This window comes from Chiloscyllium punctatum, chromosome 4, assembly GCF_047496795.1.
Source record: "Chiloscyllium punctatum isolate Juve2018m chromosome 4, sChiPun1.3, whole genome shotgun sequence".
Lineage (NCBI taxonomy): Eukaryota > Metazoa > Chordata > Chondrichthyes > Orectolobiformes > Hemiscylliidae > Chiloscyllium > Chiloscyllium punctatum.
In genome coordinates, this window is record NC_092742.1 from 42,420,488 (window position 1) to 42,564,666 (window position 144,179).

Consider the following 144,179-nt stretch of genomic DNA (forward strand, 5'->3'; position numbering starts at 1 on the left):
GGAGAGCTGGGTGTCACTGTAGTACATGTGGAAACTGATGGTAACACAGAGGATAGTGAGCAGATTAGAAATAGAAAAGGCCAAGTATAAAAATCTTGGAACACCAGAGATAATAGATGGTACTTTGACTTTCAGTGGATAAATGATAAATTATAGCTGCACAATTGGAAAAGACACTGTAGCAGGATGGTGTGCTGAACCAGATCAAAAGCTGCAGGCCACCACAATGTGTTTCAAATGGGAATGCATATATTTGATGATATTTCATACCAGCTGTGAGTTGGAAACATTGAAACTAGAAGAAGGAGTAGGCCATTTGGTCTTTAAGCCTGTTCTGTCATTCAATATGTTCACAGCAATTTTTTCATACTCCTACTTGCTCTCCACACCCCTTGATGCCTTGAACATCCAAACATTTATCCATTGTAAATGTACTCAGTGACTTGGCCTCCACAGCCTTCAAAAGTAGCAACTTCCACAGGTTGACCACCCTCTAAGTGGAAAAAACGTTTCTTCATTTCAGTGCTAAATAACCTGCTCCATATCCTGAGACTGCACCCCTTGGTTTAAGAAATCTCCAACTAAGGAAAATATCATAAATGAAAATTGTACCTGTAATTACTATGGAGAAGGATATGGAAGCTAGGAAACTTGGCAAAATAAATAATGATGTTTCAAAAAGAGTTCTATAACAGAACAGGTGATGCTGGAGGTCTTAAAACACAAAGTTAGATAAATCGCAGGGGCTTGATCAGGTATTTCCCAGAACTTTGTGGGAAACTAGTGAAGAGATTGCTGGGCCTCTTTGAGATATTTGTATTACCAACAGCCGCAGTTGAGATGCCGGAAGACTGGAGGTTGGTACCATCATTTAAGAAAGGGTGTAAAGAAAAGCCAGGGAACTATAAAGCAGTGCACCTTATGACAATGGTGAGTAAGTAGTTGGAGGGGACTCCGAGGGATAGGAATTACATGCATTTGGAAATGCAAGGTCTGATTAGGAATATTCACATGGCTTTGTGCGTGGGAAATCATGTCTCATTAAATTGGTTGTCAAGTATCAGTGCACTACTTTTCATCTTTTCTGTAAATAATTTAAATGAGAATATAGGAGGTATGATCATTAAGTTTGTAGATGCAACAAAATAGGTGTTGCAGTGGACAGTAAAATAGGCTATCTCAAGAGTACAACGGGGACTTGATATGATGGGCCAATCGACTGAGAAGTGGCAGCTGGAGTTGAATGTAGAACTTATACAGTTAATAGTAGGGCCCTGGAGAGTGTTGCCAAGCAAAGTAATCCAGGGATGCATGTGCATGGTTCCTTGAAAGTGAAGTCGCAGGTAAACAGGTTAGTGAAGGCAGTGTTTGGCATGCTTGCCTTCATTGGAAAGAAGAGAATAGGAGTTGGGATATTATGTTGCAGCTGTCCCGTACATGGTCAGTCCACTTTTAGAATGCTGCGTACAATTCAAGTTGACCTTCTATGTGAAAGATATTGTTAAACTCGAGAAGGTGCAGAAAAGATTTACAAACATGTTGCCAGGACTGGTGAGTTTGTGTTGTAGGGAGAGGCTGAATTGGTTGTGGCTTATTTTTACTGGAGCATCAGAGGCTGAGGGGTGACCATATAGAGGTTTATAAAATCATGAGGAGCATGGTTAGGGTAGGATAATGTTTTCATGCAGAGGTTATACGTACATGTATGGAATAAGTTGTCAGAAGAAGTGGTGGGTACAGGTACAAATGCAACATTTAAAAGGCATCTGGATGGTATATGAACAGCAAGTGTTTAGCATGATATGGACCAAATGCTGGCAAAGGGGACTGGGTCACACGGGGATGTCTGGTCAGCATGGACCAGTTGGACTGTGCTGTATGACTCTATCCTGTTGCATCTCACCTGCCTAGCCCTGTTAGAATTTGATACATTCAGTCAGACACCCTCTCGTTCTTCAAAACTCTTCTGAATACAGGCCCATTTAAACAAATCTCTCCTTATATGACAATTCTGCCAGCCCCAGTATCAGCCCAGTAATTCACTGTATTCCCTCTGTAGCAAATATATTCTGTTAGGTAGAGTCCGCAACTGTACACAATACTCAGGACGTGGTTTTACCAATGTCCTGCATAACTGCAGTAAGAAATTCCTACTTCTGAACTCAAATCCTCTAGCAGTAAAAGCTGACAAATCATTTGCCTGCCTAGTTACTTGCTGCACTTGTCTGTTTACTCTTGTCGAACAGTGTACAAGGTTCCTACTCACAACTCTCACTGCTGTAGTCTTGTATCGTCAGCAGATTTCTAACCCTCCTGAATATTAGAATTTACACATCAGCTCTTTGGACGCCAAACAGGAAGCATTCCACGGATGTTGATAGTGTGGTAAAATTTAGTTATTACTTTGTATCAATGGCAAGAGAAACAGTTGACATTTCAGGTTAATGACCTTTTATCACAATTCTTAAAAGATCATTGTTCACTCACTCCAGAGCTGCCATCAGACTCGCTGATTATTTCCAGTATTTTCTGCTTATAATCGTAATTTGTAGATGTGAAGAAAATGGCTCAAACTGAGCAATTCAGTAGAAATTACTTTCAAATGGGCCAAAGGGCGTCTTCTGTACTGTGTGATTTCAAGATATATATTGCACAACTACCAGATAAAGATGTAACCGCAAAATATGGCGAGGGATTCTCATCACTGACAGGGTTATGACTTATACTCTTACAAGCACCGCCCATTTGACTAGTAAAGCAAATACCAAGATCTGCATCTTTATACTCTTCTAAGAATTCACTCCATCTGTCTTGTCTATACCTGGCATTTGCTTTCTTTTTTTTTCTTAAGAAACTGAGGGTTTAGTCATCCAGCTTTCCCTGCACCTCCCAGCCTTTCCTTTCACCCTAACAGGAACATACTGTCTCTGGGCTCTCATCTCATTTCTGAAGGCATCCCATTTTCCAGCCATCCCTATGAAAATCTGCACCTAATCGGCCTTTGAAAGTTCTTTCCTAATACCATCAAAATTGACCTTTGTCCAATTTAGAAATTCAACTTTTAGATCTGGTGTAACCTTTTCCATCACTATTTTAAAACGAATAGAATTATGGTCACTGGCCCCAAAGTGCTCCCCCACTGATACCTCAGTCACCTGCCCTGCCTTACTTCCCAAGTGCAGGTCAAGTTTTGCGCCTTATTTTGTTGGTACATCCACATACTGACTCAGAAAATTTTCTTGTGCATGCTTAACAAATTCCTTCCCATCTAAACCCTTAACACTATGGCAGCCCCAGTCTATGTTTGGAAAGTTAAAATCCCCTACCATAACCACCCTATTATTCTTACAGATAACTGAGATCTCCTTACAAATTTTTCCCAATTTCCCTCTGACTATTAGGGGGTCTATAATACAATCCCAATAAGGTGATCATCCCTTTCTTATTTCTCAGTTCTAACTATATAACTTCCCTGGTTGTATTTCCGGGAATATCCACCCTCAGTACAGCTGTAATGCTATCCCTGTTCAAAAATGCTATCTCCCCTCCTCTCTTGTCTCCCTTTCTATCCTTCCTGTAGCATTTGTATCATGGAACATTTAAGCTGCCAGTCCTGCCCATCCCTGAGCCATGTTTCTGTAATTGCTATGATATCCCAGTCCCATGTTCCTAACCATGCCCTGAGTTCATCTGCTTTCCCTGTTAGGCCCCTTGCATTGAAATAAATGCAGTTTGATTTATCAGTCCGCCCTTGTCCCTGCCTGCACTGCCTGCTTGACTCACTTCTTTTCTCAACTGTACTAGTCTCAGATTGATATCTTTCCTCACTATCTCCCTGGGTCCCACCCCCCATCTTACTAGTTTAAATCCTCCTGAGCAGCTCTAGCAAATCTTGCCAGTATATTAGTCCCCTTCCAATTTAGGTGCAATCTGTCCTTCTTGTACATGTCACTTATACCCCAGAAGAGATTCCAGTGATCCAAAAAATGTGACTCCCTCTCCCATACACCAGCCATGCATTCATCTGCTCTATCCTCCTATTTCTACCTCACTAGCTTGTAGCACCTGGAGTAATCCAGATACTACTGCTCTTGAGGGCCTCCTTTTTAAATTCCTGCTTAACTCTCTACATTCTCCCTTCTGAATCTCAACCTTTTTTTCCCCCAATGTCGTTGGTTTCAATGTGTACAATGACCTCCTGCTGGGCCCTCTTCCCCCTTGAGAGCATTCTGCGCCCTCTCTGAGACATCCTTGATCCTGGCACCAGGGAGGTAACACACCATTCTGATTTTTTTGCTGCTAGCCACAGAAATTGTGTCTTAGACTAGAGAGTCCCCTAACATAATCGATCTCTTAGAACCCGATGTATCCCCCACTGCATCTTAGAAAGGTGCAGATGTAACAGAGTTGCTGTTATGGATGACTCCAACTTCTCCAATATTGATTGGAACCACCTCAGTGTGGATGTTCTGGATGGAGCTGATTTTGTCAGGTGTGTCCAGGAAGGATTCCTGACTCAATATGTAGATACGCTGACTAGGGGCCAGGCCATATTGGGTTTGGTGCTTGGCAATGTGCTAGGCCAGATGTCAGATCTTTCGGTGGGAGAGCATTTCAGTGACAGTGACACAACTGCCTCACCTTTGCTGCAGCTCTATAAAATCCTAGTGAGACCATACTTGGAATATTGTGTCCACTTCTGGTTGCCTTATTATAGGAATGATGTAGGTGCTTTAGACAGAAGATTTACCAGGATGCTGCCTGGATTGGAGAGCTTGTCTTATGAAGAGAGGTTGAGTTAGCTAGGGCTTTTCACACTAGAGAGGAGGAGGATGAGTGGTGACTTGACAGAAGTGTATAAGGTAATACATAGAGTAGACAGGCAGAGACTTTACCCCAGTGCAGAAATGGCTGTCATGAGGGGCCATAATTTTAAGGTGATTGGAGCAAGGTATAGGGGAGATGTCAGAGGCAGGTTCTTTACGAAGAGTGTGGTGGGAGGATGGAATGTATTGCCAGTTGTGGAAGTAGAGTCACAGACATTAGGGACATTTAAGTGACTGCTGGACAAGAACATGGATGGCAGTAAATTGAGGGATGTGTGGGTTAGGAATATCTTAGATTAAGATAACTGCTTGGGCGGCACAGTGGCTCGCACTGCTGCTTCACAGCACCAGGGTCCCAGGTTCAATTCCAGCCTCGGGCGACTGTCTGTTTGCACATTCTCTCCATGTCTGCGTGGGTTTCCTCTAGGTGGTCCGGTTTCCTCCCACAGTCCAAAGATGTGCAGGTCAGGTGAATTGGCTATGCTAAATTGCCCATGGTGCTAGGTGCATTAGTCAGAAGGAAATGGGTCTGGATGGGTTACTCTTTGGAGGGTCAGTGTGGACTGGTTGGGTCGAAGGGCCTGTTCCCACACTGTAGGGAATCTTAAAAAAAATCATGGGCTGAAGGGGCTATACTGTTCTATGTTCTACTTAGTATCAGTTTTTAATACACTATGCCTCTATCTATAAACCCTACAAGCTTTCTTAAAACAGCTGTTTCAACTTGCCTGGTCATGTTCTGGTAAGAATTATGCATATGAAATCCCTCTGCTCCTATACTCCCCACAAAGTTGTACCAATGAGTCTGTATTGTCTCTCCTCCATGTAATTTGGTTGCAGAAACATTATCCCACATTTCTCTGCCTTGAAATTAATTTGCCAGATGTCTGCCCATTTAGCCAACTTGTCAACGACCCTCTGAAATTGTTCAGCGTCATCCTCACAATTCACTATCCTCCCTAGTTTAGTATCGTCTGCAAATTTAGAGATTTTGCCTTCAGCACCCACCTTCAAATAACTTATATCAGAAAAAGGGCCCCAACACCAGTCCCTGTGGAATCCCACTTTCAACTCATCTCCAGACTGAGAAATGGACATCTATAGCTACCTTCTGTTTCAGTCAACTTGTAATCCATGCTTCCAAGGATCCAGCAATTCCAAATACTTCTAATTCACCAACCATGTGGCACTGTGTCAAATACTTGCCAGAAATCCAAACATACAATATCCAAAGCACGAGTCTCATCCATTGCCTGTGTCACCTTGTCAAATAACTCAGTTAGATTAGTCAAACATGACTTGGTCTTGACACAGCCATGTGGACCATCTAGTCTTAACTTATTTTTCTGTAAGTGTATATTTACCTTATCCTGTATTATAGCCTCTATCAGTTTCCCCACTATTGATGTCAAGCTGACAGGTTTATACTTTCCTGGGTTAAAGTCTGTTCCTTTCTTAAACAACAGTGTCACAATTTCAATCTTGCGGCTCCCCTGGGCTAATGCTGTGCTTAGAGGGTCCTGGAAAAATTCTGTTAATGGCTTTGCAATTTTCTCCCTGGCGTGTATCCTATTTGGGCCTGGTGAGTTCCCAACATGGAGTATTGCCTATCTTTTCAGCACCTTTTCTAAATCTATCACTATCTTGCTCAGTTGCTGAGTACCCACATTTTCAACTAGGCATTGTCACCATTTTCTAATTTAGTAAAGACAGAAGCAAAGTACTCGTTTAATATCTCTGTACTATGCATTGCTTCAGGGAACAACTTACCTTGCCTGTGCCTAATGGGTCCCACTCTATCCTTCACTCATCTGTTGCTGTTAATGTTTGAAGAACACTTTGTTATTTGTTTTGGTGCAGCCTGACATCCTTTTCTCTCATGCTTCCGTTTTGCATTCCTTAGTTCAGCCTTATCCTGCCTCTTATGTTTGAAATACTCTTCCTGATTTCTATTGCTATTATTATTCCAGAATGCATCATATGCCTTTTTTTCCCCTTGTTTTCTCATCAATATCTTTAGTCATCTAGGGTACTCTAGCTTTGGATACCCATATTTATTTCCCATTGGTATGTACCTACCTTGCAGCGTATTCATCTCTCTTTTGAAGTTCTCCCATTTTCATCCACTGTATTATCCACAAAAATGCATTTCCAAACAACCTGCTCCAGTTCAACTTTTAGGCATGTAAAATGTGCCCTTTTCCAGTTTGGGATCTTAATTGTTGACTGATTTTTATCCTTCTCCAACCTCATATTGCACCTTTTTATGTTATGATTGCTATTTCCCAAATGCCTCCCCATCTGGCATTCTCCATTTGGTCTGCCTCATTTCCTAGGACAGGATCCAGCCCAGCTCACTCCTGGTAGGCCTGGAAATGTAACTGTTCCAGCAAGTTCTCCTTCACACATTGCAGGAATTTCTCCCTTTCTGTGGTCCACAATCTACTTTTCTCCCAGTGTACCACAGAGTAAATGAAATTGCAAAATATCACAGCCCTAATTCACCTGCAGATTTCCATAATTTCTCTTCAAATGTGCTTTCTTCTACTTCCTCCTCAGTATTTGGAGTTCTGAATTAAATATTCAACAAGGTCACAGCTCCCTTCCTGTTTCTCACCTAAAACCATATAGAATCTAATTCAGAGACTGCATCTCATTCAAGGGCAATGATAGTATCTTTGACCAAGAGTGCTACACTCCTCCCTTTTTACCCAACCTGTTTTTAATTAAAAGCTTTATAATCTGGAATGTTAATATCTAGTCCTGTTCAGTCTTTGACCCACTTTTCTGACAATGGTACGACATCATATCCCCCAGAGCAATTTCTGCTTCCAGTTCCCCATATAGTTTGATTATGCAAATACTTGGGATAATGCTGAGTATATTGAAAGATCGGTCAGTAAGAAAGTTCAGTTGCATTTAGCAAATGGAAAAGACAGCTGTAATCACTGGTTGTTGTCCAAAGAGATAAAAAAAAATTGCCAATGCTAAACATGAATGCAGACCAGATTTTTTTGACATACCTAATTTGCTCTTATCTGGCAAACGTTATTAAAAATAAATCTTTATAACTATATGCACTGGAGGAGGCATGACAGCCTTGAACTGCTTCTCTGAAGCAGTTTTGCTGACAGGACAATGACCAGTTGTGAACTATTCTTGCTTTTCAATGACCAGTCATTAAGAATAAAATCTATTTGGTTATTAAAATATCTGAAAATGAATTTCAAACTAAATAGTATTAGTTGGGTTCATTATCTGCAGCATTTATTCAGCTTTTAACTTCAACTGATCTTTAACCAATCAATTATTATATTAGTCAATCAATTTTATAACCAAAATCAGCAACGATGATACCTAAATTAGTAAAATTTTATATCTATACAATGTAATATATAAAACAGAACAAATCTACATTAAAAACTTTCACAACCTCTGCACGCTCTCTCACAGTTTATCTAGCCTTTATCCGTACTTTGAGAAAGTGAGGACTGCAGATGCTAGAGATCAGAGTCGAGAGTGTGATGCTGGAAAAGTACAGCAGGACAGGCAGCATCCAAGTAGCAGGAGAAGTGACGAAGGACTTATGCCTGAAATGTCAATTTTCCTGCTCCTTGGATTTACCTGCTGTACTTTTCCACCCCGACTTGATCTGCTCATGGAAAGTTCTGCATTTTGCAAAAGGCCATCACTCTTAAAGATTATTAGTAATGATTTTTAAATCTTGTTTCTTACAGTCTTTAAGCTGACTTGTTTAGTAATTTGCTCTTGCAAAACCATGTTTCTGTGAGATTTCAAAATCATTCAGGTACCTATATTAAACTGTGACTGTCAAAATGCACTTATTTGAAATGGGTTTTTCAATTAAAGTAGATTTTACTAATCAGATTTTAATCCAATTGGTATTTATGATGAAATCAAAATTTGAAGCACAGAAGTTCAGCAATTCCTATAAAATACAATGTAATTTAAACATTCACCAAAATCTGCACTTGATTAATATCATTAAAGCTTCAAGTGAAAAATGAAGTCTGATAGACTGAACTCTGTTGAATTATTAATGGAAAGTTCTATCAGCTTTTATGCACTTGTTTCCAAAATTGTATCACTCTGAATCATGTTGTGCATCAACTTATAACTCACAAAAAAGAACTGACCAAAACTCTTCTTCTATTTACTGCAATTAAAAAATAAGCATAATTCCTCTCTTTAAGCTATTTTGAAATGTAAGTTACCATATTAAATATTCTCTTAAAATGACAACTGAAAAAATTCTTTAGTTAATGTTTATACATTGTCAACAATGTGTCCATACAGACTATATGCAACAGAAAAATATGTTCATGACCGCAAGCCCAAACACGAGCCACTCTGACCTTTCAATTTAGAGATTGAATATTGAAGAATTGTGACTGCATTGTGTCAAAAGGGAAGCAAGTTCCTCCACTTTAACTCTTGACCTTTTAGCAGGTTGGTCATGCTTTCTTGTTGAATAACAGAATCATTTTGGATGGATCATGACTGTGCTCGATCTTTAAGCTAGCATTATAGAAGCATAAATAGAATTGCCTCTAATTTTACTACTTGCTTTATTTTTAATTGACTCCCCATGGGAGTCTGGTTAGCAAGGTTAGATCTCATGGAATACAGAAAGAAGTAGCAATGTGGATACAGAACTGGCTCAAGGGTAGAAGACAGAGGGTAGTGGTGGAGGGTTGTTTTTCAGACTGGAGGCCTGTGACCAGTGGAGTGCCACAAGATTCGGTGCTGGGTCCACTACTTTTCATCATTTATATAAATGATTTGGATGCGACCATAAGAGGCACAGTTAGTAAGTGTGCAGATGACACCAAAATTGGTAGTGTAGTGGTTAGTGAAGAAGTTTACCTCAGGTTACAGCAGGATCTTGATCAGATGGGCCAATGGGCTGAGGAGTGGTAGATAGAGTTTAATTTAGATAAATGAGAGGTGCTGCATTTTGTGAAAGCAAATCTTAGCAGGACTTATACACTTAATGGTAAGGTCCTAGAGAGTGTTGCTGAACAAAGAGACCTTGAAGTGCAGGTTCATAGCTCCTTGAAAGTGGAGTCGCAGGTTGATAGGATAGTGAAGGCGTTTGGTATGCTTTCCTTTATTGGTCAGAGTATTGAATACAGGAGTTGGGAGGTCATCACCCTCCACTATCACCCTCTGTGTTCTACCTTTGAGCAGTTCTGTATCCAAATGGCTACTTCTCCCTGTATTCCATGAGATCTAACCTTGCTAATCAGTCTCCCATGGGGAACTTCGTCAAATGCCTTACTGAAGTCCATATAGATCACATCTACTGCTCTGCCCTGATCAATCCTCTTTGTTACTTCTTCAAAAAACTCAGTCAAGTTTGTGAGACATGATTTCCCACACACAAAGCCATGTTGACGATCTCGAATCAGTCCTTGCCTTTCCAAATACATGTACATCCTGCCCCTCAGGATTCCCTTCAAAACCTTGCCCACGACCTACGTCAGGCTCACTGGTCTATAAATAGTGTCTTTGTCTTAAATAGTGGCACCAAGTTAGCCAAGCTCCAATCTTGCAGCACCTCACCTATGACTACTGATGATACAAATGCAAGAGGCCCAGCAATCACTTCCCGAGTTTCCCACAGAGTTCTAGGGTATACCTGATCAGGTCCTGGGGATTTATCCACTTTTATGTGTTTCAAGACATCCAGCACTTCCTTCTCTGTAATATGGACATTTTTCAAGATGTCACTGTCTATTTCCCTACATTCTATATCTTCCCAGTTCCTTTTCCATAGGAAATACTGATGCAAAATACTTGTTTAGTATCTCCCCCACCTCCTGCAGCTCCACACAAAGACCACCTTACTGATCTTAGAGGGGCCCTGTTCTCTCCCTAGTTACCCTTTTGTCCTTAATGTATTTTTAAAAACCTTTTGGATTCTCCTTAACTCTATTTGCCAAAGCTATCTCATGTCCCCTTTTTGCCCTCCTGATTTCTCTCTTAAGTATACTCTTACTGCCTTTATACTCTAAGGATTCACTCGTTGAAAGGGTTCAGAAAAGATTTACAACAATATTGCCAGGGCTGGAGGCTTTGAGCTATTTTCCCTGGAGCGTCGGAGGTTGAGGGGTGACCTTATAGAGGTTTATAAAATCATGAGGGACATGGATAAGGTAAATAGACAAAGTCTTTTCCCAGAACTAGAGGGCATAGGTTTAGGGCGAGAGGAGAAGATATAAAAGAGACCTAAGGGGCAACTATTTCACACAGACGGTAGTACTTGTGGAGAATGAACTGCCACAGAAAGTGGTGGAGGCTAGTACAATTGCAACATTTAAAAGGCATCCAGATAAATATATGAATAGGAAGGGTTTGGAAGGATATGGGCCGGGTGCTGGCAGGTGGGACTAGACTAGGTCGAGTTATCTAGTCGGTATGGACAAGTTGGACCGAAGGGTCTGTTTCCACGCTGTACATCTCTATGACTCTATCTGCTGTCCAATCTGTTCTTAAATCTCTCTGCTGCTATTGGTGGGGTCTATGGAAAACACCCAATAAAGTGACTGCTCCTTTCCTGTTACTGACTTCCACCCATAGTGACTCAGTAGACAAACCCTCCTCAACAACCTCCTTTTCTGCAGCTGTGATGCACTCTCTAATTAACAATGCTACTCCTCCTTCTCCTCCTCTTTTACCCCTCTCCCTGATCTTCTTAAAAGATCTAAATCCTGGAACATCCACAACCATTCCTACCCCTATGAAGTCCATGTCTCCATTATGGCCACAACATAATGGATACATGGATTTCACAGTTCCAAGTACTGATCCATGCTCTAAGTACATCAGTCTTATTCCTGACACTCCTTGCATTGAAACAGACACACTATAACACATCCCTTTGCCTTATCAACTGTGTATCCTTGCTGACAGGCATTCTATTTCTGCCTGTTTAAACAACTACCCTCTCCTCTGGTTCATATTCCCCACTAAACTAGTTTAAACCCTCCCAAAATGCTATAGGAAATCTCCCACCCAGGACATTGGTGCACCTCCAGTTTAAGTACAACCGGTCCTTCATATACAGGTACCACCTTCCCCAGAAGGTACCCCAAATACTCTACAAATCATTGGTCAGACTATATTTGGACTACAGTACACAATCTTTCATCTGAAATCCTTGGGGCCAGTTGTTTTTCGGAATAAATGACATTTTCACAGTGAAATAAAACAAAATAACCTAACAGCAGATGCACATATGAACAGTACGAGCATTGAGACATAATTGACACCTGCCAGTGCTGGGCGACGCCACCACGTCACATCTGAGTGATGTCATTCGAGTGGGTGTGGAATTGATTCACCTGTTCACATGTCAAAACGACGCTCCACACCCCACAAAAAATATTTCGGAGCGTGGAGTTTTTTGGATTTCAGATAAAGGATTGTGTACCTGTATTATGTTCAGTTCTGAGCATTTTATTTAAGGAAGGATGTTAAAGCCCTGGACAGATTTACGATAATGATACCAGGGAATTAGAGATTTTAGATACAAGATTAGAGAGATTGGTTTACTCTCCTTTGGAGCAGAGAAGATTAAGAGGTGTTCAAAATTATTAACAATTTTGATAGGTTAAAGAAAGATATTCTATTACTACTAGTTGGTATGGTAGTAACTAGAGGTCACAATTTCAAGATTGTCAGCAAGAGAAATATGAATGAGATGAGGAGATTCTTCTTTACTAAGGTAATTGTTAGGATTTAGAATGCACTGCCTGGGATAATGGTGATGGTAGATTCCATAGGAAGTTTCAAAAGAAAGCTGCTGATATACATTTGAAAGTGATGAATTTAGAGGACTAAAGAGATCAGGCTGAAGAAGGGGCTAGCTGCGTAGCTAGGAGCTGATATAGACGTGAGGAGTCGAATAGCCTCTTTCTGAACTGTAAATTTCTACGATTCTACAATTGACAGTGGTCACAATTACAAGATCACAATAATTACACCATAAAACAAGGAAATTCAGAAAAGTGTGTTCTGCATTAGTTCTCTGAAGGAGAAATTCACGTATTGCCGTTGCCAATTTTCTCTCACAGCTCTGCACTTTCTTCTTTTGAGATATGTATTATCTCAGATTACAACAGGATCTTGATCAGATGGGCCAATGGCTGAGAAGTGGCAGATGGAGTTTAGTTTAGGTAAATGAGAGGTACTGCATTTTGGAAAAGCAAATCTTAGCAGAACTTATACACTTAATGGGAAGGTCCTAGGGAGTGTTGCTGAACAAAGAGACCTTGGAGTGCAGGTTCATAGCTCCTTGAAAGTGGGGTCGCAGGTAGATAGGATAGTGAAGAAGGTGTTTGGTATGCTTTCCTTTATTGGTCAGAGTATTGAGTACAGGAGTTGGGAGGTCATGTTGCAGCTGTACAGGACATTGGTTAGGCCACTTTTGGAATATTGCGTGCAATTCTGGTCTCCTTCCTATCAGAAAGATGTTGTGATACTTGAAAGGATTCAGAAAATATTTACAGGGATGTTGCCAGGGTTTGAGGATTTGAGCTATGGGGAGAGGCTGAATAGGCTGGGGCTATTTTCCCTGGAGTGTCAGAGGCTGAAGGGTGACCTTATAGAGGTTTATAAAATCATGAGGGGCATGGATAGGATAAATAGCCAAAGTCTTTTCCCTGGGGTGGGGGAGTCCAGAACTAGAGGGCATAGGTTTAGGGTGAGAGGGGAAAGATATAAAAGAGACCTATGGGGCAACTTTTTCATGCAGAGGAATGAGCTGCCAGAGGAAGTGGTGGAGGCTAGTTTAATTGCAACATTTAAAAGGCATCTGAATGGTATAAGAATAGGAAGGGTTTGGAAGGATATGGGCCAGGTGCTGGCAGGTAGGACCAGATTGGGTTGGGGTATCTGGTCAGCATGGACAAGTTGGACCGAAGGGTCTGTTTCCGTGCTGTACACTCTATGACTATGACTCTATATACACAGATAGGCACTTGAAATGTATTAATATTCATGGTTATGGGTCAAGCTCTGGAAAAATGTGAGTAGTGTACATAGGTCAGCACAGATTGAATGGACTGAATAGTCTTTCTGTGCTGTATGATTGTCTGACTTTTAGGATAGTCCTCTTCCCTTTTGAGTGCCACGATTTGAATACGCCTCCATCATACTTAGGCAATGCATTCCAGATCTTAACCATCCGCCGCATAAAAAAAGATTTTCCTCATATCACCATTAATTATTTTGCTCATTACCTTAAATGTATATCCTCTTGTTCTCCATCCTTCCAATAATGTAAATTTTTACTCTATTGACTCTTGCTGACCTTTCACAATTTTTTAATATTTCTATCAAATTTCCATGCTGAAAATCTTGCACCGGTGCAAACAAAGGTTGGTTCATCTGTCTGCACAACAGTTAAGGGCAAAGTCAAGACAACAGATGTGCTCAGCAGAACTCAGAGCAGATTGGAGATTATCTCACACACACACACAAACTAGTCATTTTTCACAAGAAATATTTAGACAAGAATTTTATGGGCTCTTTATTATGCATAACTCATATAATAAACAGAGCATTAATTTGTTAATCTTTCCAACTTGGCTATTTTAAATGGCTTGGATCACAGGAAGAAGAAAGAAAATGCAGAGAAGGAACATGAGATATCTGAATGCTAAACAGGTTGAGAGAACAGTGACCCATGAATGTTTGAAAACTCATTCTTCATTCAAATTGATGGAAGGCAAGACCCATCAGTAATCTGTAAAGCTTCTTTTGATTATATCACTTGTACCAGGAAGCCTCCCACTATTAGGATTCAAACAATCCAATTGGTTAACCCTGCTTAGTTAAGTGTTAGCAACTAACAAAACCTGTTCAGAACATAGAACATACAACAGTACAGCACAGTAAAGGCCCTTCAGCCCACAATGTTGTGCCGAGCATTTCTCTTCATCTAAGATCAACCAAACTTACACGCCCCTCAACTTACTGCCGTTCATGTGCTTGTCCAGCAATAGCTTAAATGTCCCTAATGTCTCTGACTCTACCACCACTGTTGGCAGTGCATTCCATGGACCCACCACTCTCTGTGTAAAGAACCTACCTCTGACATTTCCCCTAAACCTTCTTCCAATCCACCTTAAAATTATGACCCCTCGTGAAAGCCATTTCTGCACTGGGGTAAAGTCTCTGCCTATCTACTCTATCTATGCCTCTCATTACCTTATACACCTCTATCTAGTCACCACTCAGCCTTCTTCTCTCCTGTGTGAAAAGCCCTAGCTAACTCAACCTCTCTTCATAAGACAAGCCCTCCAATCCAGGCAGCATCCTGGTAAATCTCCTCTCTAAAGCATCTACATATTCCTATAATAAGGCAACCAGAATTGGACACAATATTCCAAGTGTGGTCCAACCAGGGTTTTATAGAACTGCAGCAAAACCTCGCAGCTCTTAAACGCGATCCCCCTGTTAATGAAAGCCAACACACTATAAGCATTCTTGCCAACCCTATCAACTTGGGTAGCAACTTTGAGGGATCTATGTACATGGACCCCAAGATCCCGCTGTTCCTCCACATTGCCAAGAATCCTATCTTTAACCCTGTACTCAGCATTCAAATTCAACCTTCCAAAATGAATTACTTTGCATTTAGCCAGATTGAACTCCACCTGCCACTTCTCAGCCCAGCTCTGCATCCTGTCAATGTCTTGTTATAGCCTGCAACAGCTCTCAACACTGTCTAAAGCACCCCTCACTTTTGTGGAAGGGGCTTGAGGAACACCATTTGCCTCCGTCCAATCATCTGGTACTACTCACGTGGAGAGTGAGGGTGCAAAGATCATTGCCAGAGGCACAGCAATCACATTCCTCGCTTCCCATAGTAACCTTGGATATATCTGGTCTGGCCCTGGGGACGTACCTACCTTGATGGTTCCAAGAAATTCCAGCATATACACTTTCTTAATATCAATCTGTTCAAGCCTATTAACCTGGTCCATGGTGTTCTCACTACCAGCAAGGTCCCCCTCTCTCTCTCTCATGAATATTGAAGCAAAAAACTCATTTAGGGGCTCCCCTACCTCTTCAGACTCCAGGCTCAAGTTCACTCCACTATTTCTGATCGGCCCTACCCTGATCATTCTTATTCCTCACCTAAGTGTAAAACAACTTTGGGTTTTCCCTAATCCTTCCTGCCAAGGCTTTTTCGTTTAGGGGCTCTTACGCTATAGTGATAGTAAACCTACCTCTATTATGGATTCAACTCCCACCTGCCAGAGTGATACATCATAACATATCCGAAGATTTGTTGGAACTTAAAACAAACTGTGTGGAGGAAGATCCTATGGTAGCATTATAACCACTGGGCCAAAACATCCAGCCTCAAATGTACTACAGAATGATTTAGCTATGAAAGTCGATGGAAAATATATAAAAAGCACTTCTAAAATTCATACATTGGATGGCCATCAATGGCTAGGCTAGCATTTATTACCCATCCCCAAATGCCCTGGAGAGTTGACTTCTGAAACCACTATAGTCCTTGGAATTCTGGGACATCCACAGTGCTATTAGGAGGAAGATCATAATTACATGACTACAGGGAAAAGGCAGGGGGAGTAGAACTAGCTGAGTTGCTCTCTCAGAGAGCCAGCACAAACAAATAGGCCAAGTGGTATCCTTCTGTGCTGTAATCATTCTATCCAGTGAAGTGAGGAAGACCATTTTATTTTCTTGGAATGTACCAGCAACCTTAATTATACTGATATTGTTGAATGCAGTTCTGTTGTTGGGTGTGAAGCATTCCTGTGGCATCTCTGTATGAAAGCAAAAAGAAAGGTTGCCGGGGGGGAGGGGGGTGGAAGAGGTGGTAGGGTGACATGATCTGATAGTAAGCCTGAAAAAAAAATTACAAAATAAGGTTCCTTGATTGTGATTTTCCTTCCGTTTAGGATTCAAGGAACTCCTATTTCTGCAGAACATGTAATAATTGAGAAAGATCAATAGTAAGTAATTATCAATAGACAATAATTAATGATTGAAATAGCAAAGTCGGACTTTTTCCTGTTTTTGAAAAGGCATTGTAATTTAGTTAAATGTTTTGTCTTTCACTCCAAGTCCTTCAGCAAATGAAACCTACCTTAACACAGCTCAACAGCCACAAAATATTTTGAATGATGCAAGAGCCACAAAAGCTAGCACACAGGTATTTTCTCTTTAATTACAAATCCAGGTATACCATGCAAGAAATAAAGAAGAAAGTCAACAAGAATGTTGCAGGAAGGATTACTGCAGCCTGAAGGTGACATCTGGACAGTCTACTGAACAGATCTTACTAACTTAATGTTTTCTTAAATGCTGAGCTGAATGATAACAAGGGCTGCTGTAACAATTGTTCAGATCTCAAACAGATAGGAATGTACAATCAGCTAAATGCAGACATACAGCAGTCTTTTCAAAATGCCATTTTTAGTTTTAATGATACTATTTTAAAGGGAGAGATTCAGAGTATGAAATAAACATTGCCTCAAAGTATTTAAAATATTTAATGCTAAAGTTTACTAGTAAAGTTCAAGATGCCAGTTGCTTTCATGTTTTTGTTCTGCAGGTCTACTTTTGACAGGCTAACTACTGGAAGAAATCATATGCTTTACACAGTTTACAACACAGACATTTGCTGACAGCTATGTTCCAAACTCAGTATTCACCTTCAACTAGCACTGTACTCTTCCTATTTTGGCAGCAAGTTAGGAAAAGCTAGTTGCTTTTCACTGAAGCAAAGTTTGGACATGGAACTGTTATTCTTTTAGTGAATTCATGATTTCCATATTCAATTTAAAGTAAAACAGTACACTGGGATCTTATATCAAAAAGTAACATCAGTTTACATCAGTGGAGATTTCAAAGTACACATTAAATGACCTAAGTAAAAAAAACTATCAAGAGGTATGCAAGGTATCATTTATTCAAGCTTCATCTGTACTTTTACATTCTTTCAAGAAATCAGCATTAATCTGTACAGCAAATTTATAATATAATATGACCCAACCCACAGTAATTCCTGGTTAGATTGCATGACAGCTGTAAAATGTTTGGCACATCCTAAATTCGTTTACATTGATGAGGGTCTGTTATGACCAGGCAATTCTAACCCACACAAAAAATTGCATCAACCAATTCCTCAATGCAAATGTTCCTAATTGGCATCTAATAAATCCATGTGCTAGGTTTTGGACCTTGGCGATGCATCAACCACAGAAGTACAAAGCTCAGAAATTTAAAATATGCATTAGTTATGAAAACTCTACAGCTGAGATAACCTTAATTTTTAATACAAAGATTTTCTTTTGTACCAAATAGTCAATTCAACAAAGGATTAATTACAGCCAAATTTACTATTTTTACAACTGAAATAAAATAAACAGAAAAACTATATTCAAGATTTTATGTCTATTTTCTGAATTAGAAACCACGTTCATTAGAAGACAAAACATCAACTAGTGTATGATCATTGCTCCATGACGAACAGTATTTATATTTATAATACAGTTGGTTCAATTTGAAACAATATTAAAGTACATGTTTAATAGATACAGAAGAAATTCCTTTTTTGTCTGCACATACCTGTTCTGGGAGGTTTTGCACATTCTATTTTATTTCCTACTTACATTAAACTATTAAGTGCAACTTTTTTTTTAATATAAATCTATGATTGCAACATCCACCTCTTGAATCACAAATTCAAGCCAGAAAGTAATGACTCAATTCCAGTGAGTGCATTCCAAGCTGCCTTCTAACTAGTTTCATTTTAAAAACAAAGGAAGCAAAACAAAAATCAGTGCAAAATACACAGTGAGATACTTGTTCACAGGGCAATTTAATGCACTGCAAATAGACTGTTTTAATCATTTTTCACTATATATATGATTAAAATACACCAGCTGAGAAAACAAAAGAAAATGAAAAGTTAAGATTTGATAAAATAGATTTTAGTATTTGCTGCTAATGCCAAGGAAATAAGTTAGTAATAGTCTTGGAGTTAGCAGCCTTCCCATTTTACTTGGACAGATAAACCCATGTCAACAGCATACACTCGACACTGTTCCCCCAGTGGTAGCTCTACACAATTCACAGCAGAATTCTGAACAAAAACACCACTATAATAAAATTTCTAAAGCTCTGTGGCTGAAGACCAGCTCCTGGCTCCAATGTCATTACTTCTTATCCTGTGGCGAAGCTTTGCTAGCAGTACCATGGTGGCTATACTACAGTTCCACTCGGCGAATTGGCTTGGTTTTGGGATGACATTAAACCCTGTAAATACAGCATTTCAAATTGTTATAATTTTGTCACTTTTACTAGATGTTAGTTCATTTGTAATTTATGACCCGATAAGTGCTTCAAGTTTTTCTGATGAGGCATCATAAAATATAGGTAAATTGGGAATCTTTTCAGAAGCAATGAATCTCTGATAAATGCTTTTTTTAGTCAAGTTTCACTTGAATTCTTATATGTAGAATTGCAAAAAATCTAAATTTATTCAATGGGTCCAGTACCTACTAGAAGAACTAAAATAATAAAATATAAGTTATTAAGCTTGTATGTTGAAGTTGGCTCCAAAATAAATTCTGGCAAGTCAGATGACTTGAGTATTGAGCATAGAAAAGTAGATAGTTGAAACACTTTATTCTAGGTACACTATGAAATTATAACAAATGCAAAGCCACTCAGAAAGGTAGTACACTGCCAGACTTAGTCATACTAAAACTAAAATTCAGAATTTGTATTTTCCACAAAATGATTGTAATAAAGGGTGTTTGAGTGATATATTTTCTAATATGAATCAAAGGTTTCTAAAGGTGGACCACAATTACTCGTGAAAAACCAAAGGAAATTGTATAGGGAGAGGGCCGATGGATAAGAGTAAAAGCAGCCAATAATGAAGGTAGACAATTATGGGACCTTTGGTTATTATTGCCCTGAATACAAATTTAAATATATGCACACTCTGCTGCAATTATCTCAACATTCTTCGCGTGACAGTTAATGAGTTTCCCAAATTACCCAGACCCATGAGCATAACACTACATAAAGTTTCACAAATGTCATCTACTGCATTTGCTAACCAACAACCAATTTACATTATTAAATCACTCTGAAATTTACAAATAAATGTGAACTTTAATGGAATTAGAAACTCATCACCTAATGCCAACAGGTGGGAAGATTTACTTTGAAGTTTTGTCCAGGATTTCCCAAGGTATCACTCAGCTCAATAAAGACTAACCTCATCAGTGCAAGATTATTAATGCATCACTTCCAGAATTCAATCTCAATCGAGAAAATGAATATTTCTTGTAAAATACAAGAAAACAAAGATCACATGCTTTCCAGGTATACCAATATGTATGGGCACAACCATTTTCACCATGTTTCTTGATTGATGGAGTTTGCAAACTATTAACTACGAAATTTCTAACTCAAATTCCAGTAATAATTTTAATCCAAGCACTGCTGGCACTTGAATTTTCATATAAACTGCCAGTTTATATTAGTTAGAAGACATCTGTGAGAGATCTATGCAGATCATTGCAACTACACAAATTAAACCATTTCTTTCCATATCAAAATAGAAAAGCCACTACATCTGCTTCTACCTTTCAACAGTGCACAAAAACAATTCTTTATGCATTCTCTCCTATGAACCTCTTTCTCCTGTAACCCAAGTCTTTTGGAATGCTGTGTCCTATATTAGTTCAGGAAGTGAACAATAAGATTAAGATATTAGATTTTTAAGCCATTGGGAAAATTTGATTTGCCCATGGGCAGAACAGTCAGTTAAATTCTTCTAGTCTGATAATTCCCATCAACCACTTGCTGCAAACCTGTCCTTATAAAAAGCACTATGTAGACAGAGGGACAAAGTCAGAGTCACTCAGGGCATCTTTCAGCAGCTGAATTAATGGCAATGGACACTAGTCTACACTTCATCTTTCCTATATATCAAAGGATCTGCAGAGTATTTTACATTTAGAAACTGCATGCATACACAAAGCTTCAAAATTATTAAGTTTAATACATTGGCAAACTGTTAATGTTTCAAAGCATTGAAAATAATTCCATCATAATTATGAAAGCTTAGTGCATCAAAACAATTAAAGAAACTAAAATTTCAATCAGTTACTCACCATTCATACTGCATTAACCACATTTTTATGTTCTGCACAATAACGATGCACTTTTCATCAAATGGCTGAAGCAGAACAGCTTTTACAGTGGTTTTCTAAATCTTGGTGAAGTATATTTTAGAAGTGGCTTGATTTGTTTTAAACATGCAGAAAATTCAGCAAACCAACACTGCATATAGTTTGGTGCTGGAAGTTGCATCCCTCCATAATAAAGCAGTTATGTACTGCGAGCAAAGGGACAGGCTGAAGAACAACATTTTGAACATGTACATTTTAAAGAATACACTGAACTCCCCCATAAGGTCTTCATTTCACACTTCTCAGATTGTGCATGACAATCCAGTTCCATTTGTCAGTGTGCACAATGAAATTGTTTTTTTCTAGATCACTAAGTAGAGCAATACCTGAGGGAGAAAACCAAATACCAGATCTTCTAATTTCTGAAAATCAGCACTGGTGCCAAGAGATGAAGAAACATGAAGCTTATTCAGCTACACAAAATACTGCCAGAGTAGTGGTGTGGGGTGGGGGTGTAGCTGCCATGGATGCAGGGTAGCAAAGACAGAATTTGAATTAAAAATACATCACCTTTAAAAGTGATTTAATTGATACAAAGGAACATTGTCACTTCTTTTAAGGTAACAAAATGATCACCAATGAAATCAATATGCATATGTTAGCTATATAGTACAAAACAGTATCAGTTTCTTAATCCCAATTACACATCTTAATGTTGAGAGGTAAACGATTAAGTTCTAAGTTCAAGCATTTCAAAAGAAAGAGGCTTTTGTTGACTTCTGCCCAATGATGGCGGCTTGTTTTAATATAGGCTAAAATTCTCTTTTGCTGTTTAGCTTACAACATCCCTACTGTACATCCTTCCAAATGTTAACTACTACTAGACTGAGCAGTTGTGCACTTCCTTTGATTGCAACTTACATAGCCCCAAGTATACAGCTTCCAATACCTATTAGTGCTGTATTAAAAATAAATTTGATTTATGATCTCATTCTTTTATTCATAGCCCATTATCTAAAAAACCTCTGGTTAACCTACTGAATAAAAATTTTTTCCCCCATCTCAAATTGTAACCTTTAGTGGGTCCTATGGTCTCTTCTGCAATCATTGCTGATGTTGCTTACCACTGCTCTAAATGCTATTTTAGAAAAATATGGTATGGACCATAGCACCTTAGTTCGAAACCAAACTACCCATGATCCCAGCAAAGGGTAGACTGATGGGAATCAGACAACAATTAACAGCATCCATTCATATGTGCATGGAATTATTATTTGAAGTACTGGGTCATTACTTGCTACCAAAACGCAATGGGGGTGATGGAGTTCTCCATTATGTCTCAGTAAATTCAAGTGCAGACTGAAGCATGGTTAAACATGGGAATACAAATGTTGCTGTCTAAGTCTCACAGCTGTACTGTTAGCTTCATGAAATTAGCATCTTGCAGTTTGTATGCCCATTGCAATGTAGTGAACATCATGTTACTGCACTTGAACAAGTAGTTACAAACTAAACTTATCGCAGAATGTAAAGTTTTGACACTTCAATCCAATTACACTTTAATAATGTGTAAATGACAATTACTATCAAACCAACTCTGGCTTTGAAAATTAACCATTGCAAATGTGGGGTTCCTTTAGGTTTTAATTGTCAGGGATTGTAAAATTGTAAAATTTAGAGCTTACTTTTAAAAACAAACTGTTCATTTGTCTATTTTTCCCCTCATTGCAATTTTTCACTTTTTTTCTCGACATTCTTAATCTAATTTACACTCAAGTCCTTTGATATTAATTTCACAAATCATTCAACTTGCCTTATTTAATCAGGCCAAAGATGCTCAGTTTTCCTCAATATAGTTTTATCGACTCATGCTTCTAATAAAACATCATCCTGATTGACTAAAGGTAGACACCAAATGGTGTCCTGCTACAGCAAATTATGACTGATCAAAAACAATTTTCAGGTGAAAGAAACCAAGATGCAGTGGCAATGATAACAAATTCTTATCTGGTTAATCTTTATGGATATAATTAGGTTAAGGCCGGAAAAAACACCTAATCACCATATAATAGTCAATTTAGGACACTGTAATGAATCCATAAAATACAAGTTGCATATTTACTTTTAAAATGTATTAAATATTTAAATCTGTATATTTCAGATAACTTGCAATATTTACACCACCTATAAAATCAAGCTTGATAAACTCTGTGTCCTTCTTGATCCATAAAACACAATAAGAAATGTTAAATGTAAAACATCAGTACAAACTGATCATATTGTGCAACAATAGATCATTGGTGTTACAATTGCACTGCAAAGAATTAAGAAATATTTGTAATATTTTCATGAATTTAGTTATTACAAACATATTGCAATGTCACACAACCAAAATCAATAGGAGCATGTCTGATAGCTCGATGTAGTGACAAACCTTAATTTATACATAAAATAAAATAGTTCAATGCCTTTGGATGACAGTAACTCAACAATCAATGCAAAGGGAAAGATCAGCAACAGCAAGAGGCAGAAATTCCACTTTTCTTTAAAAGAAACAAAAAATGCTCAGTCTGCAAGTCCGTATATTTAAAAAAATCCTGGTGAAACAAATGCTATTGAAGAACAAAACCAATGTATTTTAAAAATAAAGCAAAATTACTCTATTACATTATCCATCCACCACAAATTCATTGCAATCAGAAAGCAGGTGCCTGAAATGTACATACAATAGAGATTTCACAGCTATTGCAAGAATAACTCAATTTTATCAACAATCATACAAGTTCTTTGGGAAATGAATGTTAAATAATGAGTTAATACCTGAATTTAAACTTTTAACACCTGCTCAAATTTTATAAGGCTCTAAATTTAAACAGTCATTTTCTTTATTAATAAACAGACAATTAAATCATTGACAATTTAAGATTACTATGAAAAGCACTAGACCATAAATCCATCTCTTAATATTTATTTCATTGTTATTGTATTTACTCAAATTTGAGATTAGTTGATTGCCAGCATGCTTTCAACATAAATAAAATTAAAATGTCATAATTTCATTTTCTTAGTAATGGGAGAAATAAATCAGAAATATTTACCTTTTAAAAATTAGATAATTGTGCAAAGTATATTCTTATCCCACTTTTGCACGTACAATAATAAAGGTTTTAAAACAAAATGATGTTTTTTTTAAAATGTGCCAAAACAATTACAATGTTAATGACTGTAGTGAGCTTGCAGCTTTAGATTCAAAAGCTTTCATTTTCAGACATGAGGACACTTATTGTAAACAAAATCTTGTTACCACAGTCAGAAAAACTGAAACAACAGCCTTTATATACAGCATACATTCATTTAATATACGCTAGCAGTATTCACTGGTCTTCTTGTCCAAACTGTGAATTAAAGAAATTGACATCTCACTGAATTCCACTGTAAAAATTGTGGATTGTTCTGGTACACACCAGATCATTAAAACATGCACAACTTTTTACAGAGATGTACAGTAGTAGTTAATACAGGACATGATAAATATACCCCATGTTTAAGACAAGTTATTATACACATTACTCCATTTATAGAAGCACTTAACCTTCATTAGAAAAAAATTATCCTTTTAGAAATGATGCTTTTCATATACAGAGATATATATCTCTATATACACAGACATATGTATATATACACATCTATAAATATATATATATATATATATTATATATATATATACACACACACATACACAACCATTTCGATACTTTATATTAGTGAAAGGGAAGTCCATCCTCATCTATGAATTTCATTTGTGAAGGGCAAGAAATAAATGGAATACAATAAATCTAACAGACCACAGTAGTGTGAATGATAATAAAGATGGCCCAATGTTTTCTGGAAATTATGTTGTAATCACTCCACACTGTGGACCTGAAATGGCAGGCCTGGTGAAAGAGATTACACCTTGTCATTTTGGAATTTAAAAAAATATATTTACTACATTTCATGGTTTATTAGTATTTTTACTATTGCCTCAAGAGCAAGTCACTGCAGAATAATCAGTATCTGACAATATTTGGAATTAACAGTGGCTATGAAAAGGAAACCATAATTTTGGTCAAAAGCAGCTTTTTGAAAATAATTTATTTGCTCCAAAAGAGGAAATGACTGAACTTATTTTTTTTTAATAACTTAGGTCTAAGAGCTCAGACTTACCACTTTACCAGGCCTTGCCCATGTGCAAATAAATCCCTCTTGACAGGCAGTGACTATACAGTCTTCAAGAAATATTAACACAGTCAGTCTTTCATGTGCTATCTTTTTACAGATAAGAGGCTCTAACAAGGGCACATCATCCATTCTAGGGCAGAGAGAAGTTCCAAGAGTCTTAGCGGAGTCCATTTTAGTTTTGGTGACTAGGTTTAGCTTGTCGCTGCTTTTGCTGGAAATGTGGCCCATGCTGTGATTTCGTTTGTGATCCTTCTCATGGTGTCTTTCCTTGCGGTCGTGTAGTGATAAGGTTGCAAACTTACTGACTCCAGAAGCAATTGCACCATCCATGACGCTGCTTTTGTTATTGACATTTGTAACTGCTGAATGTGGAAGGCTATTTGATCGAGGAAGAGGTGGAGGTAAAGAATTGCTGGGTGTTGTTGTGATGCTGCTGTTGCCATTGCTTCCAGTGCTGGTTGCAACATTTCCAGCAGATGGGCTTGTGGCATTCATCACATTTGTGTGTGTCCGAGCACGTGAAAGAGGTTGATGAGGGAACAAAATATCTTCCGTTAAATCCCACAAACAAAGCTGTGTGTCTTGGCCAACAGATCCAAATCTATACGTGACACTTACAGGGCGACTGTCTGTAGAATTCCTTTTTGACAACCTAGATTGTGTACTATTTGCTCGATCTCTGCCAAAGTGTATTTGGTCTTGGAAGTCCTCATCACTCCCACTGAACTCCATAGGATCATTTTCTTCTACACTAGTGGTATACGGATCAAATGCAACAACACTGACCCATGACTTATGTCCATGTCCCCTGGCTATTACACGACAGTCTATAAAAGACCACACGGTCACCAGATCATCCTCTCCACCTGTTACAATGTATTTTCCATCTGGACTCCAACACACACATAGCAGTCCTCCAAAGTAACTTTTCATTGTACCATGTAACTCCACCGAATCAAAGTTAAACACACGGAGAAATCCATCCTGACTTACACAAGCAAGGTACTTCCCATCAGGAGAGAATGCAAATTCATTTAGAGCCCCCTCTCCAACTGTCCATTTGAGTAAAGGGTTTCTTGTAGATTTGCTTTTGCAAGTGTGAACTGCATAATTGTCTCCTTGTTTCAATGGCTGATAATGCGGTGCTGTGGTACCACAAGAATGTTCCACATTATACAAGTACATATTGCCACTGGAATGAGACACTAAAAACAGGCTTTCTGAACCAGGCACCCATTTAACACAGGTTACTCGTGACTTGTCTATTAACCTCTGTTGAGGAAAAAGACAACCAATTAATACTTCTATTGTGCAATATCTTCTAAATGACATTGAAGCATGTAATAGATAGAACAGTTAACAAAATTAAATTAAAATTCACTTTCCTTTATAAAAGAATATTTTAAAGTACTATGTAAAACATATCAATCTTTGACAAAATAACTACTATTTTTGTTACCAATAAAATAATGAACCATTAACTATCGAATCAAAAAAAGATCTGTATAACCAAACATAAATAAGACATTACAATCATATCAGCTTTAAAACACGAACCACAAATGCAATTATCACTGCATGATATTTTACAAGTGAGTGACTCAGTGAAACAATATAAAATCCATAACTTCAGATCATGAATGTTCCCAGGCTAACAGATCACCTGCAAGTAATGAGTTGGCAAAAAAAAATCCGTCTTCCTGTGAAATCAACAGTCTTGCATCTCAAGCATGGCACATCCTCTGGTGATCTGGGCTAATAGTATGGATTCTGCTGTGCTAGTAACGGTATGGCTGTCAGCACTTGCCATTATTACTAGGTAAAACCAAATTCAACTGTTATCCACCACACATAAACATGATCAAAAGTAAAACCTGGAAACTGCTGTAAATTATGTCCTGCTCCTCCACAGGTTGCAATCTTTTTCACTGAAATATGTACAGAGATCATTGTCATGGTTTGAACTTGGGTTAGGTACCCAGTATTCTCACACTAAGATGGATGACCAAATCAGGGCTTATTCAATCAAGAGTTAGAGTTTTTGAAACAAGGCAGTCAGTGATAACTGCTGAATAAGAGCAGGTCAGAGGCTGTGAATTCTGCAATACTTTCTCCCGTTGTCCATATACAAGACCAGTCAGGAGTGAGATAGAATGTTCTCATTTGACTGGAAGGCTGCATTTCCAACATACCCAAGATACTCAACAATATCCAGGACAAACCAATCCTTCCCAATGGCATCACAGCCACCACTTTCAACATTCAGTCCCTTCACCAACTTACAGTAGAAGGTAAGATGCAATATAACAACTCATCCAGGGTCCTTTGGCAGCACCATCCAAACCCACAACCTGCACCACCCAGAAGGTTAAGAGGAGCAGATTCATGGGAACACAACCTACAAGTCCCCTTCCAAGTCACACATCATCCTGATTTGGAACTAAATCAGCATTCTTCACTGTCACTAGTTCAAAATCCTAGAACTCTCTTTCCACAGTCCCAAAGCATGCTGCAGTTAAAAATGGCAGCTCACCTTTACCTTTCAAGGGCAGTTAAGGTTGGGTAATAATTGCTGGCCCATTCAAACATGTCACACTCAAACATATAAAAAGAAACCTTTCTGACCGTGGGAAAAAAAAACTCATTTAGCGCAGTCACATTCCCTCATAAGAAAATTAATGCTGCAATATACAATGTTTTTTCATGTCCTTCCTACCCATATGTTCTAATCTTGATTTCAGTTCACGCACAATGATCTAAATACATTTTATATGTATTTTTTTTTAAAACTACTATTATTGTGGTCTACATATTTTACTAAGAATTCCTCAATCTAACTGGGTTATAGTCCGACAGGTTTGATTGGATGCACTAGCTTTCGGAGCGCTGCTCCTTCATCAGGACAACCAGCTGATGAAGGAGCAGTGCTACAAAAGCTAGTGCTTCCAATTAAACCTGTCGGACTATAACCTGGTGTTGTGTGATTTTTCAACTTCGTCCACTTCAGTCCAACACCAGCATCTCCAAATTAATCTAACTTGTGATGCTTGACCTTGTTTAAACAGGATTTATCATGCTGTAGAGGGAACAATTTTAAGCACATACTAGATGAATGAAAACTCTACAATCACTAAAAGTCCGAACAAAAGTCACAGGGTGGAAGATAAAGACACTCATATAGTCACAGCAAAATCCAGACCAATTACTTCACTATCCCAACAATCCATTAATTATTTTCAAACATTTTTCAGAATCATTGGATAATAGAATGCTTACAAAACAAGAGGCTATTTGATCCATCATTTTCACATTAAATAGTCCACTTCTCGGCTTTTTTCCTGCATCCTCGTAAATTTCTTCAAGTAACTATCCAATTCCCTTTTGGAAGCCACAATTGAATCTGCTTTCACCCAACTCTCATTCCTAATCACAGCTCATCCTTCTGTTTTTTTATGCCATTCACTTCAAATTAGTGCACTCTGGCCATTTCACCAATGGATCAGTTTGTCTCCATCTTCTGTCTCATCCCATGTGATTTTGAACACAGGAACACCAGTATCAAATCCTTTTGACCTTTTATTTGATCAAACTTTACTCTGTCTTCATCTTACTAAAATAATTGTTCTAATATGTTTATTATAATAAAGGCATCATGTTCCCATGGCACAATTCTGACAGCAGTTGAATCTATTCCTCACATTTTCTGATCAATTACAATCAGTCCTTTGGAATTCATAGAATGTGTACATAATAACTTTTGCAGAGGTTTTAAATCCAATATCACAAATTCAGATATGCTGAAGAGTCAGATGACATCACAAATAATATGGAAATCTGTTATCTTTACATATCATACACAATCATTTTCTTTATAAATCACTCTCAAAATTAAGAAACATAACTTCAGATCATGAATATGTCAACTGAGAAAGTTTTCCTTTTTTTAAAAAAACATTAGTTCCAATGTGGGGCATCAATCATCTATTGTTTCAACTCTAAGATATAAAAAGTAATGCAAAAATCAGGCTTTGAACAGCCTTTTCCTGTATTTGCTTACAATAATACACAAACAATACCATGCCCTACTGTAGAATCACAGGATATTCTGCTTTCTCTATGGCAGAGGTTCCTAGATATGCAGTACATGGTCAATCCAAGTAATATAAGGGGAAACAAGAACATTTTCACCCCTGCCTTGATACTTTGCAGCTATATGTTTAATCTGTTAACTTACTAGCATATCTAATGTAATATGCTTGTTATTTGATTCTTGAATACAGGTTTTTGTCACCTGAAGCATAACAGGATCTTTTTTTAAAAATTAGACCCTGATTGAACATTCATTATAGTGCCAGGCAAACACAATGAAACCAATCCAATGTTTGCATTTGACAGTGCTGCTTTGGTAAATTGAAAATAACAAAGGCTAGGAATCCTGCAGTGAGTAACTTGCCTCCTGACTCACCAAAGCCTGTCCACCATCTGCAAAGCGCAAGTCAGGAGTGTGAATACTCTCCAACAACACTCCTGAAGTTTGACACTAACCGTGACAAAGCAATCTGTGTGTCTGGCACCACATCCACGAACATTCAGTTCCTCCACCACCAATGAACATCAAAAACAGTGTGTACTACCTCCAAGATGCACTGCAGAAATTCACCAGAGCTCCTTAGACAGCACCTAAAGCCACGACCCCTATCATCTCGAAAGACAGATACATGGAAACACCACCACACCTGCAAGATCCTCTCCAAGTCACACTCAGCCTGAATTGGAAATATGTCCTTGTTTCTTAGTTGTTGCAAGGTCAAAATCCTGGAACTCTTTCCCTAACAGTATTGTGTGTTTACTTGCAAGAGATGGATATACAGTGGTTCAAGAAGGTAGTTCACCATCATCTTCTGAAGGACAACAGGGATTGGCAAGAAATGCTGGCCCAGCCAGCAATGCACACATCCCATGAGTATAGAAAAAATAATTATGCTAATTCAGATACTGTCTCAATCCATCTGGGTGGCATTAGAAGTTACAATTGTTTATTTTGAAGGTCATAGGATATGTGAAAATATGAATCAAAATATGAACTATGGAGTATCACAACAAAGGAATGCCTTTTTTAGTCAAATCAAAATAGTGACCTTTCAAAAGATTACACTGAAAACCTGGAAACTGGATTGGGCAATTTAATTTGAAACTCCTAATGATAATGATGCAGCAAATAAATAAATCTGAGCGCTCCAAGGTAATGTGAGAGTTCAATGTAAACTGACTTTGGGAAACTAGGCTTTCAAAACAGCTTTAATAAGCAGTATCTCAAAGTATAGGACTCATGAAATAACTACACAAAAACTTTGGAAACTTCAAAACATCAAAAGAAGTGCAGTGAAGCAATCAGACTTTCAACCCTCGCCTTGATTATAAAATAACTTGCCCAAATACATGTTCATTTTCACATTTCTTGCCTTGATGTAGAACAAATTGCCATTGTAAAATCTATTAGATGTCTGGTGAAAAAAAGTTTGATGAACTATGTATAAAAATGTGCTGGTCTTAACCTTCCACTAGCTTGAATTTTGCGCATGAAATTTTGCAATAGTAGCAGGTATAAAATGCAATAATGACCACAATCATAGACAGAGAGATGCACAGAGCAGAAAAGGTAATGTAGTGATTCTAATGATGCTGCAAAACAGTTTCTCACAATAACTATACAGTGTAGTCTGTAAAGTGTTTATTGTGTGGTTTGTAGTTTGTAAGGACTGCATTTTGTTTTAATGAGGTCAAGGGACAAAGGGCCTTAAAGTAATTAATATTGTTTGATTTTAAGAGCCCTTTAAAGGTTTAATCCAAAGGCCCAAGTTATGGTAGGAGAACTAAAGGCTGTGTATTGCTCCTCCTATTTTATGAAGATGGGGGCTGAGCACAGCACATGTGCACGAGGTGTCTCAAGCTGCAGCTCCTTGAAGCTCAGGTTTGGGAGCCGGAGCAACAGCTGGTGATACTTCTGTAGGCCTCTATGTCTTATTCACAAAGCTGAGAGGGTCACTGATAGCAAGTACAGAGAGGTGGCCAGGTGGCAGGCTAAAACTCCACAGGCAGGCAGGGAATGGGTGACCAGAGTAAGAGGACTAGGTCGGCAGTAACACCCCTGTGGACATTCCTCTGAAAAAACTGACACACTGCTTTGGATACTGTAATGGGGTAATGACCTCTTCGGGGAAAGCAATAACAGTCAAACTTGTTGCACCATGATTTGGTATGCTGCACAGAAGCGAGGAGGAGAAAGTGTAGAAATTATGGGGAATTCAAGTATAAAGGGAATAAACATACATTTCTGTGGCCACAAACAAGACTCCAGAATATTATATTGCTTCTCTGGTGCTTGGGTCAAGGATATCTCAGAGGCTATAGGACATTCTGGAGGGGGAGGGTGAACAGCCAGTGGTGTGGTATACATTGGTACCAAAAATGGCAAAAAAGGAATGAGGTCCTAAAAGCAGAGTGTAGGAAATAAGTTGAAAAGTAGGACCTCAAAGACAGTGATGTCAAGGTTACTACCTATGCCACGTAGTAATTTAGAGTAGAAAAACCAGGATACGTCAGTTGAATGCGTGGCTGGAAAGATGGTGCAAGGGAGAGGGATTCAGACCCCGGGGATATTGAAACTGATCCAGGGGGTGAGTGTAGAACCAGTACAAACTGGATGGGTTAACCTGGACAGGATCGGGACAGATGTCCTAGGGCAAGTATGTACTGGTGTGGTTGGGGCAGGTTTAAGTTCGAACAGCAGGAAGAAGGGAAACTAAGCACGGTGACAAGGGAAAGAGACAGACAGGCAGTAACAAAAAGAACAGTAAGCGCAGGAACAAGCACTTCAGCCCACCAAGCCCTTCTAAACTAAAAACCTTTTGTCTCTATGCAACCAGTATCTATTCCCTGTCTATTCACGTATCTGTGAAGATGTCACTTAAACATTGCTATTCTATCTGCATCAACCATCTCCTCTGGCAGTGCATTCCATGCACTTAGCATCTTGTGTGTCAAAAAACTTTGACTATCAAATCTCCTTTAAACTTTCCCCCTTTACCTTAAATCTATGCCCCCGAGTAATTGATATTTCTATCCCCAGGAAAGAGACTCCAACTCTTCATTCTATCCATGCCTCTTAATTTTGTAAACTTCTTTCAAGTTGCCCCTCAATCTCCTACGTTCTAGTGAAGACAAACCAAGATTGTCCAATCTCTCTTCATAACGGATATTCTCCAAATCAGGCAACATCTCGATAACTTTTTTGCACCCTCTCAAAAACCTCCACCTCTTTATGGTAGTGCAGCAACTAGACCTGTATGCAATATTCCAAATGCGGCATAACTAAAGAAGTATACAGCTGCAACATGACCAGCTAATTTTTATACTCTACACTCTGACCAATGAACACTAGCGTGCCATACACCTTCTTGATCACCTTATCCACTTATGTTCAAGAGTGTGGTGCTGGAAAAGCACAGCAGGTCAGGCTGAGGAACAGGGAAATCAACATTTCGGGCAAAAGCCCTTCATCAGGCATTCCTGTGCGTTTCCAGCACCACACTTTTGACTCTAATCTCCAGCATTCACAGTACTCACTTTCACCTTATCCACGTATGCTGTCACTTTCAGAAAACTATGGACCTAAATTCTTAGATCCCTCAGTGTGTCAATGCATCCAAGGGTTCTGCCATTTATTTTATACCCACCTCCTGCATTAGACCTTTCAAAATGTGTCCTCATATTTACAGTCATAGAGTCAGAGTTGTACAGCATGGAAACAGACCCGTCAGTCCAAATTGCCCATGCCAACCAGATATCCTAAATAAATTTAGTCCCATTTGTCAGCATTTGGTCTTTTAAATGATGCAACATCCTGGAGATTATTATTGACCAGAAACTCAACTGGATGCAACACAAACACAACTGGCTACAAAAGTAGGTCAGAGGCTAGGAATATTAGAAAACTCATCTCATAACTCCCAAAGTCTACCCACCTACAAGCACAAGTCAGGAGTGTGATGGAATACTCCCCGCATGCCTGGATGAGTGCAGTACCAACAACAGTCTAGACGTTCGAGACCCTCTAGGACATAGCAGCCCATTTATTTGGCACTACATCCACATGTATGCACTCCTTTCACCATCGACATTCAATAGCAGCAGTATGTACTATCTACAAGATGCACTGCAGAAATTCACCAAAGATCCTCAGACAAAACCTTCCAAACTCATTTAAAAATCATACAACACCAGGTTATAGTCCAACAGGTTTAATTGGAAGCACTAGCTTTCAGAGCATCGCTCCTTCATCAGGTCGTTGTGGAGGACACAATTGTAAGACACAGAATTTATAGCAAAAATTTACAATGTGATGTAACTGAAATCATACTTTGAAAAATACCTTGATTGTTTGTCGAGTCTTTCATCTATTCGAATACCATGATAGTTTCACTATTTTCAGATGTAAATCTCAATTTTAAAAAAAAGTTACATTCTCAGGTTAACTGTAACAATTGATGTTAGCTAGAGAATATGTTGAAGGAGTTAGCCCCCTGTGTTCTCTGTTTGTGCCATAATGTTTAGACTGATTCTAATCTAAAAAGTGAGTAAACAGAATCCTACATGAATTCATGCACTTTTTGAGCAAAGTACAAAGACTATTGGAGAAGAGCCTCAACCGGGACCTTGGGTTCATGCCACACTACAAGTGACCACCAATGCACTATACACACACACACAGAGACTCCTACACATACACATGGACACTCGTATACACAGACACACACACACAACACATGTGCCCCCCAGACTTAGACACTTTACACTCACATATATACACTCTCACTCACAACCCCCCACCCCAGACAGACACACACACATATAAGTTTGTGGGGTGAATTTGTACTTGCAGAGTCACATTGCACTTTGCTCAAAAACTGCATGAATTCAAGAAAGACTCTGTTAACTCACCTTTTAGATTAGAATCAGTCTAAACTTATGCCGTCTAGTTTTGGACTCCCCTACCCCGGGGAAAAGACCTTGACTATTCATCCTATCCATGCCCCTCATGATTTTTATAAACCTCCACAAGGTCACACCTCAGCCTCCGTGCTCCAGGCGAAATAGCCCCAACCTATTCAGTCTCTCCTTATAGCTTAAACCCTTCAACCCTTGCAACATCCTTGTAAATTTTTTCTGAACCCTTTCAAGTTTCACAACATCTTTCCTAAAGCAGAACTGAAAGCAGTATTCCAGAAGTGGCCTAAGCAATGTGGTTGCAACATGACATGTCAACTTCTATACTCAATGCATTGACCAATAAAGGCAAGCACACCAAACGCCTTCTTCACTACCCTGACTACCTGCTTTTCCACTTTCAAAGAACCATGAACTGCCATGAACTGCATTCCTCGGTCTCTTTGTTCAGCAACACTCCCCAAGACCCTACCCTTAAGTGGTCCAGGTTAAATTCCATCTGCCATTTTTCTACCCAATTCTCCATTCTATCTATATTCTGCTGGATCCACTCCAATTCTCCTCAATATCTATAGCTCCTCCAGTCCTGCCGCCTTCAAACTTACTCATCAGACCATCAACACTCTCCTCCAAATTATTAATATATATTTTACAAAAAACAGCAGTCCCGGCACTGATCCTTGTGGAACATCACCACAGATCTCCAGTCATAAAAACAGCCCCCTCCTACTACTCCATGTCAGTTCAGCATCCATCCGACAAGCTCACTGCAGATCATATGTGACTTAATCTGTTGTATCAGCCTACCATGAGGGACCTTGTCAAATGCCTTGCTAAAAGTCCATGCAGACAACATCTACCATCTTACCCTCATCAATAATCTTTGTCATTTCCTCAAAAAAAACTAAATCAAGTTTGTGAGGCATGACCTCCTCCACAAAGCCATGCTGCCTACCATTAATAAAGTTAAAAGTCACACAACGCCAGGTTATAGTCCAACAGGTTTGTTTGGAAGTACAAGCTTTTGGAGCACTGCTTCTTCATCAGGTAGCAGTCTGAAAGCTTGTACTTCCAAATAAACCTGTTGGACTAGATCCTGGTGTTGCGTGATTTTTAACTTTGTCAACCCCAGCCCAACACCAGCACCTTCACATCATGACTATCATTACTAAGTCCATACTTTTTCAAATGAGAGTAAATCCTGTCCTTAAGAATCTTCTCCAATAGTCTCCCTACCACTGATGCAAGACTCACTGGCCTGCAATTTCCCAGATTATCCTTGTCATCTCTCTCATGGGAGAGTTGAGGGCTGGAGGGCGCAGTTTCAGAATAAAGGGGCGCCAAGTTAAGACCAAGATGAGGAGGAATTTCTTCTCTCAAAGGGTTGTCCTTGGAACTCCTTGCACAGGGAGCTTTGGGGTCCTTGGGTATATTTAAGGCTAAGACAGATTCTTAGAATCAAGGGAGAAGAAGAAAATGGATGTGAGGCAAGCCAGATCATATATCATCCTACTGAATGGTGAGCAGGCTCAAGGGGCCAAGTGCCCTACTCCCGTTCCTAATTCTTATGATCTTACTGATTTGTGCAATGCCATCGTCTCCAATCTCTACTCATAGTTACAATTCTCCAGACCTGGCAACATTCTGGTAAATCTTCTCTGTTCTCTCTCCAAAGCAGTTGCATCCTTCCTGTAAGGCGGTGACCAGAACTGCACACAATACTCCAGTTGTGGGCTCATCAGTGACTTTTACAGTTTTGTCTTTATATAATTACTTTTGTATTCTATACCTCTGCTGATGAAGGAGAGCATTCCACATGCTTCCTGTACTACTTTATCTACCTAAACATCTATCTTGCACGCCAAGATCTTTCACTTCATCTACCTCTCTCAACACATTCCCTTTTTTTATTCATTCACAGGCTGAGGGCATCACTGGCAAGACTAGCATTTATTGCCCATCCCTAATGCCAGAGGGCAATTTAGAGACAATCACATTGCTGTGGGTCTGAAGTCACATGTAGGCCAGACCAGATAGGGATGGCAGTTTCCTTCCCTAAAGGACATTAGCGAAGCAGATGGGTTTTTTGGACAGTAGACAATGGATTCATAGTCACTGAGAGACTCAGAATTCAATAAATATCAGGAATTAAAATTCCACCATCTGTAGTGGTGGGATTCAAATCCAGCTCCCCAGAACTTGGGTCTCTCAATTAACAGTCCAGTATTAATACCACTAGGTCACTGCCTCCCCTTATTGGGTTTCCCTTTTCCTGTTCCAATTCCCTAAATGCATTACCTCACACTTATCAGAGTGGAACTTCACCTGCCACTTTCCTGCCTGCTCACCAATCCATCTTCATTATTTTGGAGCTTACAGCTATCCTCTACACTACTCACTGCATGATCAATTTTTGTGCCATTTGCAAATTTGCCAATTGTGTCTCTCATGTGCAAATCCAATTAATTCATGTGCAAAACAAATAGCAGGAACCCTAGCAGGAGTTCCTGATGACGGGCTTATGCTCAAAATATCGACTCTCCTGCTCCTGGGATGCTGCCTGACTGGCTGCGCTTCTCCAGCACCAGAGTCTTCGACTCTGATCTCCAGCATCTGCAGTCCTCACTTTGACTTAGCCAGGGTCCCAATACCAAGCCGTGCAGAGCACCACTTAAAGAATATGGAACAGTACAGCACAGTACAGGCCCTTCGGCCTTGATGTTATGCCGACTTTTTACCTTATTCTAAGATCAAACTAACCGACATACCCTACATTTTACTATCATCCAAGTGCCTATCCAAAAGTTGCTTAAATGTCCTTAATGTATCTGACCCTTCTATCACTGCTGGCAATATATTCCATGCACCCACCACTGTCTGTGTAAAGAACCCACCTCTGACATCTCCCCTAAACCTTCCTCCAATCACCTTAAAATTATGCCCCGTTGTGATAGCCATTTCCACCTTGGGAAAAAGTCTCTGGCTATCCACTCTACCTGTCCCTCTCATCATTTTGTACACCTCTATCAAATCATTTCTCATCCTTCTTTGCTCCCTCAGCCTTTCTTCATAAGGCATGCCCTCCAGTCCAGGCAGCATCCTGGTAAATCCCCTCAGCAGCCTCGCTAAATCTTCCACATCCTTCTTATAATGAGGCGACTAGAACTGAACACAATATTCCAAGTATTGTCTAACAAGGGCTTTATAGAGCTGTAGCATAACCTTGGGGCTCTTAAATTCAATTTCCCTGCTAATGAAAGCCATTCCAACAATTTTCCAATTGCAAGGGCAGCCATTGACCATTGCCCTTTATTTCCTGCTAATAAGCCAACTTTGGATCCAATGTGATACATTATCCTGTGTTCCATGAATTTTGAATTTTTTGACCAGTCTGCCATGAGGGACCATGTCAAACACCATATTAAAATCCATGTAGACAAGATCCAATGTACTATCCCTCATCAATCCTCCTTCTCACTTCCCCAAACAATTCAATCAAATTTGTACAGCATGATCTGCCCTTAATAAAACCCTGCTGATTATCCCTCATTAGTTCATGCCTTTCTAAGATAACATCTAAGCTAATCCAATCTCTCAGGACTAATTTTGATAATTTGCCCATCACAGACATGGCCTATAATTGTTTTGCACTTCCTTTGTACGTTTTTAAGCAACAGAACTACATTTGCATTCCTCCAGTCCTCCAGCATCTCACCTGTGTTCAGTGAAGATTGGAAAATATCCTTAGAGCATCAGCTTTTTCCTCCCTGACTTCTTTCAACATCCTAGGGAACAATCCAACTGGCCCTGGGGTGATGTATCCACTTTCAAGGATTCCAACTCCTCTAACACTTGTTCTCTCGTTATGATTACTTTGTCCAATATTTCAGGTTGCTCCTCTTGGATTACTATATCCACATCATCCTTTCCTTTGTGAATATGGAGAAAAAAATTCATTTAAACGTCTGCCCATATTCTCACCATCTGTACACAAGTTCCCTTCTTCATCTCTAATAGATCACACCTTTTCCTTAACTAACCTTTTGCTCTTTAAAGTTTGGTAAAACATCTTTGAGCTTTCTTTTATCTTGTTTGTTAACATTTTTTCATACCCTCTCTTTGATTTCTTTGTTCCTTCTTTCACTGGATTCCTGTACTTTCTACATTCCTGTAGGCTATTGGCAATGTTGAGTTTTTTGCGACTATGATGAGCTTTCTATTTCTGTTTAATTTTCCCTTGTATTTTTATAGCCAACTATGGGGGTCTAGATTTGGCAGTACCATTCTTATTTTGGACAGGACATATCTGCTTTATACGCTAATGATCACTCTTTGGAGCCTCCCATGGGTTTACAACTAATTTATCCTTTAGCAGTTTTGTCTAGTCTGTCTCAGCCAAGTCACTTCTTAGTTTTGTAAAATTTGCCATTCCCCAGCTTAAAATACTTACTCCTGACTTATCTTTGTCCTTTCATGTAATAATAGTAAATCTAACAGAATTGTGGTCACTATCTCTGGTATGGTCTACTGTCTAACTCTGTCTTAAACACACTCAACGACTTGGCTTCTACAGCCTTCTCCGGTAATGAGTTCTACAGATAAAGAAATTCCTCATCGTCTAACTTAGGTCCCAGTCTCAATCATCTCCACATCCACTCTATCTAGGCCTCTCAGTATTCTGTAAATTTCAATCAGATTCTCCCCCTCATCCTTCCAAACCCCAATCAGTACAGACCAGACACCTCAACACCCCTCGTGTTCAGTCATTTCATCATTCTTATAAATCTCATCTGGACCCCCTCCAAGGACGGCAAGTCCTTCTTTAGATTTTGGGCCCAAAACTGCAGTTGTAAATGCAGTCCGACCAGAGCATTATTGAGCCTCAGCACAACATCCCTGTTCTTGTATTCTCTCTCAAAACGCATGCTAACATTGTATTTGCCTAATTGCCAAATGAACCGGTGTTATCCTTAGCAGAATCCTGAACTCCTAAATCTCTTTATGCTTCAGATTTCACTTAGAAAGTACATACATCTCTTGCAAAGTACATAATGCCACACTCTCCCTCATTGGACTCCATCTGCTATTTCTTTGCACAAGACCTTCTGCAGCCTGTCCACCTCCTCAACACTCCCTGCACCTTCAACTATTTTTCTTCAATTGCAAATGCCCTCAGTTCCTTCATCAAGACCATTGACATATATCATGAATAGTTGTGGTCCCAGCACTGACCTCTGCAGAACTCCACTAGTCACCAGCTGCAATCCTGAAAAGACTTCTTTATCCTCCTTCTCGGTCTCCTCCCAGTCAATCCTCAATGCATGCCAGTACGTTGCCCTAACACCATGGGTCCTTATCTTATTAGTAGCTTCCTGTATGGCACCTTGTCAAATGCTTTCTGGAAATCTAAATAGATCATGTCCACTGCTCTCCTTTGTATAACTTGCCTGTTACCTCCTCAAAGAAATCTAACAGATTTGTGATGAGTGACCCTTGATGAAGCTATGTTGTCTCAGCCCTATTTTTCACGCACTACCAAGCACTCCACAATCTTATCCTTGATAACGGACTCTAAAATCTTATCAATGACAGAGGTCAAGTTAACTAGCCGAGTATTTCCCATCTTCTGCCTAGTCTGAAATCCTCATGGTCACTGTATTTATCCTTTCCACTAGAATCCTGTTCTAGCCCAATTTAGTTGCAAACCACCCAACAACATAGTTATTTCCAGCCCCATTATGGGAGCCAATGTCCCATAAAATTGAAGCCCTCCTTTCCAAACAACTCCTTCAGTCAGATTATTACCTTTTTAACCTGATGTTAATTTGCACATTGTTCTGCTAAAAGCCTGAGATTACACCGTTTTGAGATCTATTTCATGATACTTGCCAATCATGGTCTCTTGCCTATTCTGCTTGTTGACCCAATGACTGAATTCACTCCTTGTCTTCAAAATTTCCCTTCAAACAAGCTTAAACCATCCATCCCTCTGGCAAATGATCAGTAACAAGTAAGTTATATGATCTTGCTTACAAAGGATGCTACTGGTTCCCTTATAGCTATAATATTATGCTTCTCCTCTTCACTCTTTGAAGACTTTTCTACACCAAGTTGCTGGAGTAGGAAAAACACATTCCAGTTATCCTTCAGATAGCCATTATCCTTTTCCTCAAAAACAGAAAGTAATTTTCTGCCAATCATAATTCTCGATCTCTCCTAAATCTACTTATAATGCACATCATCAGTTATATCAGCCACATCTCTCAACAATGTTTGACCGAGGTCTGAAGCAAACAGTTCGAATATTTTCCCATCACTTATGTGTGCTGTATGTCAGTTAATACTCAGCTCAATGACTCTCAGCCAGAATGATTTGATATGAAGATACTGCTGAACTGTTCACTTGGAATTATGTCCCTGACAAATTTACACACGTTGCACTCCTGCACGACAACCAAACAATGTTTTAGTTTAACTTATTTGTATATACTTTATAGTTTACAGATTTTTTTATTTGCTAACGTATAGTAAGCAAAATATTTGGTTATGCTTGCAAATACTTTGTCACAAGCCTATACATGCCAACCACAACAAGTGCTGGAGGCATAAAAATAGTACCTTCGTCCCTGTCGCCCAGAATTCTCACTTTCCCTAATTTCCCAAATTCTATTACAGCAGAGTAGGAATCTAAAACAAACACAAAGTGTTGGAAATACTCAACAGGTTTGACTGTATCGATGTCACCACTGAGCACATCTTCCTCGTTCCTCCAACTACAGGCTTCTAAACTGGATCGGTTATTCTGTTTCACCCTATCCATTCCTCGAACAGTTTCAGCACACCCAATGCCTTTCCATAATATGTTAGAAATAGGCTGCCCAACATTCCTCGCATCCACTATCCCCCATTTTCCTCATAGCCCTCAATTCCCCAGTTGATCAATAATCTATCAGCCTTAAATATACACACATACTCTAAAGGACCCGCTAGCTTTCTGTGGTAAGGCATTCTCAACCCTCAGAAAAGAAATTCCTCATCTCAGTCATCCTTTTAGAGTCATAGAGATGTACAGCATGGAAACAGACCCTTCGGTCCAACACGTTCATGCCGACCAGATATCTCAACCCAATCTAGTCCCACCTGCCAGCATCCAGCCCACATCCCTCCAAACCCTTCCTATTCATATACCCATCCAAATGCCTTTTCGATGTTGCGATTGTACCAGCCTCCACCACTTCCTCTGGCAGCTCATTCCATACATGTACCACCCTCTGTGTGAAACATTTGCCCCATAAGGTCTCTTCTTTATCTTTCCCGTCTCACCCTACACCTATGCACTCTAGTTTTGGACTCCCCCACCCAGGGAAAAGATTTTGCCTATTTACCCTATCCATGCCCCTCATAATTATTTAAACCTCTATAAGGTCATCCCTCAGCCTCCGACACTTCAGGGAAAACAGCCCCAGCCTGTTCAGCCTCTCCCTATAGCTCAAATCCTCCAACCCTGGTAACATCCTTGTAAACATTTTCTGAACACTTTCAAGTTTCGCAACATCTTTCCAATAGGAAGGCGACCAGAATTGCACGTAATATTCCAACAGTGGCCTAACCAACGTTTATTGAGATTGTTTCTTAAATGCATTCATTTGTGGGACAAGGGCATTGCTGGCTAGGCCAGCGTTTATTCCCATTTGGTCTTAGATTCTTCTATGAGGGGAAACACCTTCTCAGCACTTACCCTGCCAAGCTCCTCAAGAATTTTCTATGTTTCAGTGAGATCACCTTTATTCATCTACACTCCAGTGAAGAGTCCCACCCTGTTTAGCCATTGTTCAAAAAACAATCTTTCATGTCAGGGATCATTCCAGTGAACCTTTTCAAAACTGCCTCCAATTAAATATCTTTTCTTAAATAAGGGGATCAAAGCTGATCACAGCACTCCAGATGTGGTCTTGCCAGCATCTTGTACAGTTGCAGTAAGACTTCCCTACTCTTATACTCCAAACCACTTGAAATAAGGGTCAACATTCCATTAGGCTTCCGGGTTATCTGCTGTACCTGTGTGCTAGCTTCTGTTTCGTGCACAAGTAGAATCAGAGAATCCCTGCAGTGCAGATAGAGGCCATTCAGCCAATCTAGTCTGCAAGACTCTCTGAAGAGCATCCCACCCAGACCCACTATGCCCCCCTCTCAACTTATCAGTGTAACGCTGCAGTTAAAAAGGCACTATACCTCGCCTGCATATCACTGGACACTACGGGGAAATTTAGCATGGCCAATTCACCTAACCTGCGCATTTTTGGACTGTGGGAGGAAACTGGTGCACTTGGAGGAAACCCACACAGACACAGAGAGAACATGGAAACTCCAAACTGTCACCCAAGGCTAGAATCAAAACTATTGTGCCATCGTGTCACCCCTATACCCCAAGTCCCTTTGTGTTGCAGCTTTCTGAAGAGAAGTGATTGTCATGGGCATCTATGGGGCAGTCAGTGTGTGTAACTGGGAAGGGCAGGTGTGGGTATAGTTTTATATTTACCAAGAATTAAAGTAGGTTTTAAACGTTGCCAAATAAAAAAGGTTGAAATGGAAGCCTCTTACTTGGAGTTAGGGATCTATTCAGACAATTCAAGCTATCGAACAATTAATGTGTAGTCATGGTATCAGACCCAATGTGCACCTTTTGGGATACATCCAGTCTTTGGCTTTCATTAGCCCAGACAATTCCAGTCTAAATTTGTAAATGAGATGTAGGAACACCATCTCTGGGGGTATAGTTGCAAAATCGCTAAAAATGGTGGTAGAGGTTGATAATTCCATAAAAGCTGCAAATATAGAACTAGGGTTCAATCCTGTTTGACCTTTTTGATGAACTAACAATGAGGGTTGATGAGAATAGTGCGACTGATGTGGCATACTTGCCTCTATGAACATGTTTGATAAGGTATTAAATAATGGACTTGTCAGTAAAACTGAGCCCAATAATAAGGAAGAAAAGGGATCATGGTTGCATTAACAACAAGTTGGCAAAGAGACAGAAAACAAAGAAATGTCAACTTTTTGTGGTTTGTAGGAAAGTACCAGCAAAATTACCCAGGGATTGATACTAGGACCATACTTTTCCTTGCTGCACTTAAATAATCTAGACTTTGGAGCGCTGGGCACAACTTTAAAATGTACAGATGACATAAAATTTGGAAGCATTATGAACTATGAGGAAGATAGTGACAGACTTTAAAGAAACAGACAGGTTGGCAGAATGAGCCCATATGTGGCAGATTAAGTTTAATATCAGGAAATGTGAAGTGATACATTACGGTAGGAGGAATGAACTTTTGAACCCGCACCAGGTATTTATAGATAATCAACAATGCAAGTTGAAATGAGTTCTGATTGCAGATCGTCATGCTCGATGATTCAAACATCCATAGTGCTCACAGCTTGTTTAATGGGCTGGCATATAGACATCAAGCGGCAAATTCCTAGTTTACAATTCAAATGAAAATAAATAAATCTTACTGTATAGCTGCAAAACTTTTCCCAGCATCCCTCACATTTCATCGAGGCATGCTACGCTTCCTTGTGATCATTCTCCAGTGCCTCTGTGCCCAATGCAGCTAATCTTATAGGGCACAGAACTGAAAGAATCCCAAAGTGTGTAGAACAGTAGATCTACAGTACACTAGAGTAGAGAACCCTGACCAATTTGTCAAAGAGGAGATTAAAGAAGGCGAGCTCATTTGACCGTTCTGTTTCAAACCTGAATTTGCCATTGATGAAAGGAAATTTTTTGGTGCAGCTGCAGATTCAAATACAGCAAGCGTATCATCAACATGAAATTTGCTTCATATGAATCTGCAGCTGAATGTAAGAATTTCCTTAAATGTCTTAACACGCTTCACCTTATGTTCAAATTCACATTTCAAATGGAAATCAAAATGTCCTGGTTGAACTATAAACTTACCTTCACTAGTCAATATATATATTCTGATTCCCACAGATCTATGTCCCATAATATTGGCCTCATTAGCAACCACATATTTGAGGCCAAAGCAGACTGTTCAATGTGCAAACCTGATGCTGAAATAACATGCATCAAAGCCATCCTTTGGTTTCCCTGATTTGGTGCTATTTCACTTAATATTATGCACATTTATGAAAGGCTTAAAACTTGATCATGAAAACTGCTCAGTCTACCTTCAGTTACGCTGGGTGGGTAAGGTAATTCAAACATTTGAGCAACAGTGATAGGATGCTGTTGTTAAGTCAACGAGATATTCTGTCCTTCTCACAAATGAGTAATACTGGATATGCATCAGTGCCAGTGTGATGCCAAGTATGTAGGCTATAGGTTCCACATACTGGCGCAATGTATCAGACTGTATTAAACTTTCAGCTGTTCACAGAAAGTGCTATATTGATTGTACCAAACTAGACAGCAATTGTAAAATTTGCAATGCTGTCTAACATTAGGTGTGATTCTACAATTGAACAATTTACTGGATAATCGAGAATGTGAAACGAACTATACAGGCACCAAGTTTAGCATTGACAGTTTTACCTGCAGAGGGTAGTGCAAGTTCTGGAACTTACATGTGTTGATGCCCAGGGACCTGTCCTTTGCAGGCAGAAAGTGGTGGTATACATATTACACCTATTTCAATTTAACAAAGACGTGTGACAGCCATTTATTGGTTCATTTCTCAGGGCAATGCTCTGACCCAGAATCAATCTGTCTGGTTTTAAATTTAAACAAAGATTTGCTGTCAAGCATCAATCAGCACTAATGCATACATTCTCCTGTGCTACAGGAAAAAGGCCGAGAATGGGAACAGGGTCGCTTTGTAGAGGAATGGGCATGAACGTAACAGCCGAATGATATCCTTCTGTGCTGTGACCACCCTGCAATCCTATATTTTAAGCTGACATGCTATGTTTAACTTTTGTAGAACCTTGATACCATATCATTGGCACATCTGACTCTGATTCTTCAAACGTTTTATATAAATTGAACAAAACTCTCTGTTATTTCCCTCTCGAAGCAAACCGAAGTGCTTTGATGATTCATTTAATGATCTTGTTAACTGGAATGGGAAATCCAAGGTAACAACTGCAGCATTGTTCTGATCTCTCCTATAAGGATACTGACACACTGCAGCTCCTTTTTGAAGTAAAAATATGACCAGGGCAGGGAGGGGTAATGTGACAGACGTCTTTAAGGTTATCGTAGTTTTGATCAGGTAGACAGAGAGACTTTGACACTTGGAGATCAGAATAGAAATTGGGTCATGAAAATAATTTCTTATAAATCGAATGGGAAATCTAGTGAAACCACTTTACTCAGACAGTGGTGTTTATGTGGAACCTACTACTACAAGAAGTAGTAAAAAAATGCAAAAACATGAGACTTGTTGATGAGGTCAGAAGAAGAGTGGTGGAAGGATGTGTTTGTGTGACGCAGAGATATCTGCATGATCTTATTGGGACAGACAGCAAATTGCTGTGCTACAGATAACTTGTTTAACATTTGCTATTCCTTAACTATTTGATTTTGAGTTATCTTTTGACTAATTCAACAGCATCGCAATTTCCTGTCATCTATTTGCTGCTGAAAGGCTTGTAAAAAGAAACCTTTAATATTCCCTCTGGCCAAACTTCACTGTTAGTCAATAAACCTAAAATTATCTCCAAATCTTTTTTTTTTTTACAATTCATCTCACTTGACTGCACTACCAATTTATTAACAATCCATTCCTTGCCTTCATTTACTATATTACTTCTGTTGTCCAGGATTACTCTTTTCCATGGTTAACCTTCCCTTTTTGGCTGTGACTGTTCTTGCTATATCCAGTGTATAATATTTCTGAACACAAGCTACTCTTTCTTCAATGCTTTATTCTCAAAACAGTGCTCTCCTCATTCTCACTGTCTCAAAATATGCCTTTTGTCATTTAATATTCCTTGCCTTCCACCTTATCACAGACAATTCTTTTTCTCGTCCTCCAACCAAAACCCTCCCTTTGTTTATGTACTTGCTTAAAACTTTTTTGATTCTTCTTTCAGATTCTGGGAATCAAACTTCAGAAAAGATGTACCCATCTGAAGATAAGCATATCATTAATACACCAAAATCAGACCTATTGTGATTATGTAAGTAATTGCTACACAGGAAAAAGGTAAATTTAAGAAATGCTCACAAATCATCAACTAAACACCAATATATTTTTAAAAGAAACAGAACCATACAAACGTTATGACTTAGAAAGAGGCCATTCAGCGTAGCGTGTCTGCACCAACCCAAAATAAAATTGCCTATTTAAGCAGGTTACAGTTTTCAGGTGCAGATCCAGCCATCTTCCAGGACTTGAGAATTTCCATAGATCAGAATGAATTTTAGTTTTTAAATATTTGCGACAGTGAGACATTAGTTACAAATCAGAAAGAGAATAAAGACAGTGTATGTGATAGAGAATGACATTGACCTCACAAGAATACTGGAAACATACTGTTTATTGGATCTTATTGAATCTTTCGTCTTTAAGTAGTTTTATTTATCCAAATTAATTTTGACTAGTATCACCAATCTGCTTCATCGACCATTAAACACTCTCAACTAATATAAGTAGACTCAACAGTTTTGTATTATTGCATAATTTCAGTAACATAATTACACTCAACTTTTTATGCCGTGGTAATTAACACCAATCATTACATTTCCTAGATGGATATGCCTTTTGAAATTAGTCTACATTAAGTTTTTGCTGTTATCCTTTATCTTTTGAACATTACCTCACAGAGGCAGTATTAAATTATACACAAAGAATATTGTTAAAAAAATCATTCTTGCAGGTATCTTTATACAACATGGAATGAGAGAGTCATTTCTCATTTTTATTTTTGTTTTTTTTTTCCATTGTTTTTACAAAAGGAGACTATTTGAACCATTATGTCTGAACCAGCTCCTGAAAGTGCTATCCAACTAGTCCCACTCTCAAACCCTATCTTCATCACTTTTAAATATCTGTCCAGCTCTCTTTTGAAACCTCCTATAGAATCCACTTTCATCACTCTCTCAGGCAGCGAGTTCCAAATTCCAGCAGTTCTGAATAAAGACGTTTCTCCTCATCTTATAGCTCTCTTGCTGACAATCTTGAAATTGTGATCCCTAGTTATTGACATATCAACCAATGAAAACAGTATTCTGTTTTCCTTCTTTAACCTGCCAAAATTGTTCCTAATTTGAACAACTCAATAAGGTCACCACTTAATCTTCTCTGCTCTCCAAGAGATCTCTCTAATCGTTCCTTGTATCTAAACTCCCTTATTCCTGATATTATTCTAGCAAATCTCATTTGAACTCCTCCAGGGCTTTAACATCCTTCCTTAAATAAAGGTACCCAGAACTGAACACAAAACTCGAAATATGAATTGACCAATGATTTGTAATGGTGTAACATCATTTTATAATCTATGCCTCTATAAAGACTCCAAAAGCTTTCTTATCAACTCTTTCAACTTGCCTAGCCACCTTCAGAAACTCATACACGTTAATCCCAAAGTCCCTCTGCTCCTGTACTCCTTTCGAAGATGTACAATTGAGCCTGAAGTGCCTCTCTATGTTCGCTCTACCAAAATGCATTAACTCACATTTCTCTGCATTGAAATTCATCTGGTAAGTGTCTGCCCATTTAACCAGCTTGTCAACGTCCCTCTGAAGTTAGTCAGCACCATCAACATAACTCACTATTCTCCCAAGCTTAGTATCATTTGCCAATTTAAAGATTTTGCCTTCAACACCCATCTGCAATTCTAGCCTGAGCCTCTCTCCTAGAGATATTCTTCCTGATTTTTATTGCTATTATTATTTCAGTAAGCATCATATACCTCCTTTTTCTTATTTATTTTCTTATCAATATCCTTAGCCATCCAGGGTACTATAGCTTTTGATATCCTGTATTTATTTCTTATGGATATATAGCTAACTTGCATGTGGGGCGGCATGGTCGCTCAGTGGTTAGTACTGCTGCCTCAGAGCATCAAGGACCCAGGTTCGATTCCTGCCTCAGGCAACTGTGTGTGGGGTTTGCACATTCTCCCCTTGTTTGCATAGGTTTCCTCTGAGTGCTCCGGTTTTCTCCCATAATCTGAAGATGTGCAGGTCAGGTGAATTGGCTATGCTAAATTGCCCACAGTGCTAGGTGTATTAGTCAGGGGTAAGTATAGGGTCAGGGAATGGGTCTGGGCGAATTACTCTTTGGAGGATCGAAGTGGATTTGTTGGGTTGAAGGGCCTGTTTCCATACTGCAGGGAATCAAACTAATCTCCTTTTTTGAAATTCTCCCATGTTTCATCCATGGTTTTATCTGCCAAATGTGTTTCCAATCAATTGGTTCCAGTTCAATATTTAGACCCCTAAGATCTGCTCTTTTCCAGTCTGGGATGTTAATCATTGACTGATTTTTATCCTTTTCCAAATAATATTGAACCTTATATATGGTGACCATTCCTAAATGCTCCCCAACTCTGACTTTCTCCACTTGGCCGGACTCATGTCAGAGTTCTTTTTTAACTAAATTTTGATTTTGAAGTTCTACTTTTGAGGACCATATTTACTTTTGTGGACACAAATGTTTTTGAATATAGCAGAACAATTGATTTACGTTTGCCAAAAGTAAACAATGATAATAAAAAGTAGGCAGAGTAACTTAAACTGTGCAATGACAAAATTCATTCCTCATTATATGACACTTACTTCTTCATTAAAAAGTTTGCTAGTCTCTTTCTTTACAGGGTCTATAAGTTGAACCTGTCCTGCAGAGAAGCCCACAAGTAGGGAGACACTTTCTGCAGTAGCTGTCAAATGGTTGAAATCATGGCAGGTGGGCTGTGTTCCTTTGTAAATCCGCTTGTCTATAGGTTTACTTAAATCTGCAGCCTAAGAAAGAAAAAGGAATATCAATTATTTTTATTTCTTTATTAGTCACTAAAGGTATAAAAAGACTTCAACGAAATATTTTCTAAAGTTCCAAATTTGAAAAACATGTGCACGCTAATTTTACTTATAGAATATTACATCCTTCAGCAACAAACGTTAACATTCCTCAAAACAAAAGCAAGTTATGCCAAAAATCTGAAATATCAGAGAAGAGAATTAAAACAGTTTAAAAGTTTCAAGTCAATGACATGATCTCTGGAATATTTCCAAATTTTGTTTCAATTCAATTTCCCTAACTCAAACACACTGCGAAGTAATAATTTTGGAATCAAAAGATGAAATCCAGAAACTCGTGAAAATCATAAACAGTTATGTGGGTAACGGAATGGGTGAGGAGAAAAGTTGATAATTGTTGAGCAATTTTCTCCAATTTACTTCTTAAAGTAATTTCATATAGCACGATTTAAAATTGTTGAAGTTTTATGGACTCTTATGATTTATTCCTTTCCTCAAAACAAATAATTGGAACCAAACCATATTTACCTTGGACAAACAAAGTAATTTGCATTTTCAATACTAGCTGCTTCATTTGAAAAAAGACACAGAAACAAACTTCTGTATGTGTCTTTAATAATGTTTAGCCAAATAATACGGAGTTTCAGGATTGAAGGTGATTTAACAGTTTGGATCAGAAATTGGCTAGCTGAAAGGAGAGAGAGGGCGGTGGTTGGTGAGAAATGTTCATCCTGGAGCTCAGTTACCAGTGCTGTGCTGCAAGGATCTATTTTGGAGCCATGGCTGTTTGTCATATTTATAAATGATCTGGATGCAGGCGTAGAAGGATGGGTTCGTAAATTTGCAGATGACACTACGGTGGGCAGAGCTGTGGATAGTGCTGAAGGATGTTGTGGGTTACAGAGGAACATAGATAAGGTGCAGAGCTGGGCTGAGAAGTGGCAAATGGAGTTTAATGTGGAAAAGTGTGAGGTAGTTCACTTCAGAAGAAGTAACAGGAATGCAAAGTACTGGGCTCACGGTAAAATTTTGGCAGTGTAGATGAACAGAGAGAACTCTGCGTCCAGGTGCATAAATCCCTGAAAGTTGCCACCCAGGTTGATAGGGTTGTTAAGGCGGCATATGGTGTGATTGCGTTTGTTGGGAGGGGAATTGAGTTTGAAGCCACAAGATCATGCTTCAGCTGTACAAAACACTGGGAACGCCGCACCTGGAGTATTATGTATAATTCGGATCACCACATTATAGGAAGGATGTGGAAGCTTTGGAAAGGGTTCAGAGGAGACTTAATAGGATGTTGCCTGGTATGGAAGGAAGGTCTTACAAGGAAAGACTGAGGGAACTGAGGCTGTTTTCATTGGAAAGAAGGAGGTTGAGAGGTGACTTAACTGAGACATAAGATAATCAGAGGGTTAGATAGGAAGGACAGTGTGAGCCTTTTTCATCAGATGGTGAAGACTAACACAAGGTGACATAGCTTTAAATTGAGAAGTGATAGATTTAGGACAGATACCAGGGGTAGTTTCTTTACTCAGAGAGTAGTAGGGGCGTGGAACAGCCTGCTTGCAACAGTAGTAAACTAACCAACATTTAAATGGGCATTGGACATACATATGGATAATAATGGAACGGTGTAAGTTAGATGGGCATCAGATTAATTTTTCAGGCTGGTGCAATGTCGAGGGCTGTAACATTCTATGTTCTATAATAGGAAACATTTATATCTACAACACAGTAATGTACCTAGAATTCAAAAAACTGTATCAAGCTTCTGTGCTGAATGCAAAATTTAAGGATGCCTACTTCAAGATATTCTAATTATGCTGAATATGGTGGAGTCATACTGATAGATATCACATTTTTTTAATTGAATAAAGTTACATAAAAATCAATACGCTTTAATTCATGTCAATTAATGCATTTGAATTTTACTGTGCCACGTTTTACTTTTTTCCCCCTTCAATTATGTTTTAATTTTTACTTTTACTAAGCTGTCACATGCAGCCAATCTGAAGATTCTCTTTCAGTAATACTAAGTTTCCTACTGCTGCAAAGTGTGACATAGAATTTCTTGGTTCTTGAAGGCAGCAATCAGAAAATTGCTGTATAAAGTGACGTATCAACTTAAAGAAATGGGAACACAAGTCCTTTAAAATTATAATGATGCTACTGCAAAACAACTATAGAAATATCAGACTTTGAATGTTAGATGCAAATGAGATAAGTCCATACTCATTTTCTGCGAATAGGACAGTTGTGGCAAAATTGAGATCAATGTCATTCAGGGCAATTTAGTGACCACATTAACAGAACACAGCTAACAGAAATTCTCTGATCTAGATCTCAAAGATAAACACTTCGATATTCAATATATTATATAAATGTAAAGATATTTTAAGTATTTACCAAAAATACTTACATATTAAAATACTTAGCACATTCTCTGGAATAAAAAGGAGCAATTTTATTCAATAAAAGGACGACAGTCAAACAGTCCTCGTGACTGTGTGCTAAATTCCAAGCCGATTCAGGTTCAAATAACCTTGGCAATCATCAAGAAAGTTTTGTTGTTACTGTACTCAGTGTTGAATGCTAGGTATTTTGACTGCACAAAAATGCTTTGCTCCATTTCCACTTCAAGTAAACCAGTTCCACTTTACTCAAAAAAAGTCTGCTTAAATCCAGGAATCAGCATTGTATTACCCTAACCAGAAAGGGAGCTTACCAAAGGTAGTGCAGAAACTTAACAGAAGAAATACACAAGTTTAGGTGGATTCACAAACTATTCAATCCAAGAGGAAAACTAAACGACTTTTCATTGCAAGACAAAATCTACCCATTTTTCAAAATTCATTTATTTAATATGGAATGTGGGTATTGCGAGCTAGGTCAGCATTTATTACACATCCTAAGTGAAATCAAGAGTCAACCTCATTGCTGTAGGTCTGGAGTACATACAGGCCAGATGGAAGATTTCCTTCTTTAAAGGGATTTTGTTTCCCCCATATGACATAGATATTGCTGGCTGAACCAACATTTATTTACGCCAATTTACCCAGAGTCAAGTACTTTGCCTAGTTTGGAGTGACAAATTGGCCAGATCAGGCAAATATGGCAAATTTTGTTCCCTAAAAGAAATTGATAAACCAGATGGGTTTTTACAACGATCAACTGTGGTTACATGGTTACAATTAAAGAAGTTTATTTTAAAGTTCAGATATTTATTGAATTTAAACTTCAGAGTCTGTCATGGCATATCATCAACCTGAGGCTAGCTTTTTATTCCATGTCCTGGTCTACTTACAAAGTCAGACAGTGCAATGCTGAGGTGATATGGTGAAGTTGACAGTTTAGATAGATATCAAATGGGCCAAAGGGGAATTTCCACTTTTCACCTTGCAGCAGTTTTAATAGAACAGGCAATAAGTGTGAACTATAAACCATCGTCAAACCTGATTTTGGATTCTGTGATGAAAAAAACTGGGATACTAATGGTAAAAAGAGATGATACCCATTATGCTAAGGTTATTCTTGTTTCACTATAATTGGCAGGTTTTTCAAGTTTTTAAGACTGTTTCAGCTCTGACATATTGACTTAAAGAAAGGAGATGTAGATAATGGTTAGAATACTATTTGAACAATAGGAAACCATAAAACAGAAATTTACAAATCTTTTGATACTGAAGCAGTCTATGTCTAAATTCAGCAAGATCTGGACAAAATTCAGACTTGGGCTGACAAATGGCAAGTAGCAGGTGCCAGGCAATGATCCTATCTAACAAAAGAGAATCCAATTATTGTCCCATGATAGTCAATGGCATGATCGTTACTGAATTCCCCAGGATCAATATCCTGGGGATTACCATAGAAGCTAGTTTGGACCAGTTAAATAAATATTTTGGCTACAAGAGCAGATTGAAAGACACTTTCAACATTCATTCCCTCCATTACTAATGCAAAGTACTACCTACAAGATCCACCACAATTCACCAAGGTTCCTTGGTAAGCACTTTGCAAACAAATGAACTCTTCCACTTAGGAAGCGAAGAGCAGATGCATATGGACACCACACTGCAAGCATCCCCCTCCAGCAAAACACCATGTGTGAATGGAGGAGAAACATCATTCCCCCACCTTTCCAATGGCTTCACCTACAGCATCATCTACACCTTTAAACTACTACAATATGCCAATTCAGAATCCAAAAAACGCACCACTTCTTTTATGGCAAGCAAGCACAAAGTTAACTTGGAATGCTCCTTCCATAACTTTGGTCCCCAGATTACAGAATTTAAGGTTATCATGTACATCAGGGTATACATTTCAACAATAAATCAGAACCCCTGTCACATCATTTACTATTTAAACCAGGTCAAATAATGGCATGAGAGTTTTTACATTTTCATAAACTGGGGGATAGGCAAAGAAAAAGAAAAGGATGTAAATGGTACATAGAATAATTAGAGTGACAGTTGTGAATTTATTACCTAAAGAAAATCATTCCATCCAAAGAATTTCATACTACACATGTCTTCAAAGATGATTACATCATTCAAACTTTTAACACTCCTTCATATAAACGTGACACAATATAAGCAGACGAAAATAACATGCAATTTAAAAAATCATTAAAAATTGGTGCATTGTAGAATTTGCTTTCTATGTTTAAAAGATTATCATTTGGACATAGAGAACCAATGAACTACATATACAGCAAACTTTGTTTTAATTAGCTTCTCATGAACCAGTACTCTTGATAAATGGGCAAAAAATTACATACCTCAAATACCATGAAGTTTACTGTATTATTCTATCCAATTATTATAGTTTTTCAAAATTTATTTACCTCAACCTAAGTATACTTGTTGCTCAACTGTACAACTGCATGAAATATCAGCAGTTGATTCAATTTTGGGTCAACCCCTCAAATACCACCATGTCTGAGTAGTCAATTGAGGGTGCGAGTGAAAAGGCTATGTTTATTTTAGGCAAAGTTGCACACTATTTAAGTTGCAAATAGAGTATAACAGTGATGTGTATACCCCCTGCATTACGTTTCTATTTCTTCGTGTGCGCTTTTACATTGTTTACGTGGGTCTTTTGATGAACTTGTATGGAATACTTAATCAACTAGCACATTCCTGGTCCCGTAGATGCCAGATAATATAAAGTTTACTGTATTAATTCAAGCAAGTGCAACGTATTTTGATGGAAAAAAAAATGGTTATTTCAACAAACAGTTGAGGCCTGGTGATAGCAGTCACTGAAGAGAGGTTATAACTTTTGGGTTTTCAACCAGTTATTCTTCCAAACTATAAATTACTAGTCACCCCTGTTCCTACAGTCTGTGATCCCCTCGATCTGGAGAACAAGTTTTACTGACCAGTGTCAAGCTAAATGCTGAGTTTGGAAATTTTGCGTTCGCCATTGATGTTCTCATTACTTAACAGGATGGATTATTCCCCCCAAAAAAATGCATATATTTTATATGCCAAAGTTAACCTGCTCTGCCTTACATCTACGAGGAGAAAGTGAGGACTGCAGATGCTGGAGATCAGAGCTGAAAATGTGTTGCTGGAAAAGCACAGCAGGTCAGGCAGCATCCAAGGAACAGGAGAATCGACGTTTCGGGCATAAGCCCTTCTTCAGGCTTATGCCCGAAACGTCGATTCTCCTGTTCCTTGGATGCTGCCTGACCTGCTGCGCTTTTCCAGCAACACATTTTCAGCTCTGCCTTATATCTACTTTGTTAAAAATCACACAAAAACAGGTTACAGTCCCACCAGCATATTTGGACACGCAAACTTTCGGAGCGCTGCTCCTTCATCAGGTAGCCAGTGGGGCAGGATCATAGGACACAGAATACATTGTAAAGATCAAAATGTCATACAATTTACGTGATGTATTGAACAAACTAAGATTGCGTTAAGTCTTTAATCACTTAGAATGAGTTACAGGTTTTGATTCATTAATATGTAAATTCCAGAACTTAAATTTAAAAAAGGGTGACATCTCAGCTCAGATAATGCATTAAAAGTGTGAGGTTTGAGTCTAGAAGAAAGTGAGGACTACAGATGCTAGAGATCAGAGTCAAAAAGTGTGGTGCTGGAAAAGCACAGCCAGTCAGGCAGCATCCGAGGAGCTGGACAGTTGATATTTTGAGCAAAAGCTCTTCATCCTGATAACAGCTTATGCTCGAAACAGCCACTCTCCTTCTCCTTGGATGCTGCCTGACTGGCTGTGCTTTTCCAGCACCACACTTTTTGACTGTGAGGATAGAGTCTATCTGTATTACAACCTCAAGTCAGACCAGTTCTATTTCCAAAGTAGGAATTTATAAAATGTCATATGGTTATCTCTTCTGAGATATAAGTGACCTGTACAAGAAGGACTGATTGCACCTGAATTGGAAGGGGGTCTGATATACCTTCAGGAAGATTTTAGAGCTGCTGGGACGATTTAAACTAGTAAGGTGGGGGCGGTGGGACCAGGGGGACCAGGGAGATAGTGAGGAAAGAGATCAATCTGAGACTTACAGTTGGGAAAAGGAGCAAGTCAAACAGTCAGGGCAGGCAGGAACAAAGCAGAGAACAAGGTAGGACTGATAAATTAAATTGCATTTACTTCGATGCAAGAGGCCTAACAGAGAAGGCAGATGAACTCAGGTCATGGTTGGGAACATTGTACTTGGCGATCATAGCAATTACAGAAACATGGCTCAGGGATGGATAGGACTAGCCCTCTTGCAAGGATGCTTAATATTCCAGAAGAAATGCTATAGGAAGGATAGAAAATGGTGCAAGAGAAAGGAAGTGGCGTTTTGATAAGGGATTGCATTACTGATGCACTTAGAGAGGATATACATGGGCATATATCCAGTAAAGTTATTTGAGAGATTAGAGATACTAAACGAGTATTTTGCATCAGTGTTTACTGTGGACAAGGAAATGGAAAATATAGAAAGTGGGGAAACAGATGGTAACATCTTGAAAATGTTCATATTATAGGTGGTGGTGCAGGACACCTTGAAATGCATAAAAGTGGATAAATCCCGAAGACCTGATTAGGTGTACCCTAGAACTCTGTGGGAACTGGGCAAGTGATTACTGGACCCCTTGCTGAGATATTTGTATCACCGAGAGTCACAGGTGAGGTGCCAGAAGACTGGAGGTTGGCCAACGTGGTGCCACTATTTTAAAAAGGTGGTAATGAAAAGCCAGGGAACTATAGATGGTGAGCCTGACATCAGTGATGGGCAAGTTGTTGGAGGGAATCATGCATTTGGAAAGGCAAGGACTGACTAGGGATAGTCAGCATGGGGGTGTTCATGCATGGGAAATCATGTCTCATGAACTTGATTGACTTCTTTGAAGAAGTAACAAAGAGAATTGATGAGGGCAGAGAGATAGACATGATCTATGTGGACTTCAGTAAGATGTTCGACAAAGTTCCCCATGGGAGACTGGTTAGCAAGGTTAGATCTCATGGAATACAGGGAGAACTAGCCATTTGGATACAGATCTGGCTCAAAGGTAGAAGACAGAGGATGGTAGTGGTGGAGAATGAAAGCTTGTGACCAGTGGTGACCCACAAGGATTGGTGCTGGGTCCACTGCTTTTCACAAGTATATAAATAATTTGGATGTGAACATAAAAGGTATAGTTAGTAAGTTTCCAGATGACACCAAAATTGGAGGTGTAGTAGACAGTAAAGAGGGTTACCTCAGATTAGAACAGGATCTTGACCAGATGGACCAATGGGCTGAGAAGTGGCAGATGGAGTTTATTTCAGATAAATGCGAGGTGCTGCATTTTGGGAAAGCAAATCTTAGCAGGACTTATACACTTAATGGTAAGGTCCTAGGGAGTGTTCTGAACAAAGAGACCTTGGAGTGCAGGTTCATAGCTCCTTGAAAGTGGAGTCGCAGGTCGATAGGATAGTGAAGGTATTTGGTATGCTTTCCTTTATTGGTCAGAGTATTGAGTACAGGAGTTGTGAGGTCATGTTGTGGCTGTACAGGACATTGGTTAGGCTATTGTTGGAATATTGCGTGTAATTCTGGTCTCCTTCCTATCAGAAAGGATGTTTTGAAACTTGAAAAGGGTTCGGAAAAGATTTCCAAGGATGTTGCCAGGGTTGGAGGATTTGAGCTATAGGGAGAGGCTGAACAGGCTGGGGCTGTTTTCCCTGGTGACCTTATAGAGGCTTACAAAACTATGAGGGAGCATGGATAGGGTAAATAGGCAAAGTCTTTTCCCTGGGGTCAGAGATTCCAGAACTAGAGGGCATAGGTTTAGGGCGAGAGGGGAAAGATATAAAAGAGACCTATTGGGCAACTTTTTCACACAGAGGATGGTACATGTATGGAATGAACTGCCAGAGGAAGTGGTGGAGGCTGGTACAATTGCAACATTTAAAAGGCATTTGGATGGGTATATGAATAGAAAGGGTTTGGTGGTATATGGGCCAGGTGCTGGCAGGTGGGACTAGATTGGGTTGGGATATCTGGTAGGCACGGATGGGTTGGACCAAAGGGTCTGTTTCCATGCTGTACATCTCTATGACTACTATATTACACTTGATAATGTGATTATATTTAATCTATACAAATAAACATTGTATTTCATTGATATAGCTCACAGCTGGACAACAAGTAAAATATTGGTGATTCACAACAAAAAGTTGCATTTCCATGTTGTTCTGCATTGACATTAAAGCCAAGATTTTGCACGTCAGCCTCAAATAATCAATGTTTTGTGTAGTCATTCCATTCTCAAGATAAATTGAAAACTGATCTGAGCTACATACTTCATTATTTGTGACTATACAGAAACAGCAACACCATTATAAAATTCAATAGAAACTGAAAATACTGGAAATACTCCAGTTGGGGGAAAAAAGGCCAATTTCTGAATCAGAAAAAGAAAAAAGTTAGAAAAGCTTGACAGCAAGTACAGACACAGGCAAAGGAACAACAATCACAACATTATTCCGAGATATGAATCCAAGCAGTGGAGAGTTTTTCTCAATTCCTCTTCAAGTGAAATGCTACATTGATGTCAAGGGCAATCACTCCTATTGTGCCTCTTGCATTCAGTATCTCAACTTCGTCAGAGTTGAAGAAATGTCTGAAGCTGTGTGGTCTTGTTGAAAGCCAAAAAGAACAACAATGAGCATGTTATGGTTATCGAGTGCTACTTGATCACACTATTGACAACCCCTTCAATCACTTCACTGGTGACTGAGGAGAGGACATCAGAACAGCAGATACAGCATAACAAATTGAAGGTACCGGTAAATTACTGTTCTACCTAGGAGGAATGCTTGGGGCATCAATACTGGGATGAAAAGAAGGGTAGGTTTTATATTTCCATGCAGAGGAATGACACTGGGCGAAGGTCAGGAGTTAAATGAAGTGTGGACTGAGTTTCATTACAGGAACACTCCCTTTGCAATGCTGACTAGCAAAAGAAGGGAAAAGACTGTTTGGTGGTGGCATTAAGGTAGCAGAAAATTTCCAAATAACTGAGAAGATTGAGCTCGGAAAGTGAAGGGAACTATGACATTAATTGTCTGTGCATGTATCTCTACAATATCATGTACTTTAGGTTTGGGTTTTGAATTTTGAGTTAGTAACAAATAGGTTTCCTGTCTGAAGTTAATATTTAAGTATTTCTGTGGTCATGGTGATTTCATTTACAAGTTTGAGGGGGCTATCTTTTTGGCCTAATGGATTCTTGTTTACTTTAGGATACTTTTAAGACTTAGCAAGGTAAATCATTGCGCCTTAAGGTTTGTTTGAAATTTCTAGGTTGAGATTGTTATGCTTCGGGAAACACCCTTAATAGAGAGAGACTTCTGTTACTACTTTATATGTTTCTGCTAAGTTCTGTAAAGTCTTTGTATGAAGGTTCAAGAATCCAGCAGTGCTCCTGTGAAGGCGAACTGAAGTTGAGTTTGCTTAAACTCAGGTGTTTGATAAGTTTAGGAATACGTGCAGCATTTCCAGTCGAGGAATTAAAGGAACACTTCAACTTGTCAAGGTATTCGACAAAGTGATTCTAGTCTGGGTAACGAACAAGAACTGCTGTTGGGTACTATATAACGGGTATGCATTCTTGGGAATTGGTAATGGAATGTTTTGGGATAAATGGGATAATACTTTTACTGTGCATTTAAAACTGTTTGAATTTGTATTGAATTTGAATTTATAGGCAAATAAATTGTTCAATTTTATCTTCATTTCTTTTTCTTCAAACAAAATCTGCAATATTGTGTTCTTCTGTCTCTGAGAGAGACTACCTTGTTAAAAACCAAGAGAAAATCAAGCCAGATGTCAGTCTGGCAACTGACCTTTCCAGTAATAACATCAGCTGGGATCACAACAGAACATGGCTCTGAGAAGGAAGCAAAGGGATAGGAGAGAAGTACAGAAAATAGATGAATGTGGTCAAAGGGAATACTTGTTTAAGCAAAAATGACAAAATTGGCAAAGTAATGCAGTGGGAAATACTGTTATCTGAAAAAAGCATGTTATTAAAATGCAAACCGTTGGGTGCAGACGAACTTCCATTCATCTCATTTTTAAGGTCATGGACATTTGAAATACAGAAAACATGAGTTGTACAATCCATTTAAGCAATGTTAAATATCTCAACTTGAAAACACAGGTAACATTTCCACATAGTAATTGCCACAGGATGCATTTATGTTTGGCGTTTTACATAAAGACATAGTTGGTATGGTTCTTTTTCATGTTCAAGAATCCCAGCAAATGCAATTGAATAATGTCCAGCCAGCAGCAAAATCACTAATAAATTAATCAGTTTGCTGCTTGCTGTAACCAGTGCTAATTTTTTGTACGTAATAGTGTGGATATAATTCCATCCAACTGTAGCCTGTCATATATCAGCAAAATACAGACCTAGTAGTGAGCCTGCTCTATTCCTGATGCAGGGCTTTTGCCCAAAACGCCAATTTTCCTGCTCCTGGGATGCTGCCTGAACTAGTACGCTTTTCCAGCACCACTCTAATCTAGAGCCTGCAATTATAGCTGATTCAAAATATCAGACAGAAGCACAACTGGTCGAATTAATACTGCAGTTAATCAGAACTCTTAAACAGTAACTTAAAACATTGGATCAAATTATCGCAAAATGAAATATTTACTTGTCTTAATTTCATTCAGAGGACATGGGGTGCATCAATTCGGTCAGCATTTATGACCCATCCTTAATTGCCCTGGAGAAGATATGATGAGTTGCCCTCTTAAATCACTGCAGTGCATTTGATGCAGGTCTACCCAAAATGTTATTCAGTAAGGTGTTCCAGGAGTTTGAACAGTAATAGTGAAGGAACAGTGATACAGTTCCAAGTTGAGGATGGTGGGTGGTTTGGAGAGAACATGCAGGTGGTGATTTTCCAAGGATCTGCTGCCCTTGTCCTTCTAGGTCGTAGAGGTTGTGGGTTTGGAAAGTGCTGTTTAAGAAACCTTACCACTCAGTTGTTGCAGACGATTCTGCAGTAAGAAACACACTGTTGTCACTGTTCATTGGTGATTGACGGAGTGAATGCTCAATGTGATGGATAGGGATACATGTGAGTTGCTTTGCCCTTGGTATCATCATACTTCTTGAGTGTTGCTGGAGCTGTACTCTCCAATTACCTGGATGTGTATTTCATTACTCTCCTCACTTGTACCTTGTGGATGGTGGACAGGTTTTGAGCAGTCAATCAGGTAGGACTCCCAGCTGCTGATCTGCTCTTGTTAAAGATGGTTATTGCATAGCATGTTGCTTGCCACTCATCAGCCCAAGCATGCAAGTGTCCTGGTCTTGCCACATTTAAATACGAAGCGTCTCAATACTACTGAGCTGCAAAAGGAACATGCTGCAATTGTCAGGAAGTGCCCCCACTACTGACCTTATGAGGAAAGATCATGATGAACAATTAGATAAAAATGTAGTCACATACATTATACAAATAAAGATGCGATGCTATGCACACATCAATAAAATTGCAGAGTGGAAGCATTAAAAAGGTAAATTAAATTAAACATCCACAAATATGATAATGTATTTTGGTAGAAAGAATTAGAGGTCACCTACTTCTTGGAAAAGACTTAAAAGTGGTAGAGCAGAAATGGGGTCCAAATGCACTAGGAGTACTGTTCACTGCTCTGGTATCCTAATCACAAAAAAAACTTCAGAGAGGCATGAAAACATGTTTAAAACATGACAAAGGATGATCACATAACTGGAAATTATAACAGAGGAAAAACGAACATACAGAGGGTTCTTTTCTCTAGAACAGAGAAGGCGGATGGGTTTACTGAATACATCTATACTTTTTAAAAAATCACTCATGGGACCTGTGCTTTGCTGGCTGGTCAACATTTATTGCACATTCTTCTTGAAATGCTTCAGTCCATACATTATAGATGGGCCCACAATGCCATTAAGGAGGGTATGCCAAGATTTTGACCCAGTGACAGTGAAAAAATGGCAATATATTTCCAAGTTAGGATAATGGGTGAGTTGGAGAAGAACTTGCAGGTGATGGCTTTCTTTTCTATCTGCTGCCCTTGTGCTTCTAGTTGCAAGTGATGTTGATTTGGAAGGTGCTATCACAGGATCTTTGGTGAATTTCTGCAGAGTATTTTGTAGATCATATGCATGGCTGCTCCTTGGCATTAATGGTGGAAGGAGTGGACGTTTGTAGATATACTGCCAAATCAAGTAGGCTGCTTTGTCCTGGACGACGTTAAGCTTCTTGAGTGTTGGTGGAGCTGCACTCATCCAGGCAGCTTGAGTGTCCCATCACACGCTTGACTTGCCTCTTTTCGATGGCAGACATTCTCTGGGGAGCCAGGTGGTGACAAGTTACTCACTACAGTATTCCTAGCTTCTCACCTGCTCTTCTACCCACTGCATCTATATGGCAAGTTTGGTATCAATGGTAACCTTCAGGATGTCGATAGTGGGGGGTTCAGTGGTGACAACACCATTGAATGTTATGTGACTGTGGTGGGGAGTACCTTACTGGAGACAGTCATCACTGGGCATTTGTGCGGCGAGTCCAGTTTAGGTTCTGATCAATGGTAACCCCTAGGATGTCAGTAATGGGAGATTCAGTGATGACAATACCATTGCATGTTACGGGACTGTGGTTGAGAGTGCCTTGTTAGATACAGTCAGCTTCATCTTGCTATACACTTTCTGTCAGTGTTTAAATAAGAAAGATGTTAATCCTATATGCACATTGTCAGTATAGCAAGAGTTAAGCTGCTGACTGGCATTAATTTACGAATTACATATAAAAAGGGAAGAGGTGATGAGCTATGTATGCGATGAGCTGTACAACAGAGTAGTAGGAATGGGTTCAAAACACAACAGCTCCAGAGGGGTGTTATAACATTTTTCAACAGGTTCATTAGGAAACATTTGCACTGGAGTTCTCGATTAAGCCTATCCAAAGGAAAGAGTGTCTGGAGTTCTATTTCACCAACAGGAATAGACCTAAAATGACATATATAGCTCAGCTTGCTGGCATCCAAATGCTACAGAAATTGGAGTATACAGTCCTTTTCAACAGTTTGAAAACTTGCAAAATTGTACAATGTTGCATAATAAAGATTGTTAATAGTCAGGTTTCAGGAGGGCAGGACCATAGTTTGATTTGCTGGCTAAAGGTTGCCACTGCCAACCAAGCTGCTATCCCTCAATATTGCACTAGAGGATTTACCAACTGTGTGCCCCAGTCCAACTGTCGGGAGAATCAGAAGTTTGCTTCACTTCAGTTGTAACCATATTCTACTATATCTAGTTTTTTTAAAAACTTATCTATTGCCAGAGTACAAAGCTAGCTGTTCAAAACAAAATCTTTCACCGAAGATGGGGCAATGCCTTTGATACCCATCCTCAGTTGCCCTTGAACTGTATGGTTTAGTGGCTGCTAGACTGTTTCAGTGGGCAACAAAGAGTCAGCCACATTGCTGTAGGCTTGGAATTATGTGCAAGCATGACCAGGTAAAGACAGTAGATTTTCCTTTTCCAAATGACATCAGTAACCAGAAGGGTCTTTTCAACAATTTTGTAGTCAACATTGAGACCACAGCATTAGCCAAGGCCTCTGAATTATTAATGCAATGAGATTAACACTTAGCCACTACCTTCAACTTCAAAACAGGAGACTGATGTTCTAAAGTCAAACTTCAGAAATAACAACCACATGATGAAGGAGCAGCTAGTGATTTCAAATAAACCTGATGGACTATAACCTGGTGTTGCGTAATTTTTAACTTTGTACACCCCAGTCCAACACCAGCATCTCCAAATTCAGAAATGCCATGTTTCTTGTAGATATTAGATATGTAGCAGCATAGCTTTCATATGTACCCACAAAAGTAATGATCATATTTTTATTTGTTGGTATGCTATAATTAACTGTGCAGCTAATATTTATACCAACTGCAGAGGTTTGAAAATTTAATGATTTAGCACCTTTCTTCTTGTATAACTGTTCAAAATTAAACTGATAGTACGCAGCAGCCTCCTCTTCTGCTTTCTATCAGAGCCATGAGGGAATATATTTTGTTAGGTTATTATAAGGCACTATTAAATAAATTTCACTTTATATTCAGCTTATATTGAGACAGGTACATAAATGCTTTACATCATACCAACTGCCTCAGTATAAAAAAGCTCAATTTTCCAGCATTAAATTGTCACACCTTAAATGACTTTCTTATTAAAATATCCTATCTGTAACTCTCTCATAGAATGCAAATATAGTATACAGTATTCTCTAGCAGTTACTAAGGGAGCAGACTAATTAAGAGAATTAAACAGCATCATAAAACAAGGCAAAAGTTCAAGATGATGGTAAGTCATTTGAACAAAGGCCAAACTCAAGATCAGTAAATGCAAATACATATAGCTGGTATCTGAAACCGACTTTTACAAATCCCTAGCTGGAGATTTTAACAAAGATATTATTCTACAAAACATTAAGTGCCAAATGCCAACGTTTTCCAGTTATTGTTGACTGAGAGATATGCTGTCAAAGCTTTTCAACATGCACCCAATAGGTCAGATGCAAGAATACCAAATTTCCAAGGGAGAAAACATTTGTACTGCATGAAAAAGGGATGCTCATTATTCACCAAGTCAAATCTGTGGAGAAATTGGCATGAGAATGTAACAGGAAACTATTGTTCACCATGCTTTGGTTTAATTTTTAAGACAACACAACACCAGAACATATTCCTTCTGCTTGCAGAGGGCAGCAACCTGATTGTGAAAATATGTAAGCTCTAGAAAGTCTTGGTGAACTACAATATAAGCCCAACTGAAAATCTTAAAATTGCCCATTAGCACATTCCTCAGCACACTCTGGATTGTGCAACAAGTGCTCTCTAATTGCCGAAAAACTCTAACATTAGTCTTATATTCGAACATAAGAAACAGGGACAGGAGCAGGCCATTCAGCCCTTCAAGCCAGCTGACTATTCATAGCTGGTTCAACATTCCTCATGTTCGTTTTCCTGTCATTTGCCCATTATCACTGGCTCCCTACTGATCAAGAAGTTCAGTCTTAAACATACACAAGTACTCTGCCCTCACAACTCTGTGACAAAGTGTTCCAAAGATTTTACCATTCGATAGAGGAGAATGAGTGAGGAATGAGAGTCCTGATGACTATCTCCAATGAGAGATAATCTAGCCACAGTGCCAGTGAGAGACTATCTAGCCACAGCGCCACTGAATATCAAGGGGTGATCATCGCAGAGTCCCCTATTATCAATATCCTGGAGGTTGCCACTGACCAGATAAGACAATCGCGCCATACTGGGGATCTCTGAACTGCCTCCAAAGAAATAACATCTTTCCTTAAATAATGCGATAGAAACTGCTCCCAGTACTCAAGATCTCAGAAGTACCTTGTATTTCTACACTCCAACCTCCTTAAAATAAACAGACAATATTAGCCTTCCAATTACCTGCTGCTAGCTTTCTATCTTTCTGTGATTAATGCACAATTACCCCCAAGTCCCCTCTATGTTGCAACCTTCATCAATTTTTCCCCATTTAAATAATACTCTACTTTTGTTCTCCCTTCCAAAATGAACAATTTCACATTTTCCTTCATTCACCAACTTTTTGCCCACTCATTTAATCTATCAACATCTCTCTATAAACTGTTTGTACCAACCTCATAATTTGCCTTTCCACCTATTTTTTGTGTCGCCCACAAATCTGGCTACATACATTCGCTTCCATCCTCCAAGTCACTAATATATATTGTAAACAGGTGCAATCCCAGCAATAATTTCAATGGAAATCCCCACTGATTACAAGTTGCCAGCTTGAGAAATAACCCCTCTAACCCCACTTACTGTTTCCTAGTCATCATCCAATTCTCTACCCACAACAGTACTCCTGGGGAAAACATAGACTTTACTCTGAAGACTTAACATTTTGTAAGCTATTGCGACAAATACCTTTTGGAAGTCCAAATACAAGTCCAACACCAGTACTGGTTCCCGTCTATCCACTCTTGTTGAAACTTCCTCGAAAAGCTAACAGATTAGTCAGACATAGTTTTCCTTTCATGAAGGTACGCTGACTCTACTTGATTAGATTATGATTTTCCAAATGTGCTGCCAAATGTTTTGAGTTTTACGAATACAAGTATGGTTAGTACACTGCTGATTGAAAATATCCAAAGGTTGGTTGATTCAATCCACCATTTATTGGAACGTCAACCTAATGATTTACTTGGCATTGTACCGGCAATAGAAACATCTAAATCAAATTAATCATATATGTGGTAGTCTTAAAAGTGAAGTCCTATTCGTGCAAAATAAAATTGTATTCTTACTATATAATAGGAGCAGCACGAAATAGCTAAGATCATAAAGTATAAGAATAGAATTAGGCTATTCCACAAATTAAGTTTGCTATGCCACTAGATCATGGGTAATATGTTTCTCAAGCCCATTCTCCTGCCTTCTCCCTGTAGTTCTAGATCCCCTCACCAAACAAGAACCTATCTTTGTCTTAAATGCACTCAATGACTTGGCCTCCACAGTCTTCTGTGGCAACGAGTTTCACAGATTAACTACCCTCTGGCTGAAGAAAGATTGCCTCATCTCAATTTTAAGCGTGATACCTTCACTCTGATGCTGTGCGCTTGGATTCTAGTCTCTCGTACTATTGGAAACATCTTCTCTACCTCCACGCTTTCATCTCAGTATTCTGTAAACTTCAATCAGAATCCCCCCCCATCCTCCTAAATTCCTTCGAATACTGACCCAAATCTTCAACCGCCTCTATAGAACAAGCCCTTCATATCCATGATCATTCATGTAGACCTCCTCTGGATGCCCTCCAATGCTGGCACACCATTCCATCAATACAAGGCCCAAAACTCTCAATATTCCAAACGCGATCTGACAAAAGCCTTACACAGCCTTAACTGTAAGTTTCTGTTCTTTTATTCTAGCCCTTTTCAAAAAGAATGCTAACATTGCATTTATAGAGTCAAGAGATGCAGCATGGAAACAGACCCTTCAATCCAACTCGTCCATGCTGATCAGATATCCTAAATTAATTTAGTCACACTTGCCAGCATTTGGTCGATATCCCTTTAAACCTTTCCTATTTATCAGCCCATCCAGATGCCTTTTAAATGTTGTATTTGTACCAGCCTCTACCACTTCCTCTGGCAGCTCATTCCATACATGCACCACCCTCTGTGAAAAAGTGGTCCCTTAGGTTCGTTTTAAGTCTTTCCACTCTCACCCTAAACCTATGCCCTCTACATTTGGACTCCCCTAACTCAGGAAAAAGATTTTGTCTTTATACCCAATCCAAGCCCCTCATGATTTTATGAACCTCAATAAGGTCACCCTTCCCTCCAATGCTCAGAGAAAAACAGACACAGTCTATTCAGCCTCTCCTTATGGCTCAAACCCTCCAACTCTGGCAACATCCTTATAAATCTTTTCTGAACCTTTTCAAGTTTCACAACATCCTTCCTATAGGAGGGAGACCAGAATTGCTCACAATATTCCAAAAGTGGCTTAACCAATGTCCTGTATACGCACAACATGACCTCCCAACTCTTGTACTCAATGCTCTGACTAACAAAGGAAAGCATACCAAACTCCTTCTTCACTATCCTATCTACCTGTGACTCCACTTTCAAGGAGCTATCAACCTGCACTCCAAGGTCTCTTTGTTCAACAACACTCCCCAGGACCTTACCATTAAGTGTATAAGTCCTGCCCTGATTTGCCTTTCCAAAATGCAGCACCTCACATTTATCTAAATTAAACTCCACTGCCACTCCTCAGCCCATTGCCACATCTGATCAAGATCCTGTTGCGCTCTAAGGTAACCTTCTTCGCTGTCCCTTACACCTCCAATTTTGGTGTAATATGCAAACATACTAACAATACCTCCTATGCTCACATCCAAATTATTCATTTCAATGATGAAAAGCAGTGGACCCAACACCGATCCCTTGTGGCACACCACTGGTCACAGGCTTCCAGTCTGAAAAGCAACCCTCCACCACCACCCTTTGCCTTCTACCTTCCAGCCAGTTATGTATCCAAATGGCTAGTTCTCCCTGTATTCAAGTGATCTAACCTTGTTAATCAATCTACCATGAGGAACTTTGACGAACGCCTCACTCAAGTCCATATAGATCATGTCCACCACTCTGCCCTCAATTTTTTTCGTTACTTCTTCAAAAAACTCAATCAAGTTAGTGAGACACAATTTCCCATGCACAAAGCCAGGTTGACTCTCCCTAATCAGTCCTTGCTTGTCGAAATACATGTACATCCTGTCCCTCAGGACTCCCTCCAATAATTTGCCCACCACCAACGTCAGGTTCACTGATCTATAGTTCCTTAGTTTTTCCTTACCACCTTTCTTAAATAGTGGCACTACGTTAGCCAACCTCCAGTCTTCCAGTACCTCGCCTCTGACTATCTATGATCCAAATATCTTAGAAAAGGGCACAGCAATCACTTTTTGGATTAGTGGTGCTGGAAGAGCACAGCAGTTCAGTCAGCATCCGAGGAGCAGCAAAATCGACGTTTTGGGAAAAAGCCCTTCATCAGGAATAAAGGCAGAGCCTGAAGTCCTCACATTCTCCTTCCCTATAGGGTACAACTGATCAAGTCCTGGGGATCTATCCACCTTTGTGCATTTCAAGACATCCAGCACTTCCTCCTCTGTAATATGGACATATTTTAAAAAGTCACCATCAATTTCCCCACATTCTATATCTTCGACGTCCTTCTCCACTGCAAACATTGATGCAAAATATTTATTTAAAATCTTCCCCATCTCCTGCATGTGACACATAGGCTGCCTTACTGATCTTTGAGGGGTCCTATTCTCTCCCTTGTTAGCCTTTTGCTCTTGTTTTGTTTAATCCTTTTGGATTCTCCTTAACCCTAAGTGCCAAAGCGATCGCATGTCCTCTTTTCACCCTCCTGATTTTCCTCTTAAGTATGCTCCAAAGACTCACTTGATCACTACTGTCTATACCTGACATATGCTTCCTTCATTGTCTTGACCAAAACATCAATTCCTCTAGTCATCCAGCATTCCCAACATCAACCAGCCTTGCCTTTAAACCTAACAGGAACATTGTGTCTCTGGACTCTCGTTATCTCAATTTTAAAGGCTTCCCATTTTTCAGTCATTCCTTTACCTGCGAACATCCACCTCCCAATCAATTTTTGAAAGCTCCTGCCTAATACCGTCAAAATTGGCCTTCCTCCAATTTAAAACATCAACTTTTAGATCCAGCTCATTCTCTTCCATCACTATTTAAATTTGCCTTCCTAACTGTCAACTGAACCTGCAATGTTAACCTTAAGAGAACCCTGAACTAGGACTCCCATGCCCCTTTGTGCTTCAGAATTTTGAAGCATTTTCCCATTTACAAAGTAGTTTACATCTCTTCGTACGAAAGTGCATACCTCATAGTTGTTAGACATATTGTACTTGCATTTCTAGAAGGCATCTGATAAAGTGCCACAAAGATTACTGCAGGAAAACTTAACAGTACAGGGGTTAAGGGATATTAGCATAAATGGAGATCAGAAACTAGAGGGTATACTTAAGTGGGTTAGTTGAATTGGAAGAAGTCCCACAGAGGATCTGTTTTGGATACTCAACTTTTTACAATTAACATCAATGACAATGAAGGGAACAAAGGCAGTGCAAATAAGTCCATAGACACCACCAAGATAGATATGTTGTGAAGATGACAAAGAATTTGCAGAAGGATAAAATAGGTTGAGCAAGTGGACATAAATTTAGCAGATGGCATATTCTGTGAGAAAATTTGAAGTTGCTTATTTTGACAGGAAGAATGAAAAAGCAGTTAATTACTTCAATGGAGAAAGGTCACAGAAATCCAAGGTACAGAAAGGTTTGGGGTGTTCTAATATACGAGTAACAAAACATTCATATACAGGTACAGCATGTAACCAAGATGACTCATGGGATACTATTTTTTATAATGAGACGAACTGAACATTTCATGATGAAAGATCAGAACCCCACAAAGTTGGTAGCCTTACATCTATAACGAGATGTGGGAAAGCGCTCAACCACACTGGGGGGGCCCAATTGTTCAGAAGAATTGGGGATATCTGTTTTAGTGTCAATGGATCCGTGGAAATAAGGTTCACTTGTGGAATGTGTGGCAGTACTTCCTTCTTACGCCGAAGGCTGGAGGCATGTATATTTCATAATGGGATGTCTGATATCTAAATTGCTGGTTTATATCAAAGACTCTTAACAAAACTCATAATAAATAGGAAAAGAATTTGTAATTTATTAAGCGGAGTGGAAAATGCATTTAATAGAACAATTCTGATACATTTTCATGTATACCACACTGACTAGATTTGAACTTATGAAGCTCAGCTCCCTCATTTTGACTATTCTGGGAAGTGACTGTCTCATTACCCTTACAGGCTAGGAACACACAAAGGCTCAAATTGGAAGATGTTAATGTGTTAGTGAGAGAGAAAAAACATTCTTCTGTAAGTTACATTCACTAACCGAAGGGTTCAAGGGACACAGAGAGAGGATGAAAGCTGGTGGAAAGATTAACCCTTTATGGTCTGATATGAGTGAACACTGATTTGTCATGGATTGAATGTGTGTGTTGTTCCCTGGAGCTCAAGATTCGGGAATGTTATGAATTTAAGTTGTATTTTGGGAATCTAAGATGATTTTAAAAGAAACTGCCATTTTGGAGGACAATGATACTGAACATGTTAGCTTAGCAAGATGACCCCATGACCTTTCTCACATAGTTTAGACTAGTCTCTCGTTACGATGTACTAGCCAAAGCAAGGAAATCAAAGCCATTTGGCCCGGCTGGATCAAGGTTTCCAACTTTGAACTTTGATTTTGACAATACAACTAATTTGCATGCAGGCAAGGCAATACACAAATTATTCCACAACTAAAAAACTGTTTATAGACTCCTTGATGATCCAATCAGTACCAGAGGCACAGATCAGAAAAGTTCAGGTTTAATGCCACCCTTTTCTAAGTCAACAGGTAACGGTGGTAAAAGGTTAAGGTGGCAAAAGAAAAGGCATAAAACTGACCTCAGGGCTGAGTTGACAGAGATGAATAACGAAGACAGACAAAAGTCAGGGTTTGGGTTTCAGTGCATCATCGATTTAAGATTGTTTTAAAACAAAATTTATACAAGTGAATAAAAGTAATTTGCCAGAGAGAGAGAGAGTTCTGCCTTCATGTATCAGGATTTTAAAAAATAATAGAAAATCTCGCAATAAGAACACAACTTATTTAGCTCATACAGTCATAGTCATACAGCATGGAAACAGACTCTTGGTCCAACACGTCCATGCTGAACATAATCCCAAATTAAACTAGTCCCACCTGCTTGCTCCTGGCTCATATCCCTCCAAACCTTCCCTATTCATATACTTAAGTGTCTTTTAGATGTTGTAACTGTACCTACATCCACCACTTCTTCAATCAAGATCTGATTTCAGGACCCTGATCACCTGTATTTTTAAAACCCCATATCCTTTTGGTACAGCTGACTGTGATAAGATTGCAGCTTGCTTCTGTCTTTTCAAATTCAGAATAGGTTTGGTCCACTTAGATGTTGCAGTATCTTTTTTTTGCTCCTGCATCAGTGACAACTTTTGTTGAGGATTTTGGAGTGCAAACAACAGAGGAAATAAGTAAGCAGAGGCAGAAGTTAGCTCAGCTATGCTGTCCACTGCAGTTCAGTAGTCTGGCTTCAGTTACTATTGAGGTTCATACATAAATAAAGGTCAATTGCATGAGTTATTATGAAGTCCATGTGTTCAACAGAGAAGGGAGGGAAATACAACAAGAACAAAATTCCATAAAGCATTTAAATAAAGATCAGCGGGTACTGGATATCGGAAACAAAAACAGAAATTGCTAGAGAGCTCAACAGGTTTGGCAGCATCTGAGGAGAGAAAGCAGAGTTAACATTTTGAATCCACTCCAGAAATTTCTGCTTTTGTTCCATAAAACATTTGTTCTTTTAGTTATGGAAATAAACTATATTCTCCAAAGATTCTCATCCACCAAACAGGCAGAAACATCTGTTGTGCAATAAAATAAGTACATGTTTCCCTTTCCATATTTTTCTGGTGTACACAGTGTGCACATTACTGTTTGAAATAAAATACCCAATACACTGAAAATTTGATTGTTGGAAGCTCTAAGATTCTAGTTGTCCACTTCATCATTAACAATCCTGTGACAACTCGCAACAGACTGCTGAACCAATTTGGTTGCTCAGAAGAGTATTGTCGGTTATCTTGAGTGTCTTTTTAAAAAATAAACACTTGCTGTTGAAGCATATGAACAACCTGCTTATGAATAAGCTTAAATGCTATATACCTGATGATAAATTATTTACATCGGTGGCATTTCTTGAATGCAAACTTTTTCACAGGCATGTGCTTTCCTCTGCTGTTTGCAATTTAAAATCCTCAAAAGTTGTCACTGATGCAGGAACAAAAAAAAGTTACTGCAACGTCTGAGTGGACCAAACCTATTCTGAATTTGAAAAGGCAGAAGCAAGCCACAATCACATCACAATCAACTGGACCAAAAGGATATGGGGTTTTAACAAAGACTTGTGGTCAAATTGGGTCCTGAAATCAGACTTTAATTGAAGAAGTGGTGGATGCAGGCACAGTTACAACATCTAAAAGACACTTAAATAAGTATTTGAATAGGGAAAGTTTGGAGGGGAAGGTTTGGAGGGATATGGGCCAGGAGCAGGCAGATAGGACTAGTTTAGTTTGGAATTATGTTCAGCATGGACATGTTGGACCAAGAGTCTGTTTCCATGCTGTATGACTATGACTGTATGAGCTAAATAAGTTGTGTTCTTATTGCGAGATTTTCTATTATTCTTTTTTAAAATCCTGATACATGAAGGCAGAATTCTCTCTCTGGCAAATGACTTTTATTCACTTGTATAAATTTTGTTTTAAAACAATTTTAAATCCATGATTGAAAGTGACTTTCTTCTACAGCTGCTAAAACTTCTTAGGCAGCAATAGGGTTAATATCTATAAAAGCTTTGTACAAGAGTGTTTTATGAAGGTGAATAGGTCATACTGAAGGGTGTGTACCTTTCCTTCTGCACTTGTGGAAACAAAGCAAGCATAAGTTACACGCAAGCCATCATGCTTACAGCAAAAACAATTTCCCTGCTTTCTTTCGCTCTCAAGGGGACTCAGGAAATATCTGATACAATTGTTGCATAGAAAGAAGTTGCTGTACACCTGTTGATCCTTACAATAAATCTCTAAAATTGTTCGTAGAGTTACATACACAAAACTAGTTTGAATTGCGGGTGGGTCATTTTGTGCCTTGGTGGAATCGTTTTGTAATCGTTCTAACTGGTCTAACTAAAACTTATTTATTGCAAACTTACATTCTACATTGATGTAGACAATGGTTCTCATCAGGTTAATACAGATAGTATAGTACAACACTCAAACCAACCCAAAAAAAAGGAACTTGAAGAATATAACTATACTCTAAACTCTTGAGCATAGCAGGAAAAGTAAATAAAGGGAGGCAAGAAAGTACAGAGACGTGCCCATTTGTTTGCAGAGGCATAAATACAAAGATCACAAAGGCTATTCTAAAACTGCATAAAATACAAATTAAATTTCAAAGAAACTAACGTACAGCTCTGGTCACCTTGTTGCAGGAAGGAGATGACCACACTTGAGATGACTTACAAGAGATGGCCAGGAATGGAGGAACTTATTTATGGTGAAAGATTAGACAAAAATATAGAGCAGGACAAAGTCATTCAACCAGTTAAGGCTGCTCTACTGTTTCACTGGATAATAACTGATTATCTACTTCCCGTGCTATCCCCAAACCCCTTCATGTCATTAGGGTCCAGAAATATATAGTTTTCCATCTTAAACATCTTCAACGATTAAGCTTCTAAAGGTCTCTTGATAGAGAATTCCCAAAGATTTACCACAATCACAGAAAATAACTTATGCCTCATCTCAATCCTAAACGACCTACTTCTGATTCTGAGACTCACCAGTCAGCTGTAACATACTATCTATATTCAGCCTGCCGGGTCTTGCAAGAATAATTTAAGTTTGAATGAGATCACCTCTCATTTTTTGAAATAACAGATTTCCTCTGCCATACCCATGATTAATCTGATCAAGCAACATAACATTCCCTCTATGGCCAGTACACCCTTTCTTAGATAAGGAGACCAAAACCATACAATACTCCAGATGCAGTCCCAAGGTTTCACACAAAAAAAACCTTGATTTCACCCCAAAATATATGTACATTTGCATTCCTGATAAACAACCTAACCTATGTTTAAACTGAGGACGCTAAGGAAAGATTTAATTGAGATCTATGAAAGTACAATACCTAGATAAAGTGGAAATGAGGGATCAATTTCCCCTAGCCCTCTGCTAAGGATATGGATTTTATTTTTAAAAATTGACTGAATTTATAAGGAATTCAAGAGAAAATCATTCACCCAGAGATAACTGGCGTCTGGAATACACTGTCTCAAATGGGTGAAAGGCAGAAACTCTGCATTTACATTTAACAAATTGAATATGGACTTGACAACTATTAACAAAGAACTGGAGGTAGGATCAGACTGGGTCGTTTTTATTCCAGTCAGCACAGAACGAATGAGCCAAATGACCCCCTCTGTGTATATTTATGTTTACACTGTTTAACTATCCATAACACTAACTACCTCATTCTTTTTCTGTTTCAGTCCAGCTATCATTGAAATGGTCATTTAATTATTTGCCACCTCTGTTCTTAGATGTTAAAAATAATCTTCTAATCCTTCAGACATCACACACCCTTCGTCTTCCATGAACTTTACTTTATCAAAACTCTGTTGCATATACTTTATGCTGCAGAAGGTTCCAATTACATACCATGCCTGCTTTTGTTGACCTAATTAGTTCCTGGTATCCCAACACCTCCAATTTAAATTTATAACTCCAATGAACTGTTAATCTGGGTTTTAAAATCCTGCCATCCATTTTTAAATACACCACAGCTAATTTACATATTTATTCACACCCACACACTGGTTCCAAGAAGAGTGCAGATGCACATGCCAGAAACAACATATTTAAAAAATAAGGCCACAGCATGGGGGTCTACATATCAAGCAGTAGATGCAGCATCCAGAGCCAAGTGATCCTACAACCAAAGTTCAAATTGAACTTCTGCAGTCTGTCACATCTAGTCTTGAATAATGTTGGACATTTAAAAAAATAACGAGAAGGAGGGTCCACAATTTTCCTCTCCTTAACAACAAGGGAACCCAGAGTATCAATGCAAGAAACAAGGCTGAACTGTTGGCAACCATCATCAGCCAGAATTGCCAAGTAGATGAATCATCTCACCACCTCCTGAAGACCACAGAATCACAGTCTTCAGCAATCAAATTCACTTTATCGCGTTATCAAGAAACAACCAATGCTGCTTAATACTGCAAATCTCATGAGTCCGGATAAAATTCTGGCAACAATACTGAAGACATGCTCCAGACCAACCATGCACCTAGTCAAGCTGTTCCAATACAGTTATAACACCAGGGTTTACCCAACAAGGTTGAAGTCACACTTAGCGCAAAAAATGATGGCTATCATCTTAGTGCCAGGACATCCAACTGGAGTTCCTCAGGGTGAGTATTTTCTAATCAACCTGTTCAGAGAGGTTAGTCATCTCTGGAGCAGATGGGACTTGAACATGGGCCTCATTGCCCAGAGGTAAGGAGGCTACCACTGTACCACAATATCCCACCTATCCTCGGTAGTGAACTTGATCCAACCATCTTCAGCTGCTTCAACCTTCTTTCTTCATTTCATCAGAAGGTCAGAAGCAAGAATGTTCGCAAATCGCTATACTGCTTAGCATCATTTGTGACTCCTGGATACTGAAGCAGTTCATGACCATATACAAAACCAGGATAACATCCAGACTTTGCCTAATAAGCTAGAACATCCATTCTACACATTGTGTACAGGCAGTTATTTGGTGCACTGAAACCTTGGCATTCGTGTCACACTCATTGATGACTCCTCACCACCAACTCCACTCCACCCCACCCCACCCCACTCCCCACTCCCCACTCCAACGCCACCCATTCTCTTTTTTGTGCATGCTTTCTCTCGGGCATGAGGGGGCACAGGTGGGCATGAGGGCAAGACAATGTGCAAAAAAGCACACGAGAGTGCGCACCACAGAGCGGGAGAGCGCACGCACGAGAGAGGGAGAGAGAAAGACGGGATGGGGAGGGGGTCATCAATGAGTGTGACACAAATGCCACAATTTCAGTGCACCAAATAACCGCCTGTGCACAATGACTCTATAATTAATTCAAGAAAATACCTTTCTAGGTTTGATTATTCAATTCATTTCTGGAAACAGAAAATATTAAAAGCCTTTTATATGGACCAGAAATTCTTAGTCACCTGATCAGGATACCATCCATAGTTCAAACCCTTATGCATTTTGTATGGTGTGATCTGCCTGTACTGTAGACAAAACAAAACTTTTCACTGTATCTTGGTATGTGACAATAAGAAGTCAAATCAAACATTTTTTAAAGACTGAAAGATCCAGTACTGAAATCACTTTGTTCAGTCCCTGTGTATTATAAATTATTCCAAATATTTTTCATCATTAATATGAAGAAATATGCTAGCACACAGAGTTTTCTTCACACTTTTCTCAGCTTATCCAGAGGCGACAAGGTCACAATCACCTCCTAAGTCGTCTTCTGGAAGATTAACTAATATAGCCTGGAGGAATTTAAGGAGGTAATGCCAGGGAAAAGCCTGAAGCAATCATTGGTTTTGAGCCATCAATGGAGGAGTGAAGAGTAAAGGGAAGGAGGAACTTGAAGATAGATGGGGCAAGATCATAGAGGGAATGCAGACAAGGTCAATGATTTTGCATTAAATACTCTGGGAATTAATAAGAAGGATGCAATTAATGTGTGTGCAGTACTTAGTGAGGGACATAGTATATGGAACATCTTTGACAAAGGCATATATTAAAGTTTCAGTGAATAAGATAGCAATATTTCAGACCTGAAGTAAGCAGTGATACTTCGGTGTCAAATAGGCTGCCCAAGATTACTATAGTCTTGATTCTGCATGACAGAGATGGTGAGAGAATACAAAGGCAGAATTTCTAGTCATAATGACTTTGATGTACAATTGATGAACTGAAAGAGCACATAAATCTGACTAGTCCAACAACACATTGGCAGTCATAAGACTTTTTAAAATTTTGAGGAATATAGATTTCATGATTGGGTCAGGTTTATTGCTCAACCCTAGCTGCTCTTGAGGTGGTGGTGCTGAGCTGCCTTTTTAAACTGCTACTGGTAGGTACACCCACAATGCCCTTAGGGGCATTTCGATCCAACAGCAGTGAAGAAACAGCAATATATTTTCAAGTCAATGGTGAGTGGCTTGGAGGGGAATGGGAAATGTGGTGGGGGTTCCCATGTGTCTGCTGCCTTTTCTAAGTGGAAGTGTTCGTGGATTTGAAAGGTGAAGTTTAAGGATCTTCGGTGAATTTCTAACAGCATCTTGTAGATGGTACACACTGCTGCTACTGAGGTGAAGGCAATGGATGCTTGTGAATGTGGTGCTAATCAAACAGGCTGCTTTGTCCTGGATGGTGTCAAGCTTCAGGTGTTGTTAGAGCTGCACTCATTCAGATAAGTGGAGAATATTCCATCACATTCCTGACTTGTGCCTTGCAGATGTTGCACAGGCTTTAGGGAATCAGGATGTAAGTTACTTGCTGCAGTATTCCTAGTCTCTGGCCTGCTCTCATAGCCCTTGTATTTATATGGAGAGTCCAGTTGGGTTTCTGGTCAATGGTAACCCTCAGGATGTTGATATTCGGGGACTCAGTGATGGTCACTCCACTGAAAGTTACATTCACTGGCATTTGTGTGTCATGAATGTTACTTGCCACTTGTCAGCCCAAGCCTGGATATTGTCCAGGTTTTGTTGCATTTGAACATAGTCTGCTTCAATATCCAAGTTGTTGCAAATGCCCCTTTACAGTGTGCAATCTTTGGCAAATATTCCCACTTCTGGCCTCATGATGGACGGGAGATCATTGATGAATCAGTTGAAGATGGTTGGGCCTTGGACACCACCCTTTGGAATTCCTACAAAAGATGTACTGGAAAGGAGATGACTGACCTGCAAAAACTACTACCATCTTTCTACATGCCAGCAATGACTCCAACCAGAGGAGGTTTTCCCCAATTCCCTTTGATTCCAATTTTGTTAGGGTTCCTTGATGCCACACTTAGTCAAGTGTGGCCTGATGTCAAGGGCTGTCACTCTCACTTCACCTCTTTAACACCATCCAAAGGCTGCAATGCAAGTGAATGATGGAAAAAGTCACACTTATTTCACTAGAACTTTGGGAAGCTCTGAGGTGTTCTTGTAATTCATTTACATTATGCAACTGAAATGCACATCAGTCAGGGTTCAGCAGTAAATATCACAAGCTTCCACACTAGGACTTATGCCCAAATATCAGAAAGCACAAACATCACTGATTGATGGACTGAGGAAATGAGGGATTGTGAGCATGCTAACATGTGATGAGACATTAAAATGAGGTGTTAACTGTCCCTTCAGTTGGACATAAACATGGGAGTTATTCCCAATGTTGTGGCTTTATTTATTCCACAAATCAGCATCTTATAAACAGAAAGTGGAATTTTAACCATGGGATATCACTTCTGCTCTTTTTAGTGGTTCCCACAGGATTACAATTAAAATGTAAAGTACTGGTGACATGCATGATAAATCCTTTGTAATGCAGCAGGAATACTTTTGTAGTTGCCTATCCCAGTATCAGCTGACAATACAGCAGGTACAGGCAGGCTTTAAGAGCTTCATGAACGAAAAGGAATGCTCCTCATTATGGTCACAATTTTCCTGCCTAACTCCAATACCATTAACACAAGATTTAGAAAACACAAAGGTGGCAAAAACATTTTTCAAATTTAGTTTTATGCTTGTAAATATTTCAATTATATTAGTTTCACTTTATTCATGTTTGCATCATCATTGATTAGCTCAGTCAGTGTTAAACATACTGGTACACCTCATAGTTTTTATACTTTGATGTTACAGGGGAGTTAGGTTCTTTAACTATAAATGTCTCTACAATGAGTATATGTGATCACTATTAAAGTTCATTTTTGTGTCCAATGTTGTGCGCAATTCTGTGAGACATGGTTGAACCAGAAATCTCAGCTGGGTCTTTCTTCTGTGCATTGTAGAGAAGATTGTCTGAGAACTCCCTCAATAGGATAACTGAAATGTAATTAATAAGCTCAAAGCCCTGTCAGGTGTTTGCCAGCCAACAACCAGAGATGTTAAACCACAGAGAGTACAACCACTGCCTTTTAGGTCACTTTTTTTAAAAAAAAACCTGAACAGTTCTGACCAGACCCAAACATATCCAGATTGCCATTGTTGCAGTCCACTAAACCACGTTCTACCTTTCTTCAATTCCTCTTCCACTGTGTCACGACTCCAAAGCACATTCCATGCAAATCCCCCCCCTCACCACTGATTAAACCCTGCCAGCCCCATTCCCACATGAAAGCTACCATTTTCCTGCTCCTCTCCCCTTGTACCCTAGAGTTCAACAACGAAAGCTGCTGATGTGAGAGAGCCGAATATTACGTGCCACCTTTAAAACAAACATGAATCGGGTACTACAAGATTCCCATGTGGCATTGACTTTATCCTGAGGGTAGAACATAATTACATTTTAACACAATAGTATTCACATCAGAGTAATATATGATAATTGAGAACTTGACTACAGGTCAACTTGAGGTCCGATATGCCACAATTACAATACTGACTTCATCCCTGCATCTCAACGCACAGTTAAGAAATTGGCATTCCAGCTCTTACCTAATTCAAATCATGTATCACTTTTCTCATTCTTGCAAGCTCCATAAAATTCCTGCTCAACTCCCTTCCTGCCAGATTATGTGGTCATCATCCCATTGCTGTTCCTGGGATATTGTTGCAACATTTTCTATATTACACTGTGATTACACGTCAAAAATACTTCATTGATTGTAAAACGATTCAATGATCATGAAAGGTGCCGTATAAATGCCAATTCTCAAGAGACCAAAAGTAGTGCATAAGCAAATTTAGCAAGACACCAAACAATTGCAACTACTCTTGTTTACATATGATACTAAAAGATACTCAAAAATAGATAATCCAACAAACGCAGCTGATCCAAGCCCTCCATCTTACCAAACAAAATTCATGGGCTTTCCACGAGTGCTTTTGTATGATCTCAGAGGGTTCAAATCCACAAAATTATGGGCAATGGCAGAAATTAATTCTAACAATGCAACGAGTTGCAATAACAGAAAATTTTCTCATGTCCTTAAGCGCCAGACTTTTTTTAAAACTTGTGTTAAGGAACACAATTGAAGAGTCACATTGAGATATACCGTATTGTTCAATTTTGCAATAAGGTGGCAAGACATTTCCAGGTCTCTCTGCATCCAGGCTCATTAAACTGGCCTCACAACATTGGGGTTGGAAGGGGCAGGAAATTGCAGGTGCCCCCACCTTTGATTAGAATTCAGTAATCCCTGCTGAAAGTCAACATACACACATAGATACAGACAACAGCAAATTCACATTCAGCTATAATGTATTCCAACAGATAACCTACCCCACAAATAATTTAAATTTACACATGAGTACTTGGAAATAAGATTGATAATTAGAGGGCAATTCTACAATAGAAAGCAAGTACATGTTTAGGAAGACCCAGCTGAAGATCATATTCATTTCATAAAGTTTTTAATAGGCAGTAGGTAAAATTATTATATCATCAATTTAGACTGCATTTAACTTATGTACAGGGATGATGACTAATGTCTAAACCATTGCATTTCTAATCAATTACCTCTCCTTATGAAAATTTTGTCAAACATTAAGATTGACAAGTCGCCAGGCCCGGACCAGATTTGTCCTCGGCTGCTCTGGGAAACGAGAAATGCGATTGCTTCGCCACTCGCGAAGATCTTTGCATCCTCGCTCTCCACTGGAGTCGGACCTGAGGACTGGAGAGAGGCAAATGTAATTCCTCTCTTCAAGAAAGGAAATAGGGAAATCCCCAGCAATTACAGGCCAGTCGTCTGTCGTCTGCAAGATGTTAGAAGGGATTCTGAGGGATAGGATTTATGACCATCTGGAAGAGCATGGCTTGATTAAATGCAGTCAACACGGCTTTGTGAGGGGCAGGTCATGCCTCACAAACCTTATCGGGTTCTCTGAGGAGGTGACTAGAAAATTTGATGAGGGTCGAGCTGTGGATGTGGTGTATATGGACTTCAGCAAGGCATTTGATAAGGTTCCCCATGTTGGGCTCATTCAGAAGGTCAGGAGGTATGGGATACAGGGGAACTTAGCTGTCTGGGTACAGAATTGGCTGGCCAACAGAAGACAGCGAGTGGTAGTAGAAGGAAAATATTCTGCCTGGAAGTCAGTGGTGGGTGGTGTTCCACAGGGCTCTGTCCTTGGGCCTTGACTGTTTCTAATTTTTATTAGTGACTTGGATGAGGGGATTGAAGGATGGGTCAGCAAGTTTGCAGACGACACAAAGGTTGGAGGTGTCGTTGACAGTATAGAGGGCTATTGTAGGCTGCAGCGGGACATTGACAGGATGCAGAGATGGGCTGAGAGGTGGCAGATGGAGTTCAACCTGGATAAATGCGAGATGGTGCATTTTGGAAGGTCGAATTTGATAGTGGAGTACAGGATAAAGGATAGGGTTCTTGGCAGTGTGGAGGAACAGAGGGATCTTGGTGTGCAGGTACATAGATCCCTTAAAATGGCCACCCAAGTGGACAGGGTTGTTAAGAAAGCATATGGCGTTTTGGCTTTCATTAACAGGGGGATTGAGTTTAAGAGTCGTGAGATCTTGTTGCAGCTCTATAAAACTTTGGTTAGACCACACTTGGAATACCGCATCCAGTTCTGGTCGCCCTATTATAGGAAAGATGTAGATGCTTTGGAGAGGGTTCAGAGGAGGTTTACCAGGATGCTGCCTGGACTGAAGGGCTTATCTTATGAAGAGAGGTTGACTGAGCTCGAACTTTTTTTCATTGGAGAAAAGGAGGAAGAGGAGAGGGGACCTAATTGAGGTATACAAGATAATGAGAGGCATAGATAGAGTCGACAGCCAGAGATTATTTCCCAGGGCAGAAATGGCTAACACGAGGGGTCATAGTTTTTAAGCTGGTTGGAGGAAAGTATAGAGGGGATGTCAGAGGCGGGTTCTTTACACAGAGTTGAGAGAGCATGGAACGCGTTGCCAGCAGCAGTTGTGGAAACAAGGTCATTGGGGATATTTAAGAGACTGCTGGACATGCATATGGTCACAGAAATTTGAGGGTGAATACATGAGGATCAATGGTCGGCACAACATCGTGGGCTGAGGGCCTATTCTGTGTTGTACTGTTCTATGTTCTATGTATAAGAACTTATAATAAATTGTACCAATCCTCCAAGTGACTTGAAAAGAAGGAAATCAAAAGTATGTTTTTCAGAAAAGTATCCAGAGCTGCTTAAATTCTAAACTAATTTTGCAAACTGCAATTCATTTCCAACATACCTTGAATGTAATCCACCCAAATTCATAACAAAAGAATATGTCACAAGTTTTGGAAAAAATATCTTTCAAAAACAGATATTTTAGTTACATTAAAATTAAATACCTTTGACAGAAGTTTGTTGATACAGCAAAAAAAACTTCTACAGTAAATATGTACCAGATAAGCAAGTACCTGATAAATACTTGGCAATTTTAAGTGAGCATACAGAAACTTAGCTCCATGATAAATATCTACTGCATTCTAAATCCTACAATATTTTCTTTCATTCACAATGTCAGTAATATTTGTGCATCCTTAACTGCCATCAAGAAAATGATAACAAGTCGTTGAACCGCTAATATAGGTACACTCATGCCGTTTGTCAAGCAGTTCATGATCTTGACAACAGTGAAAGAAGAGCAATATAGTTCAAAGTCATGATGGCATGCAATTGTAGGGAAACTTGCAGGTGATGATATTCCCATTCATTTGCTACACTTATTCTTCCATACTGCAGAACGCAGAGAAGTGCTGCCAAAGCTGGCTTGGCAAGTTGCTGCAGTGCCTCTTCCAGATGGTAAACACACCTGCCACAGTGCACCCATGGTGCAAAAAGGTGAATGTTGAAGATGGTAGACAGGGTGTCAATCAAACAAACTGTTTACTCCTGGTGGTTTCTCAGAAATCCTAAAGCTCTTCACAATCAAAAAGCTACTTTGAAGTGCTGTTTTACACAATTACTTTATACAACCAATTTACACCAAAATAGCAAGCTCCCACAAACTGCAGTATGATGAATGCTAATTACTCTGTTTGTGATGGTGCTGCCTGAGGGAGGGACGTCTGTCAGACACCTGAAGAATTTCTATTATTATCCTGAGTAGAACCATTGAAAACTAAAATCCAGTAAAACAACTGGCCCTGTATTAATGTTTCATCCTAAAGTTAGCACTTCTCCCTCAGTATTTTATTGAAATGTTAACTTAGATAAGTGTCCAAGTTCTGAGAAGTTCTGACTCACAGAGTTGTTCTGCACCAGTCATTTTGCTTTGTAATCAGAATTGGTTTTGTGATTCACTAGCAATCTTACAGAATGGATTTTAAATTTAAAAATCTTGCTCACTAGCTTTTGATAAGCAGGCAGATTTAATGCTTTCAAACAACATGGGAGGAAATCTGTTATCCATGATTATTTTTGCCCATCTTTTAGCAGCTTTCATTTAATTAACTAGGTGCCCTGACATCCAAAGAAACTTATCACCATTCTAAGTCCAAGCCTTGAAACTCAGCTATGGAGGAATCTGAAGTGGAGCTTCCTTCTAATTCATGTTGACACAACTCCATTGTCGCCTGGTGGAAATATGAAGGGGAGGGGAGGTATGGGTGCAATTCTTAAGCCTCAGCTCTGTAAGTCTGCATCTGAATTTTCTGGATATAAGTAAGTGACCTACCCTCCTGTAAGGATGTTATGTTTGCTCTATACTATGAAGTGTTTCAGTCTTTCTGATCCCTTTTTTTTAAACATCAAATCACCCAGGTAATGTACTTTTTTTTTCGGGATTGCTTTCTCCAACATGCATTTGAAAAACATTAATACAATTTCAAACTCTTAGTTCAAATATTGTTACCTCAAGAAATGCTCTTCATATCCATTATTCCCCACTTTCCAATTTCCCTGTGCTTCTTATTGCTACTGTTCCCCTTGCCCATTTCTTTACAATAGTTAATCTTACTTTAAAACAAAAGATGTTCAAGTAAAGAAGTGGCTAATTGGTTCTTCATTTCACTCTCTTCATATGTTAATATATTCAGTGTATACATATTGTTAATCGAAAAACAAACAGCTGCAGATGGACCTTGGACTAAAACATTTGAACTCTGTAAATTAGCAAAAGTACATGGTGCATCACTGATGTTACACAACACTATGAATCAAGCAAATAACTCAATACCTATAAAGATCCAAAACTCATGAGATCAAACCATTTTTGGAAAATCAGACAAATCGTACTGATACCCTTCGAAAAAGGGTCATGCATTATGACAGATAGACTTGTCAATCACATCTATTCACCTTCCTGACACTCACCCACAAAAATATCTCCACATGAATTGCATCTTAAAAAGTTTTAAATCAGTGATAATATTTTCTTTAGATAGTAATTGGAAATACTTTAAGAAATCACAGGACGTTTTTAAACTTATTCCCAATATTTTAAGAATACAACTGCAATCCTTCTAAATATTCGAAAACATTAAACTAAATTATACGATTAGTTTTTACGGTTGTATTTATGTTTAACGAAATTAAATATTCGTAAAAGTAAATAAGCAAAATGAACTATCTTCATTCTAGAGATTCCAATCACTTATAAACCCTCGTTTACAAATCCATTGTACTTATCCTAACGTGCTTGCAAACTGAACGCGACTTGCATAATTGCTTGAACGCTGGGATAGAGGTGACAAGCGAGCCAAAGGGGTAAGCTCCCACCCTCAAAACCCGCAATAACAACTGATCGGCAACCAGATACAGCAGACCTATGTGTAAATTGCATTATTTTAAAAGGCCTCGGCTCTCTGTTTGCTTTTTATCATAACCATCTGCCCCTACCCCCTCCCCCTTCAAAAAAAAGGCAAAACAACCTGATGTTTACCTTCCTTACGCCTTTGTAAATGTAAAAGTACAACTCCCGGCCCACATTAAAGCAGATTCTGTCCCCATTGCCAGACTGGTCGTTCACATTCACGAATGACACCTTGACTGGGTTGGATCCTTGAGAATTAAAAGGCACCCTGTTCGGCCGGCTGTATTCGGAGTGGGTTAACACTTTATAAACACCTTCCCTGGTAGTAAACTGAGTTTTGATTTCGTTCATCTCCTTCCCTCCTCCCTCGGTCGCCATGTTGTAATTTAGGATTCATCCTATCCAAGCCCGGATGTTACTCAGGACGCTTGCGTGAACTGCTCTCTCACCCCTGCGCGATGATGTCATCACGCACTGTACGGTACATGACGTGTTCCGCGCCGCCAGGATAAATATGGTTTGAAGCTACTAAAGGCAAAGTTGAAGGCGTGATTCCGAAATAATGGTGATAGTTTTTGTTTTAAGTCGGGCGGGGTAGAGAAATCGTATTTAGTATTTGTCTTTCTTTATTTCCAGATATCCGTTTGGTTTCGCGAGAGCGCTGTTCCCTCACCACCAGTAATTGAATAATGTTAGTTATATGTATGTTAATGCTGATTCTGCAGTATATTAGTGAGGGAGCGCTGAACAGCACTGTCTGCAGTGCCACCCTTCGGATGAGAAGTTATGATGATTATTCAGTTTTCAGCTGGTGTACTAAGGGAAGATCCTATTTGCTCTCTTCACATATGACACTTTTTTTCTGTTTTGAGGGATGTGGGTAGTACTGGATAGGTCGGTATTTGTTGTCCATCCTGAATTGCCCTTCAGATGAGCCACTGCAATCTATGTTGTGTAGATATGCCCACAATGATGTTAGGTGTTTATAGTTTCCAGATTGACGACAAATACAAGGTTCCTCTTCTACAACACTGCCCAAGACCCTACCATTAGTTGTATAACCCTTGTTTGTTAGACCAAAATGCAATATTTTGCATTTATCCAGATTGAACTCTATCTGCCATTTTTCAGCTCCTTTATCCATTTGATCAAGATCTCTTTGTAAGCTTAGAAAACCTTCTTTACTCTCTACTACGCCACCAATTTTGGTGTTGCTTACAAACTTACTCATGATGCCTTCTATGTTCCCATCCAAATCATTTATATACATAACAACAGTATATGCTAAGGGTTGTTTTAGGTAGTTAGCTGTTTACAATGCTCCCTTGTTTCTACTTTGAATGGCTAATCTAGTAGTTAGTGCTGGAGGATACACCACTGTAGAGTCCCTTGAGAAAGACACTGTTGTTTGATAACATGATGGTTTATGAGAGCAGTAAGTATAATAGGATTTTGATCAGGCATAATTAGTTGAATTTGAGAGAGCTAGTATAGAAACAGCTGTTACCATTTGTGTTGTTTCACATCAGAATGGGAGGAGTTATTGTAAAATAAGTATTAAGGTCTTCAGGGTCCTGTGCTTGTATATCTTTCCCAAACCTGTTACCTTATAGTTAGCTTGTATTATACTTAAGCAAATTACAACACTGTTTACCATTATGCCATCTCTCCACAAGTCTCTGATATTTCATACTTTTCTCAGCTTGGATCTGGAAAAATCTTAGAGCTCTTGTTTGAAGATTTGAGAGCTGTGAATCTTTTATGTTCTTTTGGGGAATTTGAGTGCCACTGGCAGGACCAGCATTTATTGCCTAAACCTAATTGCTCAGGGGACAGTTAAAAATCAACTATGTTGCTGTGGAAATGGTTACGTGTAGACCAAGTTATGATGGTAGCCTTCTTACCTAAGGGCATTAGTTTAGTCATTGATGGTGGTCACCATTAGGTTTTAATTATTTTACTCCTTTTAATTCAAGATATTTCTTTAAATCAAATTTTGTCAGCTGCCGTGGTAGGATTTGAATCCATATCGTCGGAGCTGGTATTCTGGATTATTAGTCCAGTGACATTACCACTACGTCACTACCTTCGCACTGCTGAAGAATCTACATAGAGTCATAGTCATGGAAACAGACCCTACGGTTTAACCAGTCCATGGTGATCATAATACTAAACTAAACTAATCCCACCTGCCTGCTGCTGGCCCATATCCCTCCAAATCTTTGCTATTCATGTATCTATCCAAATGTCTTTTAAATTTTGTACCCACATCCACCACTTCCTCAGGAAATTCATTCCACACGCAAATCACCCGCTGTATAAAAACTTTGTCCCTCATGTCTTTTCTAAGTCTCTCACCTCTTGCCTTAATGTGCCCCCTTGACTTTAAAAATCCCCATCCTAGGGAAAAGACAACTACCATTAACTCCATCTATACCCCTCATTGTATTATGAACTTCTTCCAGGTCGCCTGTCAACCTTCTACACTCCAGTGACAAAAGTCCTAGACTATCCAATTTTTCTTGTAATTCAAACCTTCCATACCCAGCAACATTCTGGTAAATCTCTTCTGAACCGTCTCCAGCTTGATAAATATCCTTCCTATAACTGGGCAACCAGAAATGGGCACAGTTTTCCAAAAGAGGCCTCACTAATGTCCTGTAGAACCTCCAACATGACTTCCCAACTCTTATACTCAAAGGACTGAACACTGAAGGCAAGGATGCCAAACATCTTTTTAACCATCCTGTCTATCTGTGTCGCAAACTTCAAAGAATTATGTACCTGCAACCCTAGGTCCCTACCATTAATTGTATCAGCCTTACCCTTCTTTGTTATACCAAAATGCAGTACCTTGCATTTATTCAGATTGAAGTCCATTTGCCATTTTTCAGCTCATTTACCTATTTGATTCTTTGTAATCTTAGAAAACCTTCTTCACTGTCTACTATGCCATCAATTTTGGTGTTGTCTGCAAACTTACTCATAATGCTTTCTATGTTCCCATCCAAATCGTTTATATAAATGACAAACAAAAGAGGACCCAGAACCAATTCCTGTGGAACACTGCTGTTCATAGGCCTCCAGTCCAAAAAGCTCTCCTCCACTATTACTGTCTTCTACCATTAAAGCAATTGACAAGCTCACCCTGAATCCAATGTGACCTAACTTTACTAATTAGTCTGTCATGCAGATCTTTGTCAAAGGCTGTACTAAAATCCAAATAAACAACATCTACTGCACTGCCGTCATCAATCTTTTTGGTAACTTCCTCAAAAAACTCAACCAAGTTTGTGAGACACTATTTTCCTTGCACAAAACCATGCTGACTATCCCTAATCTATTGTCTTTCTAAAGGTCCATAAAGCCTATCTTTTATAATCACCAACAATTTACACAAAACCCAAAGTCAGATCTATCATTCCCCAGTTTCTTCTTACAAACTTTCTTAAACATAGGTACAACATTGTGTGCTGTACGTCTCTATGACTCTATTAGCCACCCTCCAGTCATCAGGCATCTCATCTGTAGTTGTAGATGTGCTAGTACTTCTGTAAGGGGCTTCGATTTCCTCCTTTATTTCCCACAATGTTCTGGGATACATTAGATCAGATCCCAGAGATTTGACTACGGTACATTCTTTAAGACCTCCCAAGCTTCCTCTTCTATAATGTGAATTATTTTTAAAACATCAAAGCTTATTCTCAGTATTCTTTAGACTCCATTCCTTTCTCCACCATAAAAACTGACGCGGAACTTTCATTTAGTATCTCTTCCATCTCCTGGGGTTCAATGCAAAGAAAATGACCTTTTTGTTTTTAAGGGGCACTGCCCTCTCACTAGTTACCCTCTTGCTCTAACATATTTGTAGAATCTCTTTGGATTATCCTTAATCTTATCTGCCAAGGCTATCTCATATCCCCTCTTTGCCTTCCTCATAGGGTCATAGAGTCATTGAGATGTACAGCATGCAAAAGACCCTTCGGTCCAACCTGTCCATGCTGACCAGATATCCCAAAGCAATCTAGTCCCACCTGCCAGCACCTAGCCCATATCCCTCCAAACCCTTCCTATTCATATACCCATCCAAATGCCTCTTAAATGTTGCAATTGTATCAGCCTCCACCACTTTCTCTGGCAGCTCATTCTATACCCGTACCACCCTCTGCGTGAAAAAGTTGCCCCTTAGGTCTCTTTTATATCTTTCCCCTCTCACCCTAAACCTATGCCCTCTAGTTCTGGACTCGCTGATCCCAGGGAAAAGACTTTGCCTATTTATCCTATCCATGCCCCTCATAATTTTGTAAACCTCTATAGGGTCACTCCTCAGCGTCCGATGCTCCAGGGAAAACAGCCCCAGCCTGTTCAGCCTCTCCCTGTAGCTCAGATCCTCCAACCCTGGCAACATCCTTGTAAATCTTTTCTGAACCCTTTCAAGTTTCATGACATCTTTCCGACAGGAAGGAGACCAGAATTGCACGCAATATTCCAACAATGGCCTAACCAATGTCCTGTACAGCCGCAACATGACCTCTCAACTCCTGTACTCAATACGCTGACCAATAAAGGAAAGCATACCAAACGCCACCTTCACTATCCTATCTATCTGCAACTCCACTTTCAAGGAGCTATGAACCTGCACTCCAAGGTCTCTTTGTTCAGCAACACTCCCTAGGACCTTGCCATTAAGTGTATAAGTCCTGCTAAGATTTGCAGCACCTCGCATTTATCTGAATTAAACTCCATCTGCCACTAATCAACCCATTGGCCCATCTGGTAAAGATCCTGTTGTAATCTGCAGTAACCCTCTTTGCTGTCCAATACACCTCCGATTTTGGTGTCATCTGCAAACTTACTAACCGTACCTCTTATGCTTGCATCCAAATCATTTGTGTAAATGACAAAAAGTAGAGGGCCCAGCACCGATCCTTGTGGCACTCCACTGGTCACACGCCTCCAGTCTGAAAAACAACCCTCCACCACCACCCTCTGTCTTCTGCCTTTGAGCTAGTTCTCCCTGTATTCCATGAGATCTAACCTTGCTAATCAGTCTCCCATGGGGAACCTTGTCGAACGCCTTACTGAACTCCATATAGATCACATCTACTGCTCTACCCTCATCAATCATCTTTGTTACTTCATCAAAAAACTCAATCAAGTTTATGAGACATGATTTCCCATGCACAGAGCCATGTTGACTATCCCAAATCAGTCCTTGCCTTTCCAAATACATGTACATCCTGTCCCTTAGGATTCCCTCCACCAACTTGCCCACCACTGACGTCAGGTTCACTAGCCTATAGCTCCCTGGCTTGTCCTTACCACCCTTCTTAAACAGTGGCATCACGTTTGCCAACCTCTAGTCTTCCGGCACCTCACCTGTGACTATTGATGATACAAGTATCTCAGCAAGAGGCCCAGCAATGAGTTCTCTGGCTTCCCACAGAGTTCTCGAGTACACTTGATCAGGTCCTGGGGATTTATTCACTTTTAACCATTTCAAGACATCCAGCACTTTCTACTCTTTAATCTGGACCTTTTTGCAAGATGTCACCATCTATTTCCCTACAGTCTATATCTTCCATATCCTTTTCCACAGTAAATACTGATGCAAAATATTCCTGATTGCTTTCTTAAGAATGCCTCTACACTCCTTTAGATTGATTAAGATTCAATTGAGCCTAGTTGTCTCTATCTAAAATAAGATTCTTTAACTCTTGACTAGAACCTCAATATCTTTATTCATCCATTGTTGCTTAATCTTACCAGCCTTATCTTTCATTCTAATAGAAACATAATGCCTCTTGACACACACTCTTGAATGCCTCTCACTTGTCAGACATTCATTTACCTGGGAACAGTCTACACCAATTAACTTTTCAAAGTCCTTATTTCATGCCATTACGATTTGTCTTACTCCAATTAAAATCTTAACTTTTATGGAAGGCTTGAATCTAATAGAATTGTGATCACGAGACCCAAAGTGCTCCCCTACTTTTACTTCAGTCCTACCCTGTCCTATTACCCAAAAGAAGATTTAGTTTCTCCAGTAGTATTTATAGAGAAAATTTTCTTGAATGCATTTTATAAATTCTTCTCATTTGAAACTTTTAACATTGTGGTAGCCCCAATCACTGTTTGGAAAATTAAAATCCCCCATTATTGCAACCTTATTATGTTTCCGTATGTCAGAGAGATCTCCCCAAATATTTGTTTCTCAATTTCCCTTTTACTACTGGGGGGGGAGCTTTAGTACAATCCCATCAGTGACTTTTTCTTTCATTTGTAATTTCTACCTATTGATTTTCATTTGATATTTCATAAGTATCTTCCCTAGTTATCACATATTCCGTAATCAAAAGTGCACCCCCTCCCCCACCCCCACCTCCTGCCTCCTTTTCTCTTTCCTTTAGCACCTAAAACCTGAATATTGAACAGGCAGTCTTGTCCATTTCTCAGCCAAGTTTCTTTAATAGTTATAACATCCCAATCCCATGTTCTTAAACATATCCTGAGTTCATCAGCCTTACCTGTAAGACCCTTTTGCATTGAAATAACTGCAGTTTAGTTCTTCAAAGTTAGCGCATTTTCTGACTCTCTCTTGTCTTTCTTTTCTAATTGACGCTCTCCTTACATTCAGAACTTTCCCCCATCAGTATAAAATCTCCCTCAATGGCATGAGCAAATCTCCCTGCTAAGATATTCGTCTCTTTCCAGTTTAGGCTAGACTCCTCCTTTTCTATTCCAAAAGACATTCCAGTTGTCCAAAATCCGAGTCCCTGATCTTCACACCAGCTCTTCAGCCATTGATTTATCTCCTTTTAATCTTTTGTTCCTTCCCTCATTTGAGTTTGGCTTTGGGAGTAAACCAAACATTACTACTTTTAAGTGTCTATTTTTAAATCTTCTACCTCACCTACTAAATTCATTCTGTACTGCTTCAATTTTTTTTCCCTGGAAATTTCATTCCTACCTATGTGTACAATAATTCCTGGTTTCTCAATCTCACTTTTAACAATATGCTTGAAATCTTTAGAGGTTAATCCTAGCACCAGGAAAACAGCAAACCATCCTAAATTTACAATCATTGCTACAGAATCTCCTGTCTATGATTCTAACAGGAGAGTCCCCGAAACAATAATTCTATTCAATCTTGTCAAACACTGCTTAACTTGTGAATCATTTCATGTCCAATAACTGACTGCCCCTTACATTTTCCTCAGACTATCTCCTTTTACAGTTCCAAAAACTGAATATCTATTTGATAGAGGAATAGCCACCGGAGGCTTTTGAACTACCTTCTTACCTTTCCCGACAGTCACCCATCTATCTGACTGATCCTACTGTGTAATAACCTTTCTAAATCTACTAGCCATCTCATTCTGTACCTCATATATATGGCCTTAACATCAAGTCTAAGAAAGGAACTTGCAATAACAACTTACATTTAAAATAAACTATATTTCATTACCTCCAGAAAATAATGTTAAAATGGGAAAAAAAATATATATATCGAGCACATAAAACATAAATAAAATAAACCACTTAGCTGATTAGCTGAATAAAAAAGACTGCTCTTCAATAAATTCCTAAACGATAAGAAATCTTCTCCAAGCTGACCACGTGTAGGATTGCCTGAAACGAAAACTCAACTCCTTATTTAAAAAAAGCTGTTTGGTTTTTTTTCAAAAATCTTTTTGCACTGTCAAAAAAACTCTCTAAAACACATATCAATTTTAACTTCTGAATTTAGAATTTAATAAAACTCAGCCACTTGCTGTAGACCCTGAAAAGCTTGTGTTTAAAACAGTCCTTTTGAAAAAGATTGTGATTTAGTTTTTTTGTTTTTTGCATTTTTAAATATTAATTAAACACAAAAATCCTATTACTAAAATTACTATAATAACTGTTTAAAACAAAACTATAATAAGTCTTTAACTCTGCAATCCCAACAGCGATTGCACAATCCATGCTGCCGCCTCTCTTAAACTCAGATATCCTTTGTAAAAAACATTGTTCTTGTAAACCTGGCTTGTCCACTAGTTTATCTGGAGGACACTTAGTCTCTGGAATTTCCTTTCTGGAAGCTGCTCTGTTGAAATATTACTTTTATTCCTTGTAATATCTTGAATTTGAGGCAATTGTTTTCTATTTGGAAGAGGTAATTATTTTTTCAGTATTCTAGCTGTTTAGATCAGACATTTCTTCTTGGTCATGCCTTAAAATATCGATGTTGGTCTAACTTCTATGAAGTCATATGCAGTTTATCTCCCTCATTTTGTTGTTCAGGCTAGGCATCTTCAATCATTCATTGTTATTGTTCAACTGGCAAGGTGAACTTTTCTGTTGCTACAGATAAATTGCTGCTACCTCAGCACCATCTCTGTCATTGGTAATGACTTCTGTTTCAGACAATAGAGGAACATTTCCACCTGTCTTATGAAGTTTGACTTCTTCAATGTTGTCAATGTTAAACAGCTCTTTTACACTAACATAAGTACTGAATATTTCTTCTGATTGAGTTCCACGTCCAGTCTAGGAAGCCCAATTATATTGTCTTGTGATCATGCCTTGACTGAATGATAGTAAAGTAGGAGAAAGTGAGGACTGCAGATGCTGAAGATCAGAGTTGAGTGTTTTGCTGGGAAAGCACAGCAGGTCAGGCAGCATCTGAGGAGCAGGATAATCGATGTTTGAGGCATTCCTGATGAAAGGCTTATGCCCGAAATGTCAATTCTCCTCCTCGGATGCTGCCTGACCTGCTGTGTTTTCTCAGCAACAAACTCTTGACAATGAATGATTCTTTAAAGGCTTGTTTCAACAGCCATTTTGATACTGGACCAGTTGAGGTTATCGTACGCCAATTCTTCTGATGATATGATGTTGATATGTGTCTGCTGGCTCAAAAATGATGATTTTTGGTAGCAAATAATGCACCTTTTCAATTCCTTTATATGCATTTCATTGTAGTGAAACATGTATCATTCTGATAGTAATTTCACTTGTTTAATGCAGTCCTCATCGCCTGTCGGATTTAATATGTATTTCAGCAATGGTAACTTATCTGATAGGATTGTAACTCTTGCTCCAATAGCAGGCAAAACAATCAACAAGATTCCCGTTAACTTAAACATGTTCTGGCTCATCTGGATTAGCTAATTCCCCAAGGAAAACCTCAGCATATTCTCCAATGGAGGCATCCACAGCTGCTGCTCTTTCTATTGGTGGTTAACATTTCAGCTGCTAATGAGATGTCTGTTTTCTCAGAGGTAATATTCCTAAAATGGTAAACTTACTTCAAGTAGCTGACAAATTAATTTCAGTGCAGATAAGTATACAGTGAGGCATTTTGGTTGGAAGAACTTTGAAAGACAATATATAGGCTATATTAAACCAAGTAAGGAGGGGGAAAGGTTTCCTTTCCTTGCATAAAGTACATTGCGATAGAAGAACAAAGAGACCTGCTTGTATAAACGCACAGATCTTTACTCTTGTTGGTCCCCTCACTAGCTCAATGTAGCATTTATGTTCTTTGACTTATCAAACTTGGTCAATGTCTTGGTGAATGAATTGAACTTGCCCACCTCTAGTGCATTCTGTGCCCTTGCCACCTTCAGTATTTCCTGCCAATGGTATTGAACATGAAAGAGTACAAAGTGTTTTATCAGGAGCAAATTTTCTTCCTCATATTTGACCTGATGCCATGAGACTTCATGGAGTCCAGAGTTGTTTGATTAGATTAGATTACTTAGTGTGGAAACAGGCCCTTCGGCCCAACAAGTCCACACTGACCCGTCAAAGCGCAACCCACTCAGACCCATTCCCCTATATTTACCCCTTCACCTAACACTAGGAGAAATTTAACATGGCCAATTCACCTAACCTGCACATTTTTGGACTGTGGAAGGAAACCAGAGCACCCAGAGGAAACCCACGCTGACATGGGGAGAATGTGCAAACTCCACACAGAGAGTCGCCTGAGGTAGGAAAGGAAAAAAGAGAGGGACAGCAATATTGAAGGAGAGCGTTGTGGTGCAGCAGAAAGAGGTCAAGTTCAGAATCTGAGGCTAGAACTAAGGAACAAAAATTGTCCAATTACATTGCATTGTGTAGTCTATAGGTATAAGAATTAGAGAGTTGGAAAAACTAAGTGGTCAGAATTGGGAACTTTAATTATTCAGCGGTGTGTAACATCTAAAAGGTGCACTGCAGAAATTCATTCAAGATTCTTGGACAGCATATTCCAAACATGCAACCACTACTATATAGAAGGGCCAGGACAGAGGATATGTGGCAACACAAAGATCTGCAAGTTTTCCTCCAAACCAGTTGTTATCCAGACTTATAAATATATTGCCATTCATTCAATATTGCTTGGTTAAAATCCTGGAACTCCCTAACAGTATCGTGGGTCTATCTGTGGCAGTGATTAGATTACTTACAGTGTAGAAACAGGTCCTTTGGTCCAACAAGTCCACATTGACCCGCCGAAGCGCAACCCACCCAGACCCATTCCCCTACATTTACCTCTTCACCTAACACTACGGGCAATTTAGCATGGCCAATTCACCTAACCTGCACATTTTTGGATTGTGGGAGGAAACCGGAGCACCCGGAGGAAACCCACGCAGACACAGGGAGAATGTGCAAACTCCACACAGTTGCCTGAGGTGGGAATTGAACCTGGGTCTTTGGCGCTGTGAGGCAGCAGTGCTAACCACTGTGCCGCCATAGTTTGAGAAGCCTACTCGGCGGCACCAACTCAAGAGCAATGAGGGATGGGGAATAAATGCTGGCCCAGCCAAGCAACTCACATGTTCCATTAGTGAACTAATATATGTAGACTGGGATAGTGGTAGTGTAAAGTGTAGAGAAGTGCAAGAGTTTCTTGTGTGACTTTGAGGAGGATTATGTAGCATTTCAAAAAGACGTAGACAAGTGGCAGATGAAGTTCAATGTAGAGAAATGTCAAGTGATTCATTTTGATGTGACAAATATGCAGAGATAATATAAAGGGTACAATTCCAAAAGTAAACAGGATAAGAGGCTCCTTTGTGTATACTTATAGAAATTCTATACAGAAACAGGTCATTCAGTCCAACACATCCATATCAGCCAACAAAGATCTGACTGTATTAATCCAATTTTCTAGTTTTTGACGCATAGCCCTACAAGTGATGGCAATGCAAGTGAAAATTTAAATACTACTTAAATCTTAGGTTTTCTGTGTCAGCCACCATTTCTGGAAGTGAATTCCAGACTCAAATCACTCCAAACATTTCTTCTCAATGACCTTTTGTCTTACAGCTATGTTTCTAGGTTATGTACAAACAGCAAAACCTTTACCCCCATCTATGTCCCTCATAATCTTATACATCTTTATCAGGATCCCCCACAATCTTTGCTCCAAGGAAAACAAATCATCATTAGTGAGGGGGAAAAGTTACCTAGATACTGTTTCAGGAGACCATCATACTCAGATTGATGATCTCTAATTCGGTCAGGGACAGAAGGGTATGACTACTAGTGAGGCAGGTGAGGGGATCAGGAGGTATTGCTGAAGAAGCCTCAGTTGTTGAGCTTGTCTGACAAGTTCGTGATTTTGCTCCCTGTGTGGATGAGAGTGGGGTTTTAGGGAGAATGAGCAAACTGACCATAGTACCATGGTACAGAGAGCCATTCAAGAGGATGGAGAAAAGAGAAATGTAATTGGGAATAGTATTGTCAGTGCATAGACACTGCTGTCTGTGGCTAGGATTGAGAGTCCCAAAGGATGTATTGCCAGCCTGGTGCCTGGGTTTTGGATATTTGATCTGGATTGCAGAGAAAATTAAAAGTGGGATAGGAAAGATCCAGTTGTCATGGCCCACTTGGGCACCTACAATAAGATAGAAGGAGGAAAGAGGTTATGCTGAGGGAATATTAGCAGCTAAGGACTAAATTAAAAAGCAGAATCAAAAAGATGGACATGTCCAGATTACTACCTGAGCCAGGAGCAAATTTACACAGGATCGACAAGACTATAGAGGTAAGAACTTGGCTCAAAGTTTGATGATGGGGAAGTGGGTTTGAAATCATGGCACATTGACGCCAGTACTGGGGAAGGAGGGAGCTGTTCCACTGGGGCAGGCTTCACCTGAATCTTGCTGGGACCACAAAACTAGGGTTGAGGGTAGGGTTTTAAAACGTCCACAAGCAACTTGTGGTAGACCTCATTAGAGACCAGTCAGTTCTGGGCATTGTGATGTGTAATGAAGCTGAAAATGTGTTGCTGGAAAAGCACAGCAGGTCAGGCAGCATCCAAGGAACAGGAGAATCGACGTTTCGGGCATGAGCCCTTCTTCAGGAATGAGGAAAGTGTGTCCAGCAGGCTAAGATAAAAGGTAGGGACAAGGGACTTGGGGGAGGGGTGTTGGAAATGCAATAGGTGGAAGGAGGACAAGGTGAGGGTGATAGGCCGGAGTGGGGGTGGGGGCAGAGAGGTCAGGAAGAAGATTGCAGGTTAGGAAGGCGGTGCCGAGTTCGAGGGATTTGACTGAGACAAGGTGGGGGTAGGGGAAATGAGGAAACTGGAGAAATCTGCGTTCATCCCTTGTGGTTGGAGGGTTCCTAGGTGGAAGATGAGGTGTTCTTCCTCCAGCTGTCGTGTTGCTATGGTCTGGCGATGGAGGAGTCCAAGGACCAGCATGTCCTTGGTGAAGTGGGAGGGGGAGTTAAGTGTTGAGCCACGGGGTGGTTGGGTTGGTTGGTCCGGGTGTCCCAGAGGTGTTCTCTGAAACGTTCCGCAAGTAGGCGGCCTGTCTCCCCAATATAGAGGAGGCCACATCGGGTGCAGTGGATGCAATAAATGATGTGTGTGGAGGTGCAGGTGAATTTGTGGTGGATATGGAAGTGTCCCTTGGGGCCTTGGAGGGAGGTAAGGGGGGAGGTGTGGGCGCAAGTTTTGCATTTCTTGTGGTTGCAGGGGAAAGTGCTGGGAGTGGAGGTTGGGTTGGGGGGGGGTGTGGACCTGATGAGGGAGTCACGGATGGAGTGGTCTTTTCGGAACGCTGATAGGGGAGGGGAGGGAAATATATCCTTGGTGGTGGGGTCAGTTTGGAGGTGGCGGAAATGACGACGGATGATATAATGTATATGGAGGTTGGTGGGGTGGTAGGTGAGGACCAGTGGGGTTCTGTCCTGGTGGTGATTGGAGGGACGGGGCTCAAGGGTGGAGGAGCGGGAAGTGGAGGAGATGCGGTGGAGGGCATCGTCGATCACGTCTGGGGGGAAATTAAGTCTTTGAGGAAGGAGGCCATCTGGGTTGTACGGTATTGGAACTGGTCCTCCTGGGAGCAGATGCGGCAGAGACGAAGGAATTGGGAATATGGGATGGCGTTTTTACAGGGGTGAGGGTGGGAGGAGGTGTAGTCTAGGTAGCTGTGGGAGTCGGTCGGTTTATAGTAAATGTCGGTTTATAGTTGATTCTGTTCCCCGAGATAGAAATGGAAAGGTCGAGGAAGGGGAGGGAGGAGTCTGAGACGGTCCAGGTGAATTTGAGGTCAGGGTGGAAGGTGTTGGTCAAGTGGATGAACTTTCAACCTCCTCATGGGAGCACGAGGCAGCGCCGATACAGTCATCGATGTAGTGGAGGAAAAGGTAGGAGGTGGTGCCAGTGTAGCTGTGGAAGATGGACTGTTCCACATATCTGACGAAGAGGCAGGCATAGCTGGGGGCCATGCAGGTGTCCTACAAAGAGGCAGGCATAGCTGGGGCCCATGCGGGTGTAGGAGCTCAAGGTGAGGGAACGTCTAGGGGGCAGTGGCAATAATATGATAGAATTTACTCTGTTTGAGGGAGAGAATTTGGAATCAGATGTAATGGTATTACAATTGAGCAAAAGTAACTACAAAGGTATGAGAGAGTAGCTGGCCAGAACTGTTCAGGACGGGAGCTTAGCTGGGAATATAAAGGACCAGCATTGGTAGAGTTTTCAAGGGGTAAGTTAGGATGCACAGCAGAAATTCATCCCAAGGAAGAAGAAATATACTGAAGGTGGGATGGCAACCATGGCCGACAAGGGAAGTCGGACAACATAAAAGCAAAAAAAAAGCTTACAGTGTAGTGAAGATTAGTGGGAAGCCTTTAAAATTTAAGAGGATACTAAAAAAGCACTAAGGATGAGATGATGAAATTTGAGGGTAAACCAGCTAGCAATATAAAAGTTTTTTTTCAAAGTGAGAGAGGCAAGAGTAGATGTTGAACTACCAGAAAATAAGGCTGGAGAAGTTGTAATGGGGAACAGACAAATGCCGGAGGAACTGAATAGATACTCCACATCAGTTTTACAGTGGAAGTCACCAGTAGTTTATCGGAACTTCAAAATATTCGGGGGCAGAGATGCATGTAGTGAAAGTGCTGGGGCAACTGAAAGATTTGAAGGTAGATAAGTCACCGGACAACGTCCCAGAGTTCTGAAGATGGTAGCTGGGAGATTATAGAGGCATAGTTTGTGATCTGACAGAGAGGGTTCCTGAGGACTCGAAAATGGCAAACGTAATACCCCTATTTAAGACAGGTGAGGGAGGCAAAAGACAGGAAACTACAGGCAATTATCGGGACCTTGGACGTTGGTAAGAGTACAGAGTCCATTATTGATTATGAGATTGCTAACTACTGAGGTAACGAGAGTCCAGAGAAAGTATGTTCCTGTTAGGGTGAAAGGAAAGGCTGGTAGGTATAGGGAATGCTGGATGACTAAAGAAATTGAGGGTTTCTTAAGAAAAAGAAGGAAGCATATGTCACGTATAGATAGAATAGATCGAGTGAATCCTTAGAGTATAAAGGTAGTAGGGGTGCACTTAAGAGGGAAATCAGGAGGGCAAAAAGGGGACGTGAAATAGCTTTGGCAAATAGAGTTAAGGAGAATCCAAAGGGTTTTTACAAATGGGTAGCTCGGAAGAGATTAGGGCCCTTCAAAGATCAGCAAGACGGCCTTTGTGTGGAGATTAAGGAGATGGGGGAGATACTAAATTAGTATTTTGCATCAGTATTTACTGTGGAGAAGGACTTGGAAGATATAGAATGTAGGGAAATAGACGGTGACATTTTGAAAAATCTCCATATTACTGAGGAGGAAGTGCTGGGTGTCTTGAAACGCATAATGGTGGATAAATCCCCAGGACCTGATCAGGTGTACCCTAGAACTCTGTGGGAAGCTAGGGAAGTGATTGCTGGGCCTCTTACTGAGATATTTGTATCATTGATAGTCACAGATGAGGTGCTAGAAGACTGGAGGTTGGCTAGCATAGTGCCACGGTTTAAGAAAGGTGATAAGGACAAGCCAGGAAATTATAGACTAGTGAACCTGATGTCGGTGGTGGGCAAGTTGTTGGAGGGAATCCTAAGGGACAGGATGTACATGTATTTGGAATGGCAAGGACTTATTAGGGATAGTCAACACGGCTTTGTGCGTGGGAAATCATATCTCACAAACTTGATTGAGTTTTTTGAAGAAGTAACAAGAATGATTGATGAGGGCAGAGCGGTAGATGTGATCTATATGGACTTCAGTAAGGCGTTCGACAAGATTTCCCATGGGAGACTGGTTAGCAAGGTTAGATCTCATGGAATACACTGAGAACTAGCCATTTGGATACAGAACTGGCTCGAAGGTAGAAGACAGAGGGTGGTGGTGGAGGGTTGTTTTTCAGACTGGAGGCCTGTGACCAGTGGAGTGCCATAAGGATTGGTGCTGGGTCCACTATTTTTAATCATTTATATAAATGATTTAGATGTGAGCATAAGAGGTACAATTAGTAAGTTTGCAGATGACACCAAAATTGGAGGTGTATTGGGCAGCAAAGAAGGTTACCTCTGAATACAACAGGATTTTGATCAGGTGAGCCAATGGGCTGAGAAGTAGCAGATGACGTTTAATTTCGATAAATGCGAGGTGCAGCATTTTGGGAAAGCAATTCTTAGCAGGACTTATACACTTAATGGTAAGGTCCTAGAAAGTGCTGCTGAACAAAGAGACCTTGGAGTGCAGGTTCATAGCTCCTTGAAAGTGGAGTCATGGGTAGATAGGATTGTGAAGAAGGCATTTGGTATGTTTTCCTTTATTGGTCAGAGTATTGAGCACAGGAGTTGGGAGATCGTGCTGCGGCTGTACAGGACATTGGTTAGGCCACTGCTGGAATATTGCATACAATTCTGGTCTCATTTCTATCAGAAAAATGTTGTGAAACTTGAAAGGGTTCAGAAAAGATGTTGCCAGGGTTGGAAGATTTGAGCTATAGAGAGGTTGAAGAGGTTAGGACTGTTTTTCCTGGAGTGTCGGAGGCTGAGGGGTGACCTTATAGAGGTTTATAAAATCATGAAAGGTATGGATAGGATAAATAGCCAAAGTCTTTTCCCTGGGGTGGGGGAGTCCAGAACGAGAGGGCATAGGCTTCAGGTGAGAGGGGAAAGATATCCAAGAGACCTAAGGGCCAACTTTTTCACGCAGAGGGTGGTGCATGTGTAGAATGGGCTGCTAGAGGAAGTGGTGGAGGCTAGTATAATTGCAACATTTAAAAGACATCTGGAAAGGTATATAAATGGGAAAGCTTTGGAGGGATATGGGCCGGGTGCTGGCAAGTGTGACTAGATTGGGTGGGCTATCTGGTCGGCATGGACAAGTTGGACCGAAAGGTCTGTTTCTGTACTGTACATGACTCGACTTGAAGTCCAAGACAAAATAGCATTTTGAGTCAGCATGGCTTCATCAAGGGAAGGTCGTGGCTGACAAATCTGTTAGAATTCTTTGAGGAGATAATGAGCAAATTCGACAAAGGAGAGCCAATTGACATGATCTATTTGGATTTCTAAAATACCTTTTACAAGGTGCCACACAGGAGGCTGCTGAATAAGAGTCCATGTTATTAGATACTGTCATGGAGGGAGGATTGGCTGACTGGTGGAAGGCAGCGAGTCGTGATACAGAGGTCTTTTTCAGGAATGCAGCTGGTGAATAGTGGAATTCCACAGGGGTTAATGTTGGGACTACAACTATTCATGTTATACATTAATAATCTGGACTACTATTCATAGTGTAATCCTCTCCTTGTTAGCCCTCCACAAGTTACCATTTTTTTTATTTAATTTCATTTGCCACAGCTGTACCCAGCTGAACTCTCTACAGATACCATTCTGTAGTTTAAAATTATCCTCGCTGTTTGCTACCCTACCAAGTATTGTATCATTTGAAAACTTCCTAATCGTACCCCCCACATTTAAGTCCAAATCATTAATTCACCACATGTAGCTGGTGTCCCAGCACTGAAACCTGGGGAACCTCACTGGAAACGGATAGTCGCAATTTTTCCTCTAACATCATCCTCTGTTTTCTCCCTCCAACATTCTACTTTGCTTTGGATCTCATGGGCTCTTACTTTCTTGACCTGTCGGAACATGAGGCACCTCATCACAAACTTTGTTCAAGTTTATGTGGACCACATCAAATGCAATACCATCATCGACACATCCGGCTTTATCCACAAAAAAAATCAAACAAATTTGTTAAACATAAACTTCTCTTAACAAATTCATGCTGACTATGAATAATCTGCATTACCCCAAATGTTCAAAAACTCTATCTTCAGAAATCTTTCCAACAATTTTTCCACTACCGTGGTAAGATTTACTGGCCCATACTTTTCTGCTTCATCTCTTCCTTTTGTAATAATGGGACAATGTTCTCTCGCACCTTACCTGTTGGCCAAAGAGAATTTGAATATTGCTGTCAGGTTTCCTGATTAAACCATTCCTGCCTCCCTCAACAGACTGGTATATGTATCATCCAGGCCTTTTTTCCACCTGCCAGTGATTTCTCATGTACTCCCTTTGCTTAATTGCCTTTTTAAAATTCCCCCATGCATGTTATATATTTTGTAGAGACTCTACCATACTAAGTCTTCAGTATAAGTCATCAGGTTTTTTTTCTTAATGTTAAGCATTATGTCCCTTGACATCAAGGTTCTCCAGTCTTGATTCCACCCTGTGTCACAATGGGAACTTATTTACCCCATATTCTCACTATTTCTTCCCTTGAATACCTCTTACTGCTCTGACACAGTTTTTATTTCTCTTTTCTCCCTTTTGTTTTTGTTTGTTTTTTATCTCTTTACCCCCACACTACCACCTAACTGTGGTAGTGCTTATTTTTCCCCCTCACCCATGTTTGTGTGTGCAGGTGTGGGACACAGTGAAAGACACAAGTTGCATGACTCTTTATTCACTTTCCACCACCAGGAAGAAAAGAAACACCCAAGTGGTCAGTGACAAGCAATGTCCTTCACATCAAAGGGCAATGCTGTGTGATCAAACAGTGAAGGAGAGGGCAGAGATTAAATCAAAATAAAATTGGGGGGGATATAATGCACTCCACTCCCTGTGGCACCCACCTCTCCTTGAACAGCTCAAGGGTGTTGGTGGAGACAGCGTGCTCCTTCTCGAGAGACACCTGGGCTCTAAAATAACCATGGAAGAGGGGCAGGCAATTGGCCGTAATGACCCCCTCCACGGCCCACTGCCTGGACCAGTTTATGGCTAGTTTGGCCAGACCCAGAAGCAGACCCACGAGGAGGTCCTCAGACCTGCTACCACCTCCCCCCCCCCCCCCCCCCCCCCCATACCAGGTGACTGAAGATCAGGAGCGTGGGACTGAAGTGCAACCAAAAACAGAGAAGGAGGTTTTTAAGAAAATCAAAAAGGGAGTGCAAACGCCCACACCCAATATATACATGATCCACGGACTCCTCTGACACAGTTTTATCTAAAGGTAGGTGCTCCCAGTCCATGAGGTCAAAATTGGATCTTCTTACATCTAGCCTTTCACTAATTTAGAAGTTTTATTTGCAGCCTATCCAAGTCCTTTCCAACTTGCACCCCTACTGATATGAATTCCACCTGCCTGGGCTTATCTTGAAATATTAGATCCAGAACTGCTCTCTCCTTTTTTGGGCTGTCTATATACTGGTGAGAAAAGTTCTCCTGATGTAAGAATGAATAATTGAAGTTGGCAGTACAAGTGAGACAGCAGTTAATGAAAGCATACAGTAGGCTTTATTAATAGGGCATAGAGTACAAGAGCAATAAATTGCTGGGAGAACTCAGCAGGTCTGGCAGCATCTGAGGAGAGCAAGCAGAGTTAACATTTCAGGTCCAGTATTATATTGAATTATTTTGAACTTGTATAAGATGCTAGTTCAGCTTCAACTGAAGTATTGCATCCAATTCAGAGTTTTGGACTTTAGAAAAGATTCACAACAACTAGGAACTTTAGCTGCAGTGACAGAACAAAGGCATTGGAGAGATTACAGAAAAGATTTACAAGACTGATTCAAGGGATGAGGAATGTCCGCTACAAAAATAGATTGGAAAGATTGGAGCTGCTTACCTTGGTGAAGAGAAATCTGAAAAATTTGATATTCAAAATCATGAGGGGTCTGGGCAGAGACGACAAGAAAAACTTCCCATTTGTGAAAAATAAGAGGGCGCAGATTTAAAATAAAAGAGATGTAAAGAAAAATGTTTTCCCACAAGTTTTTAAGATCTGGGCGTGACCAGAGAATTATTGTGCTGACAGATTTAATTGAAGCATTCAAAATTGAATTACGTTGTTTTCTGAAAAGGAAAAATGTGCACTATTATGGTGAGATGGCACAGGAATAGCAGTAGGTGAATTGCTTATTTGGAGATCCAGACACTGATCACGTGACCTCGTACTCTTTAATAGTTGTGATTCTGTGATATTAGATGCCCATCAGCACTTTCAGAAACTTCAGCAGTTGGCAGGTTGTTGGTGATGGGATAAAATCCCTCATCTTCTTTCCTCGCCTCTTAGAGTTATGTAACTTCAGAAGAAAAGCTATTTGATTCCACCAGTGGACCACTCAACAAGGGAGTACCATTTCTAGTCATGTACAGAATTTGAATTGTACAGTTTAAATAATAGGCTTGTTAAATAAAATGTTACAATGAAAGAAGGGCCATATTTAATATTGCTTGGAGGACTTAAATTTTAAAGGATTGTGGGGGGAAATTTTTTTTTCCAGAGTTTTGCAGACGTATCTGGAGCAGTTTCACTGTGGGCGTTGGCTTTTTTTAACATGCTTATTAGAAACAATATGCATGTTGATTACAATTCGCTTTCCTGCAGAGCCTATAGAGGCTAGTTTTGAACAATGACTGGCTTGAAGAGTTTCCTGTTTACTAGCTGAGTTTGAGCGAAGTCTGCGAAGAACAAATTGAATTGGAGGGAAAATTGCTAATAACAAGCTGTCCAACAGAAACTCTCTAAATTGGTTCAGGGTGAAAGTGGTTTGTTCTCTCTTGAATAGTAATGAAATAATATCCCATTAATATTACTATAGAAAAGCAGAAATTGGTTTATACATTATCAAACACAATGCTTTGAAGTATTGATAAAGTCTGTAATTATAGAAAATAACTAACTAATAGGATAAGTCACATTTTATCATTGTTGTAAATTTTGAACCACCAGAACAGCTGTCCAGGCATTTTTAAAAAGAACATTTAAGATATTTAATTACCTAATTGACATCAATTATATTGACCAAACTTTGGATGCATACCATCAGTCAGACCTTACACCTTACAGACTATCAAATTGATGGTTATGCTACCTGGTACTTCAAGTGGCTTTTATATTTAAAATCAGAACTGTAGTGCAAAAGAAATAATTTTTACTGAAGTATATCTAACTATTACAGGATTCTGGGAAAGAAATAAATGAAAATTTAAGCATAGTTCAGAATATGCAATACATGTAAAGTGCAGTAATTTAGAAAAAAAATTCAACGGTGGATTGATTTCTGCTAAGAGCATATTTATCCACAGGTATTTCATGCAGTAGAAATTTTCAGTGAGATTCTGCACTTCACAGGAGTCCCTCGGTGGTCAACAAGCAAAGTGATAAATCTTTGTTCTCACCTGGTCTTTTTAAAATTGAGGACTAATTTATGTAAAGCTTAAGGTTAATTGAAAATCTTCTGCATGTTATTTTTGTGACACCTGTACATATTATAATAAGACTATTTGGTACTGAATATATAAAATAATTGTGTTTCATCCATCACTCTTCATTGTAGATGCAAAACAAGATTAAAAATAAAAGAAAGGTTAGTACTTAGTTCAGAAATGACCTATCTAAACATTATCCTATTTGCACAGTACTCTCACTCAAACTATCATACCACCCAATTTTCATGAAGAATGCCATAACAAATACATCTGTAAGTGAATAATAAATATATTTGTTTCAAAGCAAAATAATAAATGTGCTCACATTTATATAATTGCCAGTAACAACTGCATCACATGGGACTGAATCATTTGCCAACATCTTCAACTAGAAGTGCCAAGTGGCACCACAGATGCCAGTCTTCAGCTAATTTGATTTATTTCACATAATTTAAACAAACAGCTCAAGGTGCTGATTACTGCACAGTCAATGAGCTCTGACTACATTTGAGCATTAAAGATTGTCCTCCAGAATTGGCCCTACTCTTAGCCAGGTTGTTCTAGTATCTAACACTGACATCTATCCAGCAATGTCAAAAGTTGCCCAGATATGTCCTGTCTGCAAATACAGGCAACTATCACCCCATCAATATAGCCTCAATCATCAAACTGATAGATGGTGTTTTTGACAGTGCTTTCAAGTGGCACTTATTCAACAATAACCTGCTCACTCACTTAATTTGGGTTTGGCCAAGGTCTGTTGGTTCCTAATATCATACCATTGGTGTAAATATCAACAAAAGGGGTGAGTTCAAGAAGCACAATGAAGGTGATTGCCTTTGACATCAAGGCAGCATCTGACTGAAGCTGGCATCAAGAAACCCTTCCAAAAAACTTAAAAGAAATAAGGAAGAAAATATTCCCCTGGTGAAAGTCATATCTAGTACAAAAGAAAATAGTTGGGGTTGTTGGAGGTCAATCATCTAAGCTACAGGACATCGCTGTAGGGGTTCCCAGGGTAATGTCATCCTATCCAACTTCAGTTGCTTCATCTTTCTTCCATTTTAAGGTCCGAGGTGTTTGCTGATGGTTGCACAGAATTCTGCACCGTTTGTAAATCCTGAGATACTGAAGCAATCCACGTCCAAATGAAGCAACATCTCTACTATATTCAGCCTGGGCCAACAAAATTTGTGCTACGAGTGACAGGCCATTGTCATCCTCAACAAGAGAGAACCTAATCATTGCCCCTTGATGTACAAAGGCATCACCAAAGCTGAACTCCCCCTAACAAGATCCTGCAGCTTACTATTGATTGGAAACTGAACTGGGTCATCTATATAAATGTTAATGCAAAAAGAGGAGGTCAGAGGCTATGAATTGTGCATTAAGTATCTCACCACATAACTCCCAAGGCCTACCAAGCATTTAAAAAGTGCAAGTCAGGTATATGATAAAATGCTCCTCTTGTCTGGATAAGTTAAGCTCTAACAATACGCAAGAACTTCACACTATTTAGGACAGCAGTTCATTTAAATGGTGCCCTATCTAATAAATACAACATTTGCTAGCTCCATTGACATTATTTGGCAGCATGGTTTTCAATCCTCAATAAATCACCAAAGATGCTTAACATTTCAAAGTGCAACATCTACCACGCAGGAGGACAATAGCAGCAAGTATGTGGAAAATCACCAACTTCAAGTCACACATGATCCCAGCTTTGGGCTATATCAGTGTTTCTTCACTACCACTGGTGAAAAATGTAGACTGTGCCTCCCTAATGACACTGAATGAATCCATACTACGTGGATCGCAAAAATTCAAAAAAATTCACCACCACTTTTGGAATATTGTGTACAATTCTGGTCTCCCTCCGATAGGATGGATGTTGTGAATCTTGAAAGGGTTCAGAAGAGATTTACAAAAATGTTGCCATGGTTGGAGGGTTTGAGCTATAGGGAGAGGCTGAATAGGCTGGGGCTGTTTTCCCTGGAGTGTCGGAAGCTGGGGGGTGACCTTATAGAGGAATATAAAATCTTCGGGGCATGGATAAGGTAATAGACAAGGTCTTTTCCCCAGAGTGGGGGAGTCCAGAACAGAGAGGGCATAAGTTTAGAGTGAAAGTGAAAAAATTTCAAAGGGACCTAAGGGGCAACGTTTTCATGAAGTGGGTGTTGCGTGTATGGAATGAGGAAGTGGTGGAAACTGATACAGTTACAATATTTAAAAGGCATCAGAATGTATATACGAATAGGAAAGGTTTAGAGGGATATGGGCCAAGTGCTGGCAAATAGGACTAGATTAATTTAGGATATCTAGTCGGCATGAATGAGTTGGACTGAAGGGTCTGTTTCTGTGCTGTACATCTCTTGTGACCACCACCTTCTCAAAGTCAATTAGGGAACGACCATTAAATGCTGGTTTAGCAAGTGCCATCCACATACTGTGAATGAATAAAAATACGTAGAATATGTAGGGAAGGCAACTACAACGTCAACTACAATGCTGGGGAATCTTCGGTTGAGGAAGAAGGTGGACATTACAGAGATTGCCATCATCAGAACAGATGCGACAGAGACAGAGGAACTGGAAGCATGGAATAGAATTTTTACAGGATGCAGGGTGTGAGGATGTATAATCAAGGTAAATGTGGGAGTTGTCCAGACTTGAAAACGTTTATCAATTTCACTTCCAATTTCCAACCTGCTCTCACCTTCACCTGTTCCATCTCTGACTCTTCCCTTTCCTTCCATGATATCTCTGTTTCCATTTCTGGGGATAGGCTGGCCACCAATATCCACTACAAACCAATCAATTCCCACAATTTTAGGGTCTGAGCATCTTCCCAGTTAGCAGCTATTCATTCTCCTAGGCTGACTATTATCCACTCCTTTGACTGTCCAACTATTTTTCTCTCTTTTTGGGCTCTATCTCCACCCATCATTTACTCCTTACACCACCTTACACATGTGTAGACTAGGTGGATTAGCCATGGGAAATGCAGGGTACCAGGGATAGGGTGGGATGCTGTTTGGAGAGTTGGTGTGGACTCAATGGGCCAAATGGCCTCCTACCACACTATAAGGATTCTATGATTGGGAATAGCTAGGGTAACAAGATTTTGAGCAAGTGGCAAGGCAGCTGAAATAATGTGAATGTATTACTAACAATCTCTAATTTCTGGGGCTATGCATGGCAAAACTGAAAAATAAAAATTCAAATTGCTACATCCTTCTGTGTCCTTACTACACTTAAATAGTTAAAAACAAAGTTTCAGCTTACATTGTTGCAGGGCAGATAGTCACCTTCTTTATGTGTATTCAATCTGCACTTTATCACTAAGAATGTGAAACCATAACTGATATAAGGAAGGCAATACAGTTGGTATAATGGCTAGTTTGTGTATCCGAATAATGCCAAAAGCATGAGATTCTATCCAACAGATGTGAACTCAGGACTGCCTCATCAATCCACCTGCAGTAAAAAGAACTCTCAGAACTTTTCTGTGGTTTGGCAAATAATCACCAAAGACCTACCTTTGGGCAGAGAATTGGAGAACTTCCAATTATAGATCTATTTAAATGCATAGACCTTTTTAATTCTTTAACATGACTTCATGAAATTCAAATGCACAAATTGTATTCAGCCTGCATGAGAAATTACCAAAGGAGAAGAAATATTGTGCTGAATTTCTGTCTTGGAGTGGGAAACAAGTCAAAGTCTGCTTCTGAGTCCTGAACCCATCCCGAGAACAAAGGTGGGTTCAAGTTACACCATATTGAAGATACAAAATTTGGATTTATTTCAGAGTTCTTTTGGTTTGCTAGACCAGCGACATTGAAGAGATTCTGATGTGATCAAAAGATGCAATAATAATGATTGATGTTTCATAATATTTGTTTGCCCAAAATAGCTTACTATAGAACTGATCTTGTTGTGGAAAAAAACATAGAGAACCATCAGGTGATGCAGAGAGTTCTTCAAGAAGTAGGTCTTTTATTTGCAAACAAAAAACCATGACACTGAGAAAGCAGATTCTCGAATGCCCATGAATCTCAGGGTCAGTGGATTTTTATATTTTTTTTATCGTGTTTCTGTTAGCTTACCAGCATGTCCAACTATATTAATCAAAGTACCTCACTCTAGCCACACAGTAAACCAGTGATGTTAGTTACCATTATCTCTTTAGAATAACATTAAGTAGAATGTACAACTAATGTCACGGTTAAATATTTATCGCTAACTTTGCTCCAAGATGTTCCATTGCAGACTAATCTGTCATGATACATATTCCATCTGTTACAATAGTCTCCTGTCTCAAGCTGACTCTACTATTAATTAGATATTTTAATGTCATGTCCCAAATATTTATTGTCCCAATCCTGTCATAATAACACTTAACAGAGAAACTTGCTTTATTACTTGTGTTATCTCATCACGCCATAGTGCACCTTTCAGCCTTAACCTTACTCTGCTAATTGGTGTAAGAATGTTCCACTATGGTTATCCCATCCTGCTTTCCACAGAACACAGATTGCCAGTGGTCTTCATGCTTTAACCCTTCCCATGCTTTCATGTTCTTTATTTTCCATATTCCCCCCATTGAGTCCTACTGGTCTCACCCAGAGAGAGTAGACAATAAGCTCAGCCTCTCCTGTGTCCAATACAAACAATATAGGTCCCAACATGTACTAAATAATTTTCAGAGTCTGAGACTTAAAAGGTTCTTCCTCCATTCCTGGGGTCCCTTGGGCCAAAAACCAGAACAGGAAAAAAGACCCAAGATCCCTCACAATCCAGGACCCATGCATTCTTCAGAAGTGTCATTGACATCCCCACATGGACATATTCCTTGCACTGTGGAGGTTGTTAGATCATAAGAATAGAACGGTGGAGTTCCATCAGAGGAGTAAGCACTTCCTGGGGTAGCTGAAATGACCACAAGTTGCTGTGTAGTGACGCGAACTAAAAAGGACTTAATAAAAGGTAAAGCACAACAAAAGATGAAGGCAACAACAAGCAAAACCGCACCTACAATAAGACCAATCTTGACAAACCAGGATCCCCAAGACCCTATTATTCAGCCAATCAAAAGCTTGCAAAACCCGCATTGTGTTTTAGCTCCCGTCTTAAATTCTTTAGTTTTTCCATTGCTTAAGTAAAAGATCCCCCAAGGCTAGTGTTGTTAGGTATAAAGGTAACAGCAATGTTCCCCAAATATCACACAAACACCACCTTTTTCTGCCAGTATCCAATCTAAGGCCTGTCTGTTTTGGCATGTCATTTTAGTCGTAGCATCCAATTGTTCTCCCAAGGGCAGCGTCAATATAATTGATAAAACTCTGCTGGTTGTAAGAAATGTAATTAATCCATTCAGTATTCTTGCTAACCCCTATCACTGGGTTGAGAGCTTCCTTGCCCGCGGCAATCTCATTGCAGACCTTATACTCATTAGGAATACCTCTTGGCTGTCCTATGCGATCAATCCGAATCGTCGGATCAGGGACATACTGTCGCTTAGTTCGGCACAAAGCTGACTGTGACATCGCATCAAACTGCACGTGTGCTGATATAACTACCTCGTATAAGAGCATTACATGTGCACAGCTGCCACTCATCAGCAGGCAGTGTCGGGCGCAACCCTCCTTTCTTACCACACCACCAAGTATCTGCCAGTGGGACACGTTGAGAATTTAAAACAGCCCCAGATGTGCTGTCCACCTTGAGTTCAATCGTATTCCTGCAAAGACCCTTAAAATAGCCGACTGGTGTGGAGCCATTTTGCTTAAGGCATTCAAAACTCAACCCTTCCCGTATCCTGAAAGCAACCATGGGGAACGTGTAATTAGTCTTACTGGTAGCCATACCATCGTTGGAGTTGCTGCCAGCCCACATCATCCTGCTGATAGAATGTAGAGGCCTGAAGTAGGAGGCACCAAAACGGGCAATGGGATTGCATGTAAATTGGTGAATCATCCGGATTAAGAGGTCGGCTAGAGGGCTGCAAATGCCATTGAGTATAGGTGGTCGAGTTATAGGGCATAGGGACAGCTTAGTATGAAGAGGTTGCCTTAGTACACAAGAAACAGTCCTATCTAGCCTTCATTATGGCCATATAGTTTGCCCCTTGATACCAGTGATTGTCATTGGTGCGTACCCATGTTAGGGTAGCAAGGTCTGCACTTCTAATATGTCTTTGCCTCCCAGCCTGAATGACCCTGGCATTACCAGTCCAGGTCTGCCAAATTAATGGTCTCCAAGTGGCATCAGAGAGGGGGATATCATGGGCATCCACCATGTCTTCCCCATCCCTGCTGCCAGGAGAACTATGCTCCACATCTCCATCACAATCATTTCTAGAATGATCGGTATCCCCAAGAACTTCACCTCTACGCTTTTCAGAACCTGCTGAGGGTACTAGCCTCAGCCTCAGCTCCACTTACCTCAGTGTTAGAGTTAGTTTATGCTGGTGGGAGAGCTTTAGTACAATGATTAAGGTGGTATCATGTGTCGTCCTTCCACTTGGATGGTGGTAGGTGATGCCTTAGTCACTACGAAAGGTCCCCCTTTCCTTGGCTCATTCCAGCGTCTTCGAAAAAACCGCACATACACCCAATCTCCGGGTGAAATTGGTCCTTCCTTGGTTCCCTTTGTGTTTCCTGCAGGTGGATAGTCTCATGTATCATAGTTAGCTGCTGCATAGATTGTTTAAGTTCTAAGCTTAACCACTCCAAGCTCAGCCCTTCGTATGGGCCTTTCCACTTGGGTGCTGGCATAGGTCTACCTGAGAGCATCTCATGCAGTGTTAGATTGGTCATGCGATTAGTCTGCATGCGATAACTCATTAGCGCCAGCAGCAGCACATCAACCCAATCAAGGTCGGTGCTTGCGCAGATCTTGTTTAATCTGGCTTTCAATGTCCCATTAATCCTTTCCACCATACCTTGTGACTGGGGATGATACACGCACCCAAACCTCTGATTCTCAAAGACTGCAGCACCAACTTAACTACTTCCTGAATGAAGGCAGACCCATTGTCTGAACTAATTTCTGACGGTATACTAAACCTTGGGATAACTTCATTCGTCAGAAATTTCACTACTGTCCCAGCTCCTGGTTTCAACCTTATTTCCACTGGGCTAGCTGATTTCACTCTCCCCACGTGTATCATGCTGTGACCACAAAGTGGCTAGCAATGCATCCAATCGCTCATTACCATATTGATCACCTTCCTCCACTGTCACTGGAATGCTCCACTGGGGTGTTACCTTGACTTCTCTCGGATTCCCTATCAAGTTGCAGCATGCTAGGATTTTAATATAGCTGCCATCCCTAGTTTCCCAAACACCTGTCGTGAGCATATGCCATCCCTGATTGTTTCTACACACCTGGCCATAGGTCCTAAGTCTTTAGATTGATATCTCTTATTTACCAGTAAGGTTACATGTGGTGCGGCACCTGGTACTCTATACCACCCTTCCAGGAACGCATTTCTCTCTATGTGCAGGATCACTCCCTGCTCCCCTAATACTATTGTTTCACTTCTCAAATGTTACAGAGTAGTGACTTCCTGCTGCCACTGCCTCTCTAACACCTCATCCTGAGACTCATCAAATATCACTGTACAGTGCAGCTCAGACATGGGTGGACTCAATGGGGCGAATGGCCTTACTTCCACTCCTATGTCTTATGGTCTTATGGTCTTGCTTTAGTCAACATCATCAACACTTCTGCTTCTCACATCCCCCAAATGTTTTGAATATCACTTGCTATACCCCCTATCCAATAAACATTAACATCTTTAACTTCTTGCATCACTAATTGTATATTGGCCTTTTCTATGACCAAGCCCTGCTGTGTGCACTCCAATCTTACCTCTAATTGCAGTAAAGCATCCCTACCTAACAAGTTAATTTGCATCTCTTTAGACACTAATATTGGCAGAGCTATCTCCCTACCTTCCATTTCTAATCTTACTAGAGCTGTAAATCGAGTTAACCATGATTTCCCTGAGAACCCTACGGTTTTAACAAATTTACTTGACATGGGAAGGTGAGAGGCATACCGCAGCTGTACACAAGTGTATGTAGTTCCGATCATCACCGGTGTCTGCCGCCCTTCTATATTAACTTGTATTACTGGTTCTTGATCAGCCTCCCATGCTACTACAGGGTACAGCCCCTTCCCACCCAGGTTCTCAGGGCATTCCTAACACATCCCATACGGGTTAACAAGTCCTGCTGGGCCTGTAGGTGTCTGGGAAATGGTCACTGGGAATTCCCGCCGGCCCGCTGTAGGGCAGGGAGGACCTGGTCTAATAAGGGCAATTTCTCCGAAGGTTGCCTGGTTAATGGCATCCCCAGCACATCATTTCTGGCTCCCCTTGAGCCTGATTATTTATCATGTACCTTATTCCCCCATTCCTAAGTCCCTGTCCTTGCGGACTCCACTTCTGTTTCGGCTGTTGTTTAAATCTGCCCTGCCCCCATTACGTTACCTGTGGGAAAGTCTCTCTAAAAATCTCCATTGCTGGCATGGGACTTTCTGGCTATCTGATAGGACCCCCCCCCCCTCTTGCACCGGCTCTTGGTTCATGCCAGTATTGATTACTGTGTCGGTTCTTACCGGCAACACCTTTTTAGCCTTTTCTTTTTCTTCCTTTTTATGCTCTTCGAGCTGCATTTGCGCCAGCTTCCTTTGCACCTCTTCCTGCTGTTCGGACAGTTTCTCTTTGTCTTTTTGAAACCTTTCCACTGCATGAGCTACATGATCTCTAGATTCCTGGCAGCTCATCGATGATGTCAGACCCACCACCTCCTCCAGCCTTGACCTGACTTGGGAGGGCATTGCCTCAGTGATGGAATTTCTGAACATTATGGTCAGCAACTGATTAGTCTCAATACCTTACTCTGTTTCCAGCCTCCACTTCTTTAACTGTTTTTCCAAGTAGGCAGCCAAGTTTTCACTTTCTCCCAGTGGATCCCCTCTTAGAGCCTGGGGGTCCATTTTGGGTGGATAACAGTCTCTTGAGGCCCGCCATACATTCTGTCTCACTCGATCAAACCCGACACCATCGATCATTGGATTATCTGCCACATTTTTCAAACAGGCTCGGACCATTATTTCCTTTAACTTTAGAAATTCTACCAACCTCATCAGCAGTGCCTTTAAGTCTCCTATAGCCAGCAATTGCCCTGTGATTTCATCTTCAAAAGCCTTTATCCACCTTCCCGCTCCCTCATGTAAACTGGGCAGCACATTCTTCAGCCCTTCCAGATCCTGAGTTTCCCAAGGAATGTATTGTGGGTTTCTCCCCTCTTTTATAAGGAGCGGTAGCATCCTTCCCTGTTGGCCCTTTTTCCCTTTACTGACGCTACTTCTCAATATATCCCCCTTCGCGCTCTGAGCCCGATGCGATTTCTAATTCTTCCCATTCTTTAGGTACTGGGACCTTTTTCTTTCCTGGTGTCTCATCATCCCTTTCTGCTTGCTCTCCATCACTTTCACTGCTTTTCTCTTCAGCCCTTCTTTCGTATCGCAATGAGTATTCCTCAATTGCTTTCAGTTCCCCTAGCCCACACAGCACACTAATCTCATGTTTCAGTTTTTCTTGTTCTCGTTGTATGGCTTCTATTTGCTCCTGCCTGTCCCTTTTTTCTCTTTCTCTTCTTTCCCTCAGTTCATTTTTTGTCTTCCGCACTTCCACCCCATTCTAACTGTCCCTCTATTTCTACTATTCCCTTTATTACTGGACACGGCTTCGATGCCTCTTCATTGAGTAGAGAGGAGGTCTATTCAACTCCTCCACATCTGGGTACGGAGGGGGGGGGGGCTGATTCCTGCTTTACTGTTTCCAGTAACTGCTCAGCTTGTTCTTTTGCAGCTTTCCTAGTCACCACAGGTGCCTGACAAGCTACCTTCAGTTCCTCACCCTCTTTCCTGAAAAATTTCAATATTTCCATCTCCTGATCTCTCTTTTGGTTTCTGTCTTTAGATTTAACTTTTGGCTTATAGTTTTTAATTAGTCCCTCCCATGCACATATGTATATCAAAGGTACCTTCTTCTGGCCATTTAGTCAATAAATCATTAATTTTTTTTTCCCATTTCTCAGAAATTTTTACAACATCGTTTCTTGCCACTGGAAATTTCTTACTCAGTATCTCAACTGCAGTCCCTTTTTCCATCCTATGATATATTTCAGTCCAACTAATTTATTATCTTTGCTCTCATAAATCACTTCCTCATACCTTTAAGTCCAGTAGTGCTCTGTTCAATAGCGTAAGCAATTCCTAACTTTATAACTTGCCGTTGTCCCTTACCAATCTATCAATTTCTAAACGTCCTCAATTGCAGCCAGTTAATACAATCAACCTATTCTCATTCATTCAACCTAAACCAATCTAACACTGCACCTTCAAAATGCATCAATCACTAACGGTTTCTTGAGAAATTTCTCTCTTAAATTCTTCCAGTGCAAAATATAATCAAAATACCTCTGGATCTCGAGCTCCAGGGAAACAAAACACAAACATTTAACCACCAACAAACAATTATGCAGACAAATCAGATCACAATGATTAAACTATAAACTCTCTCTCTCTCACTGACACAGACACACACAGAAACATTCTGCAAGCTACAGCTGCTCTCTCTCTCACACACACACGAACATTCTGCAAGCTACAGCTACACCCACTCACGTGCGCGAACTCAGCCATAAATCAATCTCTCTCAGCCAGAGCTTTTGATCATTTCCAAAAGTCTAATTATCTTACAGGCCTTATCTAAAACATTTAATAGTCTCGTAACACTATGACCATTCTCTGCTATTTTACTTTTAATCATCTACTACCAATCTGCCGGCTTTCTAAACAGGTCTATCAGCACTTCCAGTAAAACAATTTCCCACTACTTATTCTGCCCTATCTATCTATAGGGTCTTATATACGTGGACGTTTTACTCTAACAATTGCTACTTTTCTATTCTTACTCACTCCTTACCCCACTGCACAGTTTTCTTGACCAATTCTCCACATCTTCTTCAGTAGCAATTTACCCCTCGCTTGGATCTTGGATTGGAGAGACCCTCCGGCAGTTTCCTGCACCAAGGACCATTCGAAGCCAACAGAATATATTCCGAATTCACAGCAAAAATGCTAACTTTTTTTGTTCTATCAGTCTCGGGTGTGCCCCCGGTGGACCAAGAAACGCCCTGTTACTGCTGTTATCTGTCCAGGTGGGTCTCTGCACGACCCTGCTCGCAGCGCCAAATTTGTTGTGGAGAAAATATAGAGAACCACCATGAGATGCAGAGAGTTCTTCAAGAAATAGGTCTTTCATTTGCAAACAAAAAACCGTGACACTGAGAAAGCAGATTCTCGAATGCCCACGAATCTCAGGGTCAGTGGATTTTTATATCTTTTTTATCGTGTTTCTGTTAGCTTACCAGCATGTCCAACTATATTAATCAAAGTACCTCACTCTAGCCACACAGTAAACCAGTGATGTTAGTTACCATTATCTCTTTAGTTGTACATTCTACTTAATGTTATTCTAATGTCACGGTTAGATATTTATTGCTAACTTTGCTCCAAGATGTTCCATTGCAGACTAATCTGTCATGATACATATTCCATCTGTTACAATAGTCTCCTGTCTCAAGCTGACTCTACTATTAATTAGATATTTTAATGTCATGTCCCAAATATTTATTGTCCCAATCCTGTCATAATAACACTTAACAGAGAAACTTGCTTTATTACTTGTGTTATCTCATCACGCCATAGTGCACCTTTCAGCCTTAACCTTACTCTGCTAATTGGTGTAAGAATGTTCCACTATGGTTATCCCATCCTGCTTTCCACAGAACACAGATTGCCAGTGGTCTTCATGCTTTAACCCTTCCCATGCTTTCATGTTCTTTATTTTCCATAATCTTTATCAATGGAACAATTTTTCTGTCAGATGACTTTCTTGCAATTTTTGTTCACAACAGTGAGTTTCCTATCACTTTTCTACAAGACACCCAAAACAAATGGAAAAATTGAGAGGGTTGTACACTCAAAATTTGAAATTTTGCTCTGGTTTCCACTGTGGTGTGTTAATATGCTCATCGTTACCGTGTATAACCAGGCAGTGACAGGTTTTTAAAAATCATTTTATTGCATGATGTAATTGCCGATTTACTTAATTTTTAAAGCTGTTAATCAGGCTCGATTTAGAGGATGGTTGATGTCAAAGCAGCGTGTTTGGGTAGGTGGATGGGGAGATGTTGCTACCTACAGATTGTGTAATTTAACATCCGTAATGCCCTGAGAGAAAGCATTATCGTGTCAATTACGCTCCAGAAGCTCCTGTCACACTGAATGTCAGCTCTTGAAAGAATGTTCCAGAATCTGAATTTAAAGTAACCATTATATTGCCGCGCCAGTTGCAAGTTTGTCAAATATCCTCAGTTGCCCTCCCCCTTACCTCATCCATAAATATCCTCCTTTCCTCTATCTATTGACATTATATATCAGTGGTGATGGGGCTGCAAGCTCAATCCACGAGTGCCTAGTGTCTCGTGGACATCATCGTGGACATTGTTGCATTAAAATATGAAATTTAACCAGTTTAACTGTCGATTGGGACACTCAATCCAGATGGATTAAAAAAAAATATTTTTAAACAGCTTTAAAGCAGAACCAATCTGGGCCACCGATTATTTTAAACGACTAACTTTCATAATATATTAACGATCACGGTATTTCAAACTCGAAGTCATTTTAAGAAGAATTTAAGCTCAGATTACGCCTTACGTATTCAGAAATGTTATGTTAGTAACATGTTTTGTTGCGATACTTTTTTTTTGAGAAGCACTATTCATTTTATATTCAGTCTGTGATGAAGACGTCACCTCATTCTCATCTCGAAACGGCTCAGAAAATTCCAGCAACTTCAGAGGTTGTGACTCATTCAAGGGCTTTCCGCATTGCCGGCCGCCACGCAGCGCACTCCCCGCCCTCAAACCGCTGAATGGCCCACTCCGATTCGGAACGCCACACGCTCTGGCTCCCCATTGGCCACTGCCACTGTCAATCTGTGCAAAGCCCCGACCAAGGTTCGAGATGTTTCTCGAACTTCGATTCTGGCGAAGACGAGGCGCCATATAAAAACCGGTTCGCCGCCTTTTCTGCCCGCATTACTTAAGGTGTGAGCTGTAGTAGACAGTGAGAGAGATTGTGCTTCTTTCTCTTCGTTAAAAGAATCGCGAAACGCGAGTGTGTTTAAGGAAGGTAAAAAAAAAGTGGTAATGGTTAATTAGCAGAGTTTGATGTTAGTAGCTCCGGCGTTTAATTAGGCTGTTCAATTTAATTTGGTTTTTCTTTCGAATCAATTAAATTTAATTTCAGATCACAGAATCGATTTGCCGGATTTTCTAGAAGAATGATGTTTTTGTTTTCTATGATTCTTAAAGCGAAAAAGTTTTATATGGAAAAGCTTTTCTCTCGAACGATTCACGTATTACTCTCGGTTCATTATCAACGCGTTTTTACCGCGCTAAGCCTTCTGGTAACCCTTAGACTTTTCTAGAAGCTTGTTCCATTGGGTGGAGTCAGACTGCGCATGTGGAGACGCTGCTTCTGCCACAAAATTCAATTATTTACCCCGATTTTCGTTTTAATAGTACTCATTTGTTTTCTTAACTTGCTCATCAAACGTTATTCTACTTTCTCGTTACATTAACTACAGATGCCTGAAGAAATTCCAGCAACCACGCAGGATGCGCCGATGGAGGAAGAAACTGAGACTTTCGCCTTTCAGGCGGAAATTGCTCAGTTGATGTCTTTGATCATTAATACATTTTATTCCAACAAAGAAATATTTCTGAGAGAACTCATTTCCAATTCCTCTGATGTAAGTCACCTTTTTAGTGATTTTTAGTTTTTAAGACTTCATTTTCAAATCTTTGACCGTGGTTTAACACTGTCAATAAAGTTCTTTTTAATGTAATTTCTGACTTCAAGATGTCGATCTATTTATATCTAATCTACTTTCGCAACATGATCTCAATTGAATAGTGGTAGTATAAGAATATTCTAGAAGCTGTAAGCAGAATTCTTTCCACCTTCCAAGGATGGATATGATCACAATAGACATAAATAATACGATTGCAGAATACCTGAAAGATGATAGGAGGGTCCTTTTATATGTGAGATGTTAGTTATCCTGTTTTTCTTAGTGAAAGAATTCCAAACTTTTGAAAGAATGGATAGACTGTGGAAAACAAAGTACTAATTTCATCAGGTGCTTGTGGTGGAGTAGTGCTCAGAAAGCTAGTGCCTTCAATTAAACCTGTTAAACAAAAATGAGGACTGCAGATGTTAGTAACTAGAGTCTAGATTACAGTGCTGCTGGAAAAGCACAGCAGGTCAGGCAGCATTCGAGTAGATGTTTCTGGCAAAAGCCCTGCATCAAGAGCTGTTGGACTAAACTTGGTGTTGTGATTTTTTTTTTAACTTTGTGCACCCAGTCCAATACCAGCATCCCAAGTGTTCATTTATTCATCCCTAGTTATTATTGGAGGTCTGAACAAATGTTTCATTTAAAATTGGAAGTTTGATTCCCTCCTGTATCTTGAGTCGTCTGACTGTTACACATACCAGTGTACTTTATTGGGAGTTGAATAACTTTTTTTTAAATCTGTACCTTGAAATGGAGAGGCTTTGAAACTTCAATTAAATGAACTACTCCAAACAGAACCAGCTTCTGATTCCTTACCAGTGACTATGGGTTATGTGGCTATTCCATAATTTAGGGTCAGTGGTGAGTTTCAAGATGTTGGAAAACTTGCTCATATTCTATCACAGGATAGATAGTGAACCTATTATCTTGTAACCTATAGCCTACCAGTCTTGAGTGCTTTTTAAATGTTTAGATTGATTCCATGGACTTGTTTAATGTTTGTGAACAATCCCTCTCCAATGAGATGTACATGTATTAATCTTGCAAGACTGTATCTTGTGCAAAAATAAAAGTTAATTATCCTAATCTCTACTAGTGACTCTTTGGAGATATTAGTGGTATCCAACAGATTTCAATCATTCCTTATGGGAGAGAGCAAATGATTTAAACTGCTTTTTCTGGCTTATAGTGAAGACCCTTTTTTGGTCTTTTTTTTAAATGTACCACCACATTGTATAGCTCCCCACTCAACTAAACTAAATTTTGAAGCCATCTAGAAACTTGGTTAGTGTGCATAGACAGGGTCTGCTAGATGTTGCATAGTATGTCTGGATTGGAACACCCAAATCTACCTTGATTCCACTAAGGTTCCAGGTTGACCCAATCCAAGCTTGCATCCCTGTAGTGCTAGAGAAGTCCTGTATTAAAGTTCTCATCTGGTCACTGCTAAATACAGGGTAAGATTACCAGATAATTTTATAACCAGTGAGTTATTTCAATCCAACTGACTAAAGTTCATCTGATTAGTTGAGGTCAGATTTCTCCCTACGTGGGCTCATTCTTCCCAATTTAGAATGTAAAATTGGGACCATTTCTCTTAGACTGAGGAGACGTTTGATTCATTTTTATCCTGTTCAAAAGAACTTTCCAGAGTAATCGCATCTTCCAGCGTTTGATCCAGCACTTAATGGACAATTTTTTTTTTGAAATGTGACTCAAGTTAGCTTCTAGCTTTGCTATTAGTTATAGATTTTATGTCTCAGATACTTAAAATCTCCCCTTAGTCGCCTCTTTCCTCCACTAAACAAGACTTTTTGATATTCACTCCAATGTTGTAGAAGGCAGCTATATCATGCTCTAGTCTCCTTGATTGATTATTAAGGAAAGTATCCTTTCTGCTAACTTCTTTGTGCCCTTGTATCTTTTTGGGTATTCATGGTAATGTGCTTGGTGTCTTTGTTTCCCCTCTTTTCTGTAACTGTGCTGCTGTTTATTTGCTTGCCTTCCCTTTTATGTATCATACCTAAATTTTTGTTTTTAGAGGGAATTCCATTGCATTTTTCTGGCCAGCTGGCTGATTTATAGATCTTTTATCTATAGTCCCTAACCATCCGTCAATGGCCACTTCGGTCTTCTATGCTTAAATCCAGCAGTAATCTAGTGTGCAGTGTAGCAAGATTTCAGTGGAAAGAGTCTTCAGGTCATGAAGATCTGTTGACAACGCTTTGTCCATGGAGTTTTTGTGTAAAACCTAGCGGGTTGTGCAGACTCCAAATATGCTAACTCGTTAACCCTTTTCTGCCACTTAAAAGACAAGCAAGTCAGGCAGAATTTTAAAACATGTGCTGACTGCTAGATCACTTCCTGACAAGTGAAATGACAGTGGTTTGTATTTCTACGTTAACTGTCTTTCTCCAACTAGAAGTCTGGGGAATTTTTTAGATTCCATTCCTTACAGTATGGAAACAGGCCCTTCAGCCCAACAAGTCCACACCAACCCTCCAAAGAGTAACCCACCTAGACCCATTTCCCTCTGACTAATGCACATACTATGGGCAATTTAGCATGGCCAAGTCACCTGATATGCACATCTTTTGGACTGTGGGAGGAAACCGGAGCACCTGGAGGAAACCCACACAGGCACTGGGAGAATGTGCAAACTCCACAGTCACCTGAGACTGGAATTGAACTTGGGACCCTGGTGCTGTGAGGCAGCAGTGCTAGCCACTGTGCCACCCTATTGGGGGTGCTGTAAAGAAAGCATGTCAACATTCAGCACTTTGGAGCAACTTTGCATGAGAACAATACCATTATTTGTCTTCAAACACTTGTTAAAATAAACCTCCTAAGCTTGATCACATCCCCAGAATTTGATTGCGGCTTTAACAATCAATTGTATAGCTAAGAAACATGTTGAATTCTGATAATTGTTTTTATTTTAAAGGCTCTCGATAAAATTCGCTATGAAAGCTTAACTGATCCAAGCAAGCTGGATTCTGGCAAAGAATTGAAGATTGACATTGTTCCAAATCAAAAGGAACACACTTTGACTATTCAAGATACTGGTATTGGAATGACCAAAGCTGACCTTATTAACAATCTAGGTACCATTGCCAAGTCTGGAACAAAAGCATTCATGGAGGCCTTGCAAGCTGGTGCAGACATATCAATGATTGGGCAGTTTGGTGTGGGCTTCTATTCTGCTTACCTAGTTGCAGAAAAAGTAACAGTCATCACTAAACACAATGATGATGATCAGTACGTGTGGGAATCATCTGCTGGAGGGTCTTTCACAGTAAGATTAGATCATGGTAAGTTTCTTTGCAGAAAATAAGGTTATAACCTTCAATTGAACTTTTTATTTTCTTTGCATACTTTCAAAAATTATGAAAAGTATCTTTAAAAGGAAGAGTCTTGACCGCTTAAACAATATCATCCCTTTCTTACACAATATTTCATGAACTTGTATAAACAGCATACTGTTCAAACATTAACAGTAGTTTGGCTTTCTCAAAAGGTGAAGATATTGGCCGTGGAACCAAAGTAATCTTGCACTTGAAGGAAGATCAGATGGAATATATAGAAGAAAAGAGAATCAAAGAAATTGTCAAGAAACACTCCCAGTTCATTGGCTACCCTATCACTTTATTTGTAAGCATTTTTCTTTGAGACTCCCAGAAATAAATTAGGTGATGGTATACTTGTCTAATCAACCCAGTCATAACTTTCACAAGAAAAATAATACTTGCAAAACTTCTTTAAACAGGTGGAGAAGGAGCGTGATAAAGAAATCAGTGATGATGAAGGGGAAGAAAAAGAAAAGAAAGAGGATGATACTGCAGAAGAAGAAGACAAGCCAAAAATTGAAGATGTTGGATCAGATGAAGAGGAAGATGAAAAGAAAGAAGGTGACAAAAAGAAAAAGAAGAAAATTAAGGAAAAATATATAGATCAAGAAGAATTGAACAAGACCAAACCCATTTGGACAAGAAATCCTGAAGACATTACTAATGAAGAATATGGGGAATTCTACAAGAGTCTGACAAACGATTGGGAGGAGCATTTGGCAGTAAAAGTAAGTGTGCTATTAACACTAACTCATGCAATGATGGAAAGTGTTGAAAAATTATTTGTTGTAACCAGTAGGTCAATCAACTTTGTTTTACAGCACTTTTCTGTTGAAGGCCAGCTAGAGTTCAGAGCATTACTTTTTGCTCCAAGACGTGCGCCATTTGATCTCTTTGAAAACAGAAAAAAGAAAAACAACATTAAGTTGTATGTGCGCAGAGTCTTCATCATGGATAATTGTGAAGAGCTAATTCCAGAATATCTCAGTAAGTATTTGGGCAGGAATACCTGATGCATTCTACACTCAATTAAATCCAGTGAATGTAATTTCTCACTTCTCATTTTATGATCGTTTTCTAAGTGTGAACGTTTTTTCCCCCCCAAGATTTTATCAAAGGAGTAGTAGATTCAGAAGATCTGCCCCTTAATATTTCCCGAGAGATGTTGCAGCAGAGCAAGATTCTGAAAGTAATTCGTAAAAACCTGGTCAAGAAATGCTTAGAGCTCTTCACAGAATTGTCAGAGGACAAAGAAAACTACAAGAAGCTATATGAACAATTCTCCAAAAACCTCAAGGTGAGCAAGACTAAATAGTAGAACAAGGCAAAACTTTATCAACCTGCTAATGAGGCAAGTGAGAACAGTTGGTTTTTTTAGGTCTGCAACTGACTTGACACAATAGTGCTTTTTATCTTTAGTTTGTTAACCTTAAATCCAAAACAGTGGCTTTTTCCAAATAACCTGCTCTACCCAAACTAGGGCTTTTTTCTAGAGCTTTTAAGGTTTAAACATTTTCAGCTTGTAAAGTGCATGTTTAGTGTAGAAGTTCCAGAAAAATAAAACTGATTTTTGAGATGCATTTGAGAGTGAAGCATGCATCTTCATGCGAACAATCCCAGGAGCTCTAAAATTGTGCTTTTTATTTGTTATGCACCACTTCAAAATCTGCAAGAGCAGACATTTATTTCCAGTAACAGGTACCTGTCCCTAGTTACATGAATAATCAACCTTGCTCTTTCCCCTCAATACTTCTCAGCTTGGAATCCATGAGGACTCTCAAAATCGCAAGAAACTTTCCGAGTTGCTCCGGTATCACACTTCAGTGAGTGGTGATGAAATGGTATCTCTGAAAGATTATGTCTCCCGTATGAAAGACAACCAGAAACACATCTATTATATAACTGGTATGTAAGCATAATTACAATATGCAGATTTCTGGAATGTATACTAGACACGATTAGTCATGGAGTTGTTTAAATTTTTAGGTGAAACAAAGGATCAAGTAGCTAACTCTGCTTTTGTGGAGAGGCTAAGAAAACATGGATTGGAGGTGATTTACATGACTGAGCCAATTGACGAGTACTGTGTGCAGCAGCTCAAAGAATTTGATGGGAAAACTCTTGTCTCTGTAACAAAAGAAGGTTTGGAGCTTCCAGAAGATGAAGAGGAGAAAAAGAAGCAGGAAGAAAAGAAGGCCAACTTTGAGAATCTGTGCAAGATAATGAAGGACATCTTGGAGAAGAAAATTGAGAAAGTATGTTTGTTTAAATTTATGGAAAATACAATATTGAAGGCTAGAAAAAACAAATTCCTTTTAAGTGAAGGTTAAAGATGGCAGCACTCAAATTTGTGTTAACCAGCTTGAGTCAAAGGATTGCAGTCATGTTGGATCTGGAATGAATTTACAAACAGGCTAGAAACCACTTCAGTTCTAATTTTTTTTTAGAATTTGGATGAGTACTGCTTTGAATGTCACTTCTGGGAGTGACATTAATTTTCACCTGTTGAAACAACTGTCCATAGATTTTTAAGGAACTAATGCCCCCAATGTTCAGTTATTGTTTGGTGGTTTTTTTATTTCACTCTAATCACCCTTTTTCTAACTTGCATCCCCAGGTAACTGTTTCCAATCGCTTAGTTGCCTCTCCATGTTGCATTGTGACCAGTACTTACGGATGGACTGCCAACATGGAACGAATCATGAAGGCTCAGGCACTTCGTGATAACTCTACAATGGGTTACATGGCAGCTAAGAAACACTTGGAAATAAATCCTGATCATCCAATTGTTGAAACACTACGGCAGAAAGCAGAAGCTGACAAAAATGACAAGTCAGTAAAGGACCTGGTCATTCTTCTTTTTGAGACTGCCCTGCTGTCCTCTGGCTTTTCATTAGAAGATCCACAGACTCACGCTAATCGCATCTACAGGATGATTAAACTTGGTCTTGGTAAGCATCTTGGCAACCAAGTAAAAGCGATTTTTGCAGTTTTTATCTAATTGCCATTAAGAAAAATGGTGAAAAGAAACCTCTGACAGTGGGATTAAACTTGTAGACGTCTTGCTGGTTTTGTTGCATGCAGAAGAATAATTGTTTTTTGCCCTCTAGGTATTGATGAGGAAGATCCTGTCATGGAGGATGCAGGTCCAACAAATACAGAAGAGATGCCACCACTGGAAGGGGATGATGATGATACATCACGAATGGAAGAAGTTGACTGAACAAAATACAGCCAGCACTGAAATATATTTCATTCGTCCTTAAGAGCTGTTGCAGTCACTGTTTAAAACTATAATGGACCACTGTAACAGTATCACACTTCTGTGAAGCATAGTTGATGCTGCATTTTTCTGTAATATTCAGTACTAGTAAACAAGTGACAATTGAGCATATGTTGAAAAATAAACATTTAGTTTAAATTCCTTTATGGTCTCTTTTATTTAGTGTAAATCAAATTTATTCTTCAACCAGGTTTGACACTTTAGACTCAAAATAAAGGCTTATTCTAATCCAGTAACCCTACCATAAATTGTACATTCCCTGGTTTGTGTCTTGTTAAAAGTTTACTTAGTGGCCTTACTAGTTGGAACATAGAGTAGAGCAGAACCAGTAGCAGAAAATACTCTTGGTCTTCAGAAGATGAATGCCAGAGGATTCATCTGATCTTCTGTCTTTCCAGTTACTGCTAGGAGTGAATTGATCTTTTCTTGGATAGGTGATTTCTTGTTGAATGGCATTTTATGTGCAAATCCATTTTGCCTGTAAGTAGTCTTTCTGAAACTTGTTGACATGTCATTTACTAAATGTTGCAGAAGTAGTAACAGCTGATCACCATAAACCACCTAATCAGGTCATCTCTAGCTAGTCCCTAACATTACTATGCTACTTGGAATTTAGAAAAGCAATACTAATTTGAAGCTGAACATTTTTGATATCCTTGAAGTTTAAACTACATGACAAAAGGCTTGTTGGAAAGCAGCTGCAGTAAATTAACTCTTCCATGGTAGTTTTCCACAGGACAGTGGCTTTGATGCTTCTATAATCTTAGACTTACTGCAAAGTCAACCATATAGTTACTGTTTTTAAATGTAGATATTTCTGATCAACCTGGCCAATGTGTTATACCATCTTTTTGGGGATGGTTCAAGTCCACCCCCCAATCAGATGGGAACACTACTGTGGTACAAGACTGCAAATATATACTTATGATTGCCTTTGCTGTAGCAAATTCTTCTGTTTTGTAGTCACTAAATTATGGCAGTCTGAGATCATTTGGACAAATTGCCAGAAGTACTGTCATTAGCATAAAGAAAATCCTTGGTTTTGATTTTTCTATAGACTTAAGAGCTATTACTCTTTGCATGGTGGCATAGTGGTTAGCACTGCTGCCTCCGCGCCAGAGACCTGGGTTCAATTCCTGCCTCAGGCAACTGACTGTGTGGAGTTTGCACATTCTCCCTATGTCTGCGTGGTTTCCTCCCACAGTCCAAAGATGTGCAGGTCAGGTGAATTGGCCATGCTAAATTGCCCGTAGTGTTAGGTAAGGGGTATGGGTGGGTTGCGCTTCGGCAGGGCGGTGTGGACTTGTTGGGCCGAAGGGCCTGTTTCCACACTCTAAGTAATCTAATCTAATGATCTACTATTCTTTGCTACCATGCTTGCCATGAATTGAACAAATATAAGGTAGCTGAAAGCTACAGATTTAGTCCAGATCAGCACCATCAAAGTCTTGTGTTTTTTTTTATTTGGTATACTTGTTGGTGTTATGCTGGAAGGATTCACCAAGCACTGGTTTTCTTTAATAGAAATTTTTGAAAAGGTCATTTTCATTTAAACTGTTTGAAGCAATGTTTTTACACACCTATAGAGCATGTGGGCCTTAAACCAGGGCTTCCTGGTCACAGATAGATGTTGCTATGCAAGACTTGATGTTTGTTCTGAAACCAATAAGTAATTTTCACAACTTGCGTTTGAAGCATTGCTTTTAGATGGAATGAGCTGCCAGAGAGTGTTGTAACTGCACCAGCCTCCAATGTTTAAAAGGCATCTTGATGAGTAGGAAGAGTTCAGAGGGATGTAGGTCAAGTGCTGGTAAATGCGACTAGATTAGGTTAGGATATCTGATTGGTCCAACGTGTCTATGCCAAGGGGGCTGTTTCTGTGCTGTACATCTCTATAACATTAGTACTAGGAAGAACAGGAAGACTTTGGAAGATTTGCAGATTCAAGAGCCTAGCCAAAAGTGTTTTACACTTAATGAGTAAATATTTACTGATAAAAGGTTGTCATTTAGTTGAAACCTGTTCTGTTAAGTATTGATGTTAGGGCTACTAATTTTAGGATCAACTTTGACATTGGAATACAGACTAAATTATCAATATTTCTAATAATTGTTGACATAATGATCTGGGATCATGTCAGATAACAGCAACAGGCCAAAGCTGTTAGATGAGAGGAAGTTGGTGTAAGGTAACATTTTGGGGGAAAAAAATAATTTAAATTTGGCACAGTACCAGGACTAAATGTACAGTGACAACATTTTTCAAAGGAGGCAGGCTGTGACAGTACTTAGCAAAGCATACTTTGCACTTAATTGCAGAAATTAAGTGAATCCTGTTCTGATTACCAAATGTATGGAAGCATGAGAGAATGCAAAATGGTTTTGGATTGCTTCCAAAGATAAGCTGTGATGTTTTGGAGAAGGTAAAGTTGTAGATTTTAGGGGAGATTTCATAAGTATGCTGAGATTAACAGGTTTAGAATGGTAAAGTGGTAATGGCAGGTTGTCATTAACTGATGGTACAAAGATGGGATCATTAGGGAGTGAGATAATGAGTGGTGTGATCCAAGCCTATCTGCTAATGGGGATGGTGTATGAAACAATAACTTTAAAAAAAAGTATATACTTGAAATAAACTTGAAGGAGAACAGTATGGGATTAACTGGATCGTTCTCTTTAAAGAACCAACGTGGATTGGTTAGGAAAGGGGAAAGCTTTGAAGGGATATGGGCCAAACACAACCAAACAGTTCAGTTTAAGAAACCCAGTTGGCAAGGACGAGTTGGGCAGAAGGGATTGTATAACCACCCCTGCCATGCCATAATTATGAAATACAGTTAGTACATCAAAAAGTATTATTCTCACTCAAAGTAAAGACAATGTCGGTCAAAATGTTCGTAGAAATCCCTGGGATAATACCAAGTTTGACTTTATTCCTTTTTAAGAATCTTGAATTAAAATATCCATTAAATCTTTTCTCGAGTAAGAAATGCCAGATTTTTAGAACTATCCCTTCATAATGGAATTGCTTGAAGCCAGGTATAAGTTGGGTTGCCTCTCCTTCAGACCGTCTAAATAGTATCTTCATATCAAATCCCTTGCATGCATTTTCTTGTGATTTTATGTGCTGTTCCTCTAAATCTCAATATTTAGATAGCTGTCCTACCTGACAGTTATATATTAATTCATGGGATGTGGACTGGGCCAACATTTATTCCCCATCTCATTACCTTTGAGAAGATGGTGAACCGCCTCCTTGAACTTCTGCAGTCAATTTCGTATAGGAAGACTGTCATTAGGAAGGAAATTCCAGGATTTTGACCCAGTAATGCTGAAGGATCAGCAATATAGTTCCATTTCAGGATAGTGAGTGGCTTAGAAGGGAACTTGCAAGCATCGGTATTCCCATGTACCTGCAGCCCTTGTCCTTTTAGATGGTAGTGCTTGTGGGTTTGGAAGGTGCTGTCTAAGGAACCTTGGTGAATTTCTCCAGGTAAGTTGCTGCTACCAAGCTTCAATCGTGAATGTCCAATCAAGTGGGTGTTTGTGTCCTGGATAATGTCGAGCCTGAGCTTTACTGGAGTTGCATTCATCCAGGCAATTTGGGAATATTCCATCACACTACTGACTTGTTCCTAATAGGTGATGGGCAAGCTTTGGGGAGTCAGGATGTGGTTTACTCAATGCAGAATTGGTAGCTTTTGACTTGCTTGTCACAATACTTACATCCAGGGTGGTTAGTGGCATTCCCGCCCTCCAACTCCCCACAAAGGATGTTGATAGTGAGAGATTCAGTGATGATAATGCTACTGAATGTCAAGATGCAATGGTCAGATTTTCTCATTTTGGAAATAGTCATTGCCTGGCATTCGCATTGCACAAATGTTGCATTTGTACATGGACTGTTTCAAATCTAATAAATCATGATTGGTGCTGATCATTGTGCAATCACCAGCAAATATCCCCACTTCATACCTAATGATGTAGGGAAAATCATTGAAGCAAATGGAAGTGGTTGGGCCCAGGACACAATTAGTATCCTGAGGAATTCCTGCAGAAATGTCTTGGAGATGACCGAGTATTAACAACCACACCCTGTTCCTTTGTGCTAGGTATGACCCCAACGAACAGATTGTTTTCCCATTGATTCCCATTGACTTCAGTTTTGCTAGAGCGCTTTGTTACTGAATGTCAAGAAATGCAGTCTTGATGTCAAGTGCAGTCAGTCTCACCTCAGCTCTGGAATTTAGCTCTTCTATACATGTTTGAACTAAGGTTGTGTAGAAATCTGAAGTAAACGGCCCTTGAAAAATCTAAATTGAGCATCATGGCTCGAAGGTAGAGCTGGCTCGAAGGTAGAAGATGGAGGGTGGTGGTGGAGGGTTGCCTTTCAGACTGGAGGCCAACAACCAGTGGTGTGCCACAAGGATTGGTGCTGGGTCCACAGCTTTTCGTATGTTTATAAATGATTTGGATGTGAACATAGGAGGTATAGTTAATAAGTTTGCAGATGACACCAAAATTAGAGGTGTATTGGATAGCGAAGAAGGTTACCTTAGAGTACAACAGGATCTTGATCAGATGGACCAATGGGCGGAGGAGTGGCAGATGGACTTTAATTTAGACAAATCTGAGGTGCTACATTTTGGAAAGGCAAATCAGAGCAGGGCTGAGTGGTGACCTTATCGAGGTTTATAAAATCATGAGGGACTTGAGTAGGGTAAATAGACAAGGTTATTTCTTGTGGGGTGGGGGACTCCAGAGCTAGAGGGCATAGGTTTGGGATGAGAGAGGAAAAATTTAAAATGAACCTCAGAGGCAACGTTTTCTTGCAGAGGATGATACGTGTATGGAATGAGCTGCCAGAGGAAGTGGTGGAGGCTAGTACAATTACAACATTTAAAGGCATCTGGATGGGTATATGAATGGGAAGGGTTTAGAGGGATATGGGCCAAGTGTTGGTAAGTGGGACTAGATTAGGTTAGGACATCTGGTCGGCATGGACGAGTTGGACTGAAGCATCAGTTTCCGTGCTGTACATCTCTATGACACTATTCAGTACTTTATTGCTAAGCTAGTGTTGCTTGATTGCACCATTGATGAAACTTGCATCACTTTACTGACGATTGAAGGTGTACTGATGGAGTAATAATTGGCTGGTTGGATTTGTCCTGCATGTTGTGTGCAAGATATATCTGAGCAAGGTTCCACATAGTTGGATAGATGCAAATGGTGTAGCTGTGTTGGAACAGCTTGGCTAGGGGCTCCGGAACAAATGTCTTCAATTCTATTGCCACAACATCAGGGCCATAGCCTTTTGCACTATCCAGAGCCTTATGCCATTTCTTTATGTCACATGGAGTAAAATCCACTTTGCTGAAGAATGGTATCTTGTGTTGCTGGGGTTCTCTGGAGGATGGCAAATGGATCATCTACTTGGCACTTTTATCTGAAGACTTGCAAATAATTTAGCCTCGTCTTTTACAATGATATGGTTGGTTCTGTCATTGAAAATGGGGATATTTATGAGGATCTGAAACCTGAATACAGGCTGACGTAACTAGTTGCTGTCAGGAACAACAACTTAACAGATGCTCTTAATAACTTAGGCGGAAATAAAGTGGCTTCTTGACGCAAATAACATGACAAAATGGCTTCTAGGCTGCAAATTGACAATTCTGCCAATGCTATAAAATGGCTTTTAAGTTACTAACTGCTAATTCTGCTACAGCTGCATAATTGACTAACCACAGTCTGCTTCAACAGAGATTAGCAAACAATGCTCCCTTTACAGCATAGAAATAACTAGACAAGACATTACTAACCATCCTAACTGACCTTCAGATGCAGGTGCAATGGCTCTGTTAGTGAGATAGGGGTGGCCTGAATGTTGGAAAACAAAGTTGGTTCCCAGGAAATATCATTGAACCAAATAACTCTCAAATAAAGCAGTATCGTGTATTGATTGGTCTGAATGTACTATCGATCATGGCCTGAACCTTTCTTTAAGAAAAGTATAAAAATGTCTTTGTTTTAAGCCATGTACCGAGCTCCTCTGAGGAACATGGAAGTGCGTATCCTCTGTGTTTCTGAATGATCTGTGCCCGGTTGTATGAAAAATAAAGAGTGAAGTCTTAAAAGCCAGACCGATTGCAAGTGTTTATTGACCGATCGCGGAACCGAGAGGCTCTGCTGGGGATCCAGATCGTCATCTGATGACGTGACTCGGATTTTGGTACAGATGAGTTGTGAACAGCAGTGTAAGAGCCTTGAGTCCTCAAGTGTGTGGAAGAATCGGCCGGCCAGACGTGAGTATTTTCTCCGTTTGGTTTTTCTCGCATTCAAGTCGCGGTTGACTCGAACTCTCACTGTCTATCATCTAAGTCCAACCCAAAAAGGATCGGTCCTGGTAAGAATTCATTAGAGAAAAGGAGTCGGGGATTCCCACTAACAGGTCGGGGACCGGCGGATCTGAACAGAGTCGGGGACTCTTAAAAAAAGGAGTTGGGATCACCAGGGAGTTGGGGACCCCGCTAACAGGTTGGGGACTTGAATAAGGAAGTACTTCAAGTGAACCAGGGACTCATATGCGGTCGAATTGGTATTGTCTAAACTGCTTTCCGAATTGTTCTGTGAAAGACGAAATAAGGAAGTATTGCGATACATTATAACGAGACGATCAAGGGTTTTGGAAAGTTGAGAAGAGTTTGCGGAAGGTTTGTTGTTTGTTGTTGGGTTGTTGAATGGTGAAGGTCTTAAATCGGGATTATAAAAGGAAGGTTGTTTTAATATGGGTAATAATATAGACAAGACGGAAGATCAGTCTTCTTCATTGGTGAAACCATGTGAAAAGTATCTGGAAAAGTCTGAAAGCCTGCAAAAACTTTCTGGCGCCTTAAATAAGATATTGGGTGAAGAGCTGTGGCCACTGGGTGCCCCTAAAAAGTGGATTAGTGGTGCTGGAAGAGCACAGCAGTTCTGGCAGCATCCAACGAGCAGTGAAATCGACGTTTCGGGCAAAAGCCCTTCATCACGAAGGGCTCGTTGGATGCTGCCTGAACTGCTGTGCTCTTCCAGCACCACTAATCCAGTATTTGGTTTCCAGCATCTGCAGTCCTTGTTATTGCCCCTAAAAAGTACTCAGTTGATTAAATCAGCCCAGCAATTAATTTGGCGACGAAACCTGGGCTCAAAAACAAAATAATTGATTAGACTGTGGCGGTAATTTTGTTGTGAAAGCCACAAAGAATCGGTATTGTGTTCATGACAGGATACTGCCACCAAATTGGGAATTGAATTAACTAATGATGGTACCATGAAATCTATTAAGGTGCTTAAAAATGAATGTGCTCAAGTCAAACCTCAACAGAAACAAGAAGAAAAGTCGTCGGTGATTGATCAACAAAAAGAACTGTGCAGTTCGATGGTTGGCCTTGGTTTGGGTGCGGGAGACAACGAAAATTCAGATTTAGATGATTGCTGTTCCTATCTGCACTTTGCACCACCACCGTCTCCCCCACCTCCACCTATTCCGCAAGCAAATCTTAATGCACCCCCGGTTATTCCAGTCCCTGCCTCATCGACAAGTCAAGCGCCCCCTGCCCTAACCCCTTTCCAACAGATTATTCAACCTCTTGCTTATCAATGTTGTTGCTCCTAATTCTCAAATCCCCATTGTTCCCTTGCTGCCGGCCCCTGTCATTCTCCCACCTGGATTCGCCCCGCTATCACCACTTCTTCTCATACTCCTCAGATTCCCGTGAGTTCAGCAGCTGCAGCTCGTCCTCAGACATATGCTGCTGCCGTAGCCGCGCCTCTTCCTCCGGCCCCTCCTCAGTTTTTCTGACCCTGATGCTTGGAACACTCGCAGTCAACTAAAATCAAGTTCTCGCTAATCTAAAAAGTCTCGCTGTGCCTTGCCTCAGCTCGTTCAATAATCAGAAACCCCGTTAAGTTCCCCTTCTGAGGACTCGGGAGATGAAATACCCATTCCGGGCATGTTCCATACGAGAGAACTGATGAAACCACAGGCTGGCACTGTCTGTCAAAATGCCACGATCCGTGTTTACTGCCCCTGGAAGCCCCATGAAATTATGTCCATTCTCAGAAATGCACCAGACCACCACATGGCTCCCCAACAGTTTGTTGATTTAGACCATAAGACAGAGGAGTGAAAGTAAGGCCACTCGGCCCATTGGGAGTCCACTCCTCTATTTAATCATCGCTGATGGGCATTTCAACTCCACTTATCTGCATTCTCCCTGTAGCCCTAATTCCTCGTGAGATCAAGAATTTATCAATTTCTGCCTTGAAAACATTTAACGTCCTGGCTTCCACTGCTCTCCGTGGCAATGAATTCCACAGGCCCACCACTGTCTGGCTGAAGAAATGTCTCCTCATTTCCGTTCTAAATTGACCCCCTCTAATTATAAGGCTGTGTCCACGGGTTCTAGTCTCCCCACCTAATGGAAATGACTTCCCAGAGTCCACCCTTTCTAAGCCAAGCATTATCTTGTAAGTTTCTGTTAGATCTCCCCTCAACCTTCTAAACTCTTAACGAATACAATCCCCAAATCCTCAGCTGTTCATCGAATGTTAGGCCTACCATTCCAGGCATCATCCATGTGAATCTCAGCTGGACACGCTCCAGTGCCAATATGTCCTTCCTGAGATGTGGGGCCCAAACTTGGACACAGTATTCTAAATGGGGCCTAACTAAAGCTTTATAAATTCTCAGAAGCACATCACTGCTGTTATATTCCAACCCTTTTGAGATAAATGACAACATTACATTTGTTTTCTTAACCACAGACTCAACCTGCAAGTCAACCTTTAGAGAATCCTGGACTAGCATTCCCAGATCCCTTTGTATTTTGGCTTTATGAATTTTCTCACAGTTTAGAAAATAGTCCATGTATGTATTCTTTTTTTCCAAAGTGCAAGACCTCGCATTTGCTCACGTTGAATTTCATCAGCCATTTCCTGGACCACTCTCCTAAATTGTCTAAATCTTTCTGCAGCCTCCCCACCTTGTCAGTACTATCTGCCTGTCCGCCTAACTTCATATCATCAGCAAACTTCACCAGAATGCCTAGCAGTCCCTTCATCCAGATCGCCCAGATATATAAAGCGGACAGCTGCGGCCCCAACACTGAACCCTTCGGGACACCACTTGTCACCAGCTGCCATTCTGAAAAAGAACCTTTTATCCCAACTCTCTGCCTTCTGTCAGACAGCCAATCTTCAAACCATGCCAGTAGCTCACCTCAAACACTATGGGCCCTCACCTTACTCAGCAGCCTCCTGTGAGGCACCTTATCAAAGGCCTTTTGAAAGTCTAGATAGATAACATCCACTGGGTTTCCCTGGTGTAACCTACTTGTTACCTCTTCAAGGAATTCTAACAGGTTTGTCAGGCACGACCTCCCCTTACTAAATCCATGCTGACTTGTTCTAATCCGACCCTGCACTTCCAAGAATTTAGAAATCTCATCCTTAACGATGGATTCTAGAATTTTACTGACAACTGAGGTTAGGCTAATCGACCTATAATTTCCCATTTTTTGTCTTGATCCTTTCTTGAGCAAGGGGGTTACAACAGCAATTTTCCAATCATCTGGGACTTTCCCTGACTCCAGTGATTTTTGAAAGATCATAATGAATGCCTCTGCTATTTCCTCAGCCATCTCCCTCAGAACTCGAGTATGTAGCCCATCGGGGCCGGAGATTTATAAATTTTTAGACCTTTTCAATTTTCTACCACTTCCTTGTTTGTAATGCCTACCATACTCAACTCTGCCCTGACTCTCCTTAATTGTTAGGATATTACTCATGTCTTCCACAGTGAAGACTGACACAAAGTACTTTTTAAGTTCTTCAGCTATTTCCTTATTTCCCAGCACTAGCCTTCCTGCATCAATTTGGAGTGGCCCAATTTCTACTTTTGCCTCTCGTTTCTTATGTATTGAAATAAACTTTTAATATCATTTCTAATATTACTGGCTAGCCTACCTTCATATTTGATCATCTTCTTCTTTATTTCTCTCTTTGTTTTCCTCTGTTTGTTTTTGTAGTCTTCCCAATCTTCTGATTTCCAGTGCTCGGGGCCACTTTTTAGGCTCACTCTTTCTCTTTGAAGTATTTCCTGACTTTCTTTGTCAGCCATGGCTATGTAATCCCTCCCCCCACCCCCTCCGGATAATCTTTCTTTTCTTTGGGATAAATCTTATACTGTGTCCTCAATTACACCCAGAAGCTCCTGCCATTGATGTTCTACTGTCTTCCCCAATTGGCTCTGCTTCCAGTCTATTTTCATCAGTTCCTGTCTCATGCCCCTGTAATTACCTTTATTTAACTGTAACACCATTGCATCCGATTTTGCTTTCTCTTTTTCAAACTGCAGACTGAACTCTATTATGATCATTGCCTCCTAAGTGTTCCCTTACTTGAAGAGCTTTTATAAAGTCTGGCTCATTACATAGCACTAAGTCCAGAATCGCCTGCTCCCTTGTGGGCTCCATGACAAGCTGTTCCAAAAAGCCATCCTGTAAGCATTCCGTGAATTCCCTTTCTTTGGATACACTGGCAACATTATTCACCCAGTCCACTTGCATATTGAAGTCTCCCATGATCACTGTGACCTTGCCTTTCTGACATGCCCTATTTCCTGATACATGTTGTGCCCCTGATCCTGACCACTGCTGGGAGATCTGTACATAAGTCCCATTATGGTTTTTTGGCCTTTGTTGTTCCTCAACTCCATCCGCAGACTCTACATCATCTGACCCTATGTCATTCAGTGACATAGATTTCATTTCATTCTTAACTAACAAGGCAACCCCGCCCCCTCTGCCCACCTCCCTGTCTTCTCGATAAGTTGTAAATCCTTGATGTTTAACTGTCAGTCCTGAACTCCCTGCAACCATGTCTCTGAGATGCCTGCCATATCATAATCATTTTCGATGATTTGTGCTGTTAATTCATCTACTTTGTTATGAATATTACGAGCATTCAGGTAAAGCGCCTTAATGCTAATTTTCTTATCCTCATGATTTCCAGCATTTCTAATTATATGTCCTCAGTTATCCTTCCATTTTGTTTCATTCCTAGTCTGCCTTGAACTTAAACCCTGCACACATGCTAACCTGCTGCTTATCTTTTTACTTGACTCCATACTCCCTGTTGTTTCCCTTTTCCTTCCCTCGCCTCAGAAGTTTAAAGTCCTAGTGACTACCCTATTTATCCTTTTTGCTAGAACACTGGTCCAGATCAGTTCAGGTGGAACCTGTCCCATCGGTACAGATCAATCCAGTTCCTAAACTGATGCCAATGTCCCATGAAATGGAATCCCTCTTTCCCACACCAATCTCTTAGCCGCATGTTTCCTTCCATAATTTTCTTATTCCTATTCCAATTAGTACGTGGCTCAGGCAGTAATCCAGAGATTATGACTCTCGAGGACCTGTTCTTCAATTTCCTTCCTAGTGCTTGATACTCCCCAAATAGGTCCTCCTTCCTAGCCTTGCCTATGTTGTTACTGCCAATGTGGACCACAGCAACTGGATCTTCTCCCTCCTGCTCCAATATCCTTACAAGCCAGTCAGATATGTCCTGCACCCTGGCACTGGGTAGGCAACACACCATGCGGAACTCCTGATCCAGCTCGCAAAGGATATTATCTGTCCCCCTAATTATAGAATCCCCTATAACAACTACTTGTCTTTTTGCTCCACCCTCTTGAATGGCTTTCTGTACCGTGGTGCCATGGTCAGCTGGCTCATCCTGTCCACAGCTCTTTGCTTCATCCATACAGGGAGCAAAACTCTCATACCTGCTGGACAAGGTCAAGGGCTGAGGCTCCTCCATTCCTGAACTCAGAATCCCCCTACCTACCTCACTTACAGTCACATCCTGTTGTTCCTGATCACTAACTGAATTTGAATTATTTAATCTACTGTGTGTGACTGCCTCCTGAAACAAAGCGTCCAGGTAACTCTCCCCCTCCCGGATGTACCGCAGTATTTGAAGCTCAGATTCCAGACCATCAACTCTGAGCCAGAGTTCTTCCAGCAACCAACACTTGCTGCAGATGTGGTCACTGCCGTTCACAATGGGATCAGCCAGCTCCAAAATCATACAGCTACGGTACATTACCTGTCCAACCATCTCTACTTATTTAATTTATACAAGTTTATGAGTTAAATAATTTCTAGTACTTCTGTATGGTCTTATTCAGCTAACTAAATAATAGTAAACTTTCAATCAATCACACGTTACACAAGAAATATCAATTGAAATGCCTAACCTTAGCAACACACAAGAGTCCTTTTTTTTGGTTAGAGGAGGAGGGCGGGTGGGAGACACTACATGTGTAGTATCTCGGGATTCAGCCACTGCCCAAATATATTCCCAGCAGTTCTCTGCACCTCACTGTGACCTCTTCCTCTGCTGCTCCTTTAAAAGCCTCACTTACTCAGCAGTTCCGTGTCCATTCCTGCTCAGTGTTCGCTCCGCCAAGGTAAGTTTTTATGTTTTAAAGTTACCTTCCCGTTGGGGCTTCCGGTCTTCGTTGTCGCTCCTCCCACTCCAACTGCATCCGAAAAAATAAAGAACACTGAACTCCCGAAGTAAGTTTTTATGTTTTAAAGTTACCTTCCTGTCAGGCCTCTGGTCCTCGCTGTTGTTGCTCCCATTCCAACTGTCGCTGAGAAAATGATTTCCTAAACACCATGATTAAAGTTTATGATGGTACTGCCCAAGACCTTTTGACCCTTATTCAACAGATCCTTACCCTCACTGAATATGCCCATTTCACTGAACACTTTGGTTATAATGATTTTGCTGCCCTCGCCAAAACCATGGCTCAGGTTCTGTAGTGACAGGATGGTATGCTTGCTGCTGCATCTGCCATACTGGCAAAACCTATTGATCTTATTCGTATCGTTGAACTTCGCCCTAAAAGTAAGGAATCTGCTAAAGACTTTCTTGAATGCTTCTGAGAATGTTATGAGTCATATTCTGAGGATTGAGTGTTGAATTTCCATGTTGTCAATTCTAAATATGACTCTGTGTTATTGAACTGTCTGCCACTCTCTGTTGCCACTGCATTCAAGACAAATAACCTGGACTGGGTCAATGCCTCATCTTCACCATGGATATCCAATCCCTCTACACTTCCATCCACCATGACCAGGGCCTCTAAGCCCTCCGTTTTTCCCTCTCCAGACATCCCCAACAGTACCTTTCCACCGACACTCTCATTCGTTTGGCCAAATTGGTCCTGACCCTTAATAATTTCTCCTTCGAATCCTCCCACTTCCTCCAGACCAAAGGGGTAGCCATGGGCACAAGTATGGGCCCCAGCTATGCCTGTCTCTGTGTTGGCTACGTAGAACAGTTGATCTTCGTAATTACACTGGCACCACTCCCCACCTCTTCCTCCGCTACATTGATGACTGCATTGGCGCCACTTCGTGCTCCCGCGAGGAGGTTGAGCAATTCATCAACTTCACCAACACATTCCACCCTGACCTTAAATTTACCTGGACCAACTCTGACACCTCCCTCCCCTTCCTGGACCTCTCCATCTCCATTGATGACGACCGACTTGACACTGACAATTTTTACAAACCCACCGACTCCCACAGCTACCTGGATTACACCTCTTCCCACCCTACTTCTTGCAAAAATGCCACCCCGTATTCCCAATTCCTTCGCCTCCACCGTATCTGCTCCCAAGAGGACCAGTTCCACCACAGAACACACCAGATGGCCTCCTTCTTTAGAGACTGCAATTTCCCTTCCCACGTGGTTAAAGATGCCCTCCAACGCATCTCGTCCACATCCCGCACCTCCGCCCTCAGACCCCACCCCTCCAACCGTAACAAGGATAGAACGTCCCTGGTGCTCACCTTCCACCCTACCAACCTTCGCATAAACCAAATCATCTGCCGACATTTCCGCCACCTCCAAAAAAACCCCACCACCAGGGATATATTTCCCTCCCCACCCCTTTCCGCCTTCTGCAAAGACCATTCCCTCCGTGACTACCTGGTCAGGTCCACACCACCCTACAACCCACCCTCCCATCCTGGCACTCTCCCCTGCCACCACAGGAACTCTAAAACCAGTGCCCACACCTCCTCCCTCACCTCTATCCAAGGCCCTAAAGGAGTCTTCCACATCCATCAAAGTTTTACCTGCTCATCCACTAATATCATTTATTGTATCTGTTGCTCCTGATGCAGTCTCCTCTACATTGGGGAGACTGGGCGCCTCCTAGCAGAGCGCTTTAGGGAACATCTCCGAGACACCTGCACCAATCAACCACACCGCCCCGTGGCCCAACGTTTTAACTCCCCCTCCCACTCTGCTGAGGACATGGAGGTCCTGGGCCTCCTTCACTGCCGCTCCCTCACCACCAGACGCCTGGAGGAAGAACGCCTCATCTTCCACCTCGGAACACTTCAACCCCAGGGCATCAATGTAGACTTCAACAGTTTCCTCATTTCCCCTTCCCCCACCTCACCCTAGTTTTAACTTCCAGCTCAGCACTGTCCCCATGACTTGTCCGGACTTGTCCTACCTGCCTATCTCCTTTTCCACCTATCCACTCCACCCTCTCTTCCCTGACCTATCACCTTCATCCCTTCCCCCACTCACCTATTGTACTCTATGCTACTTTCTCCCCACACCCACCCTCCTCTCGCTTATCTCTCCACGCTTCAGGCTCTCTGCCTTTATTCCTGATTAAGGGCTTTTGCCCGAAACGTCAATTTCGCTGCTCCTTGGATGCTGCCTAGAGTGCTGTGCTCTTCCAGCACCACTAATCCAGAATCTGGTTCCAGCATCTGCAGTCATTTTTTTCCCCTCAATGCTAATCCCAATCAACTCCAACATTCCGTTAAGTCTTTGTGGAAACATCAGAGCAAAGACAAGGCACCGACCAACCTAAAGTCAGAATTTGTTGTCCAGGAAGAGACTGCTCAATAATTACCTACGCGTTATAGTAGCTTCTTGATACAAATAACATGACAAAGTGGCTTCTCGAAAATTCTGCTTCATCTGCATAAAATAGTTTTTAAGTTACTAACTGCTAATTCTGCTATTGCTGCATAATTGAATAACCACAATCTGCTTCAATAGAGATTAGTATACAATACTCCCTTTACAGCATAGAAATAACTAGACTAGATAAGACATTACTGGCCTTCCTAATTAACCTTCCAATGCAGGGGCAATGGCTCGGTTAGTGAGATAGGGGTGGCCTGAGTGTTGGAAAACAAGTTGGTTCTCAGGAAATATCATTGGACCAAATAACTGTCAAATAAAGCAGTATCGTGTATTGATTGGTAATTGCCTGAATGTACTATGCGATCATGGCCTGTACCTTTCTTTAAGAAAAGTATAAAAATGTCTTTGTTTTAAGTCATGTGCGCAGCTCCTCTGAGGAACATACAAGTGTATAACCTCTCTATTTCTGGACGCTCTGTGCTGGTCATATGAAAAATAAAGAGTGAAGTTTTAAAAGCCAGACCGATTGGGAGTGTTTATTGACCATTCGTGGAACCGAGAGACCCCGCCGGGGGTCCAGATCTTCGTTTATAGAAACTTGTTCTTCATTGAGTTGTTTAATTTTTCACCACTATTTATGACTGGATGTAGCAGAACTGCAGGGAGCAAATCTGATTTGTAGCTTCTGCTATTCATTTTAAAATCAAATATCATTGCATAATTCTCTTCTGGTTGTACTGTAGTATACCCAAATACCCCCGCACTGGATTTTCCACTTTTGAGGTATGCAGTTTCACTTGCACTTGTCAATGTTAAATGATCTTCACCTTTACAGTTCATTTTTACTAACCCAGCTTATTACTGGCACCCCTCACATCCTCACACGCCACCTTGCCCTTTTATATTATCAGCAAAGTTAGGACATTTACTTCAGTGCTCTGACTGAAAACATCTTTACATTTTAAAGCACAGAGGGGCTGATGGTTTTGCCTTAGTGCAAGCCCATTCAGAAGCAATCTGCTTCTATGTTCCTGCAGACATTACAATTAAAACAAAATTGCAGGCATTTTAAGTTGCAATAAACTGCCTTATGAGGAGGTGGTCTGTGAACATAAAACAACAATATAAGCCAAGGTGTCTGACCATAATATATAAGGAGCAGAATTAGGCCATTCAGTCCACTCCATCATTCAATCATGGCTTATATGTTTCTCAACCTTATTAAATTACTTACAGTGTGGAAACAGGCCCTTTGACCCAACAAGTCCACACTGACCCACCGAAGAGTAACCCACCCAAACCAATTCCCCTACATTTACCCCTTCACCTAACACTACAGGCAATTTAACATGGCCAATTCACCTAACCTGCACATCTTTAGACTGTGGGAGGAAACCAGAGCAAACCCACGCAGACACGGGAAGAATGTGCAGACAGTTGCCCGAGGTGGGATATGAACCCAGGTCTCTGGCGCTGTGAGGCAGCAGTGCTAGCCACCGTGCTGCCCTAATGATTTTGCCTTCTCCTAAATCCCTTAATCCCCAGACTATTCAAGAAACTATCTATTCCTGTATTAAAGACGTTTAATGACTTGGCTTCCACAGCCTCCTGCACCAATGAGTTCCACAGATTAACCACCTATTGACTGAAGAAATTCCACTTTGTCTCAGTTCTAAAAGGTTCTCCCTTCACTGTGAGGCTATGCCCTCAGGTTCAAGTCTCTACCACTAGTGGAAACATTTTCTCAACATCTACTCTATCTAGGACCGTCTGTATTCTGTAAGTTTCAATCTGATTTCCCCCTCATCCTTCTAAACTCCATTAAGAACAGATCCAGAATCCTCAAACATTGGGTAATAATTGTTGCAGTTGCATTGGGCGGGAGTGTACAGTACATTGGAACCTGATGTACTGTGCAAAGGTTTGTTTTAATTCTGCTACTGCAAAGGATTAAAAGTACTGAAGGATTGCTGCTTCTGAGCAGGGAAAAACAATAGAACCAGCGTAATCTTATCTTTTCTTACTGAATCTAATGATGGTATAAATTATGCAATGTTACAGAGATTTTTGGAAGAGACATTGAAGTGAATCACAAGTAAAATTATTTTGACTCCCCAGGATAAAAACCTGACCTCATTTGGTTCCTGAATTGTGACCTCAGAACAAACTTGTATGGCTGCACCATTTGGTCAAATGTTTGTGTTTTAATGGAGGTTAATTAAAAAAAAAGTTTTGGTTAATGTTTTACCTTTTAGGCTCTAAAAATCAAAACTATATACTTTTCTCATATTTTTGTTTAAGATACCCTGTCTTCCTCCCACACAATAATCAAAGGCTGATTCTCCAGTGTAGTGCTGAAGGATGATTTCACCTTTGGAGTTGTAATCTTTCAGGTGCGATGTTAAACCAAGACCACATCTGCTTGCATGAGTGGATATAAAAGATCCCATAGCATTATTTCATATAAAAGCATTGAATTTTTTTCTGGTCTGTCCTGGCCAATATTTGTCTCTCAACATCACAAATAAAGCAGATTATTGGGGATATTAAG

The 144,179-nt window shown here is 40.1% G+C and overlaps 2 protein-coding genes across 7 annotated transcripts; one reads left to right on the top strand and one right to left on the bottom strand.

Moving 5' to 3' along the window:
* Positions 1-17,785: 17,785 nt before the first annotated feature.
* wdr20a (WD repeat domain 20a) lies at positions 17,786-85,476 on the bottom strand. Of its 5 annotated transcripts, none has more exons than XM_072568483.1 (4): positions 85,160-85,473; positions 49,026-49,208; positions 25,253-26,539; positions 17,786-19,154 (listed from the first exon to the last, which is right to left on the bottom strand). In XM_072568483.1, the coding sequence occupies exons 1-4, from the start codon at positions 85,406-85,408 to the stop codon at positions 19,101-19,103; spliced, it is 1,773 nt and encodes a 590-aa protein (XP_072424584.1). In that variant the 5' UTR covers positions 85,409-85,473; the 3' UTR covers positions 17,786-19,100. The 5 variants fall into 5 exon arrangements, 4 of the variants coding, with proteins under 4 accessions (XP_072424584.1, XP_072424585.1, XP_072424587.1 ...); XR_011960434.1 differs by lacking the exon at positions 17,786-19,154 and adding an exon at positions 37,989-38,202 and having other exon boundaries at positions 26,457-26,539; positions 85,160-85,476; XM_072568484.1 differs by lacking the exon at positions 49,026-49,208 and having other exon boundaries at positions 85,160-85,476.
* A 33,647-nt stretch (positions 85,477-119,123) lies between these two features.
* LOC140476228 (heat shock protein HSP 90-alpha) lies at positions 119,124-126,759 on the top strand. Of its 2 annotated transcripts, none has more exons than XM_072568488.1 (11): positions 119,124-119,232; positions 119,775-119,939; positions 122,932-123,298; positions 123,505-123,638; positions 123,754-124,062; positions 124,156-124,321; positions 124,441-124,631; positions 125,092-125,239; positions 125,321-125,589; positions 125,952-126,285; positions 126,445-126,759. In XM_072568488.1, exons 2-11 carry the CDS (start codon positions 119,775-119,777, stop codon positions 126,555-126,557), a joined length of 2,196 nt encoding a protein of 731 aa, XP_072424589.1. In that variant the 5' UTR covers positions 119,124-119,232; the 3' UTR covers positions 126,558-126,759. The 2 variants fall into 2 exon arrangements, with proteins under 2 accessions (XP_072424589.1, XP_072424588.1); XM_072568487.1 differs by having other exon boundaries at positions 119,154-119,317.
* Positions 126,760-144,179: the final 17,420 nt, after the last annotated feature.

What these genes read in the sequence shown, in the direction of transcription:
- LOC140476228 (XM_072568488.1), top strand. Translation starts at nt 119,775, where the DNA reads ATGCCTGAAGAAATTCCAGCAACCACGCAGGATGCGCCGATGGAGGAA. An exon ending in AATTCTCCAAAAACCTCAAG is followed by an intron (nt 124,632 to 125,091) that starts GTGAGCAAGACT and finishes AATACTTCTCAG; the next exon opens with CTTGGAATCCATGAGGACTC. An exon ending in ACACATCTATTATATAACTG is followed by an intron (nt 125,240 to 125,320) that starts GTATGTAAGCAT and finishes TTAAATTTTTAG; the next exon opens with GTGAAACAAAGGATCAAGTA.
- wdr20a (XM_072568483.1), bottom strand. Translation starts at nt 85,408, where the DNA reads ATGGCGACCGAGGGAGGAGGGAAGGAGATGAACGAAATCAAAACTCAG. An exon ending in GCAAACTTTTTAATGAAGAA is followed by an intron (nt 26,540 to 49,025) that starts GTAAGTGTCATA and finishes TTTCCTCAACAG; the next exon opens with AGGTTAATAGACAAGTCACG. An exon ending in GGGCAAGGCCTGGTAAAGTG is followed by an intron (nt 19,155 to 25,252) that starts GTAAGTCTGAGC and finishes CTGTATTTACAG; the next exon opens with GGTTTAATGTCATCCCAAAA.